At 42.4% G+C, this 144,179-nt stretch overlaps 1 protein-coding gene and 1 pseudogene across 1 annotated transcript; both read left to right on the top strand.

Moving 5' to 3' along the window:
- The first annotated feature begins 23,346 nt into the window (after nt 1–23,346).
- Nucleotides 23,347–126,876, top strand: TBC1D32 (TBC1 domain family member 32). Its single transcript, XM_066611150.1, has 34 exons — nt 23,347–23,494; nt 25,705–25,859; nt 26,990–27,151; nt 34,327–34,504; nt 35,950–36,021; nt 37,102–37,227; nt 41,649–41,727; nt 41,828–41,931; nt 42,028–42,089; nt 43,520–43,658; nt 44,234–44,293; nt 45,359–45,458; nt 48,723–48,860; nt 49,853–49,942; nt 50,198–50,340; nt 59,242–59,372; nt 61,282–61,483; nt 62,442–62,524; nt 65,585–65,723; nt 66,444–66,531; nt 67,951–68,069; nt 70,321–70,437; nt 73,790–73,878; nt 82,348–82,470; nt 83,273–83,381; nt 84,782–84,875; nt 88,572–88,697; nt 95,835–95,918; nt 102,889–102,955; nt 110,521–110,636; nt 113,677–113,831; nt 117,671–117,811; nt 120,402–120,590; nt 126,137–126,876. Exons 2-34 carry the CDS (start codon nt 25,705–25,707, stop codon nt 126,254–126,256), a joined length of 3,900 nt encoding a protein of 1,299 aa, XP_066467247.1. The 5' UTR covers nt 23,347–23,494; the 3' UTR covers nt 126,257–126,876.
- On the top strand, nt 73,272–73,391 carry LOC136638021 (5S ribosomal RNA; annotated as a pseudogene).
- Nucleotides 126,877–144,179: the final 17,303 nt, after the last annotated feature.

The following is a 144,179-nucleotide window of genomic DNA, read 5'->3' as shown; positions in this document are numbered from 1 at the left end:
CCTCATGTGCCAAAGTTTTATCTTCGTTGTATATTTCTAACCATATTTGCCTTTTTCATGCATCTAATTTCAAAAAGGCATGTCACTTCTAAAGTCAGCAAGAGTATCTCTATTAGGTGCAGATTTGATATTGATATTAGGTGCAGATGAAATTGCTGAATTTCATCTGACTTGAACTGAAGTTTATCATCTATTGATTTCTGTTTCCTGGCCTTTCACTTCCAGATAATGCTTTTGATATATTGCATCAAAATTCCATACCCAAATCTCCACACTGATTAACTAAAGAAAACATTTTGAGGTTGGATGAATCATCCCTATCTTTGTCGTCCACCCCCCCCCCCAAAAAAAAAAAATCAGAAGATAAACTATAGAAATGTCAGGGCAAAATTTGTTAAATAGGTGAAAAGTTCAGTTCTGAACTGTTAAAAGGCTTTTTCATTATTTTGAAACTAAACACAAATGCCTTCTATTTTCCAAAGCCACACAGTGCTGCCAATGGGATGATCCTTGCATTATGAAGCAAGAATATGAAGCAACAAATCTTTCTTAATATTAGAACTAAGGTCACACAATGGAATTGTTTGGCAGTAGTTCAGACTAGACAAAAGAACATCATTCTTCACACAGTAAGACACCTATGGAACTCACTGCCACAAGATGGGTGATGGCTACTAGCTTTCATTGCTTTTTTAATTTAAAAAAATTGGACAAATTCTTGGAGGATGGATCTAATGGAAATCCATAGCCAAGCAAAAGCCCAAAATGTCAAATCTTCCTTGCTAAAATACTTATATGATGTTGGCATTTCCTGTCAAACACTCAGTGGCTTAGATCTGATGCATGGATCTCATGGTTCTATGAGTAGGAACACTCCTGCCTGTGTAATGTGGGTCCCCTGATTTTTACTGGTTGTCTCATTCTACCACATCCCATGTTGTTCTGAGTAATCCTTAAACTTAAAGCTGCTGTGATTAATGGAACAGTGTCTGGAATATATTTACGTTCCGTGACAAACTACGGGAGTTGGAGACCTCAAGCCCTGAACAACATTTGACAACCTCATGTTGTAGTCTGAGATGAATTAGGAGATTTCTCTGGAGCATTTGCAAGCTATTGAAGGCTGATGACAGAAGAAAAGGGGGAAGAATTAGACTATGGTTAAAAAAAAATGCATCAGTCTAGCATAATGGTACCCATGGCACTTTGACAATGGTTGTCAATGATGTCAAGCTGGCCCAGCCTGAACCACCAAGGTTAAGATGAGTTATGCCCCTTAGAAACATACCTTGAACATAAGACTGATGCCTCCAGGATCTTCAGTATGTGGTAGTGAATGCAAAATGTCATACCTAGTTTGTAGATTTGCCATCCACCCATATCATTTTTTTCTTTATAAAGCGTGTGAGTTATGTCTCTATCAAACACCTGAACCATTTTACAATGAAACAAAAAATTAAGGCAACAATCTGTTAAAAAAAACCCCAACACAACAGGGTTAAAACATTGGTAGCTTAAAATGACTCTCCAAATGACAATAAAATGACTCTTCAAAATCAAACTCATACAACCATACTTTTCAAAAATTATTAATTTGTTCACAAAAAAAAGTTCCACAGAGTGGCTTCCCAAACCATCAAACTCTGCAGCACCCACTTTGGTAACGGAGAGTACTTGGAGTGAAGTTTTCTGCTGACCCTGAGGGAATGGAAAGTTACAAATGGAAGGTGGTGTTCCCTATGGTATTTTATTTTTATTTATACAGGTATTTATATACCGCCCTTCTTTGGTCATCAGATTTCTCCTCAGATTTTAATCCAAGGCGGTTTACATAGGCAGGCTGTTCTAAACCCCCGTAGGGATTTTTTCAATTGAATAGTTCTAGTCGTTCATAGAACTCCTCCTTCCAGCTGGATTCCTTCCCGGTCTGGCCTCTCTCTGGCCCTTCGCCTCCCATGCTCCACTTGACGGCAACTCCTCTCAACCACCGAGGGTCAGCTCATCAGTATATCAGCGTGTCGTCAGTTCTCGGGTACTTCTGGTTGTTTCAAACTGGCAGCCTCAGATCTTCAGGCATGCAAGGCAGCAGCTCTACCTCCTGCCCTGGTATGTTAGTCAAAGCCCACCAGGGTCTTTAAATATAAGAATTACAGCCCAGTCCTATTGGGAAAACATGTTCCGCCAGCGCTGAATGCTGTAAAGCAGTTGTAAAAGGTCCTCCAGCAGCACATAGAGTAGTGCGCTGCAGAAGCACCGACAGGGAGGCTGGAGCCTTCTGGCGCATGTTGGTGGATTTTGGCGGCACTGCCAAGGCAGGTAAGATGTTGGGGGAGGTGGGATGGGGTGGCAACAGAGGTGGGAGAAGGGCAGATTGAGTCAGTAGAGAGGGTGAATTCAACAGCTGTGGCAGCCACCAAATCCTAACCCTTTGGGGGGTGTGATCCACCACACTGGGTCAACACAGATTTAGCTGGTGCAGGTCCAAGTAGACCCTCCTCCTGTGCCATGGTGGCTTACTGTAATGGAAGATCAGAAGATCATCAGGTGGATGATGTGGTGTTGACAGCGATTCCCATGTTTTGATAGCTGTTTGACAGCTCTGGGAAGGGCAGGGCTGGTTCCACAGCTGTAATCAATGAAGGCCAATGGAGACTCTGATGGACACCTGAGCTTCATTTGACCTTGATGGGACTTTGTGTGGACATGGACTTACTATGTAGCTCGCAGCTGAGCTACATCTTGGATAATGGGACATACAGGGATAAAAGGCAGCTTCAGAAGGAGCAAAGCCCTCACCCCAGAAGACCCAGAGCTACCCTGACCTACAGGAGAAGGGGATTGCCAGGACCCTGCTGGAGGACTCTGACACAGAGGAACGAACTCTGCTGCAGTGGACTGCTACAAGAAGGATTGGACTGCAGAAGACTGGACTGGACTGGACTGTGCTTTGGGAGATTGGATTGGACTTGGACTGGAGGCTTTGGACCTTTACCCACTGAGTTAAGTGGAGTTTTGGGGAGGGAAAGCCTCTGGACAAGAGGGATTGCAGGGAACGTGCTTGTAGCAATAAATTCTGGTTAATTGCTACAGATAAGAGTCCTGTGTTTATTCCTTTGCACACCACAGCTGTTGTTTCTAGAGATAAGGACATGTTAATTAGCCAAAAAAGTGGGCATTGGGAGATGGAATATTTGGACAAGACACTTACCCAGAGGCAACCTCCATGATTGTTGTCGTCCCCGTCCCCCCGCAGGATGAAGCAGTAGCCTTTTTGCATCAGTGGGCGGGAGGATGGATAGGATTGGGCTCACAGTTCCTTAAATTTTGCCTTGAAGGCAATGGCTAGCTAGCAGAGGTGCCTTGAACATGGTGTTCTTTCTAGCTCATGCTTACCAAAAAGCAACCTTTACAGTTTGCACCTGTTGTACAGTCTTCAAAGGGGCATCCATGTAAAGAGTACAGTAGCCTAGTTGGAAATCACGAATGCTAACTGAGTTCTTGATAGGGGGTAAGGCAGAGCAAGCCCACTGGCTACTGAAAATTGCATCTGACTGCAGCTGTCATATCAAGCTTTAGGAACAGAGCTGTGCCTTGGGGACAAAAACCTATTCAGCTTCAAGTGTTCCCTTTCACAAACAGCATGCTTGTCATTGACAGGTCATCTTACTGTATCAAAAATGTATCCAGCCCCCAACTTTCAACACTTTGGTCTTGTCTGGATTCAGCTTCCATTTACTTGATTTGATTTATTCATTCTGTTTGCCTCAGAGTGATTAGATATTAGAAGCTCATGAGTTCTGACTTTCAATAGCGTGATCCAAATGCCAAAGATGATAAAGGGACATTTCACAACTCTTCACAACCATTGCTAGGCAGTGATGACATGCTCTGTGCTCCTCATGTGTTTTGCACAGTGCCTCTCAGAACACCCTGCACCACCCTATTTTAGTTGACTGTCCCATGCTCAGAAGTCAGAAAGAATGACATAGTAACTACATTATATCAATTGCCACCACCCGTTACATTGCTAATAAAAAAAAAACAATCCTTTGACCTACTAAGAAAGTTTATTCTGTGTACACAGAGCATGCTTTATAGAAAAGTAGCATTTGTTTTAAACACTTCCCTAAATATGAACATGTGGCAGCAAGGCAAATAAACCAAGCATGTAGCTAAGATTTTTTTGCATTTGGCTCCCCCTGCTGCATACAACAGAAACCATCAGGGGAAGGAATCCTTGCTGGAATGTTAATACATGTGTTTCAAGTGACATATTTATAAGATGCTTATAGGGAATCAGCAATTTCAGGAAACTTGGAATTTTTTAAATCTGAATTTTTGTATAAGCAAGCACACAAAAGCCAATAATGATGCCCATATACATACCCACCAATGTACAATATACATCTCTTTTAGACAAGTCGATAGCTAATTTGCTTTTACACAGCTCAATAAATGCTTGCCATTTGGGATGAAAAGTGTCAATTCTCTGTGTCCGCTGTTAGAAGTCTGCATGTCTAATTTGCTTTTTTTACTACGTCTATTGCTTTTCCTGTTTCTGGTTGCATAAACTGTTGCTTGGGGAAAACTACCGCAGCATTCTGTTCAGTTTACAAGGAGCAACCATCGTGCTCATATGGCTTCTGCCTTTGGAATCTATGAATTTGCCATTTCCCTGACATACTTGGGTGTCTCAGCACAACCTCCAAAGTGAAGGGTTTACCATTTGGTCTATAAAATGATGCTCCACTTCTTAGATTTGTGCCATAAAAATATACCAAGTAGAAGAACTTTGGCTCAGTGCCAAAGAAAGTTAGTCACTCACAAATCAATGAAACAAATTAATTGTGCAATATTTAAATAGGGCTTAATCATGACCAACTTACTTTGGAAGTAGACAACCCAAAGTCCTTTGGGTACACTTTTTGGTATAGAATAGTGGCTAAAAGTCAGAGCTGTAAATCCAGAATTATCTGGGTTTGAATCTTGCCTCTGCCCTGAACTCATTAAGGCAAACCAACTTCTTCTCATCTTCCACTCCCCAGCTGCAATAGCACCATATTACCAGGCAGGATAATTGCAAGGACTACTTCAAGATAATTGAAGTAATTGGGTGGAAGTAACTGGGATAATTGGGTAGTGCTTGGTACTTCAAGCACCACCCAGTCCTATCTAACCCCCCCCCCCCCCGCAATGCTACAGTGCCACTGGAACAAACATGCTGCATCCTACAGGAGGGGGGCAGTCCTGGAGCTCTCCCCCAGGTAAGGGGACATTGATTCCCTTGCCTGAGGGTAAGCCTCTGATGCCCTGATGGCTCTACTTGGATCTGTGCCAACAATTTTCTGCGCAAGTTTGAGTGGACTCAAGAAGGTAGATAGGATACCAGCAGCCACCAATACTTCTCCTTTCCTGGTCTTAACTCACCTCCGTCTCCACTCAATCTCTGCCATATTCCTTCCCTCCCTGTTCTACCCATCCCCTGCCTACTGCCTCTCCCATCCCATCTTACTGGCACCAGGCTATTCATGAGGCCAATGCAAAGTGGCCACTTATTGTTTATGGCAGCAGCCCAGTTGTGTAGAATGGTAGGTCATACATTGCAACCTCCATAAAGCATGCTGGACAACAAGCATCCAGTGTAGAGTAGGCCCAGCATAAGAGGTCAAACAGTCGTCCTTATGCTGAGAGCAGTTGCGTTGGGCCAGTGCGGGCTCCAACAAATCTCTGGAGGGCCAGAGGCTCACTGGAGACTGGGGGCTTCCTGAGGGCTGCATTGAGAGGCCTCAAAGGCCGCATGTGGCCCCAGGGCCGGGGTCTGGGCACCCCTGATCTAATGGCTAGGTCAACCTTGTGTGAAATACTCTCCACACTCAGAAAGCACCATACAAATGTAAGAGAAAATTTTCATGACTACTGTATTGTACTTGGATACAGAGGAGTCTGAATTATGTTCATTTTCTCACATCTGCTTATACTTGGGGGATAATCTAGTTCAGCATTTCTCAAATTGTGTTCCTAGGTGCCCTGGGCTCCCTGCAACCCCTTCAGGGGCTCCACAAACAACCATAATTGGTTGCCATCTGCCCCTTGCTCAGTTTGCTCCATCCCTCTTGCCACCCCGGCGCATGCACCGGAGCTCCAAGGCTCCCCAAGACTCCTTTTAGGAGTGTAAAGGGCTCTGGAGAATCAAAAGTTTTGAGAACTGCTGATCTAGTCAAAGTGTTGCACTTTTAAATTCCATTGAGTTCATAGAGGTAGGTTTAGGACCATGCTTAACTCTCCCTGTGAAACTGATGGGTCTCTTTGATACGTTAAGCTTTTGTTGGATAGTGGTGCTGTGTTGTTGATTCTCTTCAATAATTATATACTTTGGACATTTACAGTGTTGAAATTATATTATTCAAAAATTCATCCACAACAGTTATGTAGCTTTTCTTAATCTACGTGGATGTGAAACATCAATTAAAAAGCCCGTAAAGATTGTTTGAAGCACTGTCAGCTCTGTCATTAAAACAGAATGAATCAGCAGTTTGGTAAGGTCAAAATATAACCATTATACAAGTGAACTTAACGTTGAAAAATGCTGCTGCTTTTCATTCTACCTTATAGTATGCCTGCATTTCTGTTGAGATCTTCCATTGTACCCCAATGATGCACTTGGACTTCTGGATACATGAGTGTGGAAAAAAGCATGTTTTAAGCCATTTCTGCACAATGTTGCATATATGCAACAGGAACCAAATATGTATATTTGTGGACTGGGCAAAAATGGGTTAATCAAACAAGGTGTTCTTACCCATAAGTCCTTCGATAAAAGATGTTCACTGAAACAGGTATGAATTACACTTGATCCCTTTTTCAGACATTCACCTAAGGAACTCACCTTAGGACACCAAGCAACATCTGTCCATTGAAACGCAAAGAAAAATGAACTTTGAAGCCCCACTGAAAATCACACTTTCACAGAAACCAGGTTCATAGTTCCAGGACAGTCCATCCTGTGTTGTGGAACCTGTGGATACAGCCACCAGGGCCTCAACACATAGCACAGCAGTGAAGTGCATTTCCACTTGGAACAATTGTTCTGGAAAAGTCAACCGTGCCTGCCTACTTTATATATAGGGGTAGCCTGATAAATTTTCCTCATGGGAATCTTGTTTGACTACATTCATTAGAAGAAAGCATAAGAGCTTTCTGCTGTGCTGGTCCACTTTACACCCATGGGTCACAATCAATTTCAATCCAGTGCAACCAGGTTGGAAACACTTGTACAGGTGCAACCTATTTATCCACAGATTTTTTTTATCTTCAGATTTATCTCAAGATGAATTGGGTGGGGGGAATTCAAAGTCGCACACACCTTTGCTGGTGTCTCCCTCTGTTTCAAGGCAGCCCAAAACACTGCAAAAAGGCTCCACCTTGCTCAGGCAGGGAAATAGCCCTGGAAGAGGTTCCCCTTGCAAAGGAACAGTCCTGGAGCCCCTGAGCCAGCAAAGAGGCTGAAGAGGGGAAGGGGGGGCAGAAAACCTCTGTAGCCAGAACATGTGCAGCAAGGTGGAGCGCACTCTCTCACACACACAGGGGCAGTAACAGCAGAGATTGCTTTAAAGAAGCCCAGGGAATGTTTGCAGAATCCCCCCCTTCAGGCTGAGATGGTGCAGGATCTCCATGCTTCAGCCTACGAAAACAAAACAGCGCAGCAAGCCAAAGCATGAGATTTAGGCTACAATCCCATCCATGCTTTCCTGGGAGTAAGCCCCATTGACTCCAATGGAGCTTACTTCTGAATAGAAATGCATAGGACTGGACTCTTAAAAGCTCAGCATCCCATCTGTGAAAGAAGCAGGGACAGCAAGAGGGATGGCTGAGTATGGAGGAGGGGGAGGAGCAAAGGAGGGGGAGGTGATTGAAGTTTCCTTCCATCCCCAGGTGTCAGGCTATAGCGTATTTGTTTAATTCTATGCAATTTGTGTAAAACACCTCATTTCCAGGTGTGATTTAGCACAATGCGTTTTTCCTAATTGAGGAGGGTCAGGGAAAGGAACTCATGTGCATAAAAAGGCTCTACTTGTATATCAGTCGATGCTCCTTACCTGATCTAATGACACAATGGTCTGATCTCTTGCTGAGCTGAGGCCCTCACAGGAACTCATCCATTAAATGTGTGGGGCCTTCCGATTACCTTGAACCAAGAACATGAAAACTTAATCAACATATGCTTTGCTTGGTATTGGATTCCTGACACTGCAAATAAATTTCTTCTTTCAGTCCAAGTTATAAATTAGAAGAATGACAGTTGCTTACTGCCTTTGGGTTTATTATTTTTTTCCCTGGCTGAAAAAATATATCCTAATTGGATTGCCTACTTTACTTTTATCATTTCAAGATGAGAAGTGTTGATACAGCATTTTTAGCATGGAAGCCATAATTTTAGCTCATCTAGCTCATATATTTAATTGGGAGTGAGTTCCCACTCATATTCAGTCAACAGTGTTTATTATTTATTATATATACACACACTAGACATGGAAACTGAGAAATGAAGACTTCCTTATCTAATACATGCACACAGGGAGTTTTTCAGAGCATTATAGAACTACCTGGAGTTTCTGAGCTTATCAGGTGTTCTTCAACAAATATACCAACAAAGGACGATGAGGCACCCTGGATAACAGAGCTCTGGATCTTTCCTTGCAGTGTACAGCTGCAAGGGAAGTCTTCTAGAACACCCTCTCAGGTCTAGTTCTCACTGAGATGGTAAAGCTGTGCCTGGGCTGTACCACTTCAGGCCTCAGAAGGGAGCTCACATGATGTAGTGCTTTCTCATGAAGAAAGGCTCCTACATACCAGGCCAGCTCAAGGTCTCCATAGATATATGTGTGTGTCTAAACTGAGACTTCCATGTTTTAAAGCAGGTAGCACAATTTATGTTCTTGAAAATTCCTCCTGCGTGTATGTATACTGTGCATGCATAAATTGCTTAGTGACATAAGCTGCCATTTTGCTTACAGAACCTTGCCCCATCCAGTTGCACTTTGAAAAGGCACAGATGCATGACTAGTTGTGCTAGAATGGGATTTACACCTGTGGTTTCTAAGCCAGCAAGTTATACCCATGAAAAGTCCGCCTGGGTACACACAGATTGTCTTTGCTGAACTGGGGCACAGAGGTGATATGCTATGGAGATAACAATACAATTAGAAGCTGAGAGCACCCATTTCAAAGCTCTCTGGAACACTGTCAGAAGGAGGGAGAAGGGGGAATGCTGTAATATCAGACAGACACAGAAGGTCTGACTTCTACTTCAATAATTTGATAAAAGAATATTGACTTTTCAGTGGTTCAGCCATTAGAAAAGGTACATGACAGTATATTAACATTTCTCTACTTGCTCTGCCCCCTAGTGTTGATGTCTATTAGAGATGTATTATATAGGTATTTATAGCATGAGAAAACAATGAGGGATCTATTGCTTCACACATCATACAGCAAATAACCCGTTTACTACTGTGTGCACTCATCAGACAACACAGACAATCCCAGCATCTTGATGAGAACACCTGTACTCATGTGCATGGCTGCAAGCAAGCGCATATAAAATATTCTGTGGGTGCACCTGAAAAATGTAACGCCTGCTTAGGTATGAAATTGACGCTTACGTCTGTCTTGGAAGGAACCAATTACTTTTCACATGTCCTTGTGTCTTCTACAGTAGTGTTCTTGTGAGATAGACAATGGTTGTTCTTCCATTTGCTTTTCTTTTCAAAATAGTTCAAAAGGAAAACAAAAACCACACTTTATTTCATAGTATGCATGCATATTACAGAAGGTGCTGTTTCAGAAAAGGCATTCCTTTCCCCAAAAGGGGCTTTCCCCCCAGGTAGTGGAAAATACTAAAGGTACTATCTCAAATGTTGACATAGTGGAAATGGAAAAGGTGCAAAAGAGAGCGACTAAGATGATTGCTGGGCTGGGGCAACTTCCTTATGAGGAAAGGCTACAGCGTTTGGGCCTCTTCAGCCTAGAAAAGAGATGCCTGAGGGGGGACATGATTGAGACATACAAAATTATGCATGGGAAGGATAAAGTGGATAGAGAGATGTTCTTTACACTCTCACATAACACCAGAACCAAGGGACATTCACTAAAACTGAGTGTTGGGAGGGTTAGGACAGACAAAAGAAAATATTTCTTTACTCAGCGTGTGGTCGGTCTGTGGAACTCCTTGCCACAGGATGTGGTGATGGCATCTGGCCTGGATGCCTTTAAAAGGGGATTGGACAAGTTTCTGGAGGAAAAATCCATTGCGGGTTACAAACCATGATGTGTATGTGCAACCTCCTGATTTTAGAAATGGGCTATGTCAGAATGCCAGATGCAAAGGCGGGCACTAGGATGCAGGTCTCTTGTTATCTGGTGTGCTCCCTGGGGCATTTGGTGGGCTGCTGTGAGATACAGGAAGCTGGGCTAGATGGGCCTATGGCCTGATCCAGTGGGGCTGTTCTTATGTTGTAGAAATATTAATCTTTTAACTGGCGCGCCATGAGCATCATCACACAGAGGTCTGAAAAGAACAAGTGTCTCTTGTGAAATATTTTCTATCAAATTAAGAATAACTGTAATTTATACAAATGCTGATTTTTTTTAAAAACCCTCATGGTATAGTCTATTTTCAAAGTCTATTTAAAATTGATTTTAATTACATTCAATAGTTCACCAGCAAGTCATCCCTACAAAGCTGAGATAAATTCTGTTTTCAAAAACAGATTCATCAGAGAATAAGGGTTGCCTTTAGCAGTGATTATCAAATATGTGAAAGGGATAGTGATAAGATTTTTATTAATAAAGGAGAATTTATATTTTTATTAATAAAAATTTATTATTATTTATTATTAATCTTTTATTAATAAAGATTTTTATTAATAAAGGAGAATAAAGTTTGATACATATTAACATTGCAAATTATGGCCCACTAGAGAGAGCTGCAACACAAAAATATTTTGCCTCATATTCTAGAATATTTTACTTCCCTATCTTTATGCTTAGTACAAAGTGCACTGGTATACAACCTCCATAGCAACAGGAACAATAAAACATAGCCTGACTCTCATATACAGTGGGAGCAACTTATCTGACATCCATGAGTGCTGAGCCTATGCCTCAGAGGACCTCCCAGACACCACTAGAATCTACCCCTGCTTCATGGCAGCAAATTCCAGTTGCATCCAGGAGGTATTCTAAGCTGTGGGGAGGTAATTAGCAGTCTCCCTGCACCTCAGAATATCTCCTGGAAACAACCGGACGTCAATGATATGAAATAGAAGCAATTTCCAGTATATCCGGGAGGCCTTCTGAGGAGGTTGGGATGCTGGCACAACCTCCAGAGGGCTCAGTGTAGCCGCTGGGTAAGTTTTTTGTGGCACCATGACCCCTGACACCCTGCAGATTTCAGCATCTGTGGATTTTTGATATCTGCAAGGGTAATGGGGGATCATGGAACCGATCCCCTGCAGATACCAAGGACCCACTGTACTGTAACGTGCTCTTTTAGCAAGAGCAGTAGTTTTGAAGACCACTGCAAACTTCAGATTCTGAAGAAGGCTGCTGGATGATTGTTGATTAAGGCGAGATGTACTGATCACTTTGCTTTTTCACTGATATCTGTACTGCAGATATCTGTACTGTACAGATATCTGTACAAGCAGTGATATCTGTACTGCTTGTCTATAGTTTTCTGAGTGCAATTTAAGGCACTAGTGTTATCCTTAAATTGGTTCATACCAGAGCATCTGAAGGACCTCCTCTGCCCACATGAAATTGCCCACCCCCTGAGGTCATCAGAGCATCCTGCATATTCCACTGCCAGCAGATCTGTACCTAGTGTCAGTGAAATGAGAAAGAGAGCATTCTCCCTCTCAGGAAGTTACAAAAATATCATCTTTGTTGTCATTTCAGAGACGACTGAATGCTCTCCTGTTTTGTACAACTGTTGGCCTACCATGTTGTTTTTGCTGTTCTCACAGTGCTCTTGCTGCTACTATTGTTTCTTTTCGATGCTACTATAAAGTAGCACCAAGAAAGCAGGCAGCATTTCCATCCTAGTACAAAATGAGCGTCATCCAGTTTAATCATACAAAATATCAAAAGCATCACAGAAAAGAATGTGGTGCAGGATAAAAACAAACACAAACAATTACTCAAGGGAAACATACAGATTACTTATCTGGAACAAGCATAACCATGAGCAGAGAACCTGGCATTATAAAGAAATTGTCACATTAAGCACTTTTCCATTTAGTGTAATATTTACTAGAACCATACTGTATACAGCGAGGTTTAAAAGTATTTCTATTTTGGCTAGCTTTTTGGGGAGCAGGGGGTGCCTTGCGGCCATCTTGTGATTATCGGGCTGTTCTCTTGTCACAGCTTCCAGTGTTAGGTGGGGAAATATTTGTCTACAATGGGCCCTCCTTATCCATGGGCTTGGCATCCATGGATGGAGGGCCTCAGTGGATCTCCTGGATGTGACCGAAAGTTACTTCTGGTTGCATCCTGGAGACTTTCTAAGGAGATAAGAAGGCTGCATGCGACTTCTAGAGGCTGGCCCCCAGGTAAGTTACTGCAGCGACACACTGGGCCCCTCAGATTTAATTATCTGTGGATTTTGGTATCCGAGAGGAGTCTTGGAACAGACTCCCCCACAGATACCAAGAGCCCACTGTACTTATAACTGTAATTTTGTCGCCTGTTGTTATTGCTGCTATTTTACTACCTGTTGATTTTTAAAAAATATTATGTTTGATTTACTGTGAACTGCCTTGTGCAGTTTTTAACTGGCAAGATGGGTATATATTAATAAAAAACAATCAATCAGTAAACAGCAATGGTGGAGAAACTTGTGTTGTGCATTGGGGGTCCCCTCTGTGCATTCATGCAAAGTGCATGCCCAACCACAAGCCCTCCCTCCATGCTCCCTTTCCCATCCACAGCTTCTCTGGCTCCTTGGCTGCTGGCCAGGTAAGCAGGCAAATAGGTATGGGTCTTGGTCTCTGGTGCCCAGAGAGTCCTTGGGAGTAAGCTAATTGTCTTGTTGATGGGAAAAGAGTCTCATGTGGCATGAGTCTCATGTGGGCTGCCCCTCCTTCCTCTAACCCTTGGTCAATCATGCTTCCTCTAAGTGGATCTTCTGTGCCCAGAAGGTTAGCGTGAACAAGTCAATGAATTGGGGATTGGCATAAGGAAGGAGGATCAATATGACAGTTGCGCTGGTCTTCCTTTCTTCTTCCATCCCCAACCAATTATTCTTTGAAGTCAGTGACAGAGCAACTTCAAGGGTTGGCAGGTAAGGTCTTCAGCCAGTGATGCTGGCTAATCTCTGATGCAGATCCCAATACATAAACTCGTGGTGAAAAAGTGGAAAACAGTAAGGCTTTTCCCATCTTTGATTCTCTGTGTTTTTGTTTTAAAATCAAAGCATATAATTAATTCATTCTAAAGAAAAATGTATCTAAATGGAAAACAGGGGGAACCTGCTTCTGAATTGCATTTTCTTCAAAGCCTGTGGAGATCTATCATCACAAAGGAAATCGTAGAAGAAGCTATCATGGCAATTTTTAAACATCAGAACAAAGACGAATATTTCACATCAGGGGAAAAAGGAGCATTATCTATTAAAAAGGGAAAAAGCAGTCTTAAAAAGCTATACATTACCCTGTAGATAAATATAAATTCACTCACAAAAGTACATTTTGAAATCAGTGTCTATTACACTATAAAGTATGCAACAGCTTGTTGAAAGTCCTTTGTCCACTAATCAAAGATATATTTTCTGAACAGATGAGTTAAACTTTTATGGATGGAACTTGGAAGCATGTTTATAATATGCGGATATGAATATGAAAAAGTAACAGCATAGCATATTGTTCCAGGATTGGTGTCTGAAGGTGAATGTGCCTATCTCTATGGTTTTACTCCAAGGCTGTGGTTCCCAAACTGTGCATTGTGGTACCCAAGGGCACAGCAGCAAACTCCCAGGGGTGCCACCGGATGTCCCCAGTGACCTTTTCACCAGCTTTCCTAGGGACTGTCATCTTGAATTGCACAAGATCATGAGCGTTTCAAGATGGCTGCGCCTGGGAGGGCTGGGTGATGCTGCTGCTGTGACAGGGCTCCATGACTGTAGGACACCATGACCAGGGTAAGCTGGGGAACTGCTGCTCTAAGGCAATGCCTTGTCATTTGTCAAAGGAATGCTAATATTTCTTAATGACTGAGGAAGACCAGTTCATGTCTCTTATGTCCCAATTCAGGCCACATGAACACACTGCAGGAGGTAAGGTGAAAATATTTTCTACTTATCTTCGGGAGGCTGCCCAAGCGGCACTGGGTCTCCACACTTAGTTTGGTGGTGTATGTTACAAAAGAGGAAAAGGGATGTTTGAAAGAGAGAGGATAAGATCTGGCATGCGCCATTGCTGCCAGACCCACCACCTCTCGCCACCTCCCCACCCCCAGTTCCTCCCCCCTTCCTGCCCAGAAACACCCCTGATCCTTCCACCTCTCCCTATCCCTCCCACTGTTTGCCCCCACCACTGACTCACCTTGCATTGGCAGTTGGAGGCCTTGCTGCCAGCCCATGCATTCAGCCACCAGCAACTGCACTGGCAGCCTCATTGTGTCACTGGTGGCAGCAGAGCACATGACACTTCTGCACAACTTCTGGTAAGATCCAGGTACTTCTGCCGTGATCCTGCTGGCTCTGCTGGTGGAACACACATTCTACTGGTGAACCCCAATGGATAGGATAGGTCTGTTGATGTGAGCTAGGGAAAACACAGTGAGCTAGGGAAAGAGAGAAATGGCATACCCTGAATGAGGACACAATCAGGGCTTGTAATGTGACACTTCCTATACCCCCTGCTAATGGGAGAGGCTGTTTTGTAAATGAAAACAAGTGGTATTGCAGTTTGGCTGGGTCAGCGACACCAACTGAATGAGAGACTGAACTTAGAGCTCACCTTGGGATACAGGAATGTTCCTCAAGGGATGCGAATACCAGACTTGATGTCTGGATGAATTGCATGCTGTTTGTCTCTACCGGATACCTATTAACTTGCATGTTTTTTTTTGCATGTACTATATTTAAAATTCCATAGCCAGGGAGACAGACCAGGGACAGACTGCACTTGCTCCCAGTGTGGAAGGGATTGTCACTCCCGAATTGGCCTTCTCAGCCACACTAGACGCTGTTCCAGAACCACCTTTCAGAGTGCGATACCATAGTCTTTCGAGACTGATGGTTACCAACCAAATACAGGTGTGCGCCGCTTAACAATGAACTGCATAATGACAAACCACATATATGACAGTGGTCAAAGCACAACAAAGAAGCTCTCAATGAGGCAGTCAGGTCTCCCATAGGCTGCATATCTGTTTACAGAACAAACAGGCTCTTAATGTAAAGAAGAGGCAATTTGTCTCTAGGATCCTGTGCAGCCAGCAAGTGTCTGGCAGGAGGTTCTGTTTACACAATAAAGGCACTAGATTGGGTGGAATGTTCGCTTAATGAACTAATCGCAAAACAACGGGGATTGGAGAACGTATCCCAGTCGTTAAGTGGTGCACACCTGTACAACAAAAACCTAAAATTTAAAACAATCTCTGCTGAAAAGGAAGCCACAAACTAGGCAGTTCTGTTGTTGTTGTTCTTTGGAACTTTTCACTGTTTGGGGAAGTGACGAACACATAACTGTATAAAAAGAGGCTGCAGAGACGCCATAAGCACAAGTACATTTTCTTTTTGTTTCAATTTCTCAGAATCTTAGAACTTGGCAAGCCAATAGATTGCTACTGCTCCTGCTGAAGCACCATGGCCAAAAATCACCTAGCCGTTTGGCTTCCGCAGAGGCAGGCAGGTTCTGAAGGGCAGCAACGTACCTATTTTATAGGCAATCTCACAGAATTGAATTTAGAAGCCGAATCTCATATGGTTTCTCATTCCAGCTTTACCCAAGCAATCAATCCAACTAATTTGAAAGTGCAGATACACAAGTCAGTTGACTGACTGATGGCAGAAATTCACAATAAGACTATGACAGACATAGCAATAAATCATCATGCAATGTTTTACTGCCTACAAGCTGCCATACAGGAACACAGAAGAGGGAAGTAGTCTTTGATGTCACCCCATGATGTTTATATTAAATCTAAAAGGGCAGCTCTGGCTACATAACAACTGAGAAAATCTGCAGGAAGCAAAGGGCTAGACCAAAAAGGCCACCAAAATGCATTGCACCCAGATGAGCAGAATGGGCTCATCACTATGTAGAGAGGCTTACATTTTTAAGCACCAATCCTATGCATACTTACTTGAGAATAAGCCCCACTGAACACAATGAGGCTTACTGCTGATTAAACTTGCATGGGTTTGTAATGTACGTAACCTTTTTCTACATTTAAACAAACAAAAATAAAAAGAAATAGCAGGTAGCTGAAACTGGATTGATGGATACCAGGCATGAATGGAGGAAGATAAGGAACAAAGGGTTCCCATATGGCCTGGTTACCCAGGTTTTGCCTGGATCCTGGACATGCAACATACTGCCTGTTTGGACCATTAGGTTGTCCAGATCTTCAGTTTTCATTAGAAAACAATATCTCTAGTCCTGTAGAAACTGGCACACCAGGACAAATGTTCAGGCAGTATTCTCCCTAATGGTTGAGCTACTTAGATTACATTACCTTTTTTTTTTTTAATGCAGTATTTATAGTCTGCTGTTACTGTCATGGTGATGTGCGACATGTTGAAATGAATGAATGAAGGCCAGGTAGTGCTGTGAGCATTCGTCCTATAATCTCCTAGTTCTTCTTGAATTTCAACAGAAGAGTCAGAATGCAAAATCTAGCCAAGTTAAAATGCCACTGAAGGCTTAAATGTTTTTTTCTGTAGTATTTGCCCAAATCTGTGTTAACAGATCTCAAGAACAATGAATAAAGCATGGATTCAGAATGGCTTCTCTGCTCCATTTTCCTTGGTGCTCTCTAACTGCTAGACACATCTGTCGTCCTGATTTCCTGCTTCCATTTGTTCTTCCCCACTTCTTCAGACTGTTAGGCCACAGCTACAATCACATTTGGGAAAAGGCCCTCTGATGCGGTTTCCAAAACTTGGCTCAGCACTTCTTCACAGAACTATCTGCTCAGCTAAACTCTACTACCAGTCAATGGTAATTGTGTATCTAATGCAGACCAGGGGACTTGGGCAGGAAGGAGGGGGTGGGGGAGAATCAGCAATTTCAAAACAGATTTTAGTGACTCTGCATTCTTGTTGTCTGCAAGGATTTGTTTTTTTATTTGTTGCTGTAAATAAACAGCGCTTGCAGTATTTGATTAGTAAACAGACTGTTCTGAGTCTCGAAACACATTTGTGGCAATTTCTTTAGATCAGTGTTTCTCAAACTGTGGGTCAGAACCCTAGGTGGGATGCGAACCAATTTCAGAAATTTCAGATATTCATTTCAATATTTTCTTTGTAATAGACTTGATACTACCATGATATGTGACTACATTTGGGAAAATGTTACAGGCCTGTACTTCTAAAAGGCTAATATATATATGCTTTTAACAATGAAAGTAAATGTTACATACTCATGGGTAAGCTTGGGTAGGATTGCAGCCTAGGAAAACTCTTCCTGTTTGATAATGTCACTTCCAGTCATGACATCACTTCTGGTGGGTCGTGACAGATTCTCATTCTAACAAGTGGGTCCCTGAGCTTAAAGTTTGAGAACCACTGCTTTAGATGGTAACCGTTTTGAGTGCCCCCCTCCAAAGTTTGACATGGATCCATTTGTGGTAGAGAGACTCTTATCCTAAACGTAGAGTCCCAACAGCAGACCTGTTCTGTCATCCTTAGTATCTGTAAATCATTGAGCTACACCCATTTCAAAGAAATAAAGAACACTGAATTTGGTGTTTCTTATAAAACAAGGAATAAAACATATGTGAAATACATATCTTTTTAATAAGAAAAAGTGCATTTCAGAAGCTTCTGGGAGAAATTCTGAAGCATGCTGAAGCTGTGCGCAGCTTCCCTGTGCCTCAGAACACCTCCTGGGCATGACCAGAAGGCACTTCTGGTAGCATCTGGGAGGTTCAGTGAGGACCTCCAGATGCAGGTTGGGTCTGTCGTAAGTCTTGCCCTAATGAGGAGAATAAAAAGGAACATAAATTGTAGCAAAAGAAATGTAAGAAGGTGATACGGGCGGCCAAGAGAGACTATGAGGAACACATGGCCAGCAGCATTAAGGGGAATAATAAAAGCTTCATCAAATATGTTAGAAGCAGGAAACCCGCCAGAGAAGCAGCTGGCCCTCTGGATGGTGAGGGAGGGAAATGGAAATAAAAGGAGACTTAGAGATGGCAGAGAAATTGAATGAGTTCTTCGCATCTGTCTTCATGGCAGAAGACCTTGGGCAGATACCGCTGCCTGAACGGCCCCTCCTGACCAAGGAATTAAGTCAGACAGAGGTTAAAAGAGCAGATGTTTCAGACCTCATTGATAAATTAAAGATCAATAAGTCACCAGGCCCTGATGGCATCCACCCAAGATTTATTAAGGAATTGAAGAATGAAGTTGCAGATCTCTTGACTAAAACATGCAAATTGTCCCTCAAAACGGCCACGGTGCCAGAGGATTGGAGGATAGAAAGTGTCATGCCAATCTTTAAAAAGGGAAAAGGGGGCACCCGGGAAACTATAGGCCAGTCAGCCTAACATCTGTACCAGGTAAGATGGTGGAACGTCTCATCAAAGATAAGAACATAAGAACAGCCCCACTGGATCAGGCCATAGGCCCATCTAGTCCAGCTTCCTGTATCTCACAGCAGCCCACCAAATGCCCCAGGGAGCACACCAGATAATAAGAGACCTCATTCTGGTGCCCTCCCTTGCATCTGGCATTCTGACATAGCCTATTTCTAAAATCAGGAGGTTGCACATACTCATCATGGCTTGTAACCCGTAATGGATTTTTCCTCCAGAAACTTGTCCAATCCCCTTTTAAAGGCGTCCGGGCCAGATGCCATCACCACATCCTGTGGCAAGGAGTTCCACAGACCAACCACACGCTGAGTAAAGAAATATTTTCTTTTGTCTGTTCTAACTCACCCAACACTCAATTTTAGTGGATGTCCCCTGGTTCTGGTGTTGTGTGAGAGTATAAAGAGCATCTCTCTATCCACTCTGTCCATCCCCTGCATAATTTTGTATGTCTCAATCATGTCCCCCCTCAGGCGCCTCTTTTCTAGGCTGAAGGGACCCAAACGCCGTAGCCTTTCCTCATAAGGAAGGTGCCCCAGCCCCGTAATCATCTTAGTCGCTCTCTTTTGCACCTTTTACATTTCTACTAAGATAGAATCTCAAAATGCATAGACGAACAAGCCTTGCTGAGGGAGAATCAATATGGCTTCTCTAAGGGTAAATCTTGCCTCACAAAACTTTTAGAATTCTTTGAAAAGGTCAACAGGCATGTGGATGCGGGAGAACCCATGGACATTTATATCTGGACTTTCAGAAGGCGTTCAACACGGTCCCTCACGAAAGGCTACTGAAAGATCTCCACAGTCAGGGAATTAGAGGGCAGGTCCTCTCCTGGACTGAGACCTGGTTGAAGACCAGGAAACAGAGAGTGGGTGTCAATGGGCAATTTTCACAATGGAGAGAGGTGAAAAGTGGTGTGCCCCAAGGATCTGTGGGTGTAGACCAGAAGTGATTGTGAGGAGCTCCAAAAAGATCTCTCCAAACTGGCAGAATGGGCAGCAAAATGGCAATGGTTTCAATATCCACCTGGCACAGGATATCTTTAGATTGTATGGTAATGAGCACTATATTTTCAAGAGCCCTAGTTCAGCTTTGATAACATGTAGCACTGTTTGTACATATGGTTTCATAAAAGGGGTCACACAAGATGGGTCATGACTTCTTAGATACTTAGAACAGCCATTTTCAACCATTGTGCTGTGGCACATTAGTGTGCCGTGAGTGGTCCACAGGTGTACCACAGGAATTTGGTGGAAGTTAATTTTTTCGTAGGGCCAGTGGGGGATGTGAGCCCTGCACTGGCAGTATGGTGCCTTGTCAGTTGTCAAAAACCTGATGGTGTGCCTTGTCAGTGTGCCATGAGATGAAAAAGATTGAAAATCACTTAGATCAGTAAGCTTTCAAACCCTGCAAGTTTTTCATTAAGCTGCTGTTTAGAGTTTTAATAGATAAAGTTGCATTCTCCCCCCCCCCCAACTGAGCTTTTATACTCTGCCATGTGCTTCTGGTCTAGGGAAAAATATAATAACAAGGATGTCATTCTATGCTCTGGGAGACTCTGGGGCTCCTTGTAAACTTATCAGTTGTTGCTCAACAGGATCAGTAGGAGTGGAAAATGTCCCTGAAAGACAACTTGATTTCTCAGCAGGTCTGTAATCAAGGAGGAATAGGGGGATAGGCTTCTCCTACAGCAGGCGTACTCAAGTGCTGCTTTTGAAGCATTTTTGAAAGACTTCAGGCAAGAAGCAGCACTGGGCTCAACAGGAAGCAAACCGAAAAAAGCAGCTAGGTGCATAAGAACGCCTGATGCCAATGGATGATAAATGGAAGGATGTAAGGTAGAACTGGATTATAAACTTTCATGAAAAAGAGTGGGGGCTTGTTCGTTTCACTGAGGTGACCCAGAAGACACAGGCATTGGAAAAGGAACTAACTTCTGAGTAAATATGCACAGGATTCATCTCTAACATATCTTTTATACTTGTGTGTGTGTGTTTAATAATGGCTTTCAGTTTGTATACCCTTATTTTACACTACTGCTACCTATTCCCAGGAGTTTGGAATGAATAAATGAATAAAACATTTAAATGAAGAAAGGTAAAGTTCGTTATTATCTAGTCATGCAGTGGAAGCCTATATCTACTTAGAAATAAGCATCACTGACTTCAGTAGACTTACTCCCAAGTAAAAGGACTTCAGCCTCAGTGAAGCATGGCTACAGAAAAAAACATAATGGCAAGCTCCTGCAGGTCAAAAATGTACCATGTGGTCTACCACTACTGATTTTCATCTGCAATGCACACCTTTAGGGTTCTATTTAGGGTGTCCTCTGAGTCTTGAAGGGCCAACCATAGACCTAAGAGGCCTAGACAATGCTTCTGTGAATTGATTAAGCATCCCAGAACTTTTCCCACAAGATGATATGTCAATATGGAAATGATTCCCTTATGAAAATCACTATTATAGAACATATAACGGAGTCAGCCAAAATGCACTTTAGTTTGATATTAGAGGTCAAACTATGTTAATTGAATCCATTTTCTTAAATTAAAAATTAACTTGGCCTCATTAATCAACATGATTTGGGACTTGGTTTTTAAAATCATCTGTCCAAGCAGCCATCATTGTGATAATCCTGCAATGCAGGAATAAGCAGAAGGTAGAAGATAGTTTATATATTTCTCTCTCTTGGCATAAACTGTTCTAACTTACGCTATCTTAGCAGACAGATCCTATTAATGGGGCTTATAGCCAAATCTGATACATGTCTGATACATGGGCAGGAGGTCTGGTCTAGAGGGTAGAGCCTCCGTCTGCCTGAAGATAACATCCACAAGGTCGCCAGTTCGAGGCCACCGGCACCGTGCGACCTTGGAGCAGCTGACAAGCTGAAGCCGAGCAATTCCATCTGCTTGGAGCGTGGGAGGATGGAGGCCAGAATGTGAAGCCAGATCGGAATGAAACACCTTGAATGTAGTAGTTCTTGAAAGAACCTTCTTTGAAATTGTAAAAATCCCTATTTAAATAGGGATTTAGATAAAAAGCCTGCCTATGTAAACCGCCTTGAATAAAGTCTTGAATAAAGACCAAGAAAGGCGGTATATAAATACCTGTTATTATTATTATTATGTCTACAGGTAAGCATGGTTAGGATCCGGGATGGTGTAGTACAGTGATTTTCAACACTTTTCATCTCACGGCACACTGAGAAGGCACTCAAATTGTCAAAGCACACCATCATTTTTACAATTGGCAAGTTACACTGCACTGCCAGCCAGGGTTCACACCCCCCAATGGCCCAACTAATAAATGACCCTTTCCCAAATCCCCACAGCACACTTGCAGACCATTTGTGGCACACCAAAGTGCCGTGGCACAGTGGTCGAAAATTGCTGGTGTGGTAGTTAGCCCTGAAAGATCCAGGTTCAGATCCTTACTCAACCGCAAAGCTTCTTGGAGGACACTGGGAGTGTCACTATCTGTCAGCCTGGACTACTTCACAGGGTTATTATGAGTACAAAAGGAGAGAAGAATCTATGTACACCACCACAAGCTCCTTAGGGCAATATAAAAATGGGAAAAAACAAATGAATAATAGAACAGGAGCCCAGTAAGAAAACGACATATGGAACAGCACAATCAATCCTAGCTATGTTTACTTATCAGAAAGTCTCATAGTCTCTACTGGGACCTATCCCCAAGTAACAGTGCACAGGACTGCAGCTTTAGTAAATTAACAAGACAGACCTTCCCTTGCTAACTGCAGAGGAATAGTAGATATGTTTCACCAGAAAAAATTCCCACTGCTTTCAAGGGAGCCTTGCTCTCAGGTAAATGGGAGTGTATGCTAGCTACCCTATGCACACATCCTTGGGAGCAAGTCATTTAAAACTCCATATGAATGTAAGTGGGATCCTGCTCCACAACCCTCCACAACTGCTTCCTTGTCACGCCACTTCCACTCGCCTCTTTTTTGCTCACAACACAACCTTATGTCTGCTTACTCAGAAGTAAGTCCCACCGTATTCAATGGGGCTCACTCCCACCTAAGTTATGCACTGTATGGCATCACACTGTTTAGCATTACAACACAACACTGTGCCTGCTCATGCTGAAGTAAGTCCCACTGTGTTCATTGGGGGTTACTCCCACCTAACAGCCCAATCCTATCCACACTTTCCTGGGAGTAAGCCCCATTGACTCTGATGGGACTGACTTCTGAGTAGACATGCATAGGAGTGGGCTCTCAAACATGGACTGTGTAGCACTGCACCAAGCCGTGCCCTGTACAGCATTACAACACAGTCCTGCTCCTGCTTACTCTGAAGCCCCGCCGTGTTCAACGGGGCTTCCTCCCACCTAAGTCTCCACTCTCTGCCTGCGTTCTAAGCCTCACTGCCTCAGCGCAGGACTCTCCCCTTCAGCATCTCTACCCTACCCCCGCCTTTCTCCCGGCAGGCTTTGCGCTCCGCATCTCCGCGGGCGCTGCTGCTGCTGCTGCTGCTGTTGCTAAGGTCTCAGCGCTGGACGGTTGCTAAGGGCCGCGACTCGCTCGTCGGAGGGGATTGTCGCTCCGCCGCCCTTCCTCCCCGCGGTGTAGGCTCCCCCCGGAGTGCCCCACTTCCCTTCTCTCTCCCTCCCCCGCCCGCCTTCAGCCCCGCCTCTGCCCCAGGTAAGCAGCTCTTCGGGCTCACCCACAGGCTGCGCTGGGCGGGGTAGGCTGCTTGGAAGCAGCGCAGTCACAGGGACGCGACCCCGTTCAGTTCTATGGACGAGCTCCCTGGAAGGCGTGCGCGTAGCACAGGCAGCCCAGGGACGTGCGGTGGGTGGGGAGGCAGAGCCTCCCCGCCAGGGACGTGCGGTGCGAGCGTGGCAGGGGAGGCGGGACCATGGAAAAGTAGAGCAGCTGCCCTGCCTGCTTACACCCGAGGAGGCTCTGCTTGCGCCTGAGGAAGCTGGTGTAAGGAGAGCCTCCTTGGCTGGAAGCAGGCAAGGCAGCTGAGCTGCTTTTCCAGGCTGCCATGGGGTGGTCCTGCCTCACCTGCCACAGCCGCACCGCACATCCCTGCTCCCCACTGGAGTCCTTTGTAAAGCGCTGCCGCCTTGTGAGGCACCCCAGTACCCCCAACCCACATGGGTTGTGGGTGCTTGGGTGCCTCACAAGGCGGCGGCGCTTTACAAAGGACTCCAGTGGGGAGGCTCTGCCTCACCTGCTTCCCCACCCATTACACATCCCTGCGTTCCTGTGTGCGCTTCATGGAAGTCAAGGAGGCTTCCTTCCCTGTGCGATCGCCCTGCAGGCTTGGCTGAAGTCAGTGGGACTCGCTTCTGGGTACATGCACCATGCCCAGTGTCGCTCCTCCTGCCTGCTGCGACTCAAGACCACACTCTGGTGTCTTCACCTCCAGCTCCCCCTCTCCTTTCTTTATTATTTCAAGATACCTCTCTTCTGTATTTACACACTGATGATTTGGTGGGCGTGATAGAATAATGATTTAAAACCCAGGGCAGAGTATAGGCAGTACTCATGTATTTAGAGCAGTGGTCCTCAAACATTTTTAGCACCAGGATTCTCTTTTTGAAATGAGAGTTTATATAGCAGTTGGTAATCTTATTGATTGCTTACTGCTTTATTATTATTAACTTTATTTCTACCCCGCCTTTCTCCCCAGAGGGATTTAGGATTATACAGGTTGTTCCTCAGTATCTGCAAAAGTCCTGTTTTCTGTTTCCCCAGGCCTCAGAAGTCACTTCTTGGCAAAAAAGTCACTTCTGGTTTCCCTTGGGAAAGGAGAAGTTGTTTTTTTTTATTTTTGCGCTCTGGTGCCATTCAGAAACTTACAGGAGCTGCAGGCAAATCCCTGCAGTCTCTATGGCAGCAGTTCTCAAATTCACAGGGATTTTGAGCCTTGCTATAAGTTCTTGTGGGGCGGGGAGCATGTCACTGTCAAGGGGCGCAGGGGCTTGCCTGGATTCACCACAGCCTGCAGCAGCCTTCCGGGGGTGTGGGGATCCCCGTGCCAGCCTCCGCAGGGTCCCCCAACATGTGGAGACAGTCAGAATAACAATCGTGACCCACTTCCGGTTTTATGAAGTAGGTTGCGAACGTTATCTGACTGTCTGCATGCTGGGAAGCCCGGTAGAGGTTGGCCTGCATTTACTAGAGCAGGGGTGTCCAAAGTTTTTGGCAGGAGGGCCACATCAGCTCTCTAACACTGTGTTGGGGGCCGGGGGGGGGGAAGAATTAATTTACATTTCAAATTTGAATAAATTTACATAAGTTTACATAAATGAAATATTAAAGACGAACTTAAATGAATGAATGAAGGTCTTATAATAGCTCAAGGCCTATAAAAGGCCTTGCACAAAGCAAGGCTGGCCTTTCCTTTGCTGCCGCTACTGCATCACAGATGTGAAACAGCAAGCAGTGGAGGGAGCCCTCATCCCACAGCTCACACGAGAGGTCAAACAGTCGCCCTCACGCTGAGAGCAGTTGCGTTGGGCCAGTGCGGGCTTTAACAAATCTCTGGAGGGCCAGAGGCTCATTGGAGACTGGGGGCTCCCTGAGGGCCGCATTGAGAGGCCTCAAGGGCCACAAGTGGCCCCCGGGCCGGGGTTTGGGCACCCCTGTACTAGAGGGAGAGCAATTGTCCTTGTGCATCCCATCGCCGTGTACCTCTCAATAGCAGTTGTTGATGTCTTCCTTGTGTTTTTTCTTAGATTGTGATCTGTTTGGAGGCAGAGAGCTTTTTACTATGTAACTTTAAGAGTTTTTTGTGGATGATGTTGAAAATTGGTATAGTATATAAATATTCTTAATAATAAAAACAAATACATTAGATCCTGGAAATGTAGAGCAAAATTACTTTGTTTTTTCAATAGATGTCTCATTTTTCTTCTGAAGATGAAGCTCTCTTACAGTCTATGCTCAGGCAGTTACTGCAAAGTGTCAAAGAGAAAATCACAGGAGCTCCCTCAGTAGAGTGTGCAGAAGAGATTTTGCTGCATTTGGAGGAAACGGATGAAAATTTTCACAAGTAAACATACTTTTTGTTATTGTTCATGCTGGATAAATCAGTTTGATGCTGCCTGTTGGCCGTTGAGGAGAGATTGTTACTGCTGCTTCTGTATTTCTAAATAAAAATATTGTCCTTTTTCTGGTGAACTTTAGAAAACCACCCTTTTAGAAATACTGTAATTTAGAAACTGAGTCATATTTTAAAACTGTAATGTTTTTGTTAATTGTGGCTTGTACTCTCATAAAGAAATGTTAACATGGAAAACATAATGATAAAAAAGAATTCTAGTTGTGGGCCAGTAGTAATATTTCTGATTGCTGCTTGGCAGCATGTTGCTGGTACTTCTGCATATGATATATAAATTAGTGGATTGAAACTAAGTTGTTATACTCTTGCAGATGAGTTATAAATTACCAGTCTGTCCACGTATCCTCATTCTGAACATCTTAGGGTAATATGAAGAGAGTGGTTCTGGCAAACATTCATCTGTACGAAATCATTGCTTGCCCTAGGTGCCCTAGGGGCAGGTGGCCAACTGTACTCTAGTGTAACACAGGAAAGTCCTGGAGCACTTGTAGGAATCTTCCTGGCTTCCTTATGGTAATTAGCGAAAGCATTTATACATTTGGAAATAAAGTATGAGAGATATTCTGCTCTCTTCTTGTGTTTCATAATTTTATGTTGTGCAGCCCTAAGATTTTATGTACTATATTACACTTATGAAAGGGACTTATACATTTTGAATTGGTTGTTAGGCTACAAAATTCTATTACGGTTCAGTGGACATGGAATACTTCATTCCTCTCTGTGTCTCACAGCTCAATCTAGGCATGTCTACTCAGAAGTAAACCCCATTGTCTTCAGTGGAGCTTACTTTGAATAGTAAGTAAGCAGTAGTAGTAATAGCAGTATTAACAGTATATACTGCTTTTCAACAAAAAATGTTCACAAAGCACTTTACAGACAAAATCAAGTCTGAAAGTCTTATCTACTCCCAACCCTATTTGCTCATCTGTTATTGTGCCTTTGCGGAATTCATGGCATATTCTAAAAACAGCTTGATGGGATGCAGTTTATTAATGTTAAGAATAATTTGAAATATAATGACATAAATAAGTTGCATTTAAGTGTCTGAATGTTTATTGCAGTTATGAGTTTGTGAAGTACCTCAGGCAATACATAAGTAGCACCCTGGGCTCTGTCATAGAGGAAGAAACTGAGAAATGTACTTCAGCACAAAATCAGGGTGAAGGATCTGGCTATGATACGCTGGTTCAGCATGTTACGAAAAAGACTCGAGAATCGCAAGAGTGAGTACTTCTACAAAATGCATATAAAACGCCACTCTCCAAAGAGAATGTCTTTCTACATTGTCTTGCTCAACTGTTCTTTTCCTCCTCATTTTTGAGTGTATTTGAGTGAAACATCTTTATAGTCCTCATAATTCTGAAAGAATGACTTCTGATTTGACCTTCTTCATAATAAGTCTTTGTTCAGCAGTCTGTTAAAATCTTTAAATGTTTGAAGGAAACTGTGTAAAGTGCAAAATGCATAACTTTTGCTGGCACTCATACTCAAGTAGGTTAAATTTCATATGTGTAGTATCCTACAGGTGGAATTTATTATCACGGAAAAACTACTCTTCTGCTCTTAGTATGAACAAGTGCATAGGGTACTATAAAATAATGACAGAGTCTCCATTGCCGTTATAAACTAAATTACACAGTCTACAGATTAGATAAACCAGTGTTTTTAACCAGTGGCCATGGCACTAGTTTTTAGCCATGGCACATTTCTGTGCCACAAATAGTCTGCAGGTGTGCCACAGGCAGGGCCTCTGAGAGGAATTTTTTCAGGGGATACAAAGTTTCTTTTGGGCCCCTTTACAAAGGGAGAGGGGTGAAACAGAGTGGGGTAGGGTGGCGATGGGCAAGCAGAATGGGGGCAAGGAGGAGTAAAACAGGATGGGGGTAGGGTGGAGACAGGTGGAAAAGCCTTTGGAGCCCAGGTCTACCCACGCATGTGGCATTGGCAGCTACAGTAATATGAAAAACCAAACACACTCCTAAATCTCTCTAAAATCTTTCAAATATAGAAAATCATTGCAGGAAATTAGTATCATCATATTTAGGCTCACATTAGAATGGAAAGTGTCCTGTGCATACTAAAACTTGCTTCTGTAGCATCTGTAGTCTTGCAGCTGTGTCCCTGAGCTCCTCCCCACTTGTTCATGGTTAGCAGATCCACAAACCAAGGATCTACTGTAACAGGCCACAGTTTGCTCCCAGATTTGACACTGTGTCACGTATGCATTCCTCGGCCCAGCATATATAACTTGCCAGTTGCACACTCATGGTAGTGTCCCCAGCATCCCGTGATGGCAACAACTCTGAGTAGATAGGAAAATGTAACATTCCAGGAAATTTCTGGGCCCCTCCTTTGGCTCCTGGGCCTGGGTACCAATTACCCCCTTTAACCCCCTCTCCTAGGCCCTGGCCACAGGAGTTTGGGGGAGGGTCATTTATTAATAGGGTGATTGTGATTGTGAGCTTCCCCCCCCCCCACCAGCAGTATTGTGTGCCTTGTCTATTGTCTAAAAACCGATGGTGAGCTTTGGCAATTTTATCACCTTGTTAGTATTATGATAAAGGTTGAAAATTGCTGGATTAGATTGTACTGTATGGACTAGGAAGAGATGCAGGGAAAGCTTCCTAAAAGCTAAGTAGTAGGACAACATATTTTACTGCACCATGTGTGTGCAGTCAATTTATTGTCTGCAAGACTCCCCTCCCAAACTGTCATGTGGAATGTTTTTGCACTTGTTGCAATCTTCTTATTTGCATTTCTGATTTTTTAAAATAACATGAAAGGGATATATCTGAACTGTAAGAGATTAAGTTATACGTATATAGACTATCAGTGGTTCTCAAACTTTTAGCACTGGGACCAACTTTTTACAATGACAATCTGTCCAGGGCCCACTGAGAATGATGTCATTAATCTGAAAGTGATGTCATGGCCAGAAGTAACATCATCTAGCAGGAAGTGCTTTCCTGAGAATGCAGCAAGTACTGAAATTGCCCATGGGAAGCACTGAAATTCCACATAGGTAGGCTATAAATAAATAAAATTAATAAGAAATAATTAAAGTAAAGCAAATAATTAAATAAGGGTAGATGAGATGGGGAAGCCAGTTCTGTTCCTCCAAGTGAATTCTCCATGTAACCTGCCTGCAAAAACCTCAACCTCTCAACCCCCCCCCCCCAAAAAAAAAAACAGTAAGGTTTTCAGTCCTACCAATGCCCAGTTCAATTTTTCTTATATTTAAGCAAGTGCAGTGTGATTTGGGACAAAATCAATTTTAACTCCAACATTGTTTTTGTTTGGATTGGATTGAGATTCAAAGCTTCGCTCTAAACACCTAGAATTCTAAAAACCTAGAATAATGAGGAGAGGAAATGAGGTTCTGCTTGGGGTGGGTGGGAGGAATCTGTAAAAGACAACAACCCTTTCCAATCAAGTAGTGGTTCCAAACCTATTAGCACTGGAACCCACTTTATTTAATTACATGCCATCAGGACCGACCTAGCTTTACGAGACTAAAAAAAGAAAAACTAGTCTTACCAGCTGAAGCTTCTTTTTACTGCACTATGGTGAGAGGGTGCCTTCTGGAGCATTTGTTGAATTCCACATGCATAGGATTGGGTCCATTATGGTAGCCTTGCACTCCCTTTCTCCTGACCTTTCTCACAAGCCACGGCACGTTTGCTTACTCGCAGGTAAATGCAAATGTGTGGCAGAGTAGGGTTCAATACATTTGTCAACTGGTAGGGAGGGACTTCCTTCTTGGGTGTTTTTGGGAGGCTGCATTTATCGGATCAGTACCATTCTGGTGGCATTGGATTCCTCTCAGCCTGCCCTTCTCAATGGACCAAGGCATGGTAATCTACTCATGACTAAGTGTGCAGTATCGATCAGTTTCACTTTCCATAGGGTTCACTTCATTTTGGTCGTCTGCTATCAGCTTGTCAGTTGCAGCTTCAAGACCCACCCATAACCAGGTTGTGACCCACCAAGTGGGTCATGAACCACAGTTTGAAAAACTCTAGAGTATGTGGTCCAGATGGCAAATTCCCATTGATTTTAGTACAATATTTATTGAGAACCTAAGATCATGTATTCATTTAAAACATGTTATAGATAGCCATTTCTATCTTAAACAAGTTAACAAGAAAAAGTCATTTTATATAAAATAAAATAAACCAGAAATCAACTAAATCAGTTCAGAGGCAGTTTAAATGAGAAAATTTTGTACCTTTTGGGGAAGTTGAGAATAGGGCATGTTGTTTGTCCTTTGAATGCAGCCATTAGGTTGAATCCAGCTCCTGTTAGTGTAAACAGAAAAGTACTTTTGCTTGTGCAAGATATACTGATTTCTTTCTTGATTTCTTCCAGTTTCCCCATGTGTAGGTGTACATGCACTCACTGCAGCTTCCCTGTCTGATACTGTGTCAGAGTCTCCTGACCTTTGAGTGGTTTTTTTTTGGGGGGGAGGGGCACAGGGCTGCAGTGGGGAGGAGGATCAGAGAAACTCTGTTGTCTAAACAGAGTACAGCATGCACTATTTAGGATTCAGCTATTGGCCCAGTTTAGCTGTCATTTGGAACCGCACCAGGTGACGTGCGGGGGGGGGGTGATGCGCACTGGGAGGGTGATGTGCTAAAATTGCAGTGGTTAGGTGTAACCCCATCATGTTATATACCATTGGATGCGGAATTTCCAGCTGAATGCAATGCAGAACATGGGAGTAAAATATCTCATTATCAAAAGTTATTGGCAAAAAACCAGAAAACAAAAAATGCATGGAGTCCAATGGAAAGTGAAACCGAGCCATATCTCGCATTTACTCGTGAACGTGCCTTAGTCCATCGGAAAGGGCAGGCTGAGAGGAATCCAACAACACCAGAATGGTCCTGATCCAATGAATGTAGCCCCCCAAAAACACCTGAGAAGGAGGTCCCTCCCTCCAAGCTGGTGAATGTATTGAGCCCTATGGAATGTGAAACTAAGCCACAAGGTCGCATTTACTCGCGAGTAAGCAAAAGTGCCTTGGCTTCTGGGCAGGTCAGGCAAAGGGAAATGCGAGGCCACCAGAATGGTCCTGATTTGTTGCAACTGGAGCTCAACAAATGCTCCAGAAGGCAGCCACCCACCCATAAAAAGAATGAAACAGAGGCTTGACAGGGTAAGGTGAAATTTTTTTCTGTTTTAGGCTGTAATCCTGTCCACACTTTCCTGGGAGTAAGCCCCACTGACTATAATGGGACTTACTTCTGAGTAGACAGGCATAGGATTGGGCTCTCAGACTTGTAAAGCCAGGTGGGTCCTGATAGTGATATACTTGAAATATAAGAACTTAAATTGAACTGGGTACAGGTTAGGGGTGAAAATCTTACTGAATCTTTTTTTTTGGGGGGGGGGTGATTGCAGGCAGGCTGCAGATAAAATTCACTTGGTGCAGTGGTATTGAAACTGGGGCTTCGCGACACCCCAGTGTGTGGGTCCTGGCCTCTGCCCCCTTAAGGGGCGGGGGCAGCCAGGGATCACACCACTCAGGGGGGCTGCAGGGGCTTGGGTGCACTTGTTCAAGCCTCCTGCAGTCTCCCGGTGGCGTGGGGGGCCCTGCGTAACCTTCAGCAGGGCTCCCTGGGTCAGGAAAAGGGAAAGCGGAGCAACTGCGCCCCGCTCCGCAAAACCGGAGCCTGGCAGGAGGTGACACCACTAGTGACCAAAATCACTAAAATTGCAGTTTGCAAAAATAATACCATCATGTTATATATCAATCAATGTGTAATTTAATGCAGAATGTGATGAAACAAACTGCGTTGAAATATCTTTATTCTATCAAAAGGTACAGCCAAAAAACCAGTGGGGGCGGGGCGATGGTAGATAACCACACCCACCACCTGGATTGTTGCCCCGCCCACTGCATGGGGGTGATGTGCTGGCCTCCCACACCAGGTGATGTGAACTCTAGTGACACCACTGCACACAATGGGTTTGATTTTTAATAAGAACCCCTGGAGTTCAGTGCTGTTTTGGGAGGATTTATTTTCTTAGACAGCCCTCTTTTACTGAGTCTCCATAACTTGGGATGGTGGCAACAGATACAAATTACCAAGGCTTTCCCCCTAATTAGCTTGCTGGTCCAGCAGGGGCGTCACTAGGATTTGCTTCACCCAGGGAGGGAGGCCTGCATGTCACCCCATGCAGTGGGTGGGGCAACACCCCAGGTGGTGGGCGTGGTGATGTACCATCGTCCTGCTCCCACTGGTTTTTTGGCTGTACCTTTTGATAGAAGGAGGGAAGGAGGGACCTCCTTCGTGGGTGTTTTTTGCAGACTCCATTCTTTGGATCAGGAACATTCTGACATTGTTGGAGTCCTCTCAGCCTGCCCTTTCCGACGGACTAAGACATGTTCGCCTACTCGCGAGAGAACGTGGCCACGTGTCTTCGTTTTGCTTTCCATAGGGCTCAATACACTTGCAGCTGGGAGGGAGGAACCTCCTTCTTGGGTGTTTTTTGGGGGCTGTATTCGTTGGATAGTGACCATTCTGGTGTTGTTGGATTCCTCTCAGCCTGCCCTTTCCGACAGACTATGGCAATTACGCCTATTCATGAGTAAACGCGTTATCAGCTCGGTTTCACTTTCCATAGGGCTCCATGCATTTTTTTCTTTCCGGTTTTTTGACCATAACTTTTGATGGAAAGGAGATATTTCAATCCAGTTTTTTTCATTGCACTCCGCTGGAAATTCCGCATCCAACCATTTATGGCATGACGGGGTCGCTCCTAAAACTGCAATTTTAGCATGTCATCCCCCAGTGCACATCACCCCCCTTGCGCATCACCTGGTGCGGCCCACACCCCCTGCGATGCCACTGTGGTCCAGTAAAGGGTAAGTGGGAAGCAGGAATGAGAGCATGCTAACCACCAGGTTCTGCTCCCCTTAGTCAGCTGCCTTCTCCTGGGAGTTTATTTTTCTGACACTTACTGAAATGTTTCTGTCTAATTGGATAATGGATGAGTTTGTACCAAACAAAATAATATTGGGTATGTGGACTGTTTTAATATAAACAAGTAGATGGCCTTCAGACAAAGGGGACATACCAAATGAATGCAAAAATACCAAGGGCAAGAGGGACTCTTTGTAGGAATTTTCAGTGCATCTTTAATGATGAGATCAATCTTAGGAACGGTTTAATAGTAATTTCAATGATATGTGGATAGTCTTGTTCTGCAAAAGGAAATTAGAAATGTCATTGTGAAAAAGTTTGTTACTTAATCAGTGCTTAATTGCTTTTATAAATTAATGTGTGGGCTGCTGTATTTTAATAAGCCATTTATTTACATTTAGGAGCTGCAAGTCAAGCTTTAGTCAACCATATGAAGTTTTTTTCTGCCCATGAAAGTACTCATGTATTAGAAAGCACAGATAAATCCATGCAGATAGTGGAAAGCCATGATGTGGTCTTTGTTTATAAAATGTCTTAGAATAATAGGATCTTGTTGAGGAGTCTGAAACTTCTTAAAGGTGGTTTTTTTAAAATTTTGCAGCTTTTATATTATAGAGATAGTTCATTCTGTGCTCTGAAGAGATCAGGAAGACAGGGTACGGAAAAGAGGAAAAGAAATTCTAAAATGGGTAGAACTTGCTCCAGTGAAAATCTAGAAAGCAAACGCAGCTCAATCTGAGCTTTTATAAAGAAAATCTGTTTTGCTGCATTTTTGTTTCGTTTTTTGGGTTCCCTTTATTCTTTGGTACTGATTGGGCCTTGGTTGTTAAGGTGCATCTGGTTCGCACCTGCTGTATGACTTTTGACCCAACAAAATGCTGCATGCAAATTTCTGTTGACATAGTCAACATTAATTTAATAATTACTTTATTACTCCAGTACTTTATTACTCCCAAGAGGTATTGTAGATGTCAGTATGCATGATGGCATCTTTATGAAATGCATAGAGAGCAGGGGTGAGACTTGAAGGGACAAGCAAGAAACAAAGCAAAATGCATGGAAAAATGGAAAGTGGTGCTAGTGTACAAAGTACAAAGTAAGAGCCCTTATTTCTCTTTCAAAACAAGATTTTTGTAACACTTGAGCTTTTTTACTTGTATTCTGATTAGTTTAGTGTTTTGTGCTTCTAAAAACTTTTTTTGTGAGGGGAGGGTCATTTAGCAAATTCTATAAACCTACGGTCAAGTGTTAAATCTGTTCCAGCCTCCCCCTAAACTGATTTTCTGGGAATTAAGTTTTGTGAAGTTTATGGAGACTTGCTTCCTTGTGTCAGTGTGATGTTATCCAGAAAGAAGTCTGCATTATTTCAGTGGGATGTACTTCCAGGCTAACAGGTATCAACCTCTGAAAAATATGCTTTCTGAACTTTAGTTTTGTTTCATGTTTTAAACCTATTCTTGCTTCTGCAGGTACAGAGAAATGATGCATTCTCTGAAGAATGTCATGATGGTTGTAGTTGAATCTTTGATTAATAAGTTTGAAGAAGATCAGATGCGCTATAAAGAAACGCAAAGGAAAGTGAAAACTGAACAGCACAGCAGTTACTATACAGATAACTGTTCAGATAGTGATTCCTCATTTAATCAGGTATGAACTTGGTACCTTGAGAGGAGACACATGTGTTCAATAATTGGATGGATCTGAGTAACAGCCTTGAAAGTAACATGTTCACCTCCTGCATTTCCTCCCATTTTTTTAATACTTCCTCTGCCTGTGCTCCAGAAGACAGGGAGGGACAACTCACATTCGCTGCTAGGATCCCATGGTGCAATGCTAGTGCTGGCTGCTATGTCTTCCCTTTCAGATCTAGGGCTCTGCAGTCTAAAGCTGAAAGGGGAAGAGAAAAGCTGCAGTTTCAGGAATGTAGTCCTGTCACATGGGAGCCAGGCATCTGTTTCATTTGTAGAATCCATATTTCTAAGACTGGGAGGCAGAGGCCTCCTATACCGCTTCTAAAACACATTACCTGTCTTATAGTGACATTATTCCCCTAAAGTTACAATGGCTGAACAACAATAGGATTGCTATAAAACCCTCTTATGCCAGCCCCAGTTTCCCCATTGTAATTTAAGTTGTCATGAAGGCTAGGCTCTTGCAGTTATAATGGTGCAATAAGCAAAAAAATGAAGGGGATGAATGGGGGGTCGCAAGCTTGGTTATCATCCTCTCCCCCAGGGCTGTGTTTCACATCCCCCACCTGCATAAAGCCATGCCAGCTTCTTCTTGGTGTTTCTGCTGTTGTTCGTTGCTGATGAAGTCAATGAGAAATTGTTCTCTCTGACTTACACTGCCAGACTTGAGGCTGTATTTTCTTTAAATTGTTATTGTAAAATCAATGAATAAAATCCATTCCATTTAGATCAAGAGCTAGAGGCCTGCTGGTTTTTATAGATCTGTGTTATCCCTGGTGAAAGTTAGAATACATATATAATGTATCTTACGACTCTTTAGGTATATAGAAATTCTGAGGCACATGTAAAATTCCCATAAAGCTGAAGGTTTCCTATTGACAACAGCATATGGGGCAATTCTAGTCATACAGCTCTGTTGTTGCATGAACGTGATTATCCCCGCTCTGCAATGCAATTTGAAGTGCATTGGAAAGTCTGCTTGGATGTCACAAGCTGGGCTTTGGATAAGAGCCACACGTAATTTACTCTACTTTCTGTCAATAAAATAATTCCCAGATAAAAGTTAATACATATTTAAAAGGCTTAATATGCATGTAACCATTTTTTTTGCATATTTTTTGGGAACAGCACTACAGTATAGATTTCTTTCCAAAATGCTATGCTCTTTTTTTTCTTTACCAAACATTATGGCTGCCTACTACATCTAATGTTTTATAATTAAAGAGTGATAGTTTTTTTTATTCTTACATTTTCTAATTAAAAATATTCCATTTAATATTTCAGTAAGATAATATGAATCTCTTAAAGCAAATCTTATATCACTAATGGCTAATTATCATAGCTATTAAATTTTTGTTTTACTAGGATTTACTTAATGAGCATTTTACAATGTGTTTACAGAGTTATACATTCATGAATCAAGAACAACTACAACTACTTGTGGAAAAGCTTGATCCTGCGCAGCCCAAAGAGGTGAGTATGGAAGAAGAGATATGAGGGTAGAACATGCACATACTCTCACTCTGTTCCCCCTTCTCCCTGCCTTTTTAGGAATGGGCTTACATGTGCCCAAACTAGCATGTAAAAAGATCTCTGACCTTTGTTCATGTCCTGCTTAGTGGAGAATTGGTATTTTTGAGGGGTAGAGAGAGAGAGAGAGAGAGAGAGAGGTTCAAATCACAATACACAGTTTATGAAACATTGTTTACTATTATTGTTATAATAACATAGTAATTACGTTACTAATAATTATAGGAGAGGGAAATCAAAATACATGCAGTATGAGAAGCAAAATATGAGAGGCCAAACAGTGATACAAACAAAAGGCAAAATAAAAAAGCAAACATACACTAACAATCTTTCATAGAACAAGAGGGGTATGTGTGTGGGGGAGAACCCAAAGGAGGATTCAGTCTAAAGGAGTATTGATACTTAGAGCATAGCGAGAGAAGGAAGAAGGGGAGACAAAGAATGTGTTTGGTATCTATGGGCAAAAAAGAGGAGGCAGAAAAGGAAGAGAGGTCCAAGATCAAGCTGAAGGGAAAGACACTAGTATTATGGCTACTAGGTGCTTTTCCCAGGAGAACAAGAGATTTTCTGTAGGTGAAACAGACTCTAGAGTTAGTGTGTGTGTGTGTGTGTGTGTGTGTGTGTGTGTGTGTGTGTGAGAGAGAGAGAGAGAGAGAGAGAGAGAGAAAGAGAGAGAGAGAATCAGGTGTTCAACACAAAGAAATGAGCGTGTCAAGGTGCAAGGGCATGTCAACAGCTCAATGACTGTAATAAGTTTGAGGGTGGAGATAATAACGAGGAGGCTGAGTCTTAGATCGTTATCTATCTATGGCAGTTGTTGCCACATACCTGGATCACAATGCCCCTGCAGCCTCTTCTTCCTGGCTTGGCCAGGCGCTGCCATCTTGGATCTCATGAGATCTCACATGATCCAAGATGGCAGTGCACAGGTATTATCAGCCATGACCTTGGCTGCAGACCACCAGTATATTTTTTTGTGAGAACGTTATTCTTTTTATTCACATTGCTTCCTGGATGTTGCAGGTGCGCCAGGAAGCAATACAGACATTGTGTTCTGCACCTCCATCAGATATACTAAATTGTGAGAGTTGGATCAATTTACGTAAGCATCTTGCAGCGGCTCTCTTGGATCCGGACTCCAATTTCAGTGTAAGGAAATTGACTTTTACCATACCAAATGTACCATTTGATTTGAATTTGCACACTGTATAAATTATAAACACTTGTAAGTATTTAATGATTTTACAAAGGTTTTGCAGGTTTAAGGTGACCTCCAGAAGATTTTAAAAGAAGCATGTATTAGTTGTGTCTTGTCTTTTTTTTTAAAAAAAAGTATTTATAGAATTACAGTCAGTTCTCTTTATACGCAAATCTGGTATCCGCGAATTCGCTTATCTGTGAGAGGCAGAATTGCCACCTAATCTTGTTATCTGTGACTCTGTTTTTGTTATCTTCGAATACTGTGCTGGTGTACTTGGGGCTCAGCACAGTTATGGGCAGGCAGGCAGGGATCAGAGAGGCCGCAGGAAGAGGAGAAGAGACAATGACCTTCTCATGAGTAGCGAAGGGATGGGGGTCGGGGTCAGAGGCAACTGAATGGCCATGCTTTTCTGAGCTCTTGGGAAAGCATGCTATTTCCTGCCAAAAAACTGTGTGTCTGATGAGATCCGAGGATCTGTGATCAGGAGAGATTCGATCCTACAGATGGTGTATGGTTTTGGAGAGGAAGGGTCCAGCCAGGGGCTGTTTTTTCTCCAAGGGAACCCAGCCATCAATGTTGGTGAGGATTCATGTTGAAACTAAGCTGAAGGCCCCAAGCAGGGAAGGACGTTGGAAGAACTAAATGAGTGTTGTTCTGCTGTGTGTGTCTGGCATTGACTGATTAATTGACTGCCTGATTAAGCTTCCCCCCACAGGGAAGAAGAAGGAGGGGCAGGTTTTCCCCCTTTGGGAAGAGGAAGAGGGGGGAGGCTTTCTCTGCTCATTTGTTTGCTAGTGTAAGAAGAAGCTTTGGAGGAGACCTGCCGAGCTTGTTATGGAAATATGAGAGCATAACTCTAACTTTACAAATCTAAAACTTGTTGGATTACAAATTAATCATTTTGGAATATAAACTTTGCTTTGAAACGTTCAGTTTCGTTTTCCTGTGGGGATCTTGGAGTGCCTGTGGAGAGGTCTGGAGATCTGCATTTCTTTGTTTTGCAAAAGCGGTTTCATTGTTTTGATTTCCTTGGACTATCTCTTGGAACAGAATGTGGTTGATATAGCAACAAATGTAAGCAATAGAACTAAGATAACAGAATAAGAAGAATAGAACATTGGAGACATCTAGTGGATTTAAAAAGACATTGCAAGGATAAGAACAGGACAAGTGAAGTCAGGATGATGATACCCTGAGGACATCTACTGGCGTTAAAAAAACATTGCAAGGCAAAGGTTTATTTGATTTAAAATTTCCCTGTGTTAGGGTGAACATTTTCCCTGTGTTAGGGTGAACTGTTCTTATGGGTGAGCAGTTGAATTTTTTTTTGATGATGTGATATGATGTATGGGTAACTGATAGTGATATATGTGATAACAGATATTTGGTTTTACATGAAAGAAGATATAAGAAGGAAGAAAAAGGATGATAGGAAAAGGAGCAAAAGTTAGGGGCTCTCCCGCCCTGGAGTCAAACTTGGGAAAACTAACACAAGAGGAACCGAAAGCGAAAGATTGGAAGCAGACATTACAAGACAATATAGAAAAATTAGTGATGATGGGACAGCAGCACACATATCAATTTTTGCAGGTTCAGGCTAGTCTGGATGCTTTAACTACACAACTAAATGATCTTAGTGTGCAACTGAAAGCCGTTAAAGATCAAGCAGATGAGAATACACAAAAGAATAGAAAATTAGAAAAAAAGACAACAAAAGATCAATCTAGAATACTGGAGATAGAACAAAACCAATATGATGGAGAGGCAACTTTAATGGAAATTCAGATGGAGAGTGCAGCTCAAGTGGTGAGAATACAGAATGTACCAGAACAGAAAGGGGAAGATACACAACGTCTGATTGGTGATTTAATATCAGAGTGGATCAGCATGCCAACAGAGGAGATACTCATGAATCTGGATTCAGCGAAAAGAGTGAGCGCTTTCTATCTAAGAAAACATGAACTACCAAGAGAAATCCATGTGAAATTCATCAGAACTTTTTACAGAGATAAAATATTGAAGATCTCACAGGAAAAGGAATGGATGGTGGAGGGTAGCAAAGTGAAAATTCTGAGACATGTCCCATGGAGAGTGAGAAAGAAAAGAATATGAAGAGCTAGTAAAATTTTTAAGAGGAAAGCAAATACCATATAGATGGCTTCTCCCAGAGGGTATGTTTTTTCAATTCCAGTCACAGAGATATAATATAAATTCAACAATGGAAGCAGAAATTTTTTTAGAACAGTGATGAAAGGTGAGACGAGAAATGAAGAAAGTGAGGAAGAGGAATTGAGAAGAAAAGAACTAGAAAATGTAGAAATGGAGCTGGAAGAAAAGAAATCAGATGATTCAGAGACAATTGAGGAATCAGAGAAGGAAGAAACTAGAGGGGCAAGGAGGCACTCACCGATAGCAACAAGAAGAAGACAAAAAGAGAAAGTAAAAAGAAACATGATGGTTAAGGCAGGATGGAGTATTTACTCTGTCAACATAAATGGGTTAAATTCACCTCAAAAACAAAAGAAAGTCTTCCTTCAATTGCAAAAGTTATTTGCTTAATATTATCTTAGATATTATAAGGAAATATTATATAATAAAGATATTATAGATAAAGAAAATGATGTGTATTTAGTTATTATGATATTAACTGCTATGAGGATTTTATATGCTAGACACTGGGAAGTTATTAAATTTCCAAAGAAAGATGAATTAATAGAGAACATAATGAATGTGGCGGAAATGGATAGGCTTACAGAGACTTTGGATCAACAGCGTAAACCAACACATATAGAATAATGGAGAACATTTTATGCTTGGTTGAAAATGAAGTTGTAGATGTATAAGATAGGGCATTTAGATGAATATATTGTATACATGATATATTATACAAGATATGATATAATAGATAAATGATATTAAGAGGCTAAGCAAGAAGAACAAGATTAGAAGATAAGTATTGATTAGATATATTGATATGATTGCCTGCACCCTCCAATGATGTGTTTTTGTTTTGTTTTGTGTGTGTGTGTTGTGTATTGTTTGTGTTTGTTATGTGTATATTTGTTTGTTTTTTATTTTTATTTTGGAAAATAATAAAAAATAAATTAAAAAAAATGATTAGCAGAAGGGAGAGGAAGAAATGACATATGATATATGGCCAGTGGGAGGGGGTTTGTGGTAATTGTGCCCAACTCATTTTTTTTTAGAAAGTTGTCTGGATTTGGTCGGTTTTCCACAACAAATGGGCATTGGTATTGGCTTGTGGAGAAATAGAGACATTTGTGTCCACTTCCAGACTTGTCCCACCAATTTGGACACCATCTTGGGGATTCCAGCTAAACCTTCACAATCCTGGTGATAATGAGATGCTCATGATGAAAGTTCTCTGGAAGGCTACCTGAGGGCTGCTGTCGCGCTCGGGCAAGCCAAGGGAAGGTGCCAAGAGACCAGTGAAGGAGGAGGACAGTTGAAGAAATTGTCAGGCCTCATTGTTGGGCTAGCAACTTTCAATGCATTGAGTGATGTCCAGCATGGAAGAGGTAGCATCAGAAGTTGGAGATGTTGATGAGCTTTTGCTATTACCCAGTCCCATAGACTTCAAGTTAAGATTCAGATTCATAAAGTTCATAGAATATGTGGTGAAGAGGGTTCCCTGGAACCCAACCCCATTTTCCCCATAGGCTCAATGGTTCAGTATCCACTGATTTGGTATCCACTGTGTTTTCCAGGAACCTAATCCTAATGGATAATGAGAACTGATTGTGTGTGTGTATGTGTGTGTGTGTGTAGTGTTAATTTTCCATGTTCTAGAGGAACACAGTTTTATGTGAAGAGGTTGTACATTTGTTGAAAGGGACTAAGTAGTGAAGAAGGAAGAGTGCAAACATGTTTCTTTCTAGTTTTCAAAATGATGGGGGAGCCTGGCTATCAAGGAATATCAAGCACTGGCTTTGCTGTCAGTGGGGTTGCCTGCTTCTCCAAGGCTTCCCCAGAGATTGAGGAGCAGGTCATAGGCACACTTTTAATTTTGCTAATTTTACAGTCTCTTAATTTTGTGAGTGTGCATTTATCTGAAAGCTCAAGTGCTACATCTATGAATCTATTGTTTTATCTGGGTTTTAGACTAAGTTTGAGTGGGTTCGTCTCTTTATGTGTGTCATGCTGGTGTAATCATTTTCAGGCGTTTGAAAATGTTCTATTTAGAATGGAAAGCAACAGTTTTATCCAGTGTGTGTTAGAGGAGCTGCAGGTACATTTCTTTTCTGTATAACATAGTCCCTAACATAGAATACAGAGTCTTTTATAAATTTGGCTGGCATCATGCATTTATGTGACCCTTGCAAGCTTACTTTAACTCTTACTTTTATAGGACAAAGTTTTGAAGTTCTATGCCAAGACATTTTCTTCTTCTCCACTAAATATGACCAGAGAACTCTATACAAGTTTAGGTAAGTTCATTAAGACCTGAATCAAATTCCATTTGACTTCTTGAAACCAACTACCTCTTTTGCTTTTGAGTTAATTGGCAATTATTTTTTCTTTTTATAGCAAAATACTTAGAGCTATATTTCCTTTCTGAAGATAATTATGTTCCTACCCTATCAATGGGTGTTGATATAACTAACCCAGATGTAATTCGTTTACTGAAGAAGGTACAGATCAGTATTCTCATATTTTTTTATTCCAGTTTTTAAAAGTAAAAGTTTACTGCTTGTAAAAGTAAACCAAATTTATTCTTTTATTCAAAGATACGTTTGCTAAATGAATATCAGAGAGAAGTCCCTTCTTTTTGGATTCGTCATCCCGAAAAGTATGTCACAATTCTATAATTGTTCTCATATGCCTTTTGCCACTGACTTGTGCTAAATTACTAATTCTGGTAATTCACTATTTATACACTGTGTTTGTTGGTCATCTCCTGTTAAACACAGTGAGCAGCATTTCTAGCATTTCTAGCTGATTCCAGTGCATTCTGTCATATGTCATTTTATATGAGATTTGTATGTGCGCTGGGGGGTCCTGGACCCAATGAGTGAATCCATGGATATGGGCCCCCGCTGAACTGTGGAATTCTGGTTGTCATACCTTGAAGAGGACGTTGTAGTACTGGAGCAATGCAAAAGAGGGCATTCAAAATGATCAGAGAACTGGAGCAACTTTTTTTTTTTTTTACAAGGATGTAAAAATGTTTGGGATTTTTTCGTTTTGGAAAAAGTTGATAACGGATCATGGTTGATACTTGTCAAATCATGGTGTGGAGAGAATGGATGCAGAGACATTTTTCTTAATCTCTCACAATACCAGAACCATCGGTCTTCCAATTAAACCGATTGGTTGGAGATTTAGGATGGACAAAAGGAGGTACTTATTCACACAGTGCATACTTAGGGCGCAATCCTAACCCCTTATGCCAGTGCTTTCCAGCACTGACATAAGGGCAGTGCAACTCTGAGGTAAGGGAACAAGCCTCCATGGGTGTCACCCAACTGCAGAATGCAGCACATGCTCCATTGGTACTGCTGTGCCAGGGCTGGAAAGCACTGACATAAGGGGTTAGGATTGTGCCCTTAGTGTGTGAAATTTGTTACCACCAGATATAGTTGTCCATTAGCTTGGGTGGCTTTAAAAGATTGGACAAATTCATTGAGGACAGGTCTCTTAGGAGTCACTAGTCATGATGGCTATGACCAACTCAAGTTACAGTGGCAGTATGCCTCTGAATACCAGTTGCAGAGGAGCAATGGCTTTCTCTCCTGCTTGTGTGCTTCCCAGTGACAGATTGTGGGAAACATGATGCTGAACTACATGGACTTTTGACCTGTTCTAGCATAGCTTTTTTATGTTTACTTTTTTCTGGTTTGTTTTTTTATTTAGAATTGTAGTCAATTTTCCCTTGCTACATTTATACCTAATTGAACTACCTCTTGCAGTTTAACTCAACAATGTACACACTGTTTCTCAGTTAACACTCATAATATTGCCATTCTGCATATTTTTAAAATCTTCATTTGGAAGCAACTTTATGTTAGTTGTATATTGAAAAGTAGTACATGCAGTTACTGGATTTTTAAAAAAATGTCATATTGTTTACACTAAAGTACTAGCTATTAAAATAAAGTTAATGTATTTGACTTTTTTCTTTTACAATATCTTTTTTTCTGAATGTCACCTTGAAATATGAATGTCATCAATATATACTGTGAGCTTTTATTTATGAGGTTTTTTATATATAACATTTAGGTATATGGAAGAAATAATGGAGAGTACCTTGTCTCTTCTGTCAGTAAAACATGAATCAAACATTTCCCCAAAATGTTTGGATCCAGTATACTTTTTGGCTCTAGTTGATCTCAGGGCTGTGTGGTTCAAGAAATGGATGGTAAGAAAATGGGTACTTTGCTGATTTTGTCTGGGTTTTTTTTGCCCTTCAAGGCTATTACTTTTCCCAGCAGGAGTTAAATGTCTGCCTGGGAAGCCTGCATATGCCACCCTGACTTCCATAATTGAAGAAAGGTGGAGTATAATCGCAATATAATCAAAACACGATGGACAGCATGCCAACTAGTGATTCTGCCATTCGGAAGGTGCACATTGGGAAAACCATCCACTAGCAGGAGCTCCTTCTACAAATGGAAGGATGGTTCTGCTCCTGTAAGATCTTGCAGAAGTGGAACATGCCTTCTATTCCTGGAGAACACTTCCACTCGTAGAGAAGGTTCCCAATGACAGAAAACATTGTCAAGATGCTATCTTATGCTTTTGATTAAAATAGGTTTGACTTTTGATCTTGTCCTTCTGTGGGGGGTGGGCGGGGAAAGGATATCCTGATATGTAGTAAAATTATAGAGTATTATGTTATTTTAACATCTGTTATAAACCTAAAAAGGAGAATTTTTAATTGTTTCTCACAAACATAAAGCACGTTTTAATTATACTGTATTTTGTGATTTTTAGCATGCCTGTTATAGCAGAACAGTGGTCTTAAGACTACTTGAAAAGAAATATAAATCTTTGGTAAGTCTCTGTCTTTCAGATATTGGATGATTTCCAAAATACTAAAATAAGCTTTAGGATTGTATTTCATTCAATAAAAAAAAATGTCTTGAGGAGAACATCGGTATGCTTTGAAAGTTTTTGGTACTGGGGTTAATGGGGTCCAGAGTTAAGGGTTACTTTCTTGCCAATTCAAGAACAAAGTGAATATCAATTACAACTACTGTGTCATGTGTCGGGCTGGCAGAGTAGGATGGAATGTGCCTCCTTTTCAGCAGCAGAGTATTCTGGCGGCAGAGCAGTGGGGCAGCACAGGAAGCAACCAGTCCCAAACAAAGCCGCAGACACAGGCTTGTTAAGTAGAGAAGCATGTATTGGTAAGGAGCAGGCAAAAAAGAGTAGTCAGTCAAACAGTCCAGAGGTCAGGGATACAGCAAGGCACAGCCACGATAAGCAGTCCGAGTCAGAAAACAAACCAGCAGCACTTCATCTAGAACATCCACCTTGATCAATCCACATTTGGTGTCTGTTCTCGTTCCCTTATATACTGGGGCCAGCCAATCAGAGTAGGGCGACCTCATAGTCTTGTGACCCTCTCTGATTGGCTGCCCTCCTCCATGGGCTATGTGACTCTTCACACATACCCTGAGTCACATGGCTCCAACCTTACACAGGTGCATCTAATTACTGATCAGTGCTGCAGTTACTTTTGTTTACATTCACTGGGCCTGGACATCAAGGCCCTTCTGCCACATCCTTGGCTGACAACAGTTCAAGGCCTGAGAGATGCCAAAGGCCTGACAACATGTTTCATTGTATACTACATGTTGAATTTTTAAGTGCCATTGTGATCATTTAGGAGGTTAACATTATCATTTTCAATGTTGGGTTCTGCATAGAGATTTTATCTCTTCACTTGTATGCAGTTATATCAGTAGGAAATGTACTTCAATGGGACAAAGCCAGCATAAATGCAAATTTGCTAATGTGCTGAATGAAGTGATACTAAATTCCTTAATCTTAAGGGAACTGTGCAATATCAGGTCTTCGTCATTAATTTTGATATGTTTTGTCACTATTCCTTAGATTATTGCGTCTGTTGAGCAGTGCGCCTTCTACTTGGAAGCTTATGAGTCAGCAATTGATGGCCCTTGCAAGTTTAGTTCTTTGTCCAAGTCACATAATAGTAAGTAATGTTTCCATATGCTCAGGCTTAAATACACGCACTTGCCTACAGACTCTTCTCTCAGGCAAGTGTCCCTGTCTCCATCATATATCTATTTGAAGAACCAGGATTCAGAGGTACTGTAATTGTAAGCAGAACCTGGTGATAAAGCTGTGCTTGTGGAAAATGAATACATTGTATGGTTCTTAGGATTATACTGAGGGAGAGGGGGCAGAGTTTTGTCACAGTAATGCATGCTACTCAGAGATGCCGGATCTGTGGAGGTTTGAGTGTGCTAGGACTAGGTGGTCCAGAAGGCATCATAAACCTGCAGTTCTGATTTATCCACAGATGACCACTTCCAATTGGTTATTCAAAATTCCATTCAATAGTTCTTATTGGTTTAGAACAGGGGTGTCCAAAGTTTTTGGCAGGAGGGCCACATCAGCTCTCTGACATTATGTCGGGGGCCGGGGATAAAAAGAATTAATTCACATTTAAAATTTGAATAAATTTACATAAGTTTACATAAGTGAATATATTAAAGATGAACTTATATGAATGAATGAAGGTCTTGCAATAGCTCAGGCTGGCCTTTTCTTTGCCTCCACTACTGCATCACAGACATGAAAAAGCAAGCAGTGGAGGGAGCCCTCATCCCACAGCTCATGTGAGAGGTCAGACAGTCGCCCTCACACTGAGAGCGGTTGCATCGGGCCATTGTGGCTCCAACAAATCTCTGGAGGGCCAGAAGCTCATTGGAGACTGGGGGTTCCCTGACGTCCACACTGAGATGCCTGGAGGGCAGCAAGTGGCCCCAGGGCCGGTGTTTGGGCACCCCTGTTTTAGAACTATGGACCAGTAGTCAGTAGGATTGAGAATGCATCGTATGATTGGTCACAAAAGCTGAGAGGAGCAAAATGAAAGATGTTGGAGATGATAGTTTGAATTTGAGAAGCAGTGTTGCCAGGAAAAAGAGACAGAGGATACGAAGACCAGGAGAGGGACTTGTGACTGACAATCACTGAAGAGGTTGGAGGAGAGATAAAAAAGAATTATGTGAGGGGTTAACAGACAGAAGAGATGGTGGGTTCTGGCAGCATAACTCAACCCCACGTTCCCCATGCTCCTCCTCCTATTGCAGTCCATTACAAAGATCTCTCACTGTTTCTGGCACCTACTCTAAAAGTCCAGATAAGCAGAAGGAGAAACCACCATTCACTTTGTGCATGGACCGCAGGGAGGGGAAGGCAAACTGACTTTCTCTTGCTCAGTCTGGAACGAAGTAGCAAGAGCAACCCTCACACTTTAGGTGTGTTTGTATGTACAAGCATATATTTTTCTGTATGCTTTGAGCACAAAGACCACTAGTAGCACAAAGTAAAGCAGAACAACTGAATGAAAGGGAATGAAGGTACTAGTTCACTCTCAGCAAATTTGCAGGTATCCAAGAGATTAGCAGGTGTCCAAAAGATACAGAGTGCCTCTGTGGATAGGATAGATAGGTTTGATGCTCAGGGTTCCCCTGTTCCTTTCACCCTGATATTGCCAGATAATGTTCCTATCCCTGCCTTGCATTCCACATGTACAGTACACACTGAGAAAAACAAATTAACTTGGTTTAGGCAGGCAAACTTAAGAAAAATTCTGCTTTTCAGTTAAGGGATTGACTTGACAAACTTATCCGATTGCTCCATGAAAAATGAGACCATTTGCAGTAAGGTTTTCAGCTTGGAGTAAAAAATAAATATAATTTTTTTAAAAAAACCAGATTTTGCACTAGCATTTTCTGAGTCATTTTTCCAAAGTAGATAAAACTTCTGAAATTTTATCATAATTTTAAAAAATTGAAACTGAAGACTTGAGTCAGTTTAGACAGAAAAACCTGGAGTTAGCTTTTGTTTACGGTCTGATTGTGTTTGCTAGGTTTTTTTTTTTTTTGCCATAGTATAGGAAAAACAGATTCCTGTTGAACTGCAGCATAAATGAAGCCCTGTGTTCAGGTGTTTGGAAATAATGGAAAAAAAAACTTGCCTGCAGGTAGGTGAGTCAGGGAAAGAAGCATTTCCTGCTGTGAAGAGCTGGAAAGTGGGAGTTGAGAAAAAACAGGAATAGATTTTGGGGTGAAGGAACTGGTTTTCTTCCATTATGCGTGGTACATTTACTGGGGATGTGGGGATAGTGTTAATTTAGGGACTAGGACATGTAGAGGAGCTATAGACTCTTCTCTTTACTTTTGTGCACAGCGTGGCAGGTGCACTTGCTCCCTGAAAAGAGACATGTGACACTAAAGCAGCGATTTTCAACCACTGTGCCATGGCATACTGGTGTGCTGCTGATGGTTTGAAGGTGTGCCTCGGGACTTTGGGGAGGGACCTTTATTAATAGGGCAATTGGGGGATTAGAGCACCATACCAGCAGCTTTGTGTGCCTTGTCAATAGTGAAAAAACTGATGGTGTACCTTGACAATTTTAGTGCCTTGTGTTGCCTTTTAGTGTGCCATGAGATGAAAAAGATTGAAAATCACTGCACTAAAGTCTAACAAATTTATTCTACTGTCAAGTAGACTGCATACAAATACATTTATTGGAAATGTATTTCCCCTCTGGAAAGGAGCAGGAACATTGCATGTGCTTTTAACCACAAGCTAAAAGAAAAACAATGTTTGACTAACAAGTGTGGGCACAAATTGTGAACTCCTGCATGAGCTGAATAATACATATCTATTTGAGAAGCCCTCTTTCTTGCTTTCAATTTAGTAAAATATATAGCAGTGCACTATCAGTGTATTGTGTCATGAAATGTCAGAATGGCTTGGTCTAGGGATGTCCTTTTGCCAGCAGAAAACTTACTCATCAAAGGGCAGTTTCCAACCTTACGAAAGAGCTCTATAGGAGAAACGTGTACTCCAGATACAGAGGAGCTATTTTGTTTGTGCAAGCTCATGTCCAAGATGTTGCACTTTCCAAGTCATGAGTATGGACCTCTAAAGTATATATACAACACTTTTTTATTCAGATTTTTATGGGTAATGGAACCCAGATCCATGAACTCTTGTGCAAGTGCTAGAAGAATGTAAGAGCATTGATAATGATAATGATAATTGATAAAGAGCGTTGATAATGTTTCTTCCTCAACGCATTTTGGCTTTAAAAGCTCCACATTGTTGTCATTTTGTGGGAGAAAACCCACATACAAGCATAATGATTGCTTGGACTCTAACATAGAAGAATAGAGCAACAGAAAATGTATTTTTATTGACATAAACTATCTTGTCTTTTAAGGCAATAAACAGAAGAATTTCTACTCAGGGAAAGAATTACAGTATATATATTTTGTTCATTCCTTGAGCCTCTTAGGAAGATTGTTAATATATAAACAAGGCAGAAAATTGTTTCCTATTCAGCTGAAAATCCAGAAAGGTAAGGCCATATTGGAAAAGGTGACAATGTGCTTTATATGTGCACTGTATTCCAAAAAATTTTCAAATTTGTTTCTACTAATCTTCACAATTTTCTTTCTAAAAAAAGCAGTAAGTTGTAATAAGGGAGAGGGATAGTGGTGAAGGTCTGCTGGCTTAGAGATACACGCAAGATAAGGAGAACAGTGAATATACTTGTGGGAATATTTACTGAAGATTATCATTATCTCATGTGCTGTTCTGATTAGAAGGAACTGGATATGTAATTCTGTTCCATTTTATTTTAAATGCCTTTCTTACATATTTATCAGAAATGTCTAGTGAAGACAGCATTGTTGCCCACAAGGCTGTGCTGCTTTGCTGTGGCACTTCAAAACCAAGTGGTACATCAAATACAGTTTTTCACTTTTCAGATATAAAAATATTAACTTGGAAGATTATCTGAAGGTTCCTTAGGTATCCTTATACAAACAGTTTTGATTGATTATTTGGAGGAGTAAAAATATGGCTCCTACAAATTTCTTGGCACTGCTGGGTCTAATTATGATTACATTAATGTCGTTAGTCCATGTGGCATACTGAGGATATGTGGCATAGATGTAGCATAAACCACTTTATTTAAAATAATTATTTTTATCCTCCCTTGGGCGCAATCCTAACCTCTTATGTCACTGCTTTCCAGCACTGACATAGCTGTGCTAATGGGGCATGTGCTGCATCCTGCAGTTGGGTGTCGCTCACAGAGGCCTCCTCAAAATAAGGGAATGTTTGTTCCCTGACCTCAGAGCTGCATTGCCCTTATGTCAGTGCTAAAAAGCACTGACCTAAGGGTTAGGATTGCGCCCTTAGTAAAGCAATTTATGTAGCACCTTGAATAAGGGAAGCTGTGTTAATTTAACTTGACTTTGTTAGTAAATATTGTTCATATAATGTTGCTAATTAATAACAAGTAGCATGCATTTAGAGTATATTTTCCCATTTTGATTTTCATAGATCTGATGTCTCTAACAGACCTTGTAATAATGCTTACTCATCTTCTCTATTGTTCTCCAAGTTGCCCAAAGACTCTTACTGTGCATACAGGTAATTTGGCTATTTATTTTACTATTCTTTCTTACTGTGTTATATTTTATTCGTTACATGTTTGTTCATCTGCACCATGCCTGGAGATGTGATGACATCATTTCTAATGTGAAGGCTGAATGGTTCTTGACAGCTAACTGGAATCTGAAGTGTTGTTAACAAGGGAAAAGGATTACATTTTGTTACCTTGCTCTTTTTACTGTAGTAATCACTTGTTTGTTCATAGCTTAAAATGGCTCTCATTTTATTTGTCAGGCAATTATTCTCCAGCTGGTCTTATTACTGATGTGCTAAGAATTCTTTGTGATCGAAAAGAATGTGCAATTGAATGTCTATATACTAATACAGTGATAGAGGCACTTCTTCAACCAATACATTATTTACTGAATGGAAAAGAGGTTTGTTGCATTTCTTTCAAATTGGGCAGCAGTCTGATGAATATTTTCCTAGGAATAAACCTCATTGAGCTCAGTAAGTTTTGTTGTTGTTCATTCATGTCTGACTCTTCATGACCCCATGGACCCCAGCTCACCAGGTCTCCCTGTCTACCACTAACTTCTGGCCTTTGTCCAAATTTGTGTTCATTGCCTCGGTGACACTATCTAACCGTCTCATCCTCTGCCATCCCTTTCTTTTATTGCCTTCAATTTTTCTCAGCATCAGGGTCTTTTCTAAATACCTCCTCATGAGATGGCCAAAGGTATTTCTGTTTCAGCACCTATCCTTCCAATGAACAGGCAGGGTTGATTTCCTGTAGAATTGACTGATTTGATCTCCTTCCAGTCCAGGGGACTCTTCAAAGTCTTCTCCAACACCATAATTCAAAAGCATCTATTCTTCGGCGCTCCGCTCTCCTTAGGGCCCAGATCTCACAGCCATACATTACTACTGGAAAAACCATAGCTTTGACTATATGTACCTTTGTTGACAAGGTGATGTTTCAGCTTTTAATTAAGTAGGCTTACCAAAGCTTTCCTCCCAAGAAGCAAGTGTCTTTTAATTTCTTGGCTACAATCTCTGTCTGCAGTGATCTTGGAACCCAAGAAGATAAACTCTGTCACGGCTACCATTTCTTCCCCTTCTATTTGCCATGAGGTGATGGGACTGGTTGCCATGATCTTAGTTTTTTTAATGTTAAGTTTCAAGCCTTATTTTGCACTTTCCTCTTTCACCTTCATCAAAAGGTTCTTTAGTTCTTCTACAGTTTCTGCCATTAGAATGATATCGCCTGCATATTTGAGGTTATTGATATTTCTCCCAGCGATTTTAATTCTGGCTTGTGATTCATCCAGCCCAACCTTTTGCATGATATACTCTGCATCAGTAAGTTTTACTGCTGAGTAAACATGCTTAGGATTGTGCTGTTAGTGTGTTTAAAAAAAGAAGTAGTGGCAACAATCCAGGTAAAGTCAGACTTGCAACAAATTTCCTGCATAATACTGTTGCTTGAGATAATAAATAGGGATGTGCATTTTGTTCTTGTGTATCTTGCAGTAAAAATTCCTATTCACAATGTAAGTAGAGGGAACCATGTGTCTGGATTTATATCCTGACAAATGATGTGCATGATATCCTATCCAGCAATGTTATGCTTGCAGAAGTCTGCTTCAGAACTTGGATCTCCTTTTCTGCACCAAGATTCCGTCTGTAATTGTACAATAACCTTTTGAAGCAAGCATACACATACTTTGGAAATTGGCATTAGCCAGTTGTGTTGGCTAGTGTTAAGAAGCAAATAGTTTTTCACTACCAAGAGCTTGTATTATGTATTGGCAACCTTCAGTCTCGGAAGACTATGGTATCGCGCTCTGAAAGGTGGTTCTGGCACAGTGTCTAGTGTGGCTGAAAAGGCCAATCCGGGAGTGACAATCCCTTCCACACCGGGAGCAAGTGCAGTCTGTCCCTGGTCTGTCTCCCTGGCTATGGGCCTTCCTTCTTTGCCTCTTTGCCTCAGACTGCTGGCAAAGTGTCTCTTCAAACTGGGAAAGGCCATGCTGCACAGCCTGCCTCCAAGCGGACCGCTCAGAGGCCAGGGTTTCCCACTTGTTGAGGTCCATCCCTAAGGCCTTCAGATCCCTCTTGCAGATGTCCTTGTATCGCAGCTGTGGTCTACCTTTAGGGCATTTTCCTTGCACCAGTTCTCCATAGAGGAGATCCTTTGGGATCCGCCCATCATCCATTCTCACGACATGACCGAGCCAACGCAGGCGTCTCTGTTTCAGCAGTGCATACATGCTAGGGATTCCAGCACGTTCCAGGACTGTGTTGTTAGGAACTTTGTCCTGCCAGGTGATGCCGAGAATGCGTCGGAGGCAACGCATGTGGAAAGCGTTCAGTTTCCTCTCCTGTTGTGAGCTGAGAGTCCATGACTCACTGCAGTACAGAAGTGTACTCAGGACGCAAGCTCTGTAGACCTGGATCTTGGTATGTTCTGTCAGCTTCTTGTTGGACCAGACTCTCTTTGTGAGTCTGGAAAACGTGTAGCTGCTTTACTGATGCGTTTGTTTAGCTCAGTATCGAGAGAAAGATTGTCGGAGATCGTTGAGCCAAGGTACACAAAGTCATGGACAACCTCCAGTTCATGCGCAGAGATTGTAATGCAGGGAGGTGAGTCCACATCCTGAACCATGACCTGTGTTTTCTTTAGGCTGATCGTCAGTCCAAAATCTTGGCAGGCCTTGCTAAAATGATCCATGAGCTGCTGGAGATCTTTGGCAGAGTGGGTAGTGACAGCTGCATCGTCGGCAAAGAGGAAGTCACGAAGACATTTCAGCTGGACTTTGGACTTTGCTCTCAGTCTGGAGAGGTTGAAGAGCTTTCCATCTGATCTGGTCCGGAGATAGATGCCTTCTGTTGCAGTTCCAAAGGCCTGCTTCAGCAGGACAGCGAAGAAAATCCCAAACAAGGTTGGTGCAAGAACACAGCCCTGCTTCACACCGCTTCGGATGTCAAAGTGATCTGATGTGGAGCCATCGAAGACAACAGTTCCCTTCATGTCCTTGTGGAAGGATCTGATGATGCTGAGGAGCGTGGGTGGACATCCGATCTTGGGGAGCATCTTGAAGAGGCCGTCCCTGCTGATCAGGTCGAAAGCCTTCGTGAGATCTATGAAGGCTATAAAGAGTGGCTGTCGTTGTTCCCTGCATTTCTCCTTCAGTTGTCTAAGGGAGAATACCATATCAGTGGTGGACCTGCTGGCTCGGAATCCGCACTGTGATTCTGGATAAACGCTCTCTGCAAGTATCTGGAGCCTCTTTAGTGCAACTCGGGCAAACAACTTTCCTACAACGCTAAGGAGAGAGATGCCACGGCAGTTGTTGCAGTCACCCCTGTCACCTTTGTTCTTGTACAGCGTGATGATGTTTGCATCCCTCATGTCTTGAGGTACTTCACCTTCTCTCCAGCAGAGACAGAGTATTTCATGCAGCTCAGTAGCGATGATCTCTTTGCAGCACTTTAGGACTTCAGCAGGGATGCTGTCTTTTCCAGGTGCCTTGCCAAAGGCAAGGGAGTTCAGGGCCACGTGAAGTTCTTCTAGGGTTGGTTCACTGTCAAGCTCCTCCAGCAAAGGCAGGCACTCAATGTTGTTCAGCGCTTCTTCGGTGACTACATTTTCTCTGGAATATAGCTCAGAGTAGTGCTGCACCCAGCGTTCCATCTGCTGCGCCCGATCCTGGATGACCTCGCCTGTGGCAGACTTCAGAGGGGCAATTTTCTTCTGTGTTGGACCTAGGGCCTGCTTGATATCGTCATACATCCCCTTGATGTTGCCTGTGTCAGCTGCTACCTGTATCTGGGAGCAGAGCTGAAGCCAGTAGTCGTTAGCACATCTCCTGGCAGTCTGCTGGACTTTGCTGCGAGCAGCTCGGAGGACCTGCAGGTTGCGCTTACTGAGACAGGCCTTGTGTGCTGCTTGAGCTCTCCTCTTTTCCTCAATGACTGGTGTCAACTCCTCAGAGTGGGCTTCAAACCAGTCTGCCATCTTGTTGGTCTTCTTGCCAAATATGGACAAGGCGGTGTTGTAAACAGCATTCTTGAAATGTTCCCATCTGTTGGATGCGTTTGCATCGACTGGGCCTGGAAGAGATTCCTCTAGTGCTCGTGCAAATTCCTCCACTTTTCTCTGATCCCGGATCTTGCTGGTATCAATGCGAGGTCTTCCTTCCTTTTTCGTGTGATACAGTCGCTTTGTTTGCAGTTTCACTCTGCTGCACACCAGCGAGTGGTCAGTGTCACAGGCAGCACTCTGATAGCTGCGTGTGATTTTGGTGCTGGGAAGGCTGGAGTGTCTGGTGAGAATCAGGTCGAGCTGGTGCCAGTGCTTTGATCTTGGGTGTCTCCAAGAGACTCTGTGTTGGGGCTTCGTGTTGAAGAACGTATTGCTGATACAGAGACCATGATGACAGCAAAACTCTAGCAGGCGTTGGCCATTCTCGTGCATCTTCCCAATGCCAAACTGACCTAAGCAAGTGGGCCACGAACTGTTATCAGCACCAACTCTAGCACTGAAATCGCCGAGGATGAACAATGGCTCTTTTACGGGGATCTTCTTGATAGTGGTGGCCAGGTCATCATAGAATTTGTCTTTGGCTTCTGCTGGAGACAACAAAGTCGGTGCATAAGCACTGATGAGAGTGACAGGTCCTGCTGATGACTGGAGCTGCAGGGACAAAATTATTTCACTTCCCATAGTAGGTGGGATGATGGACTTCAGCAGGGAATTTCTGACTGCAAAGCCATGTTCCCTGGTTTCGTTTGGTGGTTTTTCCCTGCCAGAAAAATGAGAAATTTCTCTCCTTGACAGATCCGGAATCTGGAAGCCTCGTCTCTTGAAGGGCAACGATGTCCATCTGCAGTCTGCTCAGCTCCATGTCGATGACAGCTGTTTTGTGTGCGTCGTCTGTTTCCTGCAGGTCATCAGAGAAGCCAGGTGTCATTGTCCTAACGTTCCAGGTGCCCAGCTTTAGGGCAGGAGTTTTCTGTTTTCTGTTGCATGGTGCAGAGTTGTTGATCCGCTTGTCGGTTTTCACCCTAAACCCCACGCACCCCGTGAGGTTAACGGTCCGTGGCGAGGCAGCACCTTACTGACTGGGGGACTGCCCAGCTTAAGGCGAGCGGTAGCTGCCCAATGAGATGCAATGATCTCTCCCACCGTCGGAAGCAGCCCCTGGCGTCACGCTCTACGCCAATCGAGCGAAGACTTATAACCGGTAAACTGCTGCTTCCCGTGTTGTGCCGACGCCATATGGCGAAGTTGGAGTGTCCTCTCCAGTGCGCGAAGCCTGGGTAAAGAAGGCATGGAGGATAGGCTGTTACCCATGCAGCAAATCCCCCCTCTCCATGTTGCTGGAATGGTCCAGTGGAAAGGCAGAAGCCAAGGTTGGTTCCAGCGCCGTCGCAGGAGTTGCCAGAACGTGACTGCCTTCAGCCATGAACTGCCTCAGGGACTCCGGCTCCTGATTTTGCCTCGAGGTTGACTCCTGAAGCCTTTTCCACAACTGGATATAGCTACAAGGCAGTGGAGGTTTGGGATCAGAGTTTTCCTTCTCCTAGATGAGCTGCCTTCCCCCCTCCCACCCCGGATCCTCCGTTCAACTCACACATCACTCTTTCCAATTTCCAGGTACCCACAATGCCCTTCCCCCCACACCTTCCGTTCAACTCACACATCACTCTTTCCAATTTCCAGGTACCCACAATGCCCTTCCCCCCCCCGCACCTTCCGTTTCACTCACACATCACTCTTTCCAATTTCCAGGTACCCACAATGCCCTTCCCCCCGCTCCTGATCAGGGACTCCGGCTCACACATCACCTTTCCAATTTTCCGATTTTCCAGTTCCGTGAGTGAAACGGAAGGTGCGGGGGGAAGGGCACTGTGGGTACTTGGAAATTGGAAAGAGTGATGTGTGAGTGGAACGGAAGGTGCGGGGGGAAGGGCACCGTGGGTACCTGGAAAATTTTATAAGAGCGTGATGAGAAATGAATGGAAAAGCAACACACTGGAAACAGCTCTTTACAATAACTAAATACTACACAAGTTGTGGCCTACATTTGTCATCAGAAGCTCCAACCTCCTATGTTAAAGGAGATGCTGCTGTAAAATAGGCTGCTATTCTTTCACACCTGCTGTTAACACATTGCTAGTGAGTGTTTTTTAAACTTTATTTGTAAGAATTTCACTCCCCTCCCCCACCAACTAAAATGTGGGTATTATCAAAACTGCATACCTCTGGTATTTGAATAGATCACGGCTTTGCTCTCTGGATGGTTTAAGACTGGCATGGCATCAGCATTACTGAGTTGCAGTGCATCTCCATTTTTTATAGAGTAATGGCCTGTAGTCACTGTAAATTTTACCTTCTGAGGAATTCCAGCCAAAATGCTATCAGTACATGGTTCCATCATGGAACCATGTACCAAGAGCTACCTTTGTTTAATTTGCAGTAAGTCATTCATGGTAATGCAATAGAGCACCCATTTTAAAATTTGCGCATTATACCAGTGGAACAAAGCATATTGTTGCCTATGTGAAATTGTAATGAAATAACATTTCATTACAATTGTGAAATAAATACTGTTAATAAATAATAATAATAATAATAATAATAATGAAAATTGCAAGAGCTGCTGCTAAAAAATCATAGAATCTTAGAGTTGGAAGGGTCCTGATAGGTCTGATAGGTCATCTAGTCCAACCCCCTGCCTTAGGCAGGAAATCCTCTTAGAGCATCTCCAACAGGTGCTTGTTGAGCCTCTGCTTGAACATCTCTGGTGAGGGAGAGTCCAGCACCTCTCTTGGCAATCTGCCGAAGCACCTTGACCATCAGGAATTTTTTCCTGATGTCTAATCGAAATCTCCTCTCTTGCAGTTTGTACCCTTTGGTTCTAGTTCTACTTTCAGAGACAGCTGAGAATAAATTATTCCCTTCTTCCATGACAGCCCTTTAGGTATTTGAAGAGAGCTATCATATCCCCTCTCAGCCTTCTCTTCTCCAGGCTGAGCCCGCCAAGTTCCCTCAACCTTTCCTCATAGGCTTGTTCTCCAGCCCCTTGATCATCCTCGTTGCTCTGCTCTGAACCTGCTCCAGTTTGGCTGCATCTTTCTTAAAGTGGGGTACCCAGAACTGAACACAGTACTCCAGGTGAGATCTAACCAGTGCAGAGCAAAGCGGAACCACGACTTCTCATGACTTGGAAGCTACTTCTGTTAATGCAGGCTAAAATTGCATTTGCCTTCTTTGCAGCCACATCACACTCAGACTCATGTTCATCCTGTGATTGACCGCAACTCCAATGATACTTTAATTTTTTGGAGAGTGGGAAAGAAGTGAATTTAAGAAAAAACTATAATCATAATAGTATGGTAGAAGCATGTTATCTGCCACGCATGGGAATGGGAAGTACTGGCTATCCAAGTGTGCCAGTTAACAAAGCTTTCACCTGCCCTAGTGCTCCCTTATCTGACAGGTTTAACTCTGCAGTATGTCTCCTTTTTCTGTCCTTCCTTCACAAGGCCCTCTAGGAACAGAGGCATTTCACTTCCTTCCACACAAGGGTCTTGTAAAGAAGGAAGTGGAATGACTCTCTGTTCCAAGAGGGCCCTCATGACGGAAGGAAGGTGGAATTGAGTGGTATTGCAGAGAGAGCCATGTCAGGTAAGAGGAGGGGGAACTTAGAGATTGGCAGACGGCTTGATTAACTGACACTTTATAATGTTAAGCAGCCCACTTACTTAACTGGCATCTCTGCCCACCATTGAGATGCTTGTTGACTGAGTTTTCTGCCTAACTAAGCACTGAATAACACAACTTTTGCTGTACGGGTGGGGGACGACGACGTATCCATGGATTCAGTTATCTGTGGATCAGGTCTGCGGCTCCGCATGTGCTCCCGCTGCTCCCCTCACCTCTGGAGGGTCCACTGGGGTCCACTGAGCCCTAGTACTGAAAGACATTACTTCCCTGCGAAACTGGAAGTGACGTTTTTAATACCTTATAAGGCATTGGAAGACCTGGAGAAACTGGGGCTTCCCTGGTCCTCCCAATGCCTTATAAGGAGTTAAGTAGCTTTTTAGAGTCCCCAAATGTGGCTGCTGCCTGGGGGTGCAGGCAAGGGGTGCATGCCTATAAATGCCAAGGAATGTGGCAGCAGCAATGGCAATTGGGCAGCAGTGCTCGCGCCACGTAGCAGCTTGTTTAAGCCTTGATGCACCTTGCCTAATTTGCCCTGTCAGTTTCATGAACCACCAAAAATTGGGTCATGGCCCACTGGTGGGTCTTGGACCCACAGTTTGAGAGCTGCTTCGTTATGCTATAAATAGAGGTGTTTTTCTGGTAAGATAGGATTACAGTGTAAGTCTTACTGAACACAATAGGCTTACTTCTGAGTAAGTAATCCACTGTTTTCAAATGCCTCTAGCTATATACTATACCAGGTATACTACACTGAAATGGGGCATTTCTACAGAGGAAGGAGAGAATAACTTGCTAGGCTTACTCCCAGTATATACATTTCCATAGCAGAAAGTCCTTCTGTTTCCATTTTTATTTTTTGTTAGAACTAAAGGTTTCTGTGTTGGCTGAGGTTTTTAGCTTGCTAATATATTGTAATACTAAAAGATACTTCTTAGATAAATACTCCTCTCTTATTACATCTATAACTGTGCAGGAAGTGCCTTGACTGTCTTACTGACATAATCTGAATTAATGCAACATTTCCTAATTTAGGGCCCAATCCTAAGCTTTGCGTGGCGACTCACTGCCGGCGCACACTGTCCCAAACATGCTGTAAAGCATGTTTGTGGACCCTAGTGCCGGTGATCCACCAGCGGTAGCCCAGTGCTGGCCGGCGCTGGGCTGGGCTGGAGCTCTGCCGCTCAGCGGTCTCACAGACTGCTGAGCAGTGGAGAGGTTGGTGCGGGGAGGTGGTGAGAGGGCAGGGAGGAGGCATGCCGGAGGGGGAAGGAGCGGGGCGGGAGAGAAGCTGGCCGCCCAACACAGAGGCTCTTACTTCTACGGCGACTCTTGGGTTGCCATAGAAATGAGTAGCCCCATTGCAGGGCTACTCAGTTTACCTGGGGGAAGGGAACGAAAGTCCCCTTCTCCTGAGGAGGCTGCGATGGCTGCCTGGTGAGCGCAGGATGCAGCGGCAGCCATTTTTGGCACCGCTGCAGCCCTGCACGCCGGGCAGCTCAGGATTGGGCTGTTAGTCTTACTATTCTGATTTTGCCTTTAATTACACAAAGCTTGCAGAGGGGGATGTTGAGAGCCATTTCACACATGTTTTGTATATGTGCAGGTGCATCTGAATTGTCCAGAAACTACTCTAATACATATAGCTGACATTTTGGCAAGAATTGCTGCTGTCGATGAAGGCCTTTCACTTCTTCTCTATGGAGGAGAAAAGCCCTCTGCCATGGAAGGTAGTAGGTAAGAAAATATATTTTATGGAACCAGGAGAGTTCGGTAAAATTGTTAAATGCAAAGGCACTAATAAAGCATTTCTCAACATTTGTTCTCCACTGTACCATTTTGCATGATCCAAGTATTGGATGTACCACCGATGATAACATCATCACCAGTTACTTCTGGATTGAGAGGCCAGGTGCAATGTGACAAACACCAGTAAGAGGCTCACAGTGAACGGGATGACTTTTTAGGATGTGTGAAAAGCTTACTTTGGAGCTCTGCCCGCCAAGCTGCCTACCGATGTTTGTTGTGTCACGTCACTAGTCTTGCTGCTAGGCAGCAGATGTCCGGGGGTCCCATAAGTACTGCCACATCAAGTACTTCTGGTAGTCCCCATCGCACTGGTTGAGAAACGCTGCTTGTACGGGCATGCAGCCATATGTGCAGGGGTTCCATTTTGGAACTCCACATGGATAGCTAAATTCATGGATATGGGGGGATGTCCCCCACCCTCCTGAGGAGAGGGGAGCTGAGCAATGCAGAGGCTGCGCAAATCTGCCTGTGGGATTCACAATGACTGTTACAGAGAAAAAAAAGTTACTTCTGGTTTTATTGTAAAACCAGAAGTGACGTTTTTATTACCTTTATAAAGCATTCTGAGGCCCAGAGAATAAGCCTGCAATCCTAACTGCACTTTCCTGAGCGTAAGCCCCAGTGAACAAAATAGGACTTACTTCTGAGTATACCTGCTTAGGATTGTGCCCTAAGGCAATAAAAACCTCACTTCCAGTTTTATTGTAAAACTGGAAGTAACCTCTTTTTCTCTGTAACAGTCATTCTGAGACCTGCAAATGCACGCGGCTTCTTCAGGGCTCAGAACACCCTCCAGAGGCAAGGGGAGCACAGCTCGCTCCAGACCGGGGGTGCAGATCTGCTAAGCCAGGGGTGTTCACACTTTTTCGGCTCGAGAGCTACTTTGAAACCCAGCAAGGCCCGGAGATCTACCAGAGTTTTTTTTACAATGTTCACGCCATCATAACATATAACATTTATGTGTACAATGTATGTTGGTGTACCTTGAGCCCCACGGAGTATAACAGGACTTACTCCTGAGTAGACATGCCTAGGATTAGGCTGTGAGGCTGCAATCCTAGCCACACTTACCTGGGAGTAAGCCCCATTGAGTACAATGGGCCTTACTCCCGGCGTTTCCTCCCAGAGGCACCGGAAGGGGGGGTCGGCACTCCGTGATCTACTCATTTTGCCTCGCGATCTACCGGTAGATCGCGATCCACCTATTGAGCACCCCTGTGCTAAGCCTTATACGAGCTTGATTCCCTCCTTCATTCATTCACGTATAAAAATGTGGAAAATAATTTTTATTCTACCCTTCTTCCAAGGAGATCAGGGTGGTGTGCATGGTTCCTTCCCTCCTTCTGTCCTCACAACAATCTTGTGAGATAGGTTAGGCTGCGAGATAGCAACTGACCCAAGATCACTCAGGAAACTTATCTTGTGCTTGTAATATAAACTCATGGTAAGGGAGCTTGCATGTGTATGTTTGTGAAGTTTTATGTAGTTAAAATTCCTGATATGGTTTGTGTTCAAAAACAACACCCTAAAGGCAGTCTGCCTTGCGAGCTGTCAGCACTTTCACCAACTGGGTAAATAAAAGTAGGTTTCTACTTGTCTTTTAGTGGGAGTAGGGGCAAGAAAGGAGCTGCCAACATTTGTTTTGCTATAAAGAACAAAGTTAGCAATACAAAGACGCTACAGGCAAAAATCTTACCCCTGGCCAAGTTTTAAGCACACCATATGAGAAGGAGATGCATTAACATTTCAATGACTAGCTGCAAATGCTTTATTTTATAGCAGTTTTGCCAAGTCAATAAAATGTGGTATTTTTTTTTAAATGTTGCATTGTTTGTAGCCTAGGGGGTGCACATACAATCGTTCAGTTTACAAAGAGGCTTCTTGATGAAGACATTTCTGTATTGTCTGGGTCTGAGATGTTGCCAGTCCTGAAAGGCGCTTTCATCTTTGTATGCCGTCAGTTATATAGTACCTGTGAAGGCTTAGAGGCGCTGTTACCGTATCATTTGCATGGATCTATTGCTGAAGCTTGGAAAAAGGTAGCCCTGTCCTTTGTTCTATGAAGCATATGCATAAAATTATGCAGGTCTATGTAATAATATATATATATTTGCTAAAGCGTTCCGACCCAGAATTTGTTATATATATTCATGAATAGCATTTTTTATGAACATCTATGTATATTTAACATTATAAGAACATGTTGCTGGTTATTAGTAAGCCGTGCCTGAAATATGAGTGCATTATCACTTTTTCTGGCTATAAGCACATAGTACAGAGAACTGCAATCCGCTTCGGATTCCTCCAGGATGTGCACATATTTAGCACGTGAAAAAACTGGTACAGTTTATAGGTGTGGTGCCCATGCCCAGTGCTATACTACTTGCACACTGTTCTAGAGTGCTCTTGCTCCAACAAGTTCCATGAGAAGCATTCAGTGAACAAAAAGTTATTCTCTCATGTCCATAAAATACCATAGATCAGTGGTTCTCAAATTTTTAGCACCAGGACCCACTCTTGAGTTTCTCTGGGGATACATGTACCCCCTAGGTTGGGAACCACTATTCTATTGGTATGTTGTTTACAGTGCACTTACTCTCTGATAGTGTTTAGAAAAAGGTTGTAAAGACCAGAATTAAAAAAGTTAAAAAATAAAAAATATATCTTATGATCTTTTACTGTATTTTAGATAAATCAGAGACTATACAGTTCTTAGGTAACAATTACTGGTAGGTTATTTTTCAGGATCTGGTCTCGGGTAAAATCAGACAAAACTATAGTCAGACTCCCCTCTAAGTTTAAACCCCCTCTGAGAGTCATAGAAAATTTCATGATTTCTGGCTCTCAACTTATCTGTGAGATTGACTTATATGCGAGTATCTGCAGTGTACTTTTCCTTAAGATTCCCCCCCCCCAAATATTTGCTTTGTACTTTGTTATCCATTTTCTGCTGTTTCAGATTGTTTAAATGTGTGCAATTTATTTCTGTTTTGATAGACTAGTTTGCTGTCAGAGAGAATTCCTACTCCTGTAGCTGGAGCAGACTGTGTTTCATCAGTAAGTCAAGAAACACAGAGTTTGTAAGTATATTTTTTTCTGTATTGCCTATCTGTCTATGAATAAAAGCATGTGGTTAGCATAACTTGTTAAAACTGGGAATTCTTTGTGATAAAGCTGCTTTATTGTTACCACCTTAGCTGCTTCAATATTTCATGTGTCAATCCAGTTATTAACACTTCTTTGTTTTCAAGCATATGTTCAGAGTTTGTATATAAGTGTCTTTCTGTTATAGTTGTCTCATGATGGAATGTAACATGCAAGGGAAATCAAAAATAGGTTACACATAGAATTTAATTTTCACATGCTGTCTTTGCTCTGTATCACATGTATTGGGAAAGTGACACAAACATCACCATTTCTAGATAAAGTTTATTAATAATTAATTGCAGCTGGTTTGGGCTCCCTCCGTCAGAGAATTAATTTAACATGGCTTCAACAGTCATTTTCAAAATGTCAACATCCACTGACTTTTTGCAAAATTGAGTCCTAGTCCTTTTGGAGCCTTGCTTTGCCAAAGCCAGTATTCCAGCATTGCAAGATGCTTTACGGTGGTACAAAAGTCCAGCAGCTGTCACGTACTTCCAGGCTGCAGCAGCAAATGGGCTGGGGTGTGGCACGTTTAGCAGCAGTTCCTAAAACCAGTGCTGGTAAGTTGGGGGTGGTAAATTGGAAGTGTGTTGTGGAGGGGGGAGGACAGGGCAGGGGAAGTTTCAGGGTGGATGGGGGAAGGAAGAGGATGGATCTCAGGCAAAGCTTGCACCACATTCTGTCTCTTCTTTCCCAGGCCACTGTGCCCCTTTCCTTTCCAGCCAGTGCAATATCAGCCCCTGTTGATATAGAAGTCTGCCTACCAACTGAGCTGTCGTAGATGATGGTGCATTGTTGGAATCCTGCTCTTCTGTCATTCTGCGAATCGTTCTGTTATAGCTTGTATGTGGGTGCATCTTCTCTGGTGGAGAGGCCAGAATGGGGAGGGGATTGACTTATGACATGGGAGGGAAAAGGAGGAGTCACTGTACACCACATCCTATCCCGCTTTCAGATGATGGACTTGCCCCCTAGGCTGAAAAAATGCTATGCCAACAACAGAGCTGGCATAGGCAAGAATAACTCCATAGGGAATAATAGGGCAACATATTGACAGCCATGCTACCAGGTGATAGCGATACATCAAAGGGCATGGGGTGTGGGTGTGGGTGTGGCTAGCTGGTTGGGCCACCACAGTAGGTTATCTGTGTCAAATGCCAGCCCAGAGATTGCTTGTGCAGTGCTCCCTTTGGTAGGTTCATGTGCTACAGCCTCCCAGTTTGTGATGATACAAGCTGCTAAATGCCAGATGATGTGCTCTTTGCCTGTCTCCTGCTGTGGCTGGGTAGTTAAAGAGCAACTTTGTGGAATAGCCGGTGTGGATTCTAGTTCTGCCCCTCCTCCCTTGTCCCTGCCATGGGTGTTTTTGGCCCGTCATGCGAAAGGTGAGTGTTGCTAATTAGGGTAAATTCCTTGGTTAAACTCAAACCCATCTTGCTTGGCTCCCAGCTCATGTCTTTGTGCAGTGAGCTATCAGCACCCTGCTTTGCCTAGTGCTGTTGAGGCTCCCCTTGTAACTTTCCTCCCCTGGCATAAGGGCTCCTTTCGGCTGCACAGACTAGGAACCCAGTCTTGAACTTGGTGCGCCTGCTTACCACTGGCATACCATCACAAACGTGCCATAAAGCATGTTTGTGAGGGTTAGTACCAGCTGAATGCTGGAGCTAGCCCAGTGCAAGCCTGCGCTGGGCCAGCTCCAGTACTGTGCCTAGACCGCTGGTGACAGAGAGGTGAGTCAGGGTGTGGGGGGAGGTGGGGAAGAGGTGTTCCAGGGTAGGGGGATACAGGTGGAGGGTGGGGAAGAGGCGTGGTGGGAAGAGGGAGCAGGGTGGGAGGGGGGTGGAACCAGTGGAGTTTGACTCCACCGGATCCAGAGCCCCGTTTCAGACCATTTGGTCTGACACAGGACTCTTCGATTCTGCGCCAGCTCAAGATCCACTGTAGAATCAAGTAGCTCCATTGTGAGGCTGTTTCCCTTACTTGGGGGACGAGGACAAAAGTCCCCTTCTCCCGAGGAGGTGGTGGCAGCAGCTGCCCAGGGCGCGTTTAATGCTGCAGTCGCCGTTTTGGCACCGCGGCAGCCCTGCACGCTGGGCAGCTCAGGGTTGGGCTGCCCAACACTTGTCACAGAGAGTTTTGTGTGTTTGTTTCATGTGGCTGCCTTTTTCCAAGGGAGCTGTCTTTTTACCCTTTTTACCCTTGCTCTGCCTTGCTGCACTCAAAAATGTTTTCTTTGATGTGTGTGTTAATGTGAGTGGGATGAGGGAACTTGACTGATTTATCTGATTTCCCTGTGTCTTACTTCTAATAAGATCAGGCAGTAAGAGTATACATGTTTATTGTGATCAGTGGATATGATCCAAGATTAGAGCCCAAGTAAGTGTGCCCATAATTAACAGCTGGATTTGTTTCCATGTAGAATTCATTGAGAGAAGTTATCATCTGTCTGCCTTGAAGCCTTCCTATTAACATTCTGCTCTCACTTTTGTCAGACGGAGAAAATGAAGAAAGTCATTAATTGTCGCAGTGTTGCTAGCAGCCTCTCTTATATATGTGAGAAAGTATTATTTTTCCACGAATCAGCTACTCATTCACCATTGCAGTGTGAAGATATGCGGTCTAGCAGAATTAACAAACATATTAGATATCGTAGAGAAGCTGTAACCTTCCAGGAAGACAGTTGCACTGTACTTTGGGGATAACTTGACATACAGATGCTTTTCTAAATGAATTAATTACAGCCATATGGTGAATGGGACAGAGCAGGCAATACTGAATTTAAAAAAAAAGCTTTCAGACGGATATTTATATGCTGGTATAGCAGCTCATATCTTCCATGTAGCAAAAGAGTATTTAATGCAATTAAAGCGTCTCAATTAAAGCAATTGAAGCTATTTCTCTTTTCATTGAGGATAGGATGCAAGTTGGGTGGATGGGCGATATATGTTTTTGTTTCATCTTCATTTTTAAAAAAATCTTGTTATGTATTTTAGTATTGTATTGGAAGAGACATTGTTGGATGACTTGCTGAATTTTACTGCCACACCAAAAGGACTTTTGCTGCTACAGAATACAGGAATAGTCAATGAATGTGTGACCTTCATGTTCAACAGATTCACAAAAAATCTCCAGGTAGATGCAATCATTTAAAAAAATTAATAATGATAATAATAAAATTAGAATATAAGCTCATGCAATGTTTTGACTTTTTGTTTTGCCGGAACCATCTTTATGGCCTGTCCCATAACCTATCTCTGTCAGAACTATATAATAACACCATACTGTTAGTTGGGGCAGGGCCTCTGAGAAGAATTTTATCAGAAGGTACAAAGTTTTTTTTGGGCCCCTTTGCAAATGGGGAGGGGTGAAACAGTGGGGGAAGGTGGTGATGGGAAAGCAGAATAGGGGCAGGGACGGGCAAAACAGGGTGGGGGTTGGATAGAGACAGCTGGAAAAGACTTTGGAACCCAGGTCTACTAACCCATGTGGCATCAGTAGTGTCCCCCGCATCCCTAGTTGTGGTAGTGTCACCAGCATCCCATGCGGGCAGCAAGTCTGAGTAGACAGGAAATTGTATGATCCTAGGAAATTTCTGGGCCCCCTCCTTTGTCTCCTGGGCCCTCCTTTTGACCCTGGGCCCGGGTACAAATTACCCCCTTTACCCCTCTCTCCTAGGCCCTGAGTTAGGGGTCTAATGGTACATGCACTTATATACCTGGATGTTTGGAAAACGAATTGAGACTCATTAAAGATCTGCAAGTATTATCATCTCCCATGGTCTGTGTTCCTGTTAACAGAGTTGATGTGTTTGAAACTTTGTAATTTCATGTTGGTTGTATTCTTTTATGACAGGTCAGTGGATGTGAAAAGTTTGGCTATGGGGTAATTGTTTCACAGGTGGCAGCAACTGCTTCAGGTGCTATAGCTCTACAAAGTTCAGGTAATTTTTGTTTCTCGTGCATCTTATTTTAAATAAGTACGTGAAAGAGAATAAAGCTTTGTAATGTAACACTGAATAGTGTTAATGGGTCCTACTACTGCAGATTTCTTATATTTGTACTCTTTTTCTCATAACTGAACTTTGTTTTTGTGTGTATATACTGTGGTACAATGAGGGACAAAAGAGAATGAGGCAGGATTCCAAGTAATTTATTTGGTGTGTATTTAATTGGTATTGCTTAATGGGATACAAAGAGCACAGAGCGGTAGACTGCAGTATTGCAAGTGAGAACTCTCCCCATGATTTGAATTTGGTCCCAGTGACTTAAGTAGCTGCTTCAAGGTCAGCTCTGCCTTCCATCCTTCTGCGGTCAGTAAAATGAGTACCCAGCTTGTTGGGGGAAAGATAACATGACTGGGGAAGGCAATGGCAAACAGACCCATTTATAGTCTGCCACAGAAGCGTTGCAGAAGCGGCAACACTCCAAGGGTCAGTAATGACTTGGTACTTGAACAAGGGACCTTTCTTTTTTCTAATGGGATACAATTTTCTGCATTATGTGGAGAAGAACATGAGGAATAAGTTAGCATCCCCATTCCTGTCAACTTATTCTTGTGCGTTTGTGGTGCTGGGCCAGGTGTGTTGCCAAGTCATCCCAGGAAGCAGAGGCTTTCTCTCATGTCACCTTGTCTTGTTCAGAGGCTTGCATCTTTCCAGGTCCTCATGTTATTTACATTGAATAGGACCTTGACAGAAGTAGGCAGGGCCTACTTGGGAAGTAGGAGAGCCTTTCTTCCCCATGGCAACATTGCACATGCATATTGTCAGCCAGGATGGGAGGATTTTAATGCATAGGGTGCACTACAAGCAGCAGGTCTACACATGCAGAAGCCAGGATTGTGCCCGCTATATTTAATTACATTTTTAAAATTTTGTTAGTCACCTATGATAGACCAAGGAAGAAGTTTCAATATATTGAAATACATGTTAGTGCCATGGTGAGAAATGTGAGCAGAACATTTTTCTGTGTTCAGTTACCACAAGATAAACTGTGGGGAAGCTAAAACATATTTAGGTGAGATATAGACTCTCCCAGAATGAAGGGCATATGAAGCCATAGGCAGGGCTACGACCTGAGTTGAATAGCTGACTATAACAACTGTTTCACTATGTTAAGGTATGTATCTGGGTAGGAAAACTGCAGACAAAGAGACCGTGTAAGAAACCTTGTGTGTTACAAAAGACAGCTGATTGCATTGGTTAAAGTCTGCAGTCGTAGTATCCGATTGTGAACACTAATAGGCTACTTCCACTAAAAGATAATCTATCCTAGAAAGTGTTCCTCCTTTCTAGTGTCTCAGGTTATGGAGAGACTGGGGTGCCATCTTTGTGAATAACATAAAAAAGTTCTCTTCCTAGGATTCATAAAAGCACTTGTGACTGAATTGTGGAGTGTTCTAGAGTGTGGAAGAGATGATATCAGAGTAATTCATCCCAGATCAACACCAGTAGATCCCATTGACCGAAGCTGTCAGAAGGTGATTTGACTTTGTGCAGTTTGGTTTTTGTATACAGGGGGCCCTGTATCCACGGATCCCATATCCGCAGTTTCACTTAACTGCAAATTGGGTCTGTGGAGAAGCTGTGTTCCCCTCGCCTCTGGAAGGTCTTTTGAGGCTCACAGAGGTTGTACATGACTACCTGTGGCTGCTGCAGGCATCACAATGGCCTAAAAAAAAGTACAGTGGTGCCTCGCAAGACGAATGCCTCGTACACCGAAAAACTCGCAAGATGAAAGCGTTTTTGTAATTTTTTCTGCTGACTCGCAAGACGAATTTTTCTATGCCGTGCTTCGCAAGATGAATTTTTAAAATTAAAAAGTTGAAGTTTTGTGCTTGAAATTTTTGAAATCCTCTGTACAGTATGTATGCCTTTAAAGAGCACTTAATAAACACTTTGTAAACCAAATTTGACTTTGTTCTGACTTTTTTTGCTCTTAGGAACGCATTAATTAAATTTCAATGCATTCCTATGGGAAACCACGCTTCGCAAGACGAAATTTTCGCAATACGAAACGACTTGCGGAACGAATTAATTTCGTCTTGCGAGGCACCACTGTACTCTTTATACAGCATTAAACATTACTTCCGGTTTTATCATAAAACCAGATTTTTTAAAATGCCTTTTTAGGCCATTCTGAGGTCTGCACGGGCTGTGGTCACACATGGCTTCTGTGGGCCTCCAGAGGCAAGGGGAGCCCAGCTCCCCTCGTCTTCAGAGGGCGGGGGGTATCCCTGGTTATCCCCAGTTTCAATTAATTACAGGGAGCGGAGGGGGGTTCCAGAAGAGAACCCCTTCCAGCACCAGAGCACGCCTGTATTTGTTCATAAATATGACATTTAAATGAATTTTAACATTTTGCTTTGGGTTTTCTTTGACTTGCCTCTAGCTTCTCATTATTGTTTGAGTATTATGATAAATCCAAGCCTTGCAAAAACAGTAAAATAATAGTATTGGGCTGAGAGTGGTCCTAAACTGGTTTAGTGTTCTCATTTCACAGTGCAGTCCTATGTGTTCATACACAGACTCATACACCAGACTCTCAAGAATGTGTGCATAGTTTTGTAGCCTACAGAATAGAAGTAAAAAGGTTTCAGTCTAATCTAAAGGAGTTCTGTGTAATCACAACAGGGTGTTTTCAACTTCAGTGAGAATGTTTCAATCAATCAGTTTTATTATGTTAGCCAGAGGCCATAACACAGAACACAATTACTGACATCTACAAATAAAGACAATTATCCAGAATGAAACAGTAAAGAAAGAAAAGTCATGGTCTAAGTTTCTTATAAATAACCACCTCAGCAATAACATTTTCTTTGGCAGAATTTAAATGAGCGTATTTTGAAAAGTAACAGTAAAATGGCTGCTCCTGCCATATACTGAAAGTTGCCATTGCTTTGTGAGCCATCAAATTATTTCCTGCAGTTTTATTATACATCCCCTTTTCTATCCTGATGTGACATAGCAATAATTTTCTTCACTGATTTTATTGGGCCTGCTTATATGTTAGATAGCAAATTTAATGATTATTTGTTCTTAATACATTCTTGAAAGGGAAAGCTTTGGCATACATAGAGTTTAGGTAGTGTGTGCCTGTGAATGTGTTATTATGTAAATAGCCCTAAATCTAAGGATTTAGTTGGCCCTGAGTGGGGAGAAAGGGAAGCTAGGGTGACATGGCCTGCTGTGGCTGTCTTGTTGTCGACTCTCTACCAGCTGCCATCAGCACCATACCAGATTGGCTTTTAGAAAGAACTGCATTAACATCCATTGGTTCAAATTTAAATAGTGGGGCGGGGGGGAGGGGCAGAGATTGGTCTTAGCTAAAGAGACAGCAGCATTTGACCAGAAACTGCCTCTGATGACATTGTCCTTCCTTGTTTGCTACCCAGCAGTTATATCTTGGTTGATCTGCCATACCAAATTCCCGCCCCTCTAATTACCAGCCTGTGTTGGATCTCCCTCCTGCCTTCTTTTCCCACAGGAAGATGCCTTTTATTGCTTATATCCAACCTTGCTCTGCTTGAGAAATATACCTGCCTTTTCATTCTGTGTAAATCAAAGGCCTGAAAACTCCAACACCGACAAAGTGTGGCCTAATAAAAACTGTCACTGCACATTTTAAATGTCATATGTGTGAGGCCCAAAGTATTTATAGATTCTTGTTATAACTTAAACTTAATGCCAATAAACAGTTTATTTACTGTATCATTCTGTCTCCTACTTTAGTCTTTTCTAGCTCTGATAAACTTGTTGTCCTACCCTGCTGTTTATGAACTGATAGGTGATCAAGAGATACCTAATAAACAAGAATATTCTCTTCGTGAAGTTCCTTCAAATATTCTAGTAAGTAGCTTTCTCTGTTCATCCTTTTGGGGGAAAAAAATAAAAACTCTATACTATAATTATTTTACCACGTTGGTAGTAAGTTCACGTTGGTTTGATTTTTTTTCCCCTGTCAGTAATAGATTTGGAATACACTTTCAGCATTTTTTATTGCATGCAGCATGAGGGCAGTATATGCACACATTACCCAGTGTGGATCGGTTTTTCCCCTTTTTCCTCATCCAGTTATAGGGAGAGATGTAGTATTTAATAATTTGCAGATGCTGCTTTTTTTGGTTGTGTTACAGAATCTTTATTTCAAATGTAAGCAAGAGATCTGATCACATTCTTCTTTATATAATTGGTTTATTTGCGCGCGCGCGCGTATGTGTGTGTGTGTGTGATTCATAGATGGATAGTTTTTCCTACAAACAGTAAAGCAACCAAAGCTCCACTTCCCTTGTCTTGGTCTTTAACGATTAGCCTGCTAGGGAGAGTATTTGACCTGTGTGCTGGAATCCTTGTGCTTTAGTTGTGCCATCCCCAAATGTAACAAAACCATAAAAGGTGTCTTTTTTTCTTTTTTTAATGATAGGTTACATTTTAGAAGCAGAAATCCAAGGGAAAATTTATGTCTGTTTTGCATATCTATCCTGTGAAAAGTCTGAATAATTGTTTGTAAGCCTGTGGTCAGCCAGATGTTTGCTTTTCAACTTTAGAGAGATTAGAATTTTTAAAGGCCTGATGGGCTGTCACCTCTGCAGATGATCTTGACAAAGACTGTTCTGCTTGTTCTTGCTTATTTTGTGTTTTCCTCTTTTTGACTGGAAATACTAATTAGGACCATACTGATCTAGTTGCCATGACTTTATTGTTGGGTTGGCACTATTGGAACTTTTTCTTCTGTGATATGGGCTTAGAGCTTGTTATATGACTACAATAATTAAATGCATTTTAATGGGTTACTGCTGAAGATTTATCTAATTTCTATATACCTGATCCCTGTTGAGGGCAACACCTGCAAACACTGATAAAATGGGTTTTTTGCATTGGCCTCCGTCCTAATCTTGTGTTGGTGTCACAGTGGGTTTGTGGTGAAGATGCTAGGTTTCTGCTTTTCAGATGGTCAATATTAAGCCATTTCTCCCAATGTAGCATACATACAACTGGGATCAAATGTGTACACCTGTGGGCCCAGCAAAAATGGATTAAAAGACAAAGAATGGCTAGATCAGGGGTGTCAAACTTAAGGCCTGGGGGCCGGATGCGGCCCGCGGAAGCTTTTTATCTGGCCCTCAGGTTCTCAGCTTCTGAGCAGTGCTGCGGTGTTACTGCTGAAAGGGCAGCCCACATGAAAATTGGGCTCTCCCATATCTTGAAATATGATCAAGATTTGTATATTTTCTCTTTTGTTATTTGCAGCTAACGAGTTCCTAAGTGAGAAAAAAGTGTTTATTTTTGGTTATGACCTGTTTAATGACATCACTTCCTGCCTAATGACATCATTTCCAGCCCTCAACAGGCATCATGAATGCTATGTGGAGTTTGACACCCCTGACCTAGGATATGTACTTGTGGGAGTGAGGATTGGGGTAGGGGGGGTGTCCCAACGGTGCTGCAGTGATTGTGGTGCAGCAGGCACCCAAGTGCATTTACTCATACCTGAGGGGGACTTGTGCAGTCTCCCAGAGGTTCCTGGAGGCCCGCAGCCCCCTCTATGAGACTTTTCTCTGCTTCAGTGGGCTCTGATCTGCCGTCTTAAGGCCTGGGGGCCGGATGCAGCCCGCGGAAGCTTTTTATCTGGCCCTCAGGTTCTCAGCTTCTGAGCAGTGCTTAGGTGTTACTGCTGAAAGGGCAGCCCACATGAAAATTGGGCTCTTCCATATCTTGAAATATGATCAAGCTTTGCATATTTTCTCTTTGTCATTTGCAGCAAATGAGTTCCTAAGTTAGAAAAAGTGCTTATTTTTTGTTATGACCTGTTTAATGACATCACTTCCTGCCTAATGACATCACTTCCGACCCTCAGCAGGCATCATGAATGCTATTCAGCCCTTGCTATGAAATAAGTTTGACACCCCTGAGCTAGATAGTGTTGCCATAAGCATGCAAGTTATCATCCACTCCTTAATGCATGTTTATGATTTCAACATCTCCACTTCTTTATCTCTGTGGTTTCTGCTGTACATTCTTCCTTTTTTATGCATAACATAGTAAGGTCAACCTTCAGCACATAATGACAGTCAAAAGGTTAATACTAAGAGCATTTCTATAACACTTTTGAGTGTTCAGAGTGCTTCATGTACTAACTATTTTGTTGTAATATCACCTAAAATATGATAAAAATGTGAACTTGGCACACTGGTATTATCATGAAGGAGCAAGGCAGAGTCTAGGATCCCCATCCAATTTATGAACGTGATCTGTGTGACTTGATTGAGAGCAAGTGGGCCTGTTCTCCGGAGGTTGCATGGCTTCCTTGCATCAACTTTTTTGTCTGGATTTATCCTCCATTCTATGCTCCCTTATCCAGCCCATAACAGAGTCCAGGCACTGGCACAAGTAACTTATTTCTTCTCTTGGGTCCGATGGAAAACAAAAATTCATTTGTGTGTCATCAACATATTGATGACACTGCATTCCAAGTTTTGTTGGCCGCTCACATTAGCTCTCTGAATCTCTCTATGAGGCTCTGGGAGGATCCTTAAGGAGCAAAGCCTTGCTCTTGACTGTTATGTAAGCTGCAGTTGGGCAGAGTTTGACTGCCTTGCATGCTGCCAGAGGTGTGTTGAGCTTTTTGGATGTAAGCTCAAATCAAACCACAATTTGAATACATTAGTAAACCTCAATTCTTTGCTGATAGCAACTGTTACCCTGCGCATGCCCAATCTCATCTGATCTTGGAAGCTAAGCAGGGTCAGGCCTGGTTAGTACTTGGATGGGAGACCGCCTGGGAATACTGGGTGCTGTAGGCTTATACCATAGTCTTTCGAGACTGAAGGTTGCCAACCATTACCAGAAGCACTCACATTCCCAAGACTGCATAAACTTTTCAGAAAATAAGCTAACTTTCAGTTAGGAACAGTTAGTGTTTTCCCTGATGTACAGATAGGTTTAAAAATAGATGCATTGGGCATTAAATAAAATACTTGATGACTATAGGTGATGCAATTCTATACTACTTGTTAGCTTGGAAACTACTTGTAAGGACATTTAATAACCAAATTCATATCTTAACTGTATTTGTCTTTCTGGTCAGATGTGCCATTAACTTTTTTAAAACAACTGCTTAATAGGAAGTAATGTTGTCTCTGAAAACCGTTGGTCTTGATAAAATGACAAAATAGTAAAAAAAAATTCTTTTATTCCTCAGGATATAATTGACAGGCTTATAATAGTGAACACCGAAGCTAAAATTCATTCATTGTTCAATTATGAGCAGTCACATATCTTTGGACTCAGGTAAGATACTCAGTTATCAGATTACAGATTTATGGCAATGTATATCACCTTGTTTGTTTTGAGCAGGAATGTCAAACTTTTTCATGCAGTGAGCTAAATAGCATTCATCATGCTTGCTGAGGGCTGGAACTAACAACAACTAATGCTGAGGGTTATTAAGCAGGAACTAACAACATTAACCCATTTCTGCCCAGCCTCCAGTATACACGTTTGATCCCTGTTGCATATGTGCAATGTGGGGCGGAAATGACCAGTGGAAATAAGCACTTTTACCTCACTTAGGGCTCAGGCCTAACCAACTTTCCAGCACTGGCATAGCTGCACCAGTGGGACACATGCTGCATCTTGCAATTGGGGGGCAGTCACGGAGGCCTCCTCAAGGTAAGGCAATGTTTGTTCCCTTACCTCGAAGTTGCATTGCCCTTTTGTCAGTGCTGGAAAGTTGGTTAGGATTGCGCCCTTAGGAACTCATTAGCTGCAAAAGACGGAAGAAAAAATATGCAAATGTTGATCATTTTTTGAAGATATGAGAGAGCCAAATTATCACGAAGGCTGCTCTTTCAGCAGCATCACTTCTGAGGTGTCACTTTGTAGCTCAGCAGCTGAGAGGTTCTCTGCAAAGTGATGTCTTGGCAGAACTGGCGCTGCTGAAAGGGCAACCTGTTTGATAATTGAGCTCTTCCTCTACTGCTTTTCAGCAGCACAACTTCTGCTGATGTGTTACTTCAGCTCAACAGCTGAAAGCAGCTGCTAGTGGTGCTAGGAGAGCCCAGTTATCATGCAAGCCAGTTTAAGAGCTTTGATGGAACATATCTGACCCACTGGCCTTTTATTTGACATCCCTGGTTTAGATTGTTTACAGTAGTTACGTGTGTTTAGCTAGTGGAATTAAGGAATACACTTCCTTAATATTTTTTTTACTTTTTTTTTTATAAAATGTGTTTCTCTGATCTAGAGACTTGTGATTTAGAAGTAAGACATTAGAATGGAAATAGCAAGATATTCTGATATCTCTCAAGTATAATGGTTGGGAAACTTCCTTCTGACTTTTATCACTCTTGGAAAACCTGGGAGTTTGTTAATGATGGTACACATGGGGGAAACTGCTGCAAGCTTTTCCTAATTGTCCTCCAAATGCACCATTGCTTATGGGGAATGTGGTGGTGGTGGTAGAAATAACTGATGGGGAGGGATAGCAGCAGCTGTGAAGGCCTCCTCTGTAAGGTGGTCCAGGGAAATAGTGTTTTTGTTAGCTTCTAGATAAAAATAACTGAACCAGGAGCCATTGGAAACTAAATTTCCCAGCTCCCTGGCATCAGTTAATTAACTTCTATGTATTCAGTGTAATCCTCAGGAAGTATTTTAAAGTAGTTGTTGTTGCAGCGTTATGTGTGTCCTTCTTTCTGAACAACAATGACAAGCGTCAGGTCAAATTTCAGCTTTTTATTTGTACCTAAGTGCCACAATGCTTTCTGTTAGTGCATAAGGAATTTAAATTGGATTCTTGGCTTTAACAATACATTATCTGGATTAAAACCATTATTCTCTTCCTGTAATCTTAGTCCCTGTCAAGCCTAGTTTTAATATAGTTAGTTATTGTGGTTCATTTTCTATATTGGGGTTTTTTTTGTATTTGGTGTTCATAGTCTTTGACTTAGAGAAAGTAGCTGTTCTCGCTTCTTGTTCCTTTTGCAGATCAAGGAAGGTAGATAGAGATCAGCTCCTCATTACAGCTTCTCTTTTTAGTTATAAATAAGGGCAAGAAAGGGAAGAAATAAATTTATACAGAGATGAGGCTGTTGCAGTTGCTTGGACTATCTGACTCAATGAGAGATGTTCCTATGTTAAACTCTTCTGACCACTTGATGGTGATAATTACATTAAATACTACCAGTTACAGACTGAGTATGCGTCCAGCCAATTAGCCCCAGTAATATTAAGAACATAAGAACAGCCCCACTGGATCAGGCCATAGGCCCATCTAGTCCAGCTTCCTGTATCTCACAGCGGCCCACCAAATGCCCCAGGGAGCACACCAGATAACAAGAGACCTCATCCTAGTGCCCTCCCTTGCATCTGGCATAGCCCATTTCTAAAATCAGGAGGTTGCACATACCCATCATGGCTTGTAACCCATAATGGATTTTTCCTCCAGAAACTTGTCCAATCCCCTTTTAAAGGCATCCAGGCCAAATGCCGTCACCACATCCTGCGGCAAGGAGTTCCACAGACCAACCAACCACATGCTGAGTAAAGAAATATTTTCTTTTGTCTGTCCTAACTCTCCCAACACTCAATTTTAGTGGATGTCTCCTGTTTCTGGTGTTTTGTGAGAGTGTAAAGAGCATCTCTCTATCCACTTTATTCTTCCCATGCATAATTTTGTATGTCTCAATCATGTCCCTCTGAAGAAAATTGCCCCTCTGAAGTCTACCACAGGCGAGGTCATCCAGGATCGGGCGCATCAGATGGAATGCTGGGTGCAGCACTACTCTGAGCTATATTCCAGAGAAAATGTAGTCACCGAAGAAGCGCTGAACAACATTGAGTGCCTGCCTTTGCTGGAGGAGCTTGACAATGAACCAACCCTAGAAGAACTTCACGTGGCCCTGGACTCCCTTGCCTTTGGCAAGGCACCTGGAAAAGACAGCATCCCTGCTGAAGTCCTAAAGTGCTGCAAAGAGATCATCACTACTGAGCTGCATGAAATACTCTGTCTCTGCTGGAGAGAAGGTGAAGTACCTCAAGACATGAGGGATGCAAACATCATCACGCTGTACAAGAACAAAGGTGACAGGGGTGACTGCAACAACTGCCGTGGCATCTCTCTCCTTAGCGTTGTAGGAAAGTTGTTTGCCCGAGTTGCACTAAAGAGGCTCCAGATACTTGCAGAGAGCGTTTATCCAGAATCACAGTGCGGATTCCGAGCCAGCAGGTCCACCACTGATATGGTATTCTCCCTTAGACAACTGAAGGAGAAATGCAGGGAACAACGACAGCCACTCTTTATAGCCTTCATAGATCTCACGAAGGCTTTCGACCTGGTCAGCAGGGACGGCCTCTTCAAGATTCTCCCCAAGATCGGATGTCCACCCAGGCTCCTCAGCATCATCAGATCCTTCCACAAGGACATGAAGGGAACTGTTGTCTTCGATGGCTCCACATCAGATCACTTTGACATCCGAAGCGGTGTGAAGCAGGGCTGTGTTCTTGCACCAACCTTGTTTGGGATTTTCTTCGCTGTCCTGCTGAAGCAGGCCTTTGGAACTGCAACAGAAGGCATCTATCTCCGGACCAGATCAGATGGAAAGCTCTTCAACCTCTCCAGACTGAGAGCAAAGTCCAGCTGAAATGTCTTCGTGACTTCCTCTTTGCCGACGATGCAGCTGTCACTACCCACTCTGCCAAAGATCTCTAACAGCTCATGGATTGTTTTAGCAAGGCCTGCCAAGATTTTGGACTGACGATCAGCCTAAAGAAAACACAGGTCATGGTTCAGGATGTGGACTCACCTCCCTGCATTACAATCTCTGCGCATGAGCTGGAGGTTGTCCATGACTTTGTGTACCTTGGCTCAACGATCTCCGACACTCTTTCTCTCGATACTGAGCTAAACAAACGCATCGGTAAAGCAGCTACCACGTTTTCCAGACTCACAAAGAGAGTCTGGTCCAACAAGAAGCTGACAGAACATACCAAGATCCAGGTCTACAGAGCTTGCGTCCTGAGTACACTTCTGTACTGCAGCGAGTCATGGACTCTCCGCTCACAACAGGAGAGGAAACTGAATGCTTTCCACATGCGCTGCCTCCGACGCATTCTCGGCATCACCTGGCAGGACAAAGTTCCTAACAACACAGTCCTGGAATGTGCTGGAATCCCTAGCATGTATGCACTGCTGAAACAGAGACGCCTGCGTTGGCTCGGTCATGTTGTGAGAATGGATGATGGCCGGATCCCAAAGGATCTCCTCTATGGAGAACTCATGCAAGGAAAGCACCCTACAGGTAGACCACAGCTGCGATACAAGGACATCTGCAAGAGGGATCTGAAGGCCTTAGGGATGGACCTCAACAAGTGGGAAACCCTGACCTCTGAGCGGTCCGCTTGGAGGCAGGCTGTGCAGCATGGCCTTTCCCAGTTTGAAGAGACACTTTGCCAGCAGTCTGAGGCAAAGAGGCAAAGAAGGAAGGTCCATAGCCAGGGAGACAGACCAGGGACAGACTGCACTTGCTCCCAGTGTGGAAGGGATTGTCACTCCCGGATTGGCCTTTTCAGCCACACTAGACGTTGTTCCAGAACCACCTTTCAGGGCGCGATACCATAGTCTTTCGAGACTGAAGGTTGCCAATACAAATACAATCATGTTCCTCCTCAGGCGTCTCTTTTCTAGACTAAAGAGGCCCAAATGCCTCATAATGAAGGTGCCCCAACCCAATAATCATCTTAGTCGCTCTCTTTTGCACCTTTTCCATTTCCAGTATGTCATTTTTGAGATGCGGCTACCAGAACTGGACACAATACTCCAGGTGTGACCTTACCATCGATTTGTACAATGGCACTATAATATTAGCTGTTTTGTTCTCAATACCTTTTCTAATGATCCCAAGCATAGAATTGGCCTTCTTCACTGCCGCTGCACATTGGGTCGACACTTTCATCGACCTGTCCACCACCACCCCAAGATCTCCCTCCTGATCTGTCGCAGACAGCTCAGAACCCATTAGCCTTTATGTGAATATTCATTTACAACAGTGGTATTCGACTGTGCAATTTTTGATTAATATAATGGGCAACTATTTCTGAACACTTGCATATATGTTACCATAGACCAGTGGTTCTCAAACTCTCTAGGAGTCTAAGAACCTAAGATGGAGTGTCAAACATAAGACCCAGGGGCCGGATGCAGCCCACGGAAGCTTTGTATACGACCCTCAGGCTTTCAGCTGCTGAGTAGTGCTGCGGTGTTACTGCTGAAAGGGCAGCCCACATGAAAATTGGGCTCTCCCATATCTCCCATATCTGAAATATGATCAAGATTTGTATATTTTCTCTTTTGTTATTTGCAGCTAATGAGTTCCTAAGTGAGAAAAAAGTGTTTATTTTTGGTTATGACCTGTTTAATGACATCACTTCCTGCCTAATGACATCACTTCCAGCCCTCAGCAGGCATCATGAATGCTATGTGGAGTTTGACACCCCTGACCTAGGATATGTACTTGTGGGAGTGGGGACTGGGGTAGGGAGGATGTCCCAACAGTGCTGCAGTGATTGTGGTGCAGCAGGCACCCAAGTGCATTTACTCATACCTGAGGGGGACTTGTGCAGTCTCCCAGAGGTTCCTGGAGGCCCGCAGCCCCCTCTATGAGACTTTTCTCTGCTGCAGTGGGCTCTGATCTGCCGTCAGAGCCCACTTCCGGTTTCGGAAGTTCCAGAACCCACAGCTCTGACTGCAAACTGGAAGATTGGAGCCCATTACAGCGGGGGGGGGGGGCGCGGACTCACAGAGGGGACTGCATGCCTCCAGGACTTTCTGGGATGGGGGATGGTAAATCCCCCCAGGTATGTATAAATGCACCTTGGTGCCCACAGTGCCACAATCCCTGCAGTGCTGTCAGGGCACTCATTTATGGATCACTCCCCTTAAGGGGAAAGTGACCCTTTTAGGTTCCAATGGTGGGTCACAACCCACCACTTTGAGAACCACTGTCCTAGACTGTCTGGTATGGTATGAGTAACAATAACTTGTGTAACCCAGAAGAACATACTGCAAGGCTTGAAGTAGGTAAATTATCAGTGGCCAACTGAAAAGAAAAACAAAGTCCGCTGCCATGTTATGCTGAATGTTTCCAGGTGCCAGGAGGTAACATGCCATGAAGAAGATCACTTTGGTTTCACTAGCTATGTGATATAATGTGATAGAGCCATTTTTTTCTTCTAATGATGCAAAAGGGTCTTATGGCACCTCTAAAGATTTAACAGATTTATTGGTGACATAAACTTTTGTGGACTAGAACACAGTTTATTAGATCCATAAGGCGTTATCCTCAGTATGATTACTCAATTGGCAGTGATTGGTGTAGTTTTCTTCCTCACTGCAGGTGTTAAATTAGCATAACAAAGCTAGGAAGATGATGTTGTTCATCATTACTGCTTTGTGAATTGTCACTCTGCACATATTTGAGCATTGTAGAGAAATGTCATAACCTCTTGCATTTCATATTCGTTTGCCCCCACTGTTTACAATATTTGTCTCTGTATCCATTGGATTCTGCGGGGGGGGGGGGTGAATATATAAATCTGCCAATTTTAGAAGATTTCATTCATCCTTTGAAGTGAGCTCTGGCCACGAAAGCCTATGCCACAAAAAATGGGCTAATGCAGGGTTTCTCAACTGTGAGTCATGATCCACTTGGTGGGTTGCAACCCAGTGTCTGGTAGGTCCTGGTTGGGCCCTTCCATCTGCTGTTTCGTCCTGTTGGCTCCAAATTGGAGCTGTGTGGACTAAATTAGAGGCCTTAGGAGGCCTCCGCAGGACTCTAGAAGGAGCCATAAAGTGTTTTATGGTTTACTTCTGGGTTCATGAAAGTGACTTCCAGTTGCTTCCAGAGGCCTGGTGCTGGAGAATGAAGTTTGGCCACAGTGCCCTCCACCACAGAGCAGGTGGGTCATGTCAGGGGAAAGTTTGAGGACCCCTGAGTTAAGGTGTCACAAGTTTTTTTCCTTTTCTTTCTGCTTTAGTAGGCTATTGTAGTCCAACACAGCTAGAGGTGTTTTGTTTCCGGTGAGTAGAATAGGATTACAACCTAAGTCTTACTGAACAAAATGGCCCTGCTTCTGAGTAAAATAAATAACAATTTTTAAAAACACATCTTCTCATAGCAAACTAGCATAGTCTGAATTTTGCCTCCTAGGAAGTAGTGAAGATTTTCCTCTTCTTTGTTGATAAAGGGGATGTGTCATTGGCAACTACTTTTTTATTGTCTTAAAAGATAAGATTGTCTGATCTGTCCTCTTATATATTGTGCTTACTTTCCACCTTCTTGGCACCCATCCTCTATCATGATAGCAGTGTTGTTGCTTGTATGAAATAACATTTTTGTTTTAAGTTTTGTTGCAATTGCAAGTTGTTTCAGCTAGTAATAATTACAACAGACACAACCTAGTATAATTTAGTAGCTGTGGCGCAAAATTTAACAGTAAACCTGCTGAACTTAGTCTCTTACTTGAGACTACTTGGGAATAAAAATTGCTCTTGTCAGACATGCCTTCTAAGTAGAAATCTTCCTTTTGTAACAGTTGCTGGCAGATGAATAAATAGATGAACTTGGTGAAAACCAAGAGGAATGTTGATATTAGTTAATAGAACTCAAGCAGTTCTATATGCTCATGTGCAAAGGACTCATAGTCACCATCATCACTGAGGAATTTCATCCTCCAGAAAGGTATTCATGTTAGTCTGTTGCAGCAAAAAAAAAAAAAAAAAAAAAAAAAAAGCGACCTGTAGCACCTTAAAGATGAATCAGTTTATTTCAGCATAAGTTCAGGAAAGCATACACTAAAATATATTGGTTAGTCTGCAAGGTGTTACAACCGTGTTTTTCAGACTGTGGTTCAGAACCCACTAGGTGGGTTGCAAGCCAATTTCAGGTGGTCCCCATCCGTTTCAGTATTTTATTTTTATTATATTAGACTGGTATGTGACTACTTTTGGGGAAATGCTACAGATCTGTACTTTTAACAGGCTACTATGTATATGCTTTTAACAATGATTGTCACTCTGGGTAAGTGTGGTTAGGATTGCAGTTTAGGACTGTTAAAAATTTTCCTGCTTGATGATGTCACTTCCAGTCATGACATCACTTCTGGTGGGTCCGGACAGATTCTCATTCTAAAAAAGTGGGTCCTGACACTAACTGTTTGAGAACCACTATGTTACAAGATTCTTTTTTGCATTTTAGAGGAATTTCAGTTATATTGTCAATTCCCAGAACTTTCATAAAATTCTTTACTGTAACTAAGGCTGCAGTCTTACCACATACACACCTGGGAGCAGGTTCCATTGAATTCAGTGGGACTTACTACTGAGTGAACATGCATCAAATTGGGCTGTAAACCTAAATATACGTAACTGAAATGACTGAATATTCTTCTATTTATCTCTGCTTCAGTTTCCCCTTCCTTTTCTCTATTGCCTCCCTTCTGCCTGTTTTCTAGACTGTAAGCCTCTGGATGGGCTAGAGTCTTGCTCTTTCATTTTCATAAACATGCTACTATTGATATTTTTAATAATGAAGTTCTTATCTCCTAGTACTTAAATGCATTTAGAAGTTTAAAATAAATGCATGCAATAAGCTAACTTTGAATTCATCTGAACAACTCAGAATACCATTGGTGGAAGTTTAGCAATGTTTGCGTCACCAAGACTCTAACAAATATTTTGTTATTTCACTGTACTTCATTTTACAGGTTATTAAATGTATTGTGCTGTGATCTAGACACACTTCTTCTTTTTGAATCTCAGTACAAAATATCAGAAGTACTTTTAGATGCCCAAAAAGAGAATGCAGTTGAAACATCTGGAGGTTCTAGGTAAGAAACAGTAATTTAAAATATTAGCTCCAACTAGATTTATAGTTCTGTGTATCCTATCCTTAAAGATTCTGCACAACCTTCCATTCTGATCAGTGTAGGAGGCAGCATCCCTCTTGCACGCATATAGCTTTAATGTGAATGTACAACTTAACTGTGGTTATAAACTTGGCGTGAGAGCTCTCTTTGCACTTAGGATTGCAGAAGGAAGATGTTCTTTAGCTGCCAGTTGTCAACAATAGAGCACTATGGAGTTGCAAATATGAAAGTGGAGTGTTACTGTTTCTATTGATCCCTCACTGCAGCTGCTTTAAGGAAAGAAATCTCAAGAATGGAATATTTTATGCTACGGTGGTATACAGCTTGTAGGAAGCATATATGAAGGAACTGCATAACATAAGGAAGAAATGAGAGATCTTTGCTGTATTCCTGGGCCTTGTCAACATAGCGGCTGTGGCATAGTAGTGATGGGAACATATCTGTAACTTTGTGATATCACTATGGATACTTTTAGTCAACCAGTACCCACTTTTGGTATCTACTTTGTAAGTTGCTCTTGGGAATATTAGCTCAGAAACTACGAGGCTGGCCACATGCTAATGCAGATGGGTCTTGCTTGTAATATTATATGTATTATAGTAATAATATATATTATATGCAATATTTTATTACCCTGTGGATAACTTGCACAAAACCGAAATTCAAGTCCCATGTTAACAACTGGCTTAAACTACATTGTGAGAAACTGTATTTCAGATTTTCAGCAATTTCAACATGCAGTTGTATTTTTGTTTTCTTGCAGAGACTTTATAATTGATGGCCTCTCAGTAGAGAGAAACCATGTTCTTGTTAGGATAAATCATGTTGGAGGACCAACAGAGCGAATCTTGCCTCCAAGAATTCTTCATAAGGTTGTAAATGCATATTTGACACTTTCCTCCACTTTTGGCCTCACGAGGAATGAATGTTGCTATCTGAAAATTAATTCATAATTTTTTAGAATTTATTTAGTCAGTGATTCCTTTGAATAACTGCCAGCTCTTTGTATACCTATAGTCTGCCTTTTGGGCAACCTAGTCCTGAACGACTCGGCAGCCAGGGCTGCAGCGGTGCCAGAATGGCAACTGGTGCATCCTATGGGTACCAAGGCTACCACTGGGGTCTCCTCGGGTAAGGGAGCATTTGCTCAGTTACCCTGGTTAATGTTGCACTGCCGCCAGTGGGTCTCCTCCGCTCTGCACCTGTGTTTGAGCAAACACAGAGCCGAGGAGACCTGTGTCAGGACACCTGGCTTGGGGGGGGGGGGTTGGGATGCAGTGGCAGAGGCTGCTGCCGTCCCCACCCCCCTCCCTCCACTCCATTCTGCCCACTTCCTGCCTCTCCTCCCCGCCCGAGAAATCTTACCACCAGCTGGTGCTGGAGGAGTGCCTGCTGGCCATCCACTCAGTGTTGAGGCTCAGTGCTTACTGGTGCTGGCCCAGCACTGGTGCTCCCTCCTCCCCGGTGCCATAAGTATGCCTTATGGCACATTTATGACAGTTAGAACTGGTGGTATGCGTGTATCGCTGGCACTACAAGATTGGGCCCTGAGTTCCATTAAAGAGATATGGCAATGGGATAGTGCTATACAAATGAGCTTCATTTATATCTGGTATTTGTGGTATTTCTTTATTTAAATATGTGTTGTATTTGATTGTGTTTTCTTTTTCTCCTGGTATAATTTTGTTTAAAACCTTTTTGTATTTGTTGTGCTGAAGCAACTGGAATTGCTTCTGTGACAACCAAATGCCTCTAGCACTCAGTATTCCCATGGTGCAGCATTTATTAAACATCTTCCTTTATCTGCCATACTTATCTACAGATTGTCTTTCTCCTAAAGATGAGATGGAAATTGTCTGTACTGTAGCACAAGTCATATCAAGATATATAATTGAGAGTAATGTATTTTTTCTAAGAACAGTAATTTTCCCTGCTGTGTGTGGGGATGGGTCATCCTAGTTATAGCTTGTTAACTTTTCAGACTCAGCTACTGACAATTGTTATTGTCAGTTGTTATTTCGAATGGATTACTACTTACAAATGTAACATGTTGAGTATCTACATAACGTGAAAAAAAAATCTCTGAAAATGTCCATTTCATTCATTCAAAGAATCTGCACATATTTCAGAGATATAGCTGCAATCCTCACTTTCCTTGGAGTAAGTCCCATTGAACACAATAGGACTTACTTCTGAATAAACCTGCTTAGGGTTGTGTCCTAGTATATATTAATGTATATAATTTGCTATCACTTTGGTTGTTTCCCCTTAGGCTGATGATCCATATCCTTGGCCTATGTTTTCATCATACCCTTTACCAACATGTTATCTAGCTGAATTTCCTAGAAAAACTGATGCAAGGCAAGGTAGAGTATATTGGTTTGCTGGAGTGATGTATTGAAACAGGGACATACAAGTGTGTAGTAGAAAATACACAGAACTGAAGTGTGTATTATTAGTTACATTTGAAATTTAATGTATTAGTTAATGATATGACTATCAGAACCTGTTGTTTCTTTAATTTTTGCTTGCCAGCCTGTTCCTTATGTAAGCTTTATTATTGTTATAATTGTTATTAATATTAAAAAAAAAAAACTCAGGTGATTGAAAAATACAAGATGAACATATAATCTGTCTAGCAACTGAAGCTGGTCCTATTGGCTTGTTTGTTAAGTTCCAGGCGCCTAAAACCCTTCCTCAGATAATAAAATACAAATCATTGTGGAGCTTAACTCGATAAATCAAGGAAGTTCCAAAGGCTATATTTATCCCATAAAGGCAAGCCTTATGTGTTTGAAACCCATCAGAACTGAATTACTTTTTTGGACAATAAAAACCTGCATCTCCTGTACTTGTCCTTTTGACTTTGCTTTATAAGATGGGATGTTATCTAATAGGCTTAACATTCTGGTTAATATCCACGTACATTACCAAGTTTTAAACTGATCTCATGATGGCAGTGCTACTGTGTTAAGAATGTAATACAAACACAGCAGGGATTACAAGCAAATGCTACGTGCCCCTATACATGAATATCACATTTAATGAAAAACAGAGTCTGGGAGCAAATTAGGGTTTGTTCGATTTTTTTTTTTTAGTGGAGGACGTGAAAGAAAATTCAGGCTAGTTCTAGAGATGCTTTTCCTTCATGAGTATTTTCTGCATGGAATTGAATCTGTTTTACCACTAGCAGAGCAGGTTACATCTCTGAGCAATTCTACTTGAATATGTTCTGATAGTAATTTATTGCTACCTTTCAACTTCTGGGAATCAAGTCTTTAATTTTTGTCTACAAATGATTGCCTTTATTTTCTGACCGAAAGTGAGGAGATGGAATTAGAATCCTGAGGTCACAGGTTATACTTGCAACTACATAAAACAGAGGTGATAAAGCAGGAAACAAATATAAGGCTTTGTCCAGCTGTCTAGTCTATTTTTACCTCACAGGTACCTGTCACCATGGCTCACTTCTCTCTGTTACTAGACTGGCTTAGCCATTGGTAGAGAGACCAGGGTTTGATGTCAGAAGAACAGGTTGAGAGCTTCAAATTCTCTTGTTCTCTTTCAAATTGATATTTTTTCCCCTTCATATCTGGAAAAAAAAGTCAGGCCATGATGATGAAAAGCAGCCAGTGATTTCCCCTCTACCCCACCCCTGCCATTTATTCTTTTTCCAGGCAGAGAGAGCAAGGCTTACTGACAACAGACATTTACGTTCTTCATCCTTGATCCAAAGAAAAGATGGCTCACTGGAGTAGCAACAAGATTGCTACATTTGAACTAGAGAATTGTAAAGGTGTTAAGTCAGTGCAGGCAGAGCCATTTATTTATTTCTCATTTTGAATGCTTCAGTGGCATTTTGGAGGTGATGCTGAGCAGTTTGCAGTAAGGTTTGTACAGAATTTCCACAATTGGCTTATGGATGATATTTATTAAATTACTTATAGGATGCTTTCTCACAGGCTTATAACTGATAAAGGGCTACTTAAAACATTAAATAGTAAAACAATAGAAGTGATAGTCTCGGAACAAAATGCCAACAAGCTGGCATTCAGGTGGTGGGGTGGGGTGTATCCAGATGTTTGTTCTGGTTGTGAAAGAAAACAAGGCTCTTCCTACATGTGACCAGGCAGCCTAAGCTCACTACATTCCCGAAGACTTCCTTGATATGATGACACCTAGAGAGGAAAACAGCAACTGTTGAGATAGACCAAGGTAACTTATAAGAGGTAGCCCAGAGAGTCTCTGCTGGCACAAATGATCTAAGCAGTCACTATAAAGGGTTTTTTCTCTGAGCCTGAATAGATTGAGGTGAGCCTAAGACAAAGAACTGAATTGGGTTTGTGTCCTGAGGAATAAATCCTTTTGATGTCATTACTTGGCATTTGAGTATGTGTGCTGAATAGATTAAAAGAACTCTACTACAGTACAACTTTGTGAAATATTTTGTCTTGGTCAAATGAATTCTAATGATAGGAAAACAATGTAAGTATAAATTATTAATAGCTTTACTATTTTAAAATGTATTTTATGCGGTGAATCAAAGAAAAAGCAAATATTTTCTGTTGAATAAAAGAACTAATGGCATCTGCAAGTGATGATTTCATTTAGGAACTTGAATATTAAATGGAGTACTAAAGTGCTGAATGAGGCAAAAATAAGTATATTTAAAGAGACCAAGAAACAAAGACACGTTTGACTTCAGACACTATTAAATAACATTTTTAATTTTGCAACAGCATTGCATATAATGAATTCTAAGTCAGTGATGGCTAAAAACTGCTAATGTGTGATACAGTATTTTTACTGCTTACATTTACTGTTAATGGCAATAAATAGAACCTCTGTATGTGAAAAAAGATCTTTATCATTGTGAGCCCTGGAAGAGCATGACAAACCAGTGGGGAAAACATGCAGCTCCTCTGGTCAGCTGGGTGGCAGCATGTGTGGCTTCACCAATTGACCAGGCAGCAGAGTGATGGCCAATAACATCCTCAGCCGTCATCTGCTTTTTGCTGCAAGTTAGAAGGATGAATAAGTAGCCCCTGGCTAAGAAAGGTGGAGGCTGGCCCCTGCCCTTTAAGAGGATTGGGCTGCAGTGGAGCGGGGAAGAAAAGAGCACCAGGGAGCAAGAAAAGTGGGAAGCAGGGAACCAGGAGCAAAACCAAGGAAAGATGGTGAAATTTAAGGAGAAGCCATCCCACTGAATGAGAATAATGGAGAGAAGGACAAAGAGATGTGGGGAAGGCTTGTGGAAAAGGAAGACAGGAAGAGTTAGGAGAGAATAAGATGAACTAGGCCCAAGGAGCTAGGGGGAAAGAAAAGTGGAAGGGAATTTTTCTTCCTCTCTCTCTCTCTCTCTCTCTCTCTCTCTCTCTCTCTCTCTCTCTCTCTCTCTCGTTTTCTCTCTCTTTCTTTCTCTCTTCCTTCAGTTTGAGAAAATTGTACAGAACGTTAACACTTTAAGAAAGTTTTCATCCTAAATGTGAAGTGTGTATATGGTTGTTAAATTAGAGGTGAAATGTATGTAGTTTAGTCGGAAGTTTTCTCTTTTTGTTTTCAGTGGCAGTTCCCCCCCCCCCAATATAGCATATGGGAGATGGGCGTGCACAAATACTGTGAGGTTCTAAAATTTCCCTACTTCCCATCACACTTTCCTCCCATTTAATTCCCCACCCTGTTGTTTATAACACTAAAATCAAATAACCTTGAGCCAAATTTCATGTTCCCCACAATGTGTAGCGTAGCACTGTGTAAACTGGTTTAGAATCCGTCAAGAAAGACTGATATTGATAATATTGATAATCCTGCCAGCGGGTCCACACTGATGTGCAGACCCTATTGGCAAGTGCACGAGAATCTTGTGGGATTTCTAGATGCATTGCTGGACTGGTGGGAACTCCCAGCTGCGTGGAGCTTAGCTTTCCAGGACTGAGTTGGGTGGCTGTACAGCTTAAAGAGAACGCTGATTGCAATAGCAATCTATTTTTAATTTTGTATCTCTTTTTAAAGATAAAAACAAATCTACAGTTTTTGTAATAATACTTTCATATTCTTTTCAGATGGGGATGTTAACAAACTTTTATCTGCTTTAAAGAATCCAGAGAATCAGCTAGGATGGATTGAAAAGATTCAAAGTCAGTTCTGTGAAATAATGGAAAACAAACCTAATGTTATTAGTGGAACCAGTGAGTATTTTTTTGTTTTTCCAGGAAAAATACTGTATCATGGTATGATTTAAAGCATCCTAGACAGGCATTTGCATGGGAAAATCAGTACACAAGGAAAAGTTATATACCTTTCTTTGCACTTACGACTTATTTCCTTCAAAGCCTCTCCCAGGGACCATGGGATTCCCAACCTTGTTCTTCCTTTCTAATATGACATCCCACCCTAAACGACATTAGTGGAATGGAGATTATCAAGTAAGTTCCCTGGTGGAGGAGGGACATTCCGTACAGATGGGTTAGCCCCCACGCCCAATCACGAGACAGGGCCAGTTTGAACTCGTGACTCCATTTGCTGGGCTCCTGATCTCCCAAACTGGTCCTGTCCTGCATCGAGAATTGTCACAGGGAACTGGCTTCTTTAAAGATTTGTAATTCATCACAGACAGCCTTACAGACGGCATTCATTTTTTGTCTTCCCCTCCCTAATGTCCTTAATTGGGAATGGCCCATCCAGGTCAGAGGGTAGAGAGTTAAAGGTTGTGGTGGCAAGCTCTTGATTGCTGTTGTCAGGGGCAGCCAATTGGATTTTGATTGGTGCAGGGTAACAAGCCATGGCCACCTTTTATCTGCCAAGTCAGTGTCTACAGAGGAAAGGAACGACATCCAGGAGCAGGTGTGACTGCTCTTGTGTGTTTAAAGCACACTGAAGATCCTGAAGGGTGAGACCCTAGTCCGCGCTACTCAGCAGTGGCTGCAAGCATAAGGGCTGATGGCAGAGCCCCAACCTAACTAACAGCAGTTCGCCATAAGATCTAGATCAGGTAGTGCTTGATTGGTGACACTGAGAGGTCCCAAGCCTACCCAATGGCAATAATTTTTTTCTCCTGGACATTGCTGTCCTAAGCAGAAATCTGGTGTCTCTCCTTGTTAGCTAAATTGCTATAGCCCCTAAGGGACTTGATAGTTCATCCCTGATGCAGCAAAATCAAAAACGCAACAGGTTTGAAGTCTGGAACACTTTCAGGTTTATTCTGCATAAGAGAGACAAGCAAGAACACAAAGGGCAAACTAGCAAGTAAGTCACTGCCCCTTAGGGGCAGGGCCATGATTATAATTATTTATACAGAGTTATACAAGCAAGCAAGTCTACCCCCTTGAGGCCTGAACTCATTATACATGGTGATCAGTTACATTCCCAAGCACCTTGACACCCTTCCATTTTTTGGCTGGGTTTTCTGAATTCTTTAGACCCTCTATGTATCTAGTCATAACTAACTTTCTTGGTCAACTGCTGACTTTTGCTTCAAGATATTTAGTTGTGTTTGCTACATGCTTCTTGGTTCTCATGCTAGCTCCAAACTGCTTGTGTCTTGTGTTTTGGCCATGTTTTTTCCTTGCACTCTGATCAACAACTGAGGGCACAAGTGCACTTTACATAACAGGGTGCTGTGCATTGAAATGTTAAGAGTCAAGGGAAGACTGCTCTTTGGAACATTGGTAGCAGGGATGGTTGGAGGGTCTGCAGAATGTTTGTTCTAGCCACCAACAGTTTCTTAACTAATCCTCAACTGAAATTCTCAATTAAATAAAACAAAAACTTTATTAAAAAATACAAATGGCAAGTCAGCCAGAGATGTTCACTGTATAATAAGGACTGTCTATATAATCTAAGTAATTTGAAATATATTTTTGTCATGCCTTTCTGCTTATACAGGAGACACAATATACTCTCCCCAAAAGAGATTTTTGTCAAGGAATGGTGACTGATAAAAGGGATCTCTTGGGAACAGAAAATGTCCATTCCGCGCACCTCAAATGCCACTGTTGTTGTGAATGTTCAGATGTTCCATGGTGATTGTATGCAAGAAATAACCCCTCACACACTGTGAGTGTGTTAGCAAACAGAGCCAAGTAGCATCAAATAGTTTTCCCCTGAAAAGCAAGGCATCCTCTTGGTCTGACAGCTGAGTAGTCTGCTGCTCCTGGCTCATCCTGATGTTTAGGGGTGGCTTATGAAAGCTCTTGGGAGAATAATAGGAAGGAACATAGGAAGCTCTCTTTATAGTGAGTCGGACCACTGGTTTATCTAGCTCAGTATTATCAGTGGCTCTCTAGGGTTTCAGGCAGGAATTTTTCTTTGTCCTGCCCAGAGATTCCAGGGATTCAACCTGGGACAATCTGCATGCAAAGTATGTACTGCACTACTGAACTGTGCGGCTTCCTTAACATCACAATAGTGGAAAATATCCACTCCTTGAGCTTCAGATGTTACTTTTGCTTTTAAATTAGATTTTATTGCATTTGGAGTACAATAGCATTTTTATGCCTGGTATCTGTCTAGCAATATTTAAAGAACATAAGAGCCCTGCTGGATCAGACCAAAGGCCCATCTAGTCCAGCTTCCTGTATCTCACAGTGGTGCACCAAATGCCCCAGGGAGCACACAAGACAACAGACACGACCTGCGTCCTGGTGCCCTCCCCTGCATCTGGCAGTCAGGGGAAGCTTTCCGCTAAAACCAAGAGCTTGCACATACCTACCATGACTTGTAACCCGTGATGAACTTTTCCTCCAGAAATTTGTCCAATCCCCTTTTAAAGGCATCCAGGCAAGATGCCATCAATACCTCCTGTGACAAAGTTCCACAAACTAATTACATGCTGGGTAAAGAAATATTTTCTTCTGTCTGTCCTAACTCTAAATCTAAAGTGTATTTAGGATATTTTTCAAACTGTGTTATATTAGGGCAGTGGTTCTCCAACTTTTCCAGCCCACGGCTCCCCTGATCCTTGTGGCCATTGGCCATGGCTCCCCATTACAACACCTCACCTCAGTTACCCCCAAAATGGGGATGAAGGTGTTATAATTATACACTAGAAACAAAAAACAGCTGCCAGCACTCTGAGGCTGCAATCCTAACCATACTTACTTGAGAGTAAGCCCCATTGAACAAAATAGGACCTACTTCTGAGTAGACCTGGTTAGGATTGTGCCCCAACTTTCCTATCTTTATGCTTAGTACAAAGTGCACTGGTATGCAACCTCCATAGCAACAGGAACAAGCGGAGGAAAGCGCTTCGCTGCTCTCTTTAGGTCAGGCTTGCCTCCCAGTTTGAAGTCTGCCAGGAGCAAGCCATGTGCTGATGAGCTGCAGTACTTCTGCTGCTGCCCAGACAGCCTTCTCTCCCACCTCCCCCCACCATGTTTCCTACACCCTCCTCACCCACCTCGTTCTCAGCCTCGGAAAAGCAGCAAGTCAGGAGGCAGCATGTTCAGCTGAGCTGAGCAGCGCAGCTGTGGCCACCTTTCTCACTAGGGAGGCGGGATGCACTGATTGAATACCTCAGGTTTAGCATTAACACTATCAGAGTTTGTGAGTGCCAGCCTGTCATTCAGTTAAATAATGTAAATTATGTATAGCATGTTGAATGTAAGTATAGGTAAGCACTTGCAAATAAAATATTTGCTTTAAAATAAATATTAAATAACTCTGGATGTGATCGTGAACTTAAAAGTGATGAAAGGACATATACTCTGCTATTAAATAGACCGTGTCAATTTACCAAATGCAAGTTCATATTATTTATCATGGCAGCTCTATAGTAACAAATGAAAACAATTCTCATATTTACATTTTGTTAAGTCTAAAGATTGATATATTTCTTTGCTTTCAGCAGTTTAGCAACAGAACTGATAAAAGCATGTTAGCAAGTCTTTAAATAAAATTATTATAATGAAAGAAAGTTATGCAAAATGCTGCCACTGTAGAATATTTTAACCAAGTAAATATGCTGTCAACGTCATAAATAGATCTTGTTAGATTGCATATGTAGAAAAGTGCAGGGACAGCTTGTGAGGGAATTAGCTGGTTAACTATCAGCTTCTACTATTGAGTACTTTTCAAGAAGAGGAGGCCCAACTCCCTTAATGCCTGTTGTTATGATTTTAATAAAAAATATTTTGTTGGATCTTTACGAGAATACTAGATTTGCGTGCCTTGCATTATTAAACAGTTTGAATGAATCTTCTCTAAGTGAACAGGTTTGAGTAAATTGGAAGCATTTCCTTCTCCCTCTTTTATAGAGGTAGATGGTCCAGGATGCTGTGTCTGAAATTTGCGCAGTGGACTCCTCAGCTAAAGAAACTTAACTTTCCACTTGAAGGCCAGGGTGTATATTTGCTTAGTTTCTTTATGTCAGGCTTCTAGATAAGAAATCTAGAGATGGTGGCCTTCCTTGCGCTAGAAGGGAGTGATCATTTCTCAGTGTATGTTGGGCACTTACAAATGCTCTGGACATTGCTCCTGGGAATGCTCCTTTTCCTGGTTAAACAGATGCTAGTAGTCAGGAGCACCACATATAAACTCCACCTGTTGCATGCATGTTGCCCTTTTCTATAGGAGGGAAACCTTGCCATTCAGGTCCATGTGTTCCTAACATCTAGGATTGCCTGGTGTGCCAGAGTCAAACCATTAGTTCATCTGGCTATATAAAAACATTAGAGCCAAAGACCTATCTACTCCAGCATCTTATGTCTCATGACAACCAACCTGTTGTTTCCAGATAGCCCACAAGCAGGGAATGATGCCATATCCCTCTCCCAGTGTTGTTCCCCTGCAACTGTTATTCAGAGGCATACTACCTCTGATCCTGGAGGTAGCATACAGCCATCAGAAGCAGTAGCTAATGATTGCTTTTTCCTCCATAAATATGTTTAATTTGCTGACTGGCAGCAGCTCTGCAGTTTTTGAGATAGTGGTCTTTTCTAGTCCTACCTGGCAATGCCAAAGATTGTATTTGTGTAGTTCTGCATCCAGCTTCTTTTGTGGCATTTGAAGCCATAATTAAAGATAAAGTTGTGAAACATCTAGAAGAATGAAGAATCTAGAAGAATTGTTTTTATATGTTGCATGTTGTATTAAATGTGTGGGTAGAGACTGTGTGGAGTGTGACTGATGTGAGTGATTGTTGTATGTAGTTTCTTTATGTCCATTTCTCGATGGTGCATCGAATTTCATTGTGCTTTAAGTACAATGACAATAAAGTAATCTAATGAGTCTTGTTGAAAAAGAGTCAACATGGTTTCAGAACAGGTAAGACCTAACTTATTAACCTTCTGGAGTTATTTGAGCATGTTAGCAGGCATGTGGATAGAGACAATCCAGTTTGTACACTTGGTGATTTAGACTTAAACTTTTAAAAAGCTTTTGACAAAAGGCCTTCAAAGGCTTTTGCTTAAATTTAGCAGTAATGGAATAAGAGGGCAGGGACTGGATTGGTAGCTGGCTAATAAACAGGAAGCATAGAGTAGGAATAAATTGTCAGTATTCACAGTGGAGGAAAGTAATCTCTTAAGGATCTGTCTTGGGTCTGGTACTTTTTAAGCTTGTACATAAATGGAGCTACAGGTAAACAGCAAGACAGCCAAATTTTCAGGTGACACAAAGGGTGGCATGGTGGCTAAAATCAAAGTAGATTTTGATATCTAAAGGATCCTCTCCATGTTGGATGCATCAACAATCAAGTGGCAAATGCAGTTCTACATTGATGACTGTAAAGTGATGCACATTTGGGTAAAAAATTCCAACTTGACATGTGTACTGACAGGCTCAGAGCTTCAAACAACACTTAGTTAGTTTGTGGAATTGCAGACTGCAAGTTGTGGTGATCACCACTAGTTTGGATGACGTTAAATAGTATTGGACAAAAACATGGAGGACTGGTCTATCAAACTTGGATAGTGGACTCTTCAATTAATGGCTGCTAGTCATGATGACTATATGCTACCTCCAGATTCAGTGGCTCTGAATACCAGTTAAGTTCTTCCCCAATACTAATAAGCTTGCTACTTCACTTGTCTCCTAACATGGCATGGATCACTTTCATGGTTCCATCAGCTTTATTCTTCTAGTTTACAAAGAAGTGTGTGTTCCTTTCCTCTATGCTTCCACCTGGTGGCCCAGAAAGCACTCTGCCTTCCAAACACTTTTTTTTTTTTTTGCTAAACTATGGTTGAGATCCTTTCCCTGGGCTTTAGACCAGTGGTTCCTGATCTTCTCGGCACCATAACCCACCTTGTCTTCCATGGTGGGTCATGAAGTAGGAATGACCTACCAGGAGAGTGGGGAGGCCTTCTCTGGGTTGCACCAGCAACCCACTCTACTGGCCTCTGCGGGCCTCAGAATAACCTGCAGAAGCCTAGGTAAACCACTTCTGGTTTTTGGAAACAAACCAAACTTGCTGTTATTTTGTGGCAAAGGTTGATTTTCACATAAGTTTTTTTGCTTGTTTGGTCTGTGTGTAAGACAAGCTGCTTCCATGATATGCACAGCCAGGTGGGTCTCCATTTGGGTGAAAGGCCCCATTCACTACTAGAAGGTATCACCCTCCTACCTTATTCTGCTTGACCATAATTACATCACATCAAATTGCAGCAGGTAACTTTTCATACAACAGTAAAATAGGGTTGCACTTAAAGGATCATGCTTTTGACCTTCTTTTTTCCTTGTCATAACATGCAGTTTAGATGTGCTGATTTAGCCCTGAGTTTCTGTGTGCATAGAAACTACTTCCATCCAGTCTGGTTTAAATGAGGTCTCTTAGGCGTGCATGACTTCTGTGAAAAGCTTGCAGGACTCGTGACCAGGGTGATTGAATAGATCTCAGAAACATTACTCCTTATGTGAAACGAGGCAGATAGTTGTCTCAGAGCTCTTTAGCACAAAGGAAACTCTAAAGTGCATTGACCTTTACTTCACAGTAAAGGCTAAACTTTCTTCCTTAGTTCCTCTGCAAACAGGAACTAAATGTAGACAGAGAGCACAATGTAATTACAGCTAATTTTCTTTATGTTGGAACTCTCTAACAAATTCTGGAGTAATCCTTGGAGGATTTAAGGAAAACAGACTATTCCCTTTCACTTTACACTGAATAGATTGTCAGATAAGCCATTAAAAATTTAATTTAAGTTGAGAATGTTGTTATGAATACAAAAACGGAATGCCATGTTTTGAATTGTTTTTTCTATGCAAGTATGAATAAACAAGCAACAGTTCAAATTGCTTGAGTTGCCCGTGCACTTTAATTTTATTTGGTGGTGTGGTTCTGCATTTTGTAATACGGGACCTTAGCTTTAATCATTTTGCTTCTTTTGCAGATTTGGCAGAATTAATTGAAACGTTTGTGTTGCATTTGTCTGAAAGTCCATCGGAATGCTACTTCAGTGACACAGAATATGAAGGTAATGTTTTTCTCTGTTTTTCTGCCTGTTATTTATGAACTGGGGGGAAACTGCCACTCATGTTTGCCCTCCCAGGCACCATCTACTGCATCCAGTCTGCAGCTTTACTGGAAAAGTAAAACACAGAGGCCTCTGACATTGATCTGCCTGAACCCATTTGTTTGTTATACGTGTTGTGTTGATCACTTTCTGATTTTTGACTGAAAAAGATGGGCAGGATATAAATGGAATAAATAAATAGTAGTTGTAGGATGGTAGCTGATTTGAATTTGTATAGCATACTTGTTTATTCAAAGAAGGAATATATAGAGCAAATCTGCTGTGGTCCAAAGAGTCAGTGTGCAGCAATATATTTAAAGCAAAATCCATATATGATTTTAGATTTACAAAGGACTGTTCATCTAGCTGTTCTGTTATGGTGCTTCCCACATCTCCACTCTAAGTCCTTAAAAGTATTGTACATTAACCAGTAGTTCACACACATTAGCACAAGGACTTACTTTTTAGATTGAGAATCTGTCAGACCCCACCGGAAGTGATATCATCAAGCAAGAAAATTTTTAACAATCTAGGCTGCAATCCTACCCACACTTATCCAAGAGTAACTCCCATTGACTATCGTTGTTAAAAGAATGTACACAGTAGCTTGTTAAAAGTACATTTCTGTAACATTTCCCCAAATGCAGTCACATACCATGGTAGCATCAAGTCTAATATATTTAAAATAAAACATTAAAATGAATGGGGACCACCTGAAATTGGCTCGCGACCCACCTAGAAGGTCCCAACTCACCGTTTGAGAAATACTGCATTAAGGGCCCAAGCTTATCCAATTTTCCAGTGCCAGTGTAGCCATACCAACAGGACATGTGCTGCATCCTATGGTGGTGGGGCAGGCAAAGAAGTCTCAAGGTATGGGAACATTTGTTCCCTTACCTCAGAGCTGCATTGTGGCTACAATGGTGCTGAAAGTTGGATAGGATTGGGCCCTAAGCCATTACAGCATGTGTTATAAACCCACAGAGAACCATGGCACATAGAAGCTGTGTTAAGATGTCCCATTATCCAAATTATTTGGAAAGATATTGGATAGATTTGAGTTTTAATAAGCCAGCAGATGGTTTAGGGCAACCAGCACACAGATGGTCCCCTGGCTCAGTCTCTGATCAGCAGGGAGTATAACAATAGTTTAGTCTAGCTTTTTAATGAATAGAATCAATGTGTTATATGAAAGTAGTTTCAGGACAATGCATCGATATTCAGTGTTATCATGTTTCTGGAAATGAGAAATTGATTATCTTAAACTACAGCAGGTTTCTAAACCCTTGGGTAGTTGAAATTAGAATAACACAATTCATCCAGCTGTTGTGAAATCCCTCAGGATTTCAATCCATTATAAAATTTGCAAATCTGGAAAAATCAAATTAGTTTCGGTTATAGTTTTAAAGATGAAGAAGAAGAATAAGCTAATATATTGACATTTGTGCAGTTGCATTTTTAAAATTGTAATAAACAGTAGCAATGGTTAACGCTGTGTTGCCTGCTTGCTTGTTGCTTTGGATGACAGATACACATACAGTGTCTGTGGGATGACTCCTAGAAATCCGGCTCCTGTTCATGGCATAACATATGGTTGTGTTGACCCAACATATGGTATGAATATGACCCATTCAGATAAAACATGAAGGTGTATATGGCTTTGAGAATTGCTTTTGAGTTCAACTTACTTTACCAGAAATAACAGTTATTGTGGACATTGAAAATTAGTCTATGCTCTTCTGTTCCTTTCTCTGTCTCCACCAACTGATGGTGGTGGGGTGTGTGTGTATGTGTACACGTTTTTGTGTGTTTTTGGTTTGTTTAAAAGAGTGATTTGCTGCTTTAAGAATCCCACAGTTCTGGAATAAAGCTGAGGACGAAGGGGGCAGATAAGCAGCTACCCTTGACTGTAGTGGCAATTAGTATTTAAACAAAGTTCCCATATCTTCTTACCCAATTAAGCTTATTATTTAATGTCAGACATAATAAACACAACTAAATAACTCACACATTCCTTTTAACAGTGAGTAGATACTGCATTGGATAAGTGGAAAGAAATCAGTAAAATTTTCTCCCTGAGCTGTTCTATCATATTCATCTCAAACACCAGCTCTCAGTGGTTGTTCTCTCTCTTTTGTGTGTCTTTCTCTCAATGGCTGTCTCCAGCCTGCAATTCACTAAGGGATTCTTCCTCAGCACTTTGCTTCTTTATCTATTTCCTCCTCTTCCCTTTTCAGCTTCTCTCTCTCTTTTTCTCCAACTGACTCCACCTCTCTTTTTTCCCTCCTTCTCTCTGTTTCATGCAATTAACATTTCTGCAATTTCTGCAATTAACATTCAGGACTTGACAGAAGGAGGCATGACACTGCCCTTGCATTTAAATCAACTTTCAACAAAACACATCTCCCAGGGCGACTCACAACAGTAATTAAGCAACATTGGATATTAACAAAAACTCAGTAGCTTATGCAATACATGCTGATCATGGTGCTACTGGTAAAGTTCCTCCCACAGCAGCCACTCTGCAATTGAAATGCCATGATGGTAAGCTCCAGCAAAGTATGTCAGGCCCCAGACTTTTTCTGACAAAGCAACAGATGAGATGGCAGTCCTGCATCTGGACCGTAAGACTTCATAGTGCAGGGAGTGGGGCTCATATGATTGATTGCTCCTTCTTGGAAAATTAAGATGCCATGGAGCAGGCAAAGCTAGAACCCTTTTGTCTGACATCCTCATTTTCTGTGTACTGAGAATGTGTTAAATAGTGTGTTAAATTTTTTCTGGTATGGAGAGCATTCAGTCATGTGAACATTCGTTTGCCGTCTGAAGTGGTACAAACTCAGGTTTGTCACCTCATCTGCTGTTTTATGTAAGATCTGTTCTCTTATATTTCTTTTTAAAAGATTGTTCACAGTAGGGTTGGGAAATGGACTGGCTTGGGCTAATAGAAATCTGGGTCCGTAGCTTGCCATCCCTAATAGTTGACCCCAGTAGGCTAGATGGGCCATTGGAGAAGAGTATAGGATTGCTATTTGTATATTCTTTTCTTTAACGCAGCTATTGTCTTGTTTCTGGGGGGGACTTTTTTTTAACATTTTTATATTGCTGCACTTTTGCTCAAGTACCTGTCCGGTAAATGTGAGGTTGCCATTGCCTCTGAATGGACAAAATTTTATGTTTATTGCCCCATTTTATTGCAGAGCAAAGCAGTAATTATATAATTATAGAGTGTTCTGTATGCTCCATTTGGGAGACAGCTATTAAAAGAACATTCTTTATTGTCTTCCACAGTGTTTTTATTTGCATGCTTGCCACTTGATTACATGGGGTTAACTGAGCTCTATAAAGCTAAGTCTGCATTTTATGCTCATGTTGTGTATTTTTTTCTCTGTTAAAAATTGGTCAAAACTCCAAGGAGTACTTATTTGTTAACAGTGAAATAATTCAAGTTGAAGAGGTTGTATTTAGAATCCTGGCAAATGTAATGTCACATTAGAAATAAGTAGTGCCTACTTCAAGGTGAATCATGTTCTACTTACCCATGTCTCATCTAATTAGTTGTGGAACAGGTCTTACACATTATCTTGCCATTCTTTTTGAATAGCAGTAAAAACTGAAGCTCTGGAAATATGATGTGCTATTTCAATTTGACCTTTTAGGTTCTGAAATTCTTTCAGCCTTGCTCATAGGTACCTCAGCATAACAATAAGTTCATCTGCCTGCTGATTAGTGTCCAACTATGCAAATCTAGAAATACATTTTATTTCATATACAGACTTGGCACAGTTTGGAATTTTGTATACTAGGAGAAAGGATTTTATTACATTGTTTTCCTGTTTTGAGATATTATAGCCTTTAGAAGGTTTTTGTCTTTTAAAATAAAATGTGGTTCTAGCAACAGTTTTTATATGCCACTATTATATATCTTTTTTTATTTTAGTTCTGTAATGTCAAATTTTTTTAGTCATGTTTTGTAAAGTTGCAATAAGGTTCTACAAAATAGTGAAAAAGAGGAAGAATGTTTCTGCAGTGTCTGCATATTCTTGCAGTCAAGGGTGTGTCAATTTTTATGAAGCTGTAACCACTAAAAGACAGATTAACCTGAAGTACTAGATTTTAAACCAACTCTCCAGTAGCATCAAGATGTGGCATCTGGGAATTGTTTCCTCATGGACAAATTCATGCAAATCACGGCTCCAGGGGCCAGATCCAGCATTTGCGCGAATCCGTCCGCCAGGTGAGTGGACCTTTAGGTTCTGCTCAGACGCCACACAATGTCTCCCTCGATCAGGGGACAGGGATGCTCTGCAATTGCGTCTGCCTGGACGTCCTGTTGTGCCATCTTCTGGAATGCTGGGCATACAACATGGCTGCCCAGTGTGTCCCTGTCCTCCAAATGAGGAGGACTTCGTGCAGCGCCCAGGCTGAACGCTTGACTACTGTCCAGACAGGGACCGCATTCCGGGTGTGCACAACTTTTGAGTACTGCTGCTCTTGGATCAAAGGCAATGCTAGCTTTTTGTGACCCACTGAAAGATGCTCCCTGTTGTTTTTTTTTAATCAGCTCTGTTTCAACTGCAGGAAGCCATCACCATTGGGGGGCTGGAGCAGCAGAAGCTGTTTCTTTTCCTATTGACATGAGACATGAAGGCATCAGTACTTGTTCCCTTTGTTGTTCTCAAGTACTCACACAATATTAGTCCTACCAATGATTTGCACGTAGCAGCAACTATAGGAGGTAGAGCAACAGACACTGTTGTAGCCATTTTGTAAGGGGACAGCCTGATCCCAGCTTCCGAAAGAGTCTGATCTTGGCCGGAAAGAGCTGTGTTTGGCAGAGATCACACTGAGCTGCAGGCACTTCATGTCTTTTGGGAATTCACTAGGCCTAGGATCCCATTCAGTATGGGATCCCATGTTTTGGATGGGAAGGTCAGCAGGATCGATATGGGACAGCCATGTTAGGTGATATGGCCTTTGATTAAAGGGTGCAGTATTAGACAGAGGAAACTTCTACTATTGTTACTACTTTTAAAGCCACCATTTTTTCTTCTTGTTGCCTCTTGTTTTTTCTTTTTTCCTCTTATTTTACTATTTTCCCATAAACTTCATTGCTTTATTATTCCGCAGATAGTTCTAGTATCTCATAATTGGAAATGAAGCTTAAGGATTTTTTAAACGGTCTGTTATTGTAATATTTCTTCAGTGAAAGTTCTCAGTACTAAATCTGGAATCCTGAGACTTTCCACATCACAAAACTAAATATAAGTTCAGATGCATACAGTTTCATGCTTCATTTCTTCTTAAAAAAAGAATTACATAGAACACATGTAATTTTTAATTCTCTTTGAACTATGAGCTGACACTCTGACCTGTTCTGGTCTGGTCTAGAGGGTAGACAGGGGCAGGAGGTCTGGTCTAGAGGGTAGAGCCTCCGTTAGCCTGAAGATAACATCAGAAGGTCGCCAGTTCGAGGACACCAGCAGCTCCCTGAACGTCTGAGAATGGTGAGACCTTGAAGAAGCTGACAAGCCGAGCTGAGTGATTCCACCTGCTCTTGGTGTGAGCAAGAAGCGTCTTGGCTGCCCTCCATGTGAGAGATGGAGCTGCTTACCAGCCTGCATGGGAGAACTGGAGGCCAGAAGTGAGACCAAACCAGGAAGATCCATTTGAAATGTTGTTGGTTCTTGAACGAGAGAACTACTATGATTGTAAAAATCCCCTTGAGGGATTTAGAAATGCCTGCCTATGTAAACCGCCTTGAATAAAGTCAGAGGAGTAATCCGATGACCAGAAAGTCAGTATATAAATACCTAGTTGTTATTAGTTATTCTTCTTAAATCCCTTCCTGAAATTCACAGCAAGGGAACTGTTGCCATAGCATATTTTATTCATTCTGTTTAACCACCGTACCTGTTTCACCTTTTTATCTGATTGACAGTTCAGAGATGTTCTGCCTTTTGTTAGGGGGAAAATGGTTTTCTTGTTGAGAAAATTGATCCTTTGATGCCTTTGTCTTAAAAGCCCTTGTATTTCAAGACATTTTAATAAAACCGGTTTCACATCAATTTTGTGGGAAGTTAAATAATGCATCTTGAGTAAACATAGGACATTTTATGCATTAGTACAATCACAGCCTTCATACACCCTCCCATATAGAATTGTTTACCTCCTTGTGCTTTGAACACAGTATAGAGAGATACTGCAGTGGTGTGAATGTTGACCTATCTCAAGGATAAGATACAGCCTTAGAGAGAAAAAAATAGAAAAATTCCAAACAGCCCAATCCTATCCAACTTTCCAGTGCTGATGCAGCTGTGCCAATGGGACACATGCTGCATCCTGCTGTGTGTTTGTGCAGGGGGTGGGGGATCATGGAGGCCTTTTCAAGGTAAGAAATGTTTGTTCCCTAATCTTGGGGCTGCACTGCGGCTACATTGCTGCTGAAAAACTAGATTGGATTGAGCTTGCAGAGAGAAAAATGCTTTAAATGCTGCAGTCGCTACTGAGTTGTTTGTAGTGCTGTTCTTTAAAGGGATGTCAGAAAGGTGCTGTTTACACTTTCAAGAAATTACAAGGAGAGAGCCAAACTATAACTTACCGCACTTTATTTCTAGCTTGTAAATTGGAAGGCTGCATAAAAATTCGATCATTAAAAAGTAAGGCCACAGTTAGTTCAGTGTAGTCTAGAAACATAAGTAGGCCTGTTGTGACCATGAAAATGGCATTTACTTTCTTTCTTTTACTATATCACTGAATTCAGGGTGGTAGTCCTTTTTTTCTTTTGTAGAGATGGTGAAAAGTATTCCAGAATACTGCTTCAACATTGAGATTAATAAGTGTAAAAATTCAGCTTCTGTTCTCAATTGAAACCATGGTTATAATGCAGGCTTTTGTACATTCTCATGTGCTTTTTTTCTTTTGATTTTAGCAGATGCAAACATGACAGTCAAAAATCTTTCATCGGTACAACAGCTTGGCATTAAAATGACGATCAGGTACATTGCTTCAAAATATTTCACTTGGGTATAAAATTTGTTCGATTGTGATATCAAATCCATGATACAACTTTTGCATCTAACATACATGTTTGGGGAAAATAACTATGGCTGCAATCCTAAGCACACTTTCCTGAGAGTAAGCCCCATTGAACAAAATAAGACTTGCTTCTGAGTAGACCTGGTTAGGATTGTGCCCTAAGTAGAAGATAATGACTATAAGGCTGCAATCTTATCTACACTTTTCTGGGAGTAAGCCCCACTGAAGGAAATGGGACTTCTAAGTAGACAAGTGTAGGGTTATGCTCTAAATTGCATGCTTGTGTACACATAAGATAAATGGGAAGAATATGCAATTAATTTATGTATGTGTTCTTAGGCTTAGTTGTGGTAAAGTGACTATGAGCCAGAGCCTTCACAGAAAAGGTGGGGTTTGAGAAGGGAGCTGGACAAGAGTGTATCAAAAGATAAAGGCAGAGCAGTAAAGAGAGGCTATGGAAGGTTTTGAAGGTGACGACCAGAATCAGTGACTGGGCAGAAAGCCTATGTAGGTATTTAAGGACATGAAATGAGATGTGATCAGAGCAACAAGAGAGGTGAATGATTTTTGGCAGGAGAATTCTGGATGGAGGTAAGAGGGCAAAGGTGAGATAATGGAAGACCAGAGAGCAGGAAGTTGTGGTAGTCAAGGTGGGTGATGTCCAGAATGTGAACTGCTGAGGCGACAGAAAGGGCTGTAACTTTGTGATGTTGTAGAGAGAAGAGCAACATGATTTGGTGGTGGACTGAATATGGGGATTGAAGTTTGGAGATGAGTCAAAAATGAATGTGTAACTTCTGCATCTGAGACAGAGTTCATCTTTAGTCTCTACTGCAGTACCTGCCACTCCAGATGAATTGCCAAATACTTTATAATCTTTCCTAACTGAATAGAGCAGTTTGGACGTCCAGTGGAGATTATAAACTGAGGATACAGTGTACAAGTCTCCCTGCCAAATCATTGTTCACATATAACTGTCTAGATGACAACAGATATATACGGATAGTTTAACATTATGTGTATCAAATTAGGTACAATATCCTTGACGGCGCAGTCCTAACCTGCGTTGGTGGAACTAGGTCACGGTGGCCTGCACTGTATCCAGCGCAGATTAGGAGGCTGCTGGAGGTCACCCAGGTGTAAGGGGATATTTTCCCTTTACCCCTTATCAAGCCCTAGTCTGCCCTATGGGGCTGTTTGGATCTGTGCCAGCGATTTAGCTGGTGCAAATCCAAGCAGCCCATGTAAGGTTAGAGTATGGTGTATGCTGCCTCTGCTGATTCCACCCCTCTTTGAGCCTGATCCTGCCCCTGTTCCACCCTCCCTCACCCAAAGACACCCCTCCCCAACCCTGGAATGCCCTCCCACCACCCCCTGTGCTGCCTGGCACAAACCTGCCTTCTCCGGCTAGGGCTTGATCTGGCCCTTATGAGCAAACACGGGCCTCCATGCTAACCCAACCAACTCCTGAGTTGGTGCAAACATGCCTTAGGAGGGGGCCTGCGCTGACCCAAACGCACGTTAGGATTGGGCTACCCTTCAATTAAAATGGAGCGTTTCAATACATATGTAACATCTCAAACATTTTCCAGTGAGAAATTGAAAATGAAATTGATATGCAGATACATTTGGTGCCAATTTTGAGTTGTTAAAATAAGCAGTGTCAGGCTTCTGATTGATTCAGTGGTCTTCCCTCTTAGTTTTGTTCTTTCACATTTGTGCTAGGCTGATCAGATATGCTCTATAAATGAGGTTTTGGATCTTCACTGTAGCAGTATTAAGATATAAGTAGAGTCAAGCTAGATCTGTTGACATTGATTCTCTGCTTCTAATACAATGATGAATAATTGTATTTCACCTATGGAATAGTAAGGAGGTTTATTGTATTCTGCTTGGCCATCGTTGAAGACATAATTTCTGTTTGTAAAATGATATAAAGAAGTTTAATGTTACTTGAACTAAGTCACACAAGTCACGCAACATGCCCATAGGGAACAGAAAGCTTCTATGCAGCACATATCTGTCCATCCCATCATCCTCTCTGCTTAATCAAGTTCATGTTCTTGTGTTGGGTATTGTAGAGAACACTGGTTGGTGCTGTCATAAGCATTTGTGTGGCTGCCATTCCCCTGTAATGGCCTGACATGCTGTGCACTACAGCAAGATATTGGGGAAGGCAAACAGTGCACAAAGCAGCTTTCTCTACTTGTTGACACTGAGTGGTCCAGAGAGTCACTTTCCTAAGGCTACCCAATGAATTCCAAGTTAAAACAAATGGGCGAGGGGGCTCATTCTCTGAACTATACTAGCCTTCTTATGACGCATATATATTTCATTTGTATGTATACATTTAAAATGTTTGTTTCAGCATAACTACCATCATATTTGTTTTCAGAAGCATTTTGATAAAAGTCATTTATCCTGTCCTTCAAAACTATTAATTTGCTGTTATTCTCTTTTGCTACTAAGGGGATTAATAATGTTGTTCAGGGTTATTGAGTGTAATTTATTTTAGATTGGTTATATGCTCCACACTGAAGGCCTGGGGCACATGAAGTATTTTAATACCAAACTTTTAAAAATCAGTTCTAAAGATAAACTGCCATAGGAAACAGTTACCTAACTGGACATAAATCAGTAAACCACCAAAAGCCATCCCAGACAAGAGTGCAAATTCTATAGTTCCATAGTGTTCACTGAGGGTGTATCTCAAAGAGCCCTTCTTGTTCACACTAGGCACAGTGGCTTTGGTTACTTACATGATCATAACAGATTGATAGAAAGGTTATCTCTGTCTTCGAATGTAAGACCCTGGCTCTTCCAGGCCTTTGAGATCATGAGCCACATGGCTTGGAATGCAACAGAGCCATTGCTTCCTGCAAGCTGTTCCTATGAGGCCATGCTCTGCAATAGTTGGGGCCTCTAGGCATCATTTAACACAGTAGTTCTCACATATTTAGCACCGGGACGGAATGAGAATCTGTCAGGATCCATTGGAAATGATGTCATGACTGGAAGTGACATCATCAGGCAGGAAAATTTTGAACAATCCTAGGCTGCAATCCTACCCACACTTTACCCAGGAGTAAGTCCCATTTACTATAATTGCTAAAAGAATATACACTGTAGCTTGTTAAAAGTGCAGGTCTGTAACATTTCCCTAAATGCAGTCACATACCATGGTAGCAGCAAGTCTAATATATGAAAAATATAATGAAATGAATGGGGATCCACCTGAAATTGGCCGGACTGGGAGAGGGATGGGAGGTGGGTCCGCGGAGCTCTGCTCCGCAGGATCCAAGGCACTCATGTAGGGCTGCGTGCCCTACACGAGTGCCTTTACCATTGAGGGGCTGCTTACCTTACCTGGGAGAAGGGGACGAAAGATCCAGCGGCAGTCCTTCTAGGTGCCACCGTGCCTGGGCACCCCGGACAGCTCAGGATTGGGCTGTAAGTTATGTTGAAACTTAGTATTTTCTCATTACATAAGAACTTAAGAACATAAGAACAGCCCCACTGGATCAGGCCATAGGCCCATCTAGTCCAGCTTCCTGTATCTCACAGCGGCCCACCAAATGCCCCAGGGAGCACACCAGATAACAAGAGATCTCATCCTGGTGCCCTCCCTTGCATCTGGCATTCCGACATAACCCATTTCCAAAATCAGGAGGTTGCGCATACACATCATGGCTTGTACCCCATAATGGATTTTTCCTCCAGAAACCTGTCCAATCCCCTTTTAAAGTTGTCTAGGCTAGACGCCAGCACCACATCCTGTGGCAAGACGTTCCACAGACCGACCACACGCTGAGTAAAGAAATATTTTCTTTTGTCTGTCCTAACCCGCCCAACACTTAATTTTAGTGGATGTCCCCTGGTTCTGGTATTATGTGAGAGTGTAAAGAGCATCTCCCTATCCACTCTGTCCATCCCCTGCATAATTTTGTATGTCTCAATCATGTCTCCCCTCAGGCGTCTTTTTTGTAGGCTGAAGAGGCCCAAACGCCATAGCCTTTCCTCATAAGGAAAGTGCCCCAGCCCCGTAATCATCTTAGTCGCTCTCTTTTGCACCTTTTCCATTTCCACTATGTCTTTTTTGAGATGCGGCGACCAGAACTGGACACAATACTCCAGGTGTGGCCTTACCATAGATTTGTACAACGGCATTATAATATTAGCCGTTTTGTTCTCAATACCCTTCCTAATGATCCCAAGCATAGAATTGGCCTTCTTCACTGCCGCCGCACATTGGGTGGACACTTTCATCGACCTGTCCACCACCACCCCAAGATCTCTCTCCTGATCTGTCACAGACAGCTCAGAACCCATCAGCCTATATCTAAAGTTTTGATTTTTTGCCCCAATGTGCATGACTTTACACTTACTGACACTGAAGCGCATCTGCCATTTTGCTGCCCATTCTGAGTAGTCTGGAGAGATCTTTCTGGAGCTCCTCACAATCACTTCTGGTCTTCACCACTCAGAAAAGTTTGGTGTCATCTGCAAACTTAGCCACCTCACTGCTCAACCCTGTCTCCAGGTCATTTATGAAGAGGTTGAAAAGCACCGGTCCCAGGACAGATCCTTGGGGCACACCGCTTTTCACCTCTCTCCATTGTGAAAATTGCCCATTGACACCCACTCTCTGCTTCCTGGCCTCCAACCATTTCTCAATCCATGAGAGGACCTGTCCTCTAATTCCCTGACTGTGGAGTTTTTTCAATAGCCTGAGGTGAGGGACCGTGTCGAACGCCTTCTGAAAGTCCAGATAGATAATGTCCACGTGTTCTCCCATATCCACATGCCTGTTGACCTTTTCAAAGAATTCTAAAAGGTTTCTGAGGCAAGACTTACCCTTACAGAAGCCATGCTGACTCTCCCTCAGCAAGGCCTGTTCGTCTATGTGTTTTGAGATCCTATCTTTGATGAGGCATTCCACCATCTTACCCGGTATGGATGTTAGGCTGACCGGCCTATAGTTTCCCGGGTCCCCCCTCTTTCCCTTTTTAAAGATAGGCGTGACATTTGCTATCCTCCAATCTTCTGGCACCGTGGCCATTTTGAGGGACAAGTTGCATACCTTAGTCAAGAGATCTGCAACTTCATTCTTCAATTCCTTAATAACTCTTGGGTGGATGCCATCAGGGCCCGGTGACTTATTGATCTTTAATTTATCAGTGAGGTCTGAAACATCTTCTCTTTTAACCTCTATCTGACTTAACTCCTCGGTTAGGAGGGGCCGTTCGGGCAGCGGTATCTGCCGGAGGTCTTCTGCCGTGAAGACAGATGCAAAGAACTCATTTAATTTCTCTGCCATCTCTAAGTCTCCTTTTATCTCCCCTTTCCCTCCCTCACCATCCAGAGGGCCAACCGCTTCTCTGGCGGGTTTCCTGCTTCTAACATATTTGAAGAAGCTTTTATTATTCCCCTTAATGTTGCTGGCCATGCGTTCCTCATAGTCTCGCTTGGCCTCCCGTATCACCTTCTTACATTTCTTTTGCCAAAGTTTATGTTCCTTTTTATTCTCCTCATTAGGGCAAGACTTCCATTTACAGAAGGAAGCTTCCTTGCCCTTCACAGCCTCTCTAACTTGGCTGGTTAGCCATGCGGGCACCCTCCTGGATTTAGTGGAACCCTTCTTTCTTTGCGGTATACACCTCTGCTGGGCCTCTATTACTGTTGTTTTAAGCAGCCTCCATGCACTCTGGAGAGATTGGACTCTTTTTACCCTCCCTTTCAACCTCCTTCTAACCAGCCTCCTCATTTGAGGGAAGTCCGCACGTCTGAAGTCAAGGGTTTTTGTTAGAGATTTGCCTGGTATTCTTCCCCCAACGTGCATGTCAAAACGGATCGCAGCATGATCACTGTTCCCCAATGGCTCAGTAACATTGACATCTCTAACCAGGTCCTGCGTACCGCATAATATTAAATCCAGAGTCACCTGCCGTCTGGTGGGCTCCGTGACTAGCTGCTCTAAGCCACAGTCATTTAGCACATCAAGAAATCCGGTTTCCTTATCGTGACCAGAACACAAATTGACCCAGTCAATATGAGGATAATTGAAGTCCCCCATGATTACAACCCTGTCCCTCCTTGTCACCTCCCTGATCTGTTTCCTCATTTCAAGGTCCCCATCCGATTTCTGGTCTGGAGGGCGATAGCACGCCCCCAGTATTACATTGCTGCACAAGCCTGGTAATTTAACCCACAGAGATTCTACGGTGGAGTCGGACCCACCTTCAATCTCTACTTTGCTGGATTCTATCCCTATCTATTCTATCCTCATCAGCATTGATTCATTTATTCAGACTATCAATATGTTTTCCATTTATATGTCTAATGATAATCTGATTTCCTCAGAATGCCTTCACAGCTTTCAATTCATTATGATATGCTATTTAGATCTATCTTAGGCTAAATATGACTGAAAACAAAGTAAAATTCTTTACAGAAGAATTTTGGATTCCTATAGTAAAAATGACTGGAAACATTTAAGAATATTCTAGCAAGTAATAGTTTTTATGGTCTTACACTTAAGATCTTACAGTGATGTCCGAGTTTCCTTTTCTGTAGCCAGTCGTGAGGAAAAGTTAGGTTTGTATAGGATAGGGATGGATGACCCTAAAGTACATGTTGAAATACTGCAGTACTGCAGTGTGTTAACTTCCTTTTTAATAAAATAATGTTTGCATTAAAAGAATGTGGACCATTAGCAGGGTTTTAATGTTATACTTCAGCACTTTACGTGCTGAAAAAGAATGGTTCGGCTATAAAGAACAGTGAGTAGTAAGAGAAAATGTATTAGTGAACTCTTGCTGTGAAGGTTTGGGATCACTGTCCTTGCTATCAAAAAACCAATAACATGTGGAATCAAAACTGGCAGATTGCCACAGAAGCCCTAATGGAGAATAGTTTTGTCAGGGTAGCCACTACTTTAATCTATTAAATCTTACATTTCACGCAGAATTTAATTGGCAGCTGATGTAGATCTATCTCATTTGGGTTGTGTTGTGCTTTTTCAGTGGAGAGTTTTCATGAACATAGCTGAGATTCCTAGAAATGTGAAAATAGTTTCACAGTCTCAAAGGGCTAGTAAACCTGTTTCTCTCCAAGAATAGCCCTCCATGCCACATGGCAAACTGCTTTTGAATCTGAGGGGAATTTTCAAAAGCCATTTGTAATATATTGTCAAAGTCTACTCCCCCCCTTTCCTTCCAAAAGAGTAAAAAAACAAAAAACACCATTGAACTAGCGTAAGCCCCTTGAATAGTCATGTAATTTATTGGATCCAGCCCATTGTCTTGTATAAAATGGTGTGCAGCAGCATTTCTTGGCCTGAAAAGATAGCAACTGCCATAAGAAAGAAATAGCTGCCAACAGCTTACCAAGTTGAGATTGATTATAACTATGCATTGGACTATTGTTTCCTAAACATTTCCCTGATGTAAAAAAGATCAGAATAACTAAAGAAAATATGTTGTGCTTCTCTTTGAAGTTGAATTTCTTTGTCTTTTTTTTTTTAAAGCTATGGCAAACATTTGAACCTGCTGAAAGAGAATGCTGAAAGCAATCTTTGCCAAGTACTGATGTATTTGGACAAATTTTTGAAACAACAACAAACCTTTGTAAGGACTTCCCTACGTATCTTTTTTTCCTACGCTGAGTTATATTACACACATGTCTTTTGTCAATATAATTGTCTAAATAACTTCATATGTTTGCTTGCCTTATTTAGGATTGTGATGAATATTGGTAAATAAATAGGGATATAGTTATAATTACAAATTAGTGCCATAACTACAGGATACCTCGTAAGATGTTATTTACCATAAGACATGCTTTCCAAGCAGTTGCTTTAAGGCCCTTCATGTTCCATGGCCATGTTGCTTGAAGAATCACGTTCACTCATATGAGCCTACCCAGGTCCTTAGGCCATCTGCTTGGTCCCTGCTCTTGCATTCACAGCCAACACACATTCAGTTGGCAGTGACAGGCTTTTTTGGTGGTCGTGCTGCACCTTTGAAATGTTTTGCCCATGGAGGTCTGGCACCACTTCACACCACCTGCTTTTAAGTGGTTCCTAAAAACACAAAAGTTTTGCTTAACTTTTAACTGAATATGACCTGTTGTTTCATTACTGATATGCTTTTTTTTACTGGGTCTCTTGTTTTAGCTGATATGATTACTTTCGTTTCATATGGTAGTTTTATACTACTGGTCGTGTCTGTTTTTGTTGTGCTGAACCCTGTTTTTTGTCAAATTTTTTTGCCAATTTTCCTCATTTTTTTATACTTCTGATACCCAAGAAGCTTCTGTGTTTCTCAATTGCTTAAAAACTGCTGGGAATGGTTCCTCTAGCAATTTTTGTCCTTTGATTGAAAAGCTATTCTCAGACAGTCATATGTTGGAATTGGATTTGAGTCCTTTTTATGCATGGAGTAGCCAATCCTACTGCTGGTATTAGCATGTACCTACCAACTGAGATGCCAAAACAGGTCTGTCTACTAGGTAAAAGGGTGGGATGGCATGGCCAGGTGGATTCCACTTCTCCAATCAGGTTAAGATATAAATATCTAGGCTATTTAAGTAATGCTCATGTGACCGTCATACAAATCGATGGTAAGGCCACACCTGGAGTATTGTGTCCAGTTCTGGTTTCCACATCTCAAAAAGGACATAGTGGAAATGGAAAAGGTGCAAAAGAGAGTGACTAAAATGATTACTGGGCTGAGGTACCTTCCTTATGAGCTACAGCATTTGGGCACCTTCCTTATGAGGAAAGGCTGCAGCATTTGGGCCTCTTCAGCCTAGAAAAGAGGCGCCTGAGGGGGGACATGATTGAGATATACAAAATTATGCATGTGAAGGATAGAGTGGATAGAGAGATGTTCTTTTCCCTCTCACACAACATCAGAACCAGGGAACAGCCACTAAAATTGAGTGTTGGAGAGTTAGGACAGACAAAAGAAAATATTTATTAAGTAATTATTATAATATAAATATTATGTATATTAAATATTATATATATAATTTACTCAGCGTGTAGTTGGTCTGTGGAACTCCTTGCCACAGGATGTGGTGATGGAATCAGGCCTAGATGCCTTTAAATGGGGATTTGACAAATTTCTGGAGGAAAGATCCTTCACGGGTTATAAACCATGATGTGTATGTGCAACCTCCTGATTTTAGAAATAGGTTATGTTAGAATGCCAGATACAAGGGAGAGACCAGGATGCAGATCTCTTGCTGTCTTGTGTACTCCCTGGGGCGTTTGGTGGGCCGCTGTGAGATACAGGAAGCTGGACTAGATAGGCCTATGGCCTGAAATACAGTGCAGATTCATGGAAGGTACACTCACTTAGGGCCCAATCCAGTCTGGCCCTAGCGCCAGCGCTGGGTGTTGTAAATGTGCTGTAAAGACATTTATAGCACCCTGTGAGGTGGGAGCACTGGCGCCAGGCCTACGCCAATCAGTACTAGGCCCAGCGCCATACAGAGGGTGCTGTGGGAGCACCCAGAGGTAAGTTGCGCGGCCAGGCAGTTGTGTGAGTTTTGGGGATGGGGAGGGTGGGGCAGGGGGAGGAACCAGTCTGGAAGTGGGATGGTACCAGAGAAGCCCTGCTCCTCCAGATCCTATCCTCTGTGCTGAGTTGAAAAGCCTGACATGGAGGTTATCATCGGTGCTGGCAAAATTTGCACAGCCTGGGGCTTTCTTCACAGAAGGGGAAGAAAGTCCCCTTCCCCCAAAGAGATCTCCAGCAGCCTCAGCGGGGCCGCTAGATACAGCGGTCGCCATTTTGGCACAACTGCACCCAGCAGTGTCACCATGGATAGGACTGGGCTGTTATTCTCTGTTAAGTGCAAGACCAAGATTCCTGGGAGAATGTAAGTACAGGTCCAGCCTATTTATACACAGATTTTTTATACACGGATTTGACTCAACACGAATGGCCCCTGCAAATGAGAAGGAATGTACTGATCCCTGGAGAAGAGGAAAAATGCATCCCTTTAAAATCAGTTTAAAAAACTGAACAGTCCTTTAACAATAGCCTCCTTAATGAGAGAGAGGCAGCTGGCTGACAATCCATCAATCCTTCTCTCCCTAGTGGACCCCTCCTTTCCCCCTGAACACTTGAAAGAAAGGTGATCCCTTTGCATTGGTGAAGGGAGGGGCTGAGTGTAAGTTCTCAGTTTGTAAGCTCTTGGTGGAGGACTGATTGTTGGATTGTCTTGTAAATGACTCTTATCTTACATTGAAAAGGTCAGCAAGGCTGTTTTTAAATCACTGGAGCAAAGAAACTTTGTTTTCTTAATTGATTTGCTATAGTGTGTTTCTTGTCATCCATATGAGTGTTTGGAACGGAACCCACGAGAATAATTAGTCTCGACCTGTAGTAAGTAGCTAGCAATAGGGACTGTAATTCTAGCTAGACACTTTTTAAGGAATGCACTTCTCTTTTCACTCCATGTCAGACTGCAAACATAACTTGTCTGCAACACATTGGGAGTTTTCTGTACATGAAAAAATGCATGTGATCCAGGCTCGTGATATCTGAACTAGGATACTGATCTTTATTGCAGCCCCTACCTTTTTATTTTATAAATATTTGGTTGGCATTCAAAATTGCAACGTTTATTTGATTTGACAGCAAAGAATTTCCTTAACATGCTCCTACTTCAGGTGGTCTTCAGGGGAGATATGCAGGCTATGACTGGTTTGCATCTTCAATATTTCTAATAATGATGGGAAACAAGGAGAAAACTTTAACATTTCTTCACCAGTTTTCGCATCTGCTTGCCTCAGCTTTCCTTTGGATACCAAGGCTGCATAGTTCTGTAAGTCTTCTAAAGATGTTTCATCTTGACAAGATTGCTTTGAACATGTTAAATGAATGTTTATTAATTCAGAAGTTCTCTTATGTAAAAAAAAATTCATTCACTTAGAGTTTTCTAACTTAATGTGTGGCCTGTAAAATTTCTTTGAGGAAAAATATGGATTTGACATCAGCTCAAATGGTTCTCTTACAGCATGGAAAAAAACAGGTAGACTGATAGCAATGGTGTTGTTGTTGAGTTTTAAAGTGAGAAATAAAATGCACTTTATTGGTAGTGTTAAATTCTGTGTGTAGGCAGAGAGAAAGAGCTATTGAATAGCCTTTTTATTACTACTGCTCTGTGCAAGCTCATTCTTTAGATTATCAGCCTTGTTTTAATGTAAAATCATTAAAGGACACAAAATAGCAATGTTGGATGAGGGAATAAACCCCGCTTTAAGTTGGCTTGCTACAGCCCGAATATTTTAACATTTCAGATAGTCATTATTTATACAAGATTCATTTGACATACAGTACATTATCATGCAACAAAAATGTATTTTTAAAATATTGTATTTCCTGACCCAAGCTGAATTAATCATTTGTTAGAAAAATGCTCCACAGAAGTGAGTTGAGTGCATCACAGTAGGGCCAGTATGGCTCCTTACTTTTGTTATATCATCACCTTAAAACATTAGTCCCAATCCAGGGTTTCCTCAGTGTTTAGACAACTGGTTCTCTAACAGGTGTACACACACACACACACACACACACACACACACACACCTCCTGAACAATTCTGCTAAAATTATGATTTTTTTTATCCCACTTTGTTGATGCCGTCCTGTTAAGGGCCAAATTAGAAATGTCCTAAAAGAGTCCTGATTAGATCTCCCAACATATTTTTGTTGGATTAAAAGAAGCCATGGTTGCATGTGTATAAGTTGTGGATTGTGGGGTAGAGGGGTTAATAATTTTCTGCTGTACTGGTTCTCTGATTTAAATGATTCCTTTGAAGCTATTTTCTGTGGACATTTTTTAAAAAAGAAAAAATACATTGAATGATTTCGCTCATGTCTCCCAAGCTAAGTCTAGTTTTACCCTAAACTAAACTAATGAAAGTCAACAAATTTATTAATTTTTTATACGACTCTTTTTAAAAAAAGCTTTCACAACATTTCATATAGCTAGAGGTATGGAAAGATGAGAAGCTTATAATAATTTTTTTTTTGAGAGAGAGAGACAAAGGAGTTACTAGCAGCCACTGGAAACAAAAAAAAATAGTAGGCTGGGATGAGTAGAGAAAGTTGCTCTTGACATGCTAAATTTAAGAGTGTCACCATTTTAAAAGGTTCCTCTTTGCCCAATTAGCAGGGGGAATGGCATTATCAGTGTTATGCAAATGCCATCAGTGAGCGATTGGGTAATGGGCCTTCACTGTTCATGAATCAATAAAGCAGCTTTTCATCTGATTAGTAACCTTGACTTCAATGATGTCTATTTTTCCAGTGATTTTACATATATGACCTTAACTTGTATCTCTGAAATCCACCTCAATTAGTTTGCTACTTCTTTCTGAAAACTAAGGTCAAATGTATCAAGCAATTTAATGATGGAAATGACTGGAGAGCTTTCAGTTGTCACATATCTGAAAGATCGCAGTTTGACCTCTGCAAGCTGAAATGTTGCATGCATTGAGTTCTTTGCTAGGTATTTTTATATGAGGTAGGACTCCAGGCCTTTCCAGACAGTGAGAAAGCTCATATTTTGTGCAATGATAATCCTGTGCATTGCCTTATTTGCTACCAAGTTTCTGGGCCAATCTTGGCACAAGGAGATGTGCCTTGACAGGTAGCCATTTTCTGATTTGTATGTAAGCCAAACTGGAAAGAGACCCTCTTTTTCTCTTCCTTTAAGTATTTTCCACGAAGTTCATCAAACAATGTGAGTTTGATGTGAGTGTGTGCGTGTGCGTGTGCGTGTGCGTGCGTGCGTGCGTGCGTGTGTGTGTGTGTGTGTGTGTGTGTGAGAGAGAGAGAGAGAGAGAGACTAAGGGCCATAAGTACTAAGTACATAAGAAATGAATAATTGCATTTCCATCTCTTTGAACTTTTTTTCTTTTCTTTTTTTTAGTAACAGTGCAGAGGTCCTCAGATCCAAGAGAAACCAAATGTGACATGTAAATGCATGGAAGATAGCTTCAGTAGTTGTTCTTTTTAAAGAAAACTTTAAAGTAGCATAAATTAGGAGTACTGAAGCCAGACTAGATCTGCTTAATAACCCTCTCCCCATCAACAGATTCTGTGCTCCAAATGACCCTCCCAGCTTATTTTCCCTCCAGCATTGAAGGAGAACTGCTTGCCTATTCCATCACTCAGTGGCTAAGGAGATGCAGGGGGTAGCAGTTGCACCAGGCAACAAGCTTTAGGGGGGCAACAAGCTGAGCTTGACAATAGTGGTAAAAATTGTGAAAATCTTGGTATTTAAGATTAATACCATCATGTTATATATCATTGGAAAGGTAATTTAATGCAGAATGCAATAAAACAATACACATTAGAATATCTGTTTGCTATCAAAAGTAATGGCCAATTAACCAGAAAATGAAAACACAACTACCTTAAGGAACAAAAAGTGGATTTCTTTAATCCAAAACTGATTGTGATTCTTTAACCCAAATATGAGACTGATTGTTCTGAGAGCCAATGAGATGTAATTATGATACAATATGGGAGCAATAAGGTGTTAATATGAGTCAGCTCTCATTTCCATGTATCATAATACAGCTACTCCTGCTGACTGGTAAAGAGGCTCCTCTTTACCACAACCTCCTCTTTACCACTTTTTCAAGTGGTGCTCCTCTTATATTTAGCAGGGAGAGAATAACCATCCCTCTTCACTCCAGCACAGTGTCTCTAACCAATAAAGGTCACACTTTTAATTTATTTACTTAATTAAATTTGATTTTGTCATGGAGGGAGGGAGCTACAAAATCTTCTTTGATCCCAGGTAAGCAGATAGATACATTAGGGTGCAATCCTAACCAACCTTCTAGCACTGACATAACTGTGCCAATGTGGTGTGCACTGCATCCTGCAGTGGGGAGGCAGTCAAGGGGGCTTCCTCAAGGGAAGGTCATGTTTGTTACCTTACCTTGGGGCTGCATTGCTGCTAGGTTAGTGCTAGAAAGTTGGTTAGGATTGCACCCTTAGGGCCCAATCCTATCCAACTTTCCAGCTCCAGTGCAGCTGCAATGCAGTTCCAAGGTTAGGGAACAAATGTTCCCATATTTTGAGGATGCCCCTGTGACTCCCTCCCCACCACAGGATGCAGTGCGCACCCCATTGGCATTGCTGCACTGCCACTGGAAAATTGGGTAGGATTGGGCCCTTAGTTATGCTACTGGATTGGGGGAGGTGACAGATCAAGGTGGTGAATTGCTGGGGGAGGAGGCAGGTTTCTCCCCAGTTTGCACTTTTTTGAAAACCTGGAGGTGATGTCCCTTCCGGTTGTGACATCATTTTTGGGGCATCCAATTGCAATTTTGAGCAGTTTTGAGCTTTGCACGGGGCTACACATTCATTAGCTATGCCACTGCCATCACTCACTCTCCTAGTGGAGAAAGTTTCCCCTATTTACACTCAGAGATAAAATGTTTGTCAATATTCATGATGGATAACTGTTTTGCCACACTTGGTGTTTGCACCAAATAATGTTCACTAATGTATCCATAATTGTTGTGCAAAGTTTATCACTGTGCCTTCTTGCCTTTTGAATTTAGCTAGAGAGAACGTAAGATACTCTTTTTCCAAAATTGTTTAAAGAAAATTCTTTTCTGTTTGTTGTACTCTCATTGGTCAGGTCCACCTGCCTGTTGACATAGCTGTGTCCGGCATCCATCCAGTCTATTTTTGCAGTGCACACTATGTTGAGATGTTGCTGAAAGCTGAGTTGCCACTTGTCTCTTCTGCTTTCCATATGTCTGGGTTTACTCCATCACAGGTAATATTTAAAACTATTCCAGTGAATTTTTTAAGTGGCAGCCCTGGCAGTTAGCAGCAAAAGAGGTTTGCACAGCTACCACAAATCAACCCCCTCTTTTAGCCACATACTTTTCTCTCCCAGTGTTGCACCTGTGTGGGGGATCCAGATCTTGGAATCAATGCATACTTCTCTAAAAATAGTATAATGTAAAGAGAATCATTTTGCCCAATTTTGAGTTATACTGCAGTGGGAAGAATTAAATGTATAAATTACACTTGCTGCTAATGAATGCTCAGCAGGGAAATCTAAAAATGAGTGAGCCTTTTGAAAATGAATTGCTTTTTCCTGTAGCACCTCATTATTATGTTTGATAATACAAGCATACAAGTGAGATAGAAGAAAATGCATTATAGCTGCTGTTCTGAGACTTAATTGGAGATTTTTTGTTTGCTTGAAGGGGTCTTGCTGCCATGATCTGAATGTACCTTTTGCAAATACATGTACATTAGCCATAATCAGGCAGCGAACCTATTCATGCAAGAACAGAATGGAACTTGTATTGGGAAATTTTTTCATCGTTCAAAGGCAAATTGCTGAAGTACTTCCACTGTGTCACTATCTAATACAGCGGTTTTCAAACTCTCATGGACCGTTTGCACTGCTGTAAGTTCTTGCTGGAGTGGGGGGAGTCAGCGGGGTGGGATGCACTCACTAGTCCCTGCAGCAGCCATCCTGAGGTGCGGGGAGCCCTGTGCAAGTGTCTGAAGCCCTGTGCGAGCCCTGTGCAAGCGTCTGTAGTGCTCCCCAGCTCGTAAGAAGTGAAAATGAAGCGATTGCACTCCACTTCCGCAAAACCAGAGGTTTTTCTTCTTTCCTGCCGCCTCGCTGCCCCTGCCCATAAGGGGAAAGAAGGCAGGGCCTTCAGGCTGGGGCGTCGTGACACCCCAACTTGAAAACCACTGATTTAATGGACAGCTCAATTCTATCCAGCCCTCCCCTCAGTGGAGCCAGTGCAGGCCATGCTGCATCCTGTAGGAGAGGTTGGTGGGCTCCTTGGGCAGCCACAATAGGTCTACTTGTACTTGCGCAAGCTAAATGATAGCTAACTCAAAGATTTTCTAAAACTTATTTTTAACAATTGGATTGTTAAAAGTAGAAGAAAAAGAATGCAAAAGTAACAAAAGAATGGTCATTGTAGCTGATTCAGATTTGTACATTCATAGGAACTAATTAACAAAGGATTCATAGTTAATAGGTAAAGGAAATGTGATAACATAAGAGATTGTGCTTTTGCAACTAAAGGAGCAGTTGTTATTTTCAAAAATCATTTGTATTTGCCAAAATTATTGAAAGCATATACAGGTTGAGTCTCATTATTTGCAAGGGTTCTGTTCCCAAAACTCATGTGAATGGCAAAAGCCAAACTATAGCAAATCAATTTAAAAAACAAAGTCCCTTTGCTCAGGTGATTTAAAAACAGCCTTGTTGACTTTTGTGATGTTAAGATAGTCATTAAGATGACAATCCAACAATCAGTCTCTCTCCAGGCCCCTAGAAAGGATTATCTTTCTTCCATGTGTTCAGGGGGAAGGGAGGGGGTCGCTTAGAGAGAGAATGATTGATGGATTGTCAGTTGGCTGCCCTCTCTCTAACTATTGTAAAGGACTGTTTTCCTTTAAAGGGCCCTTGTCATCTTGTTGAGATAAAAATCTCTACAACAGTAAGAAAAGCATTTTAAAGGGATGCATTCCCCCCCCCCCCCGTCTCCAGGGATCAGCACCTTCCTTCTCATTTGCAGTGGCCATTCATGTTGAGTCCAATGCATGTATAAAAAATCCTTGTATAACAAGGTTGGACCTGTATTGTATTACAGAGGACCTACTACAGATATGCACCACTTAAGGACAGGGATACATTTGCCAATCCCTGTTGTTATGCAATCAGATTGTTAAGTGAGCATTCAGGACAATGTAGTGCCTTTGTTGTGTAAACAAACACTCCCTGTCAGAAATGAGCCTACTGAAGACCATTTGCCTCTTCTTTGCATTAAGAGCCTCTTTGCTGTGTAACAGGCACTCTGCTGAAGGTTATGGTTGACCTGATTGCCTCATTATGAGCCTCTTTATTGTGCTTTGATCACCGTCATATATGCAGTCCCATCATTAAGCGGAAGATTAAATGGCCTGTATTTATTAAAAATGTGTAAAAGTTATCTTCAGTTATCCTTACAGAGTGCCAATATGTATGCATATGAAGTGCTTCTGTTGCTTCCTGTCATCAGCCTTTAAATCCCTGCTTCTGAGCCCAGAGCCTTTCCTGTCCCTTTTTCTTTAGTCACCATGGAGTACTTTGTTTCACCCTTTTGCAGAAGACAACAAATACTATGCAATAGGAAGTCAACAGCAAATTGCTCCTAGAAAGCACACACATCTGTAGTAGAGGAGAAAGTAACCATTTTTGTAATATAATCATGGAGGACACAAAGACAATATGATCACTGATAAATGGCATCTCAGACTGGAGTTGTAAAGTTGAATTGTGTAGAAGACTTGAGGTTCCAAGTTGTGAGCGAAAGTTTGATTTGTTTCATTTTTTTTTTCTTTTCCAGATCTGTCAACAGTGGTTAACTCAGTGTTTCTGGAATTATATGGACTGGAGTGACATCTGCCATTATATTGCCATCTGTGTTTTCCTTGGCCCAGATTATCAGATATATACATGTATATCTGTGTTCAAACATTTACAGCAAGAAATTCTTCAGCATACACAAATTCAGGACCTCCAGGTTTTTCTTAAAGTAATGTTGTTTGATCTCTTTGATTTAAAATAGAATAAAGCTAAAGATTTTGAATGTTGTAAGGATGACCATTATTCTAATATTGTGAAGGAGAAAGACTTATCTCTCCACATCTTTTGTGATTTTAGAAGTCTCAGGGCCCAATCCTATCCAACTTTTCAGGAAAGGAAACAAACATTATCTTACCCTACCACAGGATGCAGCGTATGCCCTATTGGCATGGCTGCACCAGCACTCAAAAGTTGGATAGGATTTGGCCCTTAGTCATATCTCACCTTAACAACCTTTTTTCCAAACTAAAACAATAGTGTAGCCTACCTTCATAAGAATGGTCCTTCAGTCCTCTGATCATTTTGGTTTTCCCTTTTTTGCATCTTTCCAAGCTCTACAATATTCTTCTTGAGATGTGGCATCCCATTCAAATCAACTTTCCTGGTTCAAATCAACTTCCCACACTTCTACCCTGAACTTAATAGTCTTCGTTAAATCACTCCCTTCAGCCTCAGCTCCCAGGCTGCGGTATGGTGATAATAATACAGGGTTGTTGTAAGGACCATATCCTAGATAATATATGTGAAGCATATAGTGCTCAAATTACTATACAAATGCTAAGTATTATGATGATATGACACAACCTAAGCTAGTATGCTGGACAGCTCATGGTCTGCAATTTGAGATCTGGCCAAGATTCTGGGAATTGCAGAAATATCACCATAGAATTCTTGCTGTTCCAAGCAACATTGCTTTCTGGAGCTCAGCTGGTGTAAATTGCTCAAGGTCTAGAATGTCAAGATGCTTCAGACTTTTAGGCACAGCTCCGAAGGCTTCAATGACAGTTGTAACAATATTGACCTTCTTGTAGAGACGCCCAAGTTGTATTTGCAGGTCTAGATATTTTATAATCTCTTCATGTTCTTTGTCTTCAATTCTGCTGCCTCCTGGGATTGCAATATCATTTATCCAAATTTGATTTTTCTCTTTGTCATTTACGGTTATACCTGGCATATTTTGTTCTAGAGATGTTTATCTGTCTGTAATTTGAAGTCCCAAAGAATCTTTGCTTGATCATTCTCAGTGTTTTTGTTGAGTTTATGATCCCATGAGTTTCTGTGTAAAAGTGATTCGTTTTGTTTGCAAAAATTCCAGTGAACCATACCTCCATCATTCTTATGACAATTTTTGTAGTCAATTTGAGCAATCTTGCTACAGGCACTGACCAAATGGTCGACTGTTTCATCTTTCATTTTACAAAGTTGACATTTGAAAGCCTGCTGTTTCACCCAAAGAATGTAAGGATAGGACATTTTGTTGCAAAGATGCAGAGCCTGGGAGTTGGACTCTAAGCCTATGAGATGATGGGGCTGTTCGAAATATGTAGTATGACTCAAATTTTTTTTTCAGTTTGAGCTTGCAATTTTTAAAAATGGAAATAGTTGGAATGATAGAATATGATTGTTGATTTTGGTCTTCTGGCACAATGGCCCTTCATGATACATTAAGCCTTTTCCTTGATGGCTTTCTCAATGCATCATGAGAATGTCACATTTTGGGGCTGTTGGGCTGTTTTGAGGCTGTTTGGGGCTGAAAAGTCACTGGTTCCCAAAACTGTTTCCTTCCTTTTCAGCTTTCTAAGAGTACCTCTTCCTGCCTGTTCTGGTGTGTATTGCAGTCAGGAAGCCCAATCTTATCCAAGTTCCCCTGCATTAATGCAGCAGCACCAGTGCAGCTTGCGCTGCATCCTTTATAGGAATTTTGTATGCTGGAGACCTCTACAAGGCATAGTGACAGTTGTCCCCTTATCTTGGGGAACACCCAGCAGCCCCAATAAGACAACTCATGCCTGCGCCTGCAAAACCACTGGTGCATGTCCACGTTGCCCCATGTTCGTGGATTAGGCCTTGGAAGGGGGATAGGTTACAGTGTGCACCACTACTGCCAGTCCTGCCCCCTCCGAGGCCTGATCTACCCACCCCCTGTCCCTGTCACTGCTCTTCCCCCCATTCTCAGCCCACCCCCCCAGTTCTGCAGTATGAAACTTATTGTATCCATGTGCATTGCTTCCTGCACTGGCATGGCGGGACGGCACAGGCCTTCCCACCAGCTCTACTAACTGGTGCACTATCACAACATGCCTTACTGCACATTTGTGACAGCCTGCACTGGTGTAGCGTGCACTCTGCTGGCACAGAGGTGGGATAGGATTGGGCCATGATTCTTATATCTTTAACATGATTATAAAACATAAGAAGGGTCTTGCAACAAATTACTGTGGTATTTATTTCTTCCTTTGAATACATCCCTATGGTTTTGGTCAGGCTTAATTCAGGTTAAGCATGTTCTGGATCACACTGTTGGGTTGCAGGAGCTGAGTGAGAGTTTGTATTTAGCAGAGAACAGTCATCCTCCTCTCTCTCTCTCTCTCTCTCTCTTTGAGAAATGGAAGTGAAAGTGCTTTCCTGGCCTCTCCAACAGGAGGTTCCATAGGAAGAGGAAGGACCTCTCTAGGAATTCAGGTTCTAACTCATTAACCATTAGGAAGGAAAGCCGTTTTGAGCTCTTCGATCCCCTTTTGGGTGTGCTGTTTTTTTTTTTTTTAAGTTCTGACTTCTGCAAATGTCTGGAGTTCCATAAACAGCAGGTACCTCCTTTGAGACTAGTTCCATTTTGGCTACAGTCTGATTGGCACATAACAACTTGAATGGCACACTAGAGTACATTTGTCATTATCGAGAATGATGGAAACGACGATGATGAAACAGGAAACGACGGCACTGGCTCTTTTGCTAGTGCAGACTGGAGGAGCTCTGTATCGGGTTTTAAAGCTTGACATGGAGCATAGGATCTGGCTAAGGAGGGCTCCAGTGGTCCCACCCCCACTCACCTGGTTCCTCTCCCTGCCCAGGATGCCTCCCTTCCTACCCAGAAACCCTGCATCGCCACCTGGCGGTGAGCCTTACCACGGGAGTTCCCCCAGCATTGGCTTTTCAGCACTGGGCTTGGTGCCGGTGCTCCTTGCTCTCCTGGTTCCATAAATGTGCTTTACAGCATGTTACAGCACCCAGGGCCAGCGCTGGATCTTGGCACTGGAAGAGTATAGGATTGGGCCCTAAACCACCAAGCTGAACTTCTGAATATGAAGAAGAGGAATGACCTAGCAGTATTCTGAATATTAATTTTAATGAGCCGTATCGGACATCCATAAATTTAGAATCAAAGCTGAATTTTTATTAATATAAAATTCTAGACTGTTTAATACTTTTAAAGCAAGTAATATCAAGTTAATTGTTTAAACATGCCATTGACTGCTGTCTGTTCATAACAACCATTTTGTATAATGTGAGCGCCGGACTATACTATTTAAAGTCTTTGACATTAATTTTAAAATAGCATGGCAGATCTGTAGTTCTCATTATATAGTAGGTGACAACACACCAGAGCTGTGCTTCCTCCTAATAAAATTCATTTTAACATCCGATGACAGGCCATCAAGATTAAATAGTTCTTAAGATGCACAGGCCAAATGATAGGTTGGAAAATATAATGCTCTCATTAAAACTGTACTGACCACATTTAAAAGGAGTACTAGGTCTGACTGTATTTTATATTCTTAAGCAAAAGTGGGGGGAGATAAACGTTTCTAAAGAAAGAGCTAGGTTTTAATTTATATCCAGTGTCAAAATAACTGAGTTGAAGAACAGGCTTGAATCGGAAGATACTAGGAATGCAAATCCACAACACGCTGATTCCGAATGACTTTAACTGAGCTACTTTGTAAATGGTCATGGCTTGTGCCCTAAAAATACAAAATGTTATATGAAAGAAAAATTATAGAGGTGGAAGCATAGCAATACATCATAAAAGTGAGTCTGTGTTTAAAAAGCGCCCCCAAGCCAGGTTGAACCATGCACAATAACTATTGGCTCCAGATAGGAAAGTGAATGCCTATGCATGCATTACGTTTCATGGAAACTGGATGTGTGCAATCATACAAAAACACATCTGTAACCACAGTGGTTACTCACATGGAAACCTGCTTCTGCATGTGAATTTCCCTTGCTGGATAGGGACAGTTGTTTCCAAATCTCCAAGCTGTTTCATGAAAAGTGAATCTGAAATATTTAGATAATTGCTGATTACTCCTGATGCCATTAACTCTAATAACTGGTGGTTCATTGTGGCAAGGCTTATTTCTCCTTGTAACTGTTTCTCTTTTTTAAACTCACGCATGCATGGATGCAAGGTTCATTTGGCCTTTCCTTTGTTCAGTCTTTTCTAATACTATTTTTCCAGGAAGCACTAATAGCTCTTTTACAGATTACTACTCCCCAATGACGCATGTACATTATCTAATGAAGTGCCCACCACCTTTGCATCATGTGTGGTTTATGATGGTTCATGGTATTCTGAGAGTGCGTACTGCATTCAAGCATGTATTCAGGGCACAATGAGTTCCCAGTACAGAGAGACGCAAGTACAACAAGACACCTGGCACTATCTTTTGTCCCTGAAAGCCACACTTGTGTAGAATGACAATAATATCCCATTTTTTCCACTTTTAGATGATCTACAGTAGTGCTGTAGGCAACTCAGGAGACATTAGAGTTAATTATTAGAGTTAGTGGTAATCATGGGTAATCAGCAATTATCTAAATATTTCAGGGGACAACTGGGCTAGCACCTTATTCCATTTCTAGAAGCAAAATGAAACCCATGCTAATTTGTGTAATGAGAGAGAGACTTTTTGCAAAGGCATTCAAACCACTTTTCCTTAGTCCAATCAGAAATCGTTCTGGAATTTTGAACTCATCCACTCATAAAATTCTGCTACATTTCTAAGATTCCCTATGGAGGGAATCAATTTGCAAGTGTCCCTCAGCTTTTGTCAGTGTTATGGTGAGAGCTGAAGAAATAGAATTCTGCTTCCCTCCCCCCCTTTGGCAAAGCAGTGCAGTTTAGAGCATGTCTGTCAGTTGTTTCTGCCAAATTCTCTTTTTAAACACATTTAGAAGTGGTAGATGTCATGTTTATGGGAATGCATCCCCAGGGAAACTTGCCATTGCCCTTCCTTGTTCTTCTTAATTTATCTAATCAAGTTAAGACATTGTTTTTTCATAAAGCATTTAGAGCTAGCCAGATTAATTTTTTGTTGCTGAATTTGTTGTTGTTTGGAACGATTTAATGCTTGAGGATTTATATTTATGTTTTATTGTTGTGGTGGTTTGTTAGTATGTGTTTATGAGTTCTCTAGTGATGTATGGTGATGGAGCTAGGTAATATGTTGGTTGTGAAATATTCTGTATCCTGTATACTGTCAACAAATGTTCAATTAGAAAGTTGGCTACAAATTAGTGTTGTGTTTTCACTTTTATCACTGTATGCAGGGTTCTACTCCATTGTAAGAAGCCAAAGTTAGTGCCAATGGGGGTGGGTGGGAATAAAATTAGCTACATTTTGAAAAGACTAGAATGCATTAGCTTGATGGTGTGCATCATATTTCTTCCTAGCTAATAATAATTTTCATTTTTTTCTTTTTTTGCATTGTACAGGAAGAAGCACTTCATGGATTTCAAGTGAGTGATTATTTCAAATACATGGAAAGCTTGGCTCTAACCTACAGACCAGTGCTGCTAAGAGACATGAGGAACATTAGAGTGCAGAACACATAGATCAAGCAAATGAGCATCTCATTTCAAATTTTAGTTATGTTCTTAAGGGGACACTGATTGTTTGTTTTATATCCTTCTCCATAAAAATGCATTCGTTATAAATGTACATACTGCCAAATCAATAATAAGGCTTTTTAGCATACAGCTTTCACGAGGCGACATCCTCTAAATTGGATCATCTGAAAAATAATGTGTTTTCCTAGCCATGCGCTTTGTTTACTCTTGGCTTGAGAACCTGCCCTTGAATTACTTAAAAGGACCTGCTTATATTTTCCAGGAGCGATTTCCATAGTATTAAACTGCTTACCTTCAGTTCCTACCTAAAATTTCTAAATTGCACAAAGGTTTAGCAATAAGAAACAGTAATTTGAATTGTTTCTTTGAAAACTTACCCTTTAGCAATGAGCAAAGGCAGAGCTACTTTCTTGCATGCAGTAGGACTGACCTTTGCAGGTCGGGGAAAAGACAGCATAGATATTCAGTTACTACTCCTGTTTTGGAGCAGAATAAAAGATTTATTTTCTGCTCTAGTCATTTTAAATTATGTTTGTGTACAAAACCCCTTACCTGAAATTCCACATATTGCTAAAGTGGATGATTTAAAACTGCAATAAATTATGGTGTGTGATATTCATTGTGGGTCTGTGATTTAACTAAAATATTGTTTTATGCCAAAATTAAATGCAGGAAAGTACATGAGGTACATGTATGAATAGGGCCAAGTTATCTGCAAAACCATTGAGAATATCTTTTATGGTCTATTGGCAATTACATGGTGCATACGAGTAAGGGAACTGGAACTGAAACTGAAACAAGTGTTCCTTACTTGGACTGCCCCCCTGCAGAATGTAGCATGCACTCTGGTGGTATGGCTGCCTTGACAGGAGCCCAAACCTATCCCTCACCATCTGGCTCACAGATGGGCCATTGGCATGTGTGGGGAGTCACTGGCTGTGTCTACTTTCTCACTTACCCTTTAGCACCGGTGGTTTCATATCTTCTCTCTACACTACAGTATATATTGCATCTCATTTTTTTAAAAACTAATGAGTCCAAATCTCATAGTCTAGAGGAGAGCCTATAAGCGTTTCCAAAAGTTAAGAACATAAGAACAGCCCCACTGGATCAGGCCATAGGCCCATCTATTCCAGCTTCCTGTATCTCACAGCAGCCCACCAAATGCCCCAGGGAGCACACCAGATAACAAGAGACCTGCATCCTGGTACCCTCCCTTGCATCTGGCATTCTGACATAGCCCATTTCTAAAATCAGGAGGTTGCGCATACACCTCATGGCTTGTAACCCAATAATGGATTTTCCTCCAGAAACTTGTCCAATCCCCTTTTAAAGGCATCCAGGCCAAATGCCGTCACCACATCCTGCGGCAAGGAGTTCCACAGACCAACCATACACCGAATAAAAAATATTTTATTTTGTCTGTCCTAACCCTCCCAACACTCAATTTTAGTGGATATCTCCTGGTTCTGGTGTTTTGTGAGAGTGTAAAGAGCATCTCTCTATCCACTTTATCCTTCCCATGCATAATTTTGTATGTCTCAATTATGTCCCTCCCTCAGGTGTCTCTTTTCTAGGCTGAAGAGGCCCAAACACCATAACCTTTCCTCATAAGGAAGGTGCCCCAGCCCAGTAATCATCTTAGTTGTTCTCTTTTACACCTTTACCATTTCTACTATGTCATTTTTGAGATGTGGCAACCAGAACTGGACACAGTACTCCAGGTGTGGCCTTACCATAGATTTGTACAATGGCATTATAATATTAGCTGTTTTGTTCTCAATACTTTTTCTAATGATCCCAAGTAGAGAACTGGCCTTTGTTACTGCCGCCTCACATTGGGTCCACACTTTCATCGACCTGTCCACCACCACCCCAAGATCTGATCTGTGACAGACAGCTCAGAACCCATCAGCCTATATGTGAAGTTTTGATTTTTTGCCCCAATGTGCATGACTTTACACTTACTTACATTGAAACGCACCTGCCATTTTGCTGCCCATTCTGCCAGTTTGGAGAGATCCTTCTGGAGCTCCTCACAATCACTTCTGGTCTTCACCACTCAGAAAAGTTTGGTGTCGTCTGCAAACTTAGCCACGTCACTGCTCACCCCTGTCTCCAGGTCATTTATGAAGAGGTTGAAAAGCACCGTTCCCAGGACCGATCCTTGGGGCACACTGCTTTTCACCTCTCTCCATTGTGAAAATTGCCCATTGACACCCACTCTCTGTTTCCTGGTCTTCAACCAGTTCTCAATCCATGAGAGGACCTGTCCTCTAATTCCCTGACTGTGGAGTTTTTTCAGTAGCCTTTGGTGAGGGACCGTGTCGAACGCCTTCTGAAAGTCCAGATATATAATGTCCACAGGTTCTCCCGCATCCACATGCCTGTTGACCTTTTCAAAGAATTCTAAAAGGTTTCTGAGGCAAGACTTACCCTTACAGAAGCCATGCTGATTCAGCAAGTTCAGGACTGAGGAGCGAGTCTTTGGTGTTTGTCATCTCAGACTCCTCCCATGACTAACAGGCATAGCATGAATTGTCCAGACCAGTGTTTCTCAAACTGTGGATTGGGACCCACTAGGTGGGTTGCAAACCAATTTCAGGTGGGTCCCCATTCTTTTCAATATTTTATTTTTTATATATTAGACTTGATGCTTTGTGACTGCATTTGGGAAAATGTTACAGACCTGTACTTTTAACAAGCTACTATGAATATTCTTTTAACAATGATAGTGCTGAGTCCTTGGTAAGTGTGGGTAGGATTGCAGCCTAGGATTGTTACAGATTTTCCTGCTTGATGATGTCACTTCTGGTCATGTCATCACTTTCAGTGGATCCTAACAGATTCTCATTCTAAAAAATGAGTCCCGGTGTTAAATGTGTGAGAACCACTGGTCCAGACAGTATGTGCAGAGGTGCTTAATTTGCATCATTTCTGCAGCTCTGCAAATCTTGCTGCTCTTTAGGATTTTCTTTTTAGCGCTGACAGAACACAACACTACTATTAAAGGAGAAATTATTTTGTCATTATCCATCATGCATTTCACACATTTCGAGAAAGAAAAGATGACAGTGCAACTTACCTGTTTTTAACAAGGAGCTAAGCAATATTGACTGTGAACTTTTGAGAACTGGCTAGATGCTTCAAGGTGATTGTTTATATATACCAGATGTCAAAATCCAAAACAGGGGAAAAGGGCTATAATTGCAGGAAAAAGCTCTTCTGGTTAAGGCATAATTTAGAATAGTAATGTCTGAAAATGGAAGAAAATGCTGCGCCCTCTCTGGGTCCATCTGGTTATGTATTTGAAAATAGGCTGCTTTTTGTAGCTTATGTTTGCAATGTGTAAATATTCATGTTGACAGCTTCTGTGCTGATATGAATAGCCAATTCCAAGTACAGTGTTGGTAATACAACTTGGAAGACAACAGGATGGCACAAATGGAAGCTCCCACAATTTTCCCTAAAGCTAGCACACTGGCTCTTGTCTGATGAGCTAAATAGCAAATTGTGCAAAAACACAAGGAAGAGAGAGCAGTTGTGGGTGTGCACTAAACATTATTAAAATAGCAAAGATTTTGTTAGGTGAAAGTTTTATATACCCCAGAGAGAGAGGCACAGAAACTGGACATCTTTGACATCATTTTTCTTCTCGGTAGTACTAATATGAAGATTGAAGGTTTGAACAGCCTTAATAGAAGCCATCCGTCATTACCATTGTAGGTATTCCAGTTGTGTGATTCTGTAGTTTCTGATGCAGCAATTTCACTAGGAAGAAACCAGCCAACTTCATGCTGCTGTAAAAGCTTGAGCTAGGGAGTCCCTTTTTCAAGGAAGTGTCACAGACAGATGTATACTTCAGGGTAGAATGGAAAGCATTTGTAATGAGAGGATCTAAGAGTACTTAGAGGCCTCTTGTTTCAGGGTGCCAACAGCTGGGCTTCTATTCAGTTGCAGCACTATATTGTTTTGACTGCTTTCAGATTTCAGGCAGCTATCTGGATTTTTTTTCTTCAGTTTTCCCCCCCTCAGAATTGCAGATTCTGCTTTACCTCCCATATAAGCTTTCTTTATGGAATATTCTATGTATAGCCACATAAGGCTATGTAACAGATTGGAATAGTTGTTTTCACCCACGACTGGCCCCACCATGAGGCCAGTTTGAAACAGTTGCAAAAGATTGGTGGGGGGGGTGCCCATCTCTGTCCACCTACTTGTCTCCACTGCATGCCCTCCTGTGAAGGGGGCAGCAAAGAGAAAGAGGAAATGTGGAGGAGAGGGCAGCAAAGAGAAAGAGGAAATGTGGAGGAGAGGCGCTTACTGACCTAGAACATTGGAGAGTGGGAGGAGCAGAGGCTGCAGCATAATCAGGGAATGGGGGTGCATTTGGCATGGTGCCTCAGGCAGCAAGAAGTATTGGACTGGCTCGACTTCCACCCACTATGGATTAGATACTTAGGAACTGCACTTGGCAAAAAGATTTAATCTTCAAGGTAGCCTTTTTCAAATGTTTAAATATTTGTGATGTGTTTGTGTTTGGTGCAGTGGTTCCCCACCTTTACATGAAGATTGGGACTGTAAGTATTTGGGAGGGAGCAACGGTGGCAACAGCTCCCAGGATTGCACCGCCACCATGAAAAAAAGGGATTTTCAGATGTGCCTGGGCCCTAGGGAGGGTACACGGGTGCCACAGCCCCCTCTGTGGTCCTCTCCATACCTCAAAATGGCTCCCTGACCCACTTCCAGTTTAGCCACAAATCCCCATAATAGTTCCAGAAATCATTCAAGTGACTCCCTCAAAAACTCTTCGCTCACAGTGCTGCAATAGCTGTTCGTTCTTATGAATCCACACAATGTCAGATCTATATAATCTATGTGTCAGGTCAAATCCATATCACAGTAATGATGCTTATTGAGACCCTGATGAGAGCCTATTCAATAGCTAACCCATACCTGCAAGTAATGCTCAAGAGACTTTCCTTACACGGTGTCTCCCTTAATAGCCTCTTTAATGTCTGCCATGGGCATCAGTATGTGATCTGTATATAAAACACATTACCTTGGAAAGCCTATGTGGTTATTCCTTTATATTAAACCCCTGTCAAAAATACATGTCAGAGGTGACCTGATTAAGATATACTCTGTACTGATACTTGGAAATGGCAGAACTGAACTACTAGGATATTTTATATTTGACAGACCACTATCTGCTTTTGGAGACCATTTGAGAGCCCAGTTAAAATCATTCTAGAAAGTGGGGAGAAGTTGGATAAGAAAGCCATTGGCGGACACAAAAGACAAAAAAATGTTCTAGTGCAAATCCAGTAGCAGGAACATGATGTCTTTGAAGAAGGTGAGGGGGGAAAAAACAATACAGTAGTCCTTGAAAATACAGAAATGGATAAAGGCAGCTTTATACTTATTAGCGCATTTGTATTCTACCTTTCCACTCATACAGGTGTTCAAGGCAGCTCACCACAAATAATGAAACAGTAGCATTAATTAGCCCTCCTTTTAACTGGCGGCTCCTCCAAATATTTCATTGTCTTTCCTCAACCACAATCATACTTCCTACAAAATGTGATGGCAGCAGTGATGACAGTTAGAGAGGGGCAGAGTTTCTCCATAAATCTCAAAACAGCCCCTCTTGCCTCTTCTTCTACACTGCACTTTGATTGGCAGCAACACTTCTGGGGATGAGATGACGACAGTTTCCACATGTTCTGGTTGCTGCTCTGATGGCTCCTTGTGCAAAACAAATGAGATGACCATTAATGAGGGGCTGGCAGGTGGGGTAGGCAGGCAAGACTTCACCTTTAAAATCCTTTATCTGCATTATTTTTGTTTCTTTGATGCCTCTAGAAAATACACTAAGCACTGCCTCTAGAAAATACACCCAAAACAATATGACCGTCTGCGGTCAGAGTGGTGCTTGCGTGTTTACAGTTCCTGAGGTAAACGGATGGCCCAGGGCCACAGAAAAACCAGTCCGTGTGTCTTGTTACTAGAGTCTTGCCTGCCTGGAAATGTAAAGATAATTTAAAAGGAAAGGCACTGAAAGCACCACAAGTGGAGTGTTTTGACCTGCTCAAACTACTTTTGGACCTCAACAATTCATCTTTGTCCTGGAGGAGGAGGCGGCAAAGAAAAGGGATTGCTGCAACCGTTAACATAAGATCTTCTTTCAGCATAAAGGATGCTCCGGCTGGCAAGAGACCTGGTTATTACGGCTTTACAGATAATAATTGTAAGTTTACCAAAGCTGCACATTTCAAATGGATTAAGGTTGAGAGCTCCTATTTGTCAATTATGTAACCGCTGATCTTCATAACTGCAGTCACAATAGGGACACCGCTATTTGCTGACACAATTGCAGGACCATTTCAAACATGTAAGTAGCAGAACAGCCGACGGCTGCACTTAGCAGGTTTTGCTATCAGTGACCCTGTGTATTGTCACTAATGAAGAAAATGCTTTTGTGTCCCATCACATCACCAATTAATGAGGCGCACAAGTATCTATGCATTTCCCCCAAATAGGCTGCCTACTACAATGCTAACTGCTTGACAGTGGAGATGTATTTTGCACCAGAAGAATATTGCACAGGCCAGGGTGATAAATATAATGGACGCATTTCAAGAGCCACAAAAGCTGAAGGTTTAATGATGACACCATAAGATACTTTGGTTGTCATTGTTGTTATTATTCACTCCGCTGTTGTGTCCTGTATATTAAAAATGAAGCTTATACCGTCTTTGTGAGAGTTATTAAAATTTCCTAAACACCAGCTATAATACTCTTAATGAAAGCTCACTTGAAAGGTTGAGAGGATCATAATTGTGTAGCAAATAATTCTGCTTGGATCTTTTTGTTGTTCACCAAATGAACTTGCTTTGAACCACAATGCATATGAGAAATTGGGCCCTGATTAAAAGGATAATAAGGCATGGTTATTTCCACTGTCTTCCAATTTGGAAAGATGCGTTGGCATCAGCTCCTCCAAACTTCATTAGAGAACAGAGAGTGAGAGCAATTGTCACTCTGCAGTTTTGTATTCAGGTGTGGATATTCAGCTACAAAATTGTAATGGTTCTCATTGCTTGTCACAATTGGCAAGTGCCTTTTTTAGAATACGCAGACATGCCCAGCTGAATATTTTAAAGAGACATGCACACAATTTTCTATTACATAACACAGTGGTTCTCACACATTTAGCACCGGGACCCACTTTTTAGAATGAGACTCTGTTAGGATACACTGGAAGAGATGTCATGACCAGAAGTGAAATGTCTAGGGCAGTGGATGAGATTGCTCCGGAGCGACCTCTGCCATGTCGCAGACTCGGATCGGCTCCTTGGTTTACTGAGGAGCTGCAAATGATGAAGCGGCAGGGCAGGCGTCTAGAGCGACGGTGGCAGAAAACACGTGATGAATCTGATCGGACACAGAGTAGAGCTCATTATAGAGCCTACTCCGTGGCGGTGGTAGCAGCGAAGAAATCATTCTTCTCTGCTACCATTTTGCGTCTGCTGATAGCCGTCCGGCAGAGTTGTTCCGTGTGGTGCGGGGCCTCCTCCATCAGGCCCCGCCAGTGGACCAGGAGGAATACACGGTCAGCCGCTGTGACGTGTTTGCGCAACATTTTGCAGATAAAATCGATTGCATTCGTTACGACTTGGATGCCACATTGACAATGTCTGATGATGTCCCCCTGGCAACTGCTTGTCCAGTGTTGTGGGATTCTTTTCAGCTTGTGCAGCCTGAGGATGTGGACAGACTCCTTTGGAGTGTGAGGCCATCTGCCTGCCTGTTTGACCCTTGCCCAGCTTGGCTGATAAGAGCTGCCCGGGGTGGACTGGCTGAGTGGACGGGTTGGGTGGTCAACTCTTCTTTGGGGGAGGGGACGTTGCCACCTGCTTTGAAGCGGGCGGTGGTTCGCCTCCTCCTGAAGAAGCCCTCCCTGGATTCCACTGAGTTGAACAACTATCGGCCAGTCTCCTACAACCCCGTTTCTGGGCAAGGTAATTGAGCGGGTGGTGGCGGCCCAACTCCAGAGGGTCTTGGATGAAGTGGATTATCTGGATCCTTTTCAATCTGGTTTCAGGCCGGGCTTTGGGACGGAAACTGCCTTGGTCACCTTGGTGGATGACCTATGCCAGGGACTGGACAGGGGGAGTGCGTCCCTGTTGGTCCTGCTGGACCTCTTGGCGGCTTTCGATACCATCGACCATGGTATCCTTCTGGGCCGATTGGCCGAGCTGGGAGTTGGAGGCACTGTTTTGCGATGGTTCCGCTCCTACTTGGAAGGTCGTTCCCAGATGGTGGTGCTGGGGGATGCCTGTTCGACACCCTGGCCCTTGGAATGCGGGGTGCCGCAGGGTTCAATTCTGTCCCCCATGCTATTTAATATCTACATGAAACCACTGGGAGAGGTCATCCGGGGGTTTGGAGTGGGGTGTCATCAATACGCTGATGACACCCAGCTTTATCTCTCCTTTCCTCCAGACTCCAGGGTGGCGGTTGAGGGCCTGGAGCGCTGTCTGGAAGCAGTGAGGATCTGGATGGGGGCTAACAAGCTGAAATTAAATCCGGATAAGACAGAGGCTCTCCTGGTTCGGAAATCCTCGATGCAGGTGCTGGATTATCAGCTTGCTCTGAATGGGGTTGCACTCCCTCTGAAAGAGCAGGTCCGCAGCTTGGGGGTCCACCTGGACTCGCAGCTGCTCCTGGATTCCCAGGTGGCAGCTGTGGCTAGGGGAGCCTTCGCTCAACTTTGGCTGGTGCAGCCTGCCAGCTGCATCCGTACTTGGATCGTGTAGACCTGGCCATGGCGATCCATGCTACGGTGACATCGAGGTTAGATTATTGTAACACGCTTTATGTGGGGCTGCCCCGAAGACGGTTCGGAAACTGCAATTAGTGCAGAATGCGGTGGCCCGTGTGGTCACTGGAGCTAGGTGGTTTGACTCTGTCAGCCCGCTTCTCCGGGGGCTACATTGGCTGCCAATTCGTTTCCGGGCCCAATTCAAGGTGCTGGTTTTGACCTTTAAAGCCCTATACTGCTCTGGGCCAGGCTATCTTAGAGATCTCCTACTCCCGTACAATCCGGCTTGTCCTCTCAGGTCATCAGAGAAGGCCTTTTTACAAGTGCCGCCGCCTAAGGAGGTACGTGGGGCGGCGGCAAGAAATAGGGCCTTCTCAGTAGTGGCACCAATGTTGTGGAACTCCCCCTTGACTTGAGAATGGCTCCCTCTCTGGAGACTTTTCAGCGAGGCCTGAAGACCTTGTTGTTTAATCAAGCCTTCTGACTTCATGGCCTTTTAAACATCTTTTATACATCTTTTAGTTGCTTTTTCCAGGCTTGATTCCTCTAAGTACTGCTGTTTTATGCTCTTTTATTCTGACTTTTATCTGACTACTGTTTTTATGGGTTCTGCTAATGTGATTTTTAATGTGTTTTTATCTGTTTGTGAAATTATGTTTTAATCTGTTTTATATGTTGTTAGCCGCCCTGGGTCCCTTTGGGGAGAAGGGCGGGATAGAAATAAAGTTTTATCATCATCATCATCATCATCATCATCATCAGCAATCAGGAAAATTTTTCACAGCCCTAGGCTGCAATCTTACTCACACCCAGGAGTAAGTTCCGTTTACTATCATTGTTAAAAGAAATACATAGTAGCTTGTCCAAAGTACAATATTCTACTTGATTTAAATTAACCCTATACTTAACCCAAGTTAGACAGTCTAAGTTAGAACATAATCTAAGGATCAGTAAATTAGGACATAGGATCTAGGTGAGAGCAATAAATAAATAAAATAAAGGTGCACACTTAATAAAAGCAGGATTTTAGCAGGGCTAAACAGGATTTAAACCTTAGTGTGTAAGTTCTGCCAACCCAAAAAACTCTTAAACCAGTGCAGTTTAAACTCAAATAAAAAACCAGCTTGAGGTTAAAAAACAGGCCCGCCTCAGAGAACTGAAGTAGGAGGGTAAGAACCTAGGAAGAGACAGTTCCCACCCAGCCAGGGCAATTTAGCATAGTCATTGTCCGTTAGGTCATAGCAAAAGACCTTTAGGAGTTGATAAGAGCCCCATTAGGCAATTCCAAGTACCCCATTCAGGGAAATCTCACCTGGGAAGACCAGCCCCTTTTCAATCAGCAAGGAGGGAGGGAGGAGGAGCTAGCTAGGAGTATAAAGCTAGTGCCTTCCACTGCATGAGCCTCTCTGCAGAAGCGCACGTGGCCTCTGGGAAACCCAGTGCCTCGGGAACAAAGTGCCCGGTAAGGCACCGAGAGTTTAGCATCTGTGTGAGTTCAGCAGCAGGGTCAGGAAGCCAGGGCCCCAGACACCGCCCTTTCTCTTCCCTTGAGAAGAGGGCTGCTAACCAGTGTAGGGTTTTTAAGTACCCCTAAACAAAAACAAAATAAAAAAAAGCTATGCAGTCAGACAGCCAGCAGCAGGGTGGGGGCTATCCAGTGTTTTGCATCGAGTGCCACATGTATGCTTCTGGGGCATAAGTCATGGGTGTGTCCTCTGTGCAAGGAGCTCCAGGGACTTAGGGAAAGCGTCTGCTCCCTTGAAGCCTTGGTGGCCGACCTGGAAAAGCAGAGGAAGGCAGAGAAGGACCTTAGGCATGCAGCTCCTCAGCTGCCCGGGTGGGAAGTTTCAGGGCTGGAGGACGTCATCCTGGAGAGGAGGGAAACAATCCCCTAGGGGGGACCCCTTCTCCAGGGCACAGGCCCGTATCCAAACGCACTCAGGATACTCCTCGGCAGGAGGGGGGTTGGGGGCTTCTTGTAATGGGGGATTAGATTATTAGAAACATAGAGAGGGGGGTTTGCGATGGATGTGAGGACCGCATGGTGACTTGCCTGCCTGGTGCCAAGGTTGCACTTCTTATCTAGACAGGCTGGTAAATAGTGCTAGGGAGGAGGTAGTGGTTGTGGTGCATGTCGGCACCAACGACGTGGGCAAGTTTAGCAGGGAGGTCCTGGAGGCCAAATTTAGGCTATTAGGTAGGAAACTGAAAGCCAGGACCTCAAAGGTAGGGTTCTCTGAAGTGCTACATGTTCCACGCGCAGGGCCAGCTAGGCAGGCGGAGATCAGGGGTCTCAATGCATGGATGAGACGCTGGTGTAGGGAGGAGGGGTTTAGATTCGTTAGGCACTGGGGAACGTTTTGGGACAAGCGGGGCCTGTACAAGAGGGATGGACTTCACTTGAACCAGAATGGAACCAGACTGCTGGTGCATAAAATTAAAAAGGTGGCAGAGCAGCTTTTAAACTGATCCTTGGGGGAAGGCCGACAGGAGCTGAGGGGCATCCAGTTCAGGACTCATCCCTATGGGATGAGGATGGGGAGGTTAGAGAACAACAAGGAAAAGACATAGTAGGAGAAGAAATTGGGAATGGTAGCATGATGGGATGTGATAGACGGTTTGGCACAATGAGAGGATTCAGGGATAAAGGAGCTAATAAGCAGCTCATCCTAGGGCATTCCGTGTACAAATGCTTATATGCAAATACCCGAAGTCTCCGAGCAAAGATGGGAGAACTGGAATGTCTGGTGACAAGGGAAAACATTGACATAGTGGGCATAACGGAAACCTGGTAGAACGTGGAGAATCAGTGGGATACCGCAATCCTGGGCTGTAAACTCTACAGGAGGGACAGGGAGGGATGTGTTGGAGGTGGGGTGGCCATTTAGGTTAAGGAAGGGATAGAATCCAGCAAAGTAGAGATTGAAGATGGGTCCAACTCCATAGAATCTCTATGGGTTAAATTACCAGGCCTGTGGAGCGATGTAATACTGGGGACGTACTATCGTCCTCCAGACCAGAAATCGGAAGGGGACCTTGAAATGAGGAAACAGATCAGGGAGGTGACAGGGAGGGACAGGGTTGTAATCATGGGGGACTTCAATTGTCCTCATATTGACTGGGTCAATTTGTGTTCTGGTCACGAAAAGGAGACTGGATTCCTTGACATGCTAAATGACTGTGCCTTAGAGCAGCTAGTCATGGAACCCACCAGAGGACACGTGACTCTGGATTTAATATTGTGCAGTACTCAAGACCTGGTTAGAGATGTCAATGTTACTGAGCCATTGGGGAACAGTGATCATGCTGCAATCCGTTTTGACATGCATGTCGGGGGAAGAATACTGGGCAAATCTATCACAAAAACCCTTGACTAACCAGCCAAGTTAGAGAGGCTGTAAAGGGCAAGGAAGCTTCCTTCTGTAAATGGAAGTCTTGCCCTAATGAGGAGAATAAAAAGGAACATAAACTGTGGCAAAAGAAATGTAAGAAGGTGATACGGGAGGCCAAGAGAGACTATGAGCAACACTTGACCAGCAACATTAAGGGGAATAATAAAAGCTTCTTCAAATATGTTAGAAGCAGGAAACCCGCCAGAGAAGTGGTTGGCCCTCTGGATGGTGAGGGAGGGAAAGGGGAGATAAAGGAGACTTAGAGGTGGCAGAGAAATTGAATGAGTTCTTTGCATCTGTCTTCACGGCAGAAGACCTCCGGCAGATACCACTGCCCGAACGGCCCCTCCTGACCGAGGAATTAAGTCAGATAGAGGTTAAAAGAGAAGATGTTTCAGACCTCATTGATAAATTAAAGATCAATAAGTCACCGGGCCCTGATGGCATCCACCCAAGAGTTTTTAAGGAATTGAAGAATGAAGTTGCTGATCTCTTGACTAAAATATGCAACTTGTCCCTCAAAACGGCCACGGTGCCAGAAGATTGGAGGATAGCAAATGTCATGCCGATCTTTAAAAAGGGAAAGAGGGGGGATCCGGGAAACTATAGGCCAGTCAGCATAACATCTATACCGGGTAAGATGGTGGAATGCCTCATCAAAGATAGAATCTCAAAACACAGACGAACAAGCCTTGCTGAGGGAGAATCAGCATGGCTTCTGTAAGGGTAAGTCTTGCCTCAGAAACCTTTTATAATTCTTTGAAAAGGTCAACAGGCATGTGGATGCAGGAGAACCCATGGACATTATATATCTGGACTTTCAGAAGGCGTTCGACACGGTCCCTCACCAAAGGCTACTGAAAAAACTGCACAGTCAGGGAATTAGAGGACAGGTCCTCTCATGGATTGAGAACTGGCTGAAGACCAGGAAACAGTAGGCGTCAATGGGCAATTTTCACAATGGAGAGAGGTGAAAAGCGGTGTGCCCCAAGGATCTGTCCTGGGATCGGTGCTCTTCAACCTCTTCATAAATGACCTGAGACAGGGTTGAGCAGTGAGGTGGCTAAGTTTGCAGATGACACCAAACTTTTCTGAGTGGTGAAGACCAGAAGTGATTGTGAGGAGCTCCAGAAGGATTGGGGCAAAAAATCAAAACTTCACATATAGGCTGATGGGTTCTGAGTTTTCTGTGACAGATCAGGAGAGACATCTTGGGGTGGTGGTGGTGGACAAGTCGATGAAAGTGTCGACCCAATAAGCGGTGGCAGTAAAGAAGGCCAATTCTATGCTGGGGATCATTAGAAAAGGTATTGAGAACAAAACAGCTAATATTATAATGCCGTTGTACAAATCTATGGTAAGGCCACACCTGGAGTATTGTGTCCAGTTCTGGTCGCCACATCTCAAAAAGGATTTAGTGGAAATAGAAAAGGTGCAAAAGAGAGCGACTAAGATGATTGCTGGGCTGGAGCACCTTCCTTATGAGGAAAGGCTATGGCGTTTAGCCTAGAAAAGAGAAACCTGAGAGGGGACATGATTTAGACATATAGAATTATGCATGGGAAGGATGAAGTGGATAGAAATATGCTCTTTACACTCTCACATAACACCAGAACCGGGGGACATTCACTAAAATTGAGTGTTGGGAGAGTTAGGACAGACAAAAGAAAATATTTTTTATTTGGTGTATGGTTGGTCTGTGGAACTCCTTGCCACATGATGTGTTGACAGCATCTGGCCTGGATGCCTTTAAATGGGGATTGGACAAGTTTCTGGAGGAAAAATCCATTGCGGGTTACAAGCCATGATGTGTATGTGCAACCTCCTGATTTTAGAAATGGGCTATGTCAGATGCAAGGGAGGGTACCAGGATGCAGGTCTCTTGTTATCAGGTGTGCTCCCTGGGGCATTTGGTGGGCCGCTGTGAGATACAGGAAGCTCGACTAGATGGGCCTATGGCCTGATCCAGTGGGGCTGTTCTTATATTCTTATGTTCTTATGTACAGGTCTGAAACATTTTCCCAAATGCAGTCACATACCATGGTAGCATCAAGTCTAATATATTAAAAATAAAATATTGAAATGAATGGGGACCCATCTGAAATTAACTCATGACCTACCTAGTAGGTCCCAACCCACAGTTTGAGAAACACCGACATAACAGATTCCTGTATTTTGCACTCTGTTGTCCAAATGGAAATGAAAGCTAGCCTTGAAATAGTGGATGTATGACCTATCTATATGGCATTGCTTTAGAGGATTGCGAATACTCATACAACATATCCAGTGGTTGTGGCTAGCACATAAGGACTCTGTCTTGGTTTGTCTCCAACCAAACCCATCCGAACAGCTTAGAGGGTTAACTGCAGAAGTAGCATAGTCTGTGCAGTGTGTAGATTAAACTTTCCACTCTCTATGTGTCCAGCGGGTGGGGAAGTATTTGCCTTGTCCAAGTTATATAGCTGCAGCTCAACAGATAGTATAGAGACTCCATCAGGGTCACAGGCAACTGTGATGCATATATTCCTTCAGTAAAATTTGAAAGTATGTCAAAGGGACATAAAGGCACCATGTCCAAAGCAGCACATAAATGGCTTTTGAGACAGAGGAGCAAAAATAGTTAATGAGGTTAAGTATGGAGTTATTGATCTCTATTGAATCAGGCCCTCTCTGTCATCTATATGAGTATTGTCTCCCCAGAGACTATCAATATTTTGAAACAGGAAAAGCAAATCATATGAAAATTCCTTGTGGGGGTAATAATTAGCCAATTTGATCACACAGTAATTAATCATCACTGTAGTTCTTTTAAAATGCCACTTCTGTGCATCCAGACACTGACATTTAAAAGCCGCTATCTTTTGCTCAGTGGTAGAGAAAGCTCAGGCCTTTCTCTTCTTTTAAATCCCTGTGGTGCATACCTGGTCATATTGCTGTAGAAAATAAGCACTGCATGAGAGAGCCCTGTGCATGATGCTCGCCTATGGCAGACAATTAGAGTCAATTATTTTCAGAAAGAGTTGCTAATTGAGTCTCTGTATCAGAACAGATTACACATCCTGAAATATCACACAGGAATTCAACAAAGGAATCCTCCATACATTGCTTGGTGCTTGAAAAGGGCAGCACAAAGTTGGAGTGGTAATTTATTCCAAATACTTCTTCTGGATTGTGGGATGGTGACAGGAAGCATCACACCAACCCGGCTGAATCTGGACATTCTGTCTATCCCTGTCCCCTAATCTCATTTTCCAGTATTTCTAGTTGATCAAATCATCAAGAGCTTTGTTTCTAAAATGTTCCTAAGCACATGTAGGAATCCATTTGACCAGCAGTTTTCTAGCATTTGTTGGAGTGTACTGCTGGGCAGATTACACAGGTGCATACACATAGAGATCTAAGTGTAACACTAGGAGTTAGCAGGAGTTACTAGGAGTAAGTTCCATTAAACTCTACAGAGTTTACTTCTGAGCAAAACTGCCGAGGATCAACCTGTGACTAACTTGTCATTATGGCCAAGAAGCTGTTATATCTAAAACATATTGACTACATTATTATTATTATTATTATTATTATTATTATTATTATTATTATTATTATTATTAAGAACATTTATATATGTTTTTAACCAAAAAACATTTTTAACAAAACTAAGTTAACATATGTCACAAAGTAGTTTACATAACTAAATTAATGACAAGATGGTTTTGTCAGGCTCATAACCTAAAAAGACAGAAGGGGAGACACAGTACCAGCAAACAACTACCGGAAAAGCTGTGCTGGAGTACATGGAAAAATTGACTGTCCTCTTGCTTGCATATAAGAGCCACCAGCAAGTACCTCGCCCAGCTCTCGTTAGGTTTCTTCCCTGTGTGCAACCTTTTGAACCAATTCAAGCAATCCCTGAGATGGTTGTACAGGCCTGAAGTGAGACTGCTGGCCCAAGTCATTCCCGCATCTTCTACCGACCGCCAGCCATGGATGGAGTCTGCGCTGCATGCAATGGTGGAGGGGGTGGCCAATGAGAGGTAAATAAAAATATGTTTTACTTATATCCTGGTAGGCCACCTGGTCACCCATGCTAGCTATTTTGCTGGCTTAAGTCCAAGGAGAGGAAGGGATCAGGTCAGGCTTAAAAAACAGTGATAGGATCCTGGTGGACATTGTTGCTGCTGAGATCCAGCCCCAAACCACTCCTGCCCTTCCCACCCCAAACTTCTCCCAAACCCGTCCCTGCTGCTACTTTACCTGCTCCGGCACAGGCGGAGTTCGTTGATGGCAGACATGCATCAACATGTCTGCCATCGTTGATGTTCATTGATGTTGACTTCGTTGATGGCAGACATGCTGCTGGCCATTTGTGCTGATGGCTCAGATGCACACAGTAGGGTTGGACCATTTATAGTACCACTGCAGCCTTTACAGCAGCAGAACTTGAGATCTGCTGTCATAAAGGCGCCAGACAATTGGGTTGTAAACCAGCTTGGATTTATTTGCCAAAAGGAATGGAGGGACAAAGGGGCTCAAGCAGATTTCCTCTGATTCCCTTGGCAGCTTACAGGTTCCTGGAATTGAGCATTAGTATATGGGAGGTGTGCCCTAGGAAGTCTTTCCTTCTGGTATACGTCTACCCCCAGATATTAGCAATAAACCAGTCAGCTTCAGGGCTGGCGGCCAGCCCTGATTCTGAGGCATTTAGCACTGTATAGTGCTGTAGGGGAAGTGCTCTTGGCAGGCCCAACAGTGTTGCAAGGCTCTTGCTGTAGGCTGGTTGGATTCCTGAAGAGAACTCCTGCAAGGAGTTGTAGGTCCTAATTAATATGAATAATAACAGAACTGATAAGGGATTCTTAACATCTTATGCATCTGCATGTAAAATTGAACAATGTTTTTATTTCTTCTTACTGCCCTTTAGATCTCAGCTGAGTGCTAGATGAGGTCATTTCAGATTTTAATGCAGATTTCATATACTAGAAAGACTCATTTCAAAGAATCTGTACACATTTCACTTACTTCAAGGAAGGAAGGAAGGAAGGAAGGAAGGAATAACCAGGGGCACTTTTTCGAGGGAGCTTTCATAACTAATCTTATTCTAGGATGTTCACTGGTGCTAGAAGTTTAGCTTCAGTCTGTGTAGCTTGGATCCACTCATTCATGTTTACTTTTGTCCCCATAGCTCATAGCACTGAACTTTCATTTTGGATGGTCCCGAACCAACAGCCAATGCTCTTGCTGGAAAGCAGCAAAACAGGGTTTAGATCAGAGCAACATTTTTGGCAAGACATGCAGTTTTAAGTAAATTATGTACAAGACAGCAAGTGAGTGAAGAGACCATCTGTCTAGATGACTTTGGAGTCATTCTGTTACTCTTAGGAAATTCACTCTGCATAAATCTGAGCCGTGAGTTTGAAACCATGGTCCCTTGATACATAAAGCTTTTGAAGATCACACTGAAAAGGAAATGTAATGAATGTTGCAGTCAAATCACTTGGAGCCAGGAGTGGAACGTCTGCTTTGGAAAAATTAATTATTCAGCTTCATTATTCTCACTTAAAATGCACACTAGATTTAAAGTGGGAGGGGGTTGAAACTGCATACAATGGGGTACGAGGTACCATTCTTGATCCAGCCCTATGAATGATCTCACCAGCTGCTCCAATAACGAATTTTGGCTTCATATGGATTTTGG

The sequence above is a fragment of the Tiliqua scincoides genome, chromosome 1, assembly GCF_035046505.1.
Source record: "Tiliqua scincoides isolate rTilSci1 chromosome 1, rTilSci1.hap2, whole genome shotgun sequence".
Classification (NCBI taxonomy): domain Eukaryota; kingdom Metazoa; phylum Chordata; class Lepidosauria; order Squamata; family Scincidae; genus Tiliqua; species Tiliqua scincoides.
This window is presented reverse-complemented; position numbering and strand designations above follow the sequence as displayed.

Coding starts and splice junctions, on each gene's coding strand:
- TBC1D32 (XM_066611150.1), top strand. CDS start 25,705: ATGTCTCATTTTTCTTCTGAAGATGAAGCTCTCTTACAGTCTATGCTC. Junction 45,459..48,722: donor TTTGTCCAAGTCACATAATA/GTAAGTAATGTT, acceptor TTGTCTTTTAAG/GCAATAAACAGAAGAATTTC. Junction 65,724..66,443: donor GATTCACAAAAAATCTCCAG/GTAGATGCAATC, acceptor CTTTTATGACAG/GTCAGTGGATGTGAAAAGTT.